The sequence below is a fragment of the Papilio machaon genome, chromosome 20 (genome assembly GCF_912999745.1).
Source record: "Papilio machaon chromosome 20, ilPapMach1.1, whole genome shotgun sequence".
Lineage (NCBI taxonomy): Eukaryota > Metazoa > Arthropoda > Insecta > Lepidoptera > Papilionidae > Papilio > Papilio machaon.
Window position 1 is genome coordinate 566,365 of NC_060005.1, and position 142,677 is coordinate 709,041.

General features: G+C 35.1%; 16 protein-coding genes across 19 annotated transcripts in view; 8 read left to right on the forward strand and 8 right to left on the reverse strand.

The window, feature by feature from the left end:
* The first annotated feature begins 430 nt into the window (after positions 1–430).
* LOC106707487 (DDB1- and CUL4-associated factor 12 homolog) lies at positions 431–6,737 on the forward strand. Its single transcript, XM_045682821.1, has 10 exons — positions 431–817; positions 2,707–2,863; positions 3,233–3,385; positions 3,720–3,841; positions 4,286–4,385; positions 4,716–4,866; positions 5,316–5,473; positions 5,579–5,735; positions 6,138–6,235; positions 6,350–6,737. The coding sequence occupies exons 1-10, from the start codon at positions 720–722 to the stop codon at positions 6,500–6,502; spliced, it is 1,347 nt and encodes a 448-aa protein (XP_045538777.1). The 5' UTR covers positions 431–719; the 3' UTR covers positions 6,503–6,737.
* Positions 6,738–8,652: 1,915 nt separating this feature from the next.
* Positions 8,653–11,419, reverse strand: LOC106707360 (programmed cell death protein 7). The gene is made up of 4 exons (XM_014505949.2): positions 10,766–11,419; positions 9,750–9,936; positions 9,457–9,673; positions 8,653–8,791 (listed from the first exon to the last, which is right to left on the reverse strand). Exons 1-4 carry the CDS (start codon positions 11,333–11,335, stop codon positions 8,713–8,715), a joined length of 1,053 nt encoding a protein of 350 aa, XP_014361435.2. The 5' UTR covers positions 11,336–11,419; the 3' UTR covers positions 8,653–8,712.
* Positions 11,322–12,516, reverse strand: LOC106707478 (tubulin-specific chaperone A). Its single transcript, XM_045682824.1, has 2 exons — positions 12,213–12,516; positions 11,322–11,509 (listed from the first exon to the last, which is right to left on the reverse strand). Exons 1-2 carry the CDS (start codon positions 12,419–12,421, stop codon positions 11,380–11,382), a joined length of 339 nt encoding a protein of 112 aa, XP_045538780.1. The 5' UTR covers positions 12,422–12,516; the 3' UTR covers positions 11,322–11,379.
* Positions 12,517–14,557: 2,041 nt separating this feature from the next.
* On the forward strand, positions 14,558–19,219 carry LOC106707386 (myogenesis-regulating glycosidase). The gene is made up of 9 exons (XM_045682787.1): positions 14,558–14,648; positions 15,100–15,198; positions 15,454–15,621; positions 16,624–17,284; positions 17,484–17,676; positions 17,833–17,942; positions 18,042–18,297; positions 18,533–18,689; positions 18,997–19,219. Exons 1-9 carry the CDS (start codon positions 14,624–14,626, stop codon positions 19,179–19,181), a joined length of 1,854 nt encoding a protein of 617 aa, XP_045538743.1. The 5' UTR covers positions 14,558–14,623; the 3' UTR covers positions 19,182–19,219.
* Positions 19,220–20,714: 1,495 nt separating this feature from the next.
* LOC106707489 (myogenesis-regulating glycosidase) lies at positions 20,715–24,902 on the forward strand. The gene is made up of 9 exons (XM_045682804.1): positions 20,715–20,811; positions 21,125–21,241; positions 21,578–21,784; positions 21,861–22,521; positions 22,748–22,931; positions 23,093–23,202; positions 23,625–23,898; positions 24,118–24,274; positions 24,602–24,902. Exons 1-9 carry the CDS (start codon positions 20,754–20,756, stop codon positions 24,871–24,873), a joined length of 2,040 nt encoding a protein of 679 aa, XP_045538760.1. The 5' UTR covers positions 20,715–20,753; the 3' UTR covers positions 24,874–24,902.
* A 251-nt stretch (positions 24,903–25,153) lies between these two features.
* Positions 25,154–33,580, reverse strand: LOC106714640 (nucleolar protein 6). Its single transcript, XM_045682748.1, has 14 exons — positions 33,474–33,580; positions 32,255–33,335; positions 31,581–31,854; positions 31,020–31,235; positions 30,845–30,949; positions 30,078–30,220; positions 29,581–29,757; positions 29,032–29,190; positions 28,397–28,697; positions 27,735–27,988; positions 27,233–27,444; positions 26,109–26,357; positions 25,635–25,736; positions 25,154–25,316 (listed from the first exon to the last, which is right to left on the reverse strand). Exons 1-14 carry the CDS (start codon positions 33,483–33,485, stop codon positions 25,185–25,187), a joined length of 3,417 nt encoding a protein of 1,138 aa, XP_045538704.1. The 5' UTR covers positions 33,486–33,580; the 3' UTR covers positions 25,154–25,184.
* Positions 33,581–34,613: 1,033 nt separating this feature from the next.
* LOC106714690 (probable isocitrate dehydrogenase [NAD] subunit alpha, mitochondrial) lies at positions 34,614–47,460 on the reverse strand. 3 transcript variants are annotated; one of them, XM_014507792.2, is made up of 7 exons: positions 47,096–47,335; positions 46,850–47,017; positions 46,089–46,267; positions 41,306–41,521; positions 39,533–39,668; positions 39,208–39,321; positions 34,614–35,033 (listed from the first exon to the last, which is right to left on the reverse strand). In XM_014507792.2, the coding sequence occupies exons 1-7, from the start codon at positions 47,222–47,224 to the stop codon at positions 34,806–34,808; spliced, it is 1,170 nt and encodes a 389-aa protein (XP_014363278.1). In that variant the 5' UTR covers positions 47,225–47,335; the 3' UTR covers positions 34,614–34,805. The 3 variants fall into 3 exon arrangements, with proteins under 3 accessions (XP_014363278.1, XP_014363280.1, XP_014363279.1); XM_014507794.2 differs by lacking the exon at positions 47,096–47,335 and adding an exon at positions 47,345–47,460 and having other exon boundaries at positions 34,617–35,033; XM_014507793.2 differs by lacking the exon at positions 34,614–35,033 and adding an exon at positions 37,188–37,450 and having other exon boundaries at positions 47,096–47,338.
* A 530-nt stretch (positions 47,461–47,990) lies between these two features.
* On the forward strand, positions 47,991–50,206 carry LOC106714676 (vacuolar protein sorting-associated protein 33B). Its single transcript, XM_014507776.2, has 2 exons — positions 47,991–48,182; positions 48,390–50,206. Exons 1-2 carry the CDS (start codon positions 48,025–48,027, stop codon positions 50,173–50,175), a joined length of 1,944 nt encoding a protein of 647 aa, XP_014363262.2. The 5' UTR covers positions 47,991–48,024; the 3' UTR covers positions 50,176–50,206.
* Positions 50,207–52,366: 2,160 nt separating this feature from the next.
* LOC106714642 (phosphatidylinositol 3-kinase catalytic subunit type 3) lies at positions 52,367–63,303 on the reverse strand. Its single transcript, XM_045682758.1, has 18 exons — positions 63,131–63,303; positions 62,813–63,001; positions 62,406–62,562; positions 60,505–60,642; positions 60,301–60,423; positions 59,874–59,969; positions 59,172–59,341; positions 58,781–58,848; positions 56,794–56,899; positions 56,266–56,372; positions 56,016–56,105; positions 55,515–55,611; positions 54,859–55,079; positions 54,157–54,550; positions 53,616–53,854; positions 53,336–53,549; positions 53,064–53,171; positions 52,367–52,669 (listed from the first exon to the last, which is right to left on the reverse strand). Exons 1-18 carry the CDS (start codon positions 63,199–63,201, stop codon positions 52,546–52,548), a joined length of 2,712 nt encoding a protein of 903 aa, XP_045538714.1. The 5' UTR covers positions 63,202–63,303; the 3' UTR covers positions 52,367–52,545.
* A 261-nt stretch (positions 63,304–63,564) lies between these two features.
* Positions 63,565–64,226, forward strand: LOC106714681 (dolichol-phosphate mannosyltransferase subunit 3). 2 transcript variants are annotated; one of them, XM_014507781.2, is made up of 2 exons: positions 63,565–63,653; positions 63,873–64,226. In XM_014507781.2, exon 2 carries the CDS (start codon positions 63,877–63,879, stop codon positions 64,153–64,155), a length of 279 nt encoding a protein of 92 aa, XP_014363267.1. In that variant the 5' UTR covers positions 63,565–63,653; positions 63,873–63,876; the 3' UTR covers positions 64,156–64,226. The 2 variants fall into 2 exon arrangements, with proteins under 2 accessions (XP_014363267.1, XP_045538874.1); XM_045682918.1 differs by having other exon boundaries at positions 63,877–64,226.
* A 9,181-nt stretch (positions 64,227–73,407) lies between these two features.
* LOC106714680 lies at positions 73,408–81,204 on the reverse strand. The gene is made up of 3 exons (XM_014507780.2): positions 80,995–81,204; positions 74,756–74,904; positions 73,408–73,753 (listed from the first exon to the last, which is right to left on the reverse strand). Exons 1-3 carry the CDS (start codon positions 81,053–81,055, stop codon positions 73,550–73,552), a joined length of 414 nt encoding a protein of 137 aa, XP_014363266.1. The 5' UTR covers positions 81,056–81,204; the 3' UTR covers positions 73,408–73,549.
* Positions 81,205–86,434: 5,230 nt separating this feature from the next.
* On the forward strand, positions 86,435–99,228 carry LOC106714643 (katanin p60 ATPase-containing subunit A-like 2). The gene is made up of 8 exons (XM_045682986.1): positions 86,435–86,536; positions 87,142–87,306; positions 95,070–95,255; positions 97,135–97,340; positions 97,682–97,865; positions 98,005–98,201; positions 98,480–98,727; positions 99,101–99,228. The coding sequence occupies exons 1-8, from the start codon at positions 86,489–86,491 to the stop codon at positions 99,226–99,228; spliced, it is 1,362 nt and encodes a 453-aa protein (XP_045538942.1). The 5' UTR covers positions 86,435–86,488.
* LOC106709152 (uncharacterized protein K02A2.6-like) lies at positions 89,643–94,159 on the forward strand. Its single transcript, XM_014500865.2, has one exon. It carries the CDS (start codon positions 89,807–89,809, stop codon positions 93,893–93,895), a length of 4,089 nt encoding a protein of 1,362 aa, XP_014356351.2. The 5' UTR covers positions 89,643–89,806; the 3' UTR covers positions 93,896–94,159.
* Positions 99,229–103,572: 4,344 nt separating the features above from the next.
* LOC106714675 (BTB/POZ domain-containing protein 2-like) lies at positions 103,573–106,993 on the reverse strand. Its single transcript, XM_045682847.1, has 4 exons — positions 106,079–106,993; positions 105,170–105,623; positions 104,804–104,950; positions 103,573–104,047 (listed from the first exon to the last, which is right to left on the reverse strand). The coding sequence occupies exons 1-4, from the start codon at positions 106,834–106,836 to the stop codon at positions 103,889–103,891; spliced, it is 1,518 nt and encodes a 505-aa protein (XP_045538803.1). The 5' UTR covers positions 106,837–106,993; the 3' UTR covers positions 103,573–103,888.
* Positions 106,994–111,054: 4,061 nt separating this feature from the next.
* On the forward strand, positions 111,055–132,696 carry LOC106714644 (ras-specific guanine nucleotide-releasing factor 1). The gene is made up of 32 exons (XM_045682987.1): positions 111,055–111,144; positions 111,598–111,780; positions 112,764–112,870; positions 119,207–119,354; positions 119,599–119,718; positions 119,839–119,936; positions 120,140–120,197; positions 120,307–120,478; positions 120,957–121,150; positions 121,276–121,401; positions 121,594–121,696; positions 121,786–121,974; positions 122,047–122,148; positions 122,401–122,649; positions 123,023–123,205; positions 123,662–123,724; positions 124,015–124,082; positions 124,516–124,588; positions 125,211–125,476; positions 126,185–126,366; positions 126,738–126,843; positions 127,410–127,480; positions 128,025–128,045; positions 129,365–129,514; positions 129,639–129,837; positions 130,015–130,112; positions 130,508–130,641; positions 131,168–131,316; positions 131,602–131,681; positions 131,757–131,874; positions 132,122–132,190; positions 132,496–132,696. The coding sequence occupies exons 1-32, from the start codon at positions 111,055–111,057 to the stop codon at positions 132,694–132,696; spliced, it is 4,170 nt and encodes a 1,389-aa protein (XP_045538943.1).
* Positions 132,697–140,180: 7,484 nt separating this feature from the next.
* The window catches only part of LOC106714667 (monocarboxylate transporter 14), a 6,913-nt gene continuing 4,416 nt past the window's right edge, over positions 140,181–142,677 (reverse strand). Inside the window, exons 4-6 of the mRNA XM_014507767.2 lie at positions 142,109–142,324; positions 141,241–141,526; positions 140,181–140,380 (exon numbers count right to left, since the gene is read on the reverse strand). Of these exons, the coding sequence (XP_014363253.2) occupies positions 140,202–140,380; positions 141,241–141,526; positions 142,109–142,324 (681 nt within the window). The 3' untranslated portion in view covers positions 140,181–140,201. The remainder of the gene's footprint in view (positions 140,381–141,240; positions 141,527–142,108; positions 142,325–142,677) is intronic.

The following is a 142,677-nucleotide window of genomic DNA, read 5'->3' on the forward strand; positions in this document are numbered from 1 at the left end:
GAAACCTAGAAACTCAAAACTTTGTTTCTTGTCGTTCGCTAAGCATCAAAAGTTAAGTAAATCAAGTTACTTTCGTTTGGAGATTGGTTTCTTTGTTATTTTTAAATGTGACAATTTTTTTAGATCCATTGTGTCGCTGCCAAAGGTACCATGCAACGCTAATCTACCACTTTACCCCAAATAGAATATAATCAAAGTATTATAATGCGTTCATCAATAAGTGATCAAATAAATAACTGGACTTTAAGAAAATTATAGTTTCATGAAATCGTGTTTTTAATAAAGATAATGGTTTTTGGTAAGATTAAAAAGTTTTAAATTGCCTTTTTTAAAATCTGTACTCAGTTAAAAAACGAAAGCAATATTAAAACAGGCAAGTTGCCACTTTTTATTTTGCCACTAGCAACATTGTTAATTGCTGACAGCCAGACAGCCAGCTTTCCGTCATTGTGATTGTTCAATAATTCGGGATCTAAAGAAGCAATTTACACTGTAAAAGTGTTTAGATGTTGTTTACTTTTGTATTAAATGTTTACAATTTGAAATAATTACTCTAGTGACCCATTAAGGGTTTGTTTGTGTAGTGATTTGATGGTGGAACTAGTACTATATGTCTTCCCGTTATGGATCAATTTACAGTCGAACAAAACGAAAGTGACTAGTTGTACGTGTTTTATTTGTGAATACTTGTGCTAGTTTTTTAGTGCTGCGTATGAAAAATGGCGCAGACGGTACGACGTGCCGTCGAAGGAAGATATCCTTCATGCTATCTACCAAATAGAATTAAAGAAAGAAGAAATAAAGCTAGGGCCTTGAGGTAAACATTTATAAATATTTACCTTCTATGTATGACATTTAACACATGTTGTAAATACTCTTACACATATTATTTTTAGTGCCATGTTTTTTTTAAAGTTTAATTAAGTAAAACCAGTTTAGCATAAGAAACATTTTAAAATACCATACACAACAATATAAAGATATATTATGTGAGAGAAACATGTGTAGCCAATTAAAAGTAATCAATATTATAAGAGCATAGGCGTTGATGGCACAGTTGTAAAGGGCTTGAATGGACCGGAACAAAATCTACTCATTCAGGTTCAATCCCTGAGATGTACCAATGTATTTTTAAATTTTAAAATTTCATATGTACATTTATCTGCTGTTCTTACGGTGAAGCAAAACCGTGAAGAATTTCAAAGATATGTGTGAAGTCAACCAACCGGTATGTGGCCAATGTTGACTATGGTCTAATCACCTCTTACTTGTGTAAGCTCCGAGCTCCTCAATGGGGATGTATTATGTAAGCTGATAATAATGAATATTATAAAACATGTTACATACAATGTTTATTATGACATCTTATCTAACAACAGTAGGGTTAGGACATTTTAATCTTATATTTCGAAATGTCTAAATCTTACAAAACAACAAAAAAATCCAAGCTGCAGAGACTAGCTAAGACTTTCTTGTTATTAGTTAATTTTGCAGCTAATTTGTGAAATTATTGGAAAAAAAAACTACTTTAATATAAATATATTGTAATGTTTATTGGACCATTAACAAAATATGCTGATAACAAATGATATAATTTACTAATCTCATCGTCCTTAGATGCCCTTAAAATTATCTCAAACTAGGTATTATATATACACTAGCTTTTACCCGCGACTCTGTCCGCGCGGAATAAAAATAGAAAACGGGGTAAAAATTATCCTATGTCCGTTTCCTGGTTCTAAGCTACTTGCCCACCAATTTTCAGTCAAATCGATTCAGCCGTTCTTGAGTTATAAATAGTGTAACTAACATGACTTTCTTTTATATATATATATAGATAACAGTAATTGTTTGTAACATAAAAGAGCGTCGGTAGCTCAGGGGTTAAGCACTTGACTTGCAATCTGCAGGTCCAGGGTTCGAATCCCGCCATGTACCAATGTGTTTTTCGATTTTCGATTTACATATGTATATTTATCCGACGTTCTTACGATGAAGGAAAACATCGTGATGCAACCTGCACATATCTGAGAAGAAATTCAATGATATGTGTGAAGTCAACCAACCCGCACTTGGCCAGCATGGTTGACTATGGCCTAGTCACCCCTAACTTGGGGTAGGCTCCGAGCCCCTCAGTGGGGACGTGTAGTGAGCTGATGATGTTGAATTGTTTGCGCCAATTCGCCGTTGTAATATGCGTCTACCACTATACGACGAGCAACAGCTTGATTTTAAGATTACCGTCTTAGAATTCAGATTTTGTTAATCCAAATTAATTTTTAACTGTGTCATTCTGTTCGCTGTTATCTATCAACTCGCATTATACGTCTCTTCCCTCTTTGGCAAAAATTTGTTTTATTCCGTAGTTTAAAATCACTAACTTCTATAGTAATTTTTCCTTCTATAGTAGTATTATGTTACAATAACCTTTTATGTAGGCCCTATAGTTTAGCCTACGGAAGCGATGAAAGCAAAAATGTCCCTAATTTTCACAACCCATTTTGAAGCTAAAGTAGTCTTCTAGTTCACTACCTTTCGATTACATTTTTTTTTTTTTCAAAATTGGAGCAAGAAGGATGGTATTCGCTGTAATACACATAAAAAATACAGTCAAATTGATAACCTCCTTCTTTTTGAAGTCGGCTAAAAAGTGAATAGGTTTGGTTCATCTCACTTTTTGTAGTACAAAGTTATGAAATATTTCAGGTTACAACAGCAGAGCAAGCCGGACAAGCCGGAGGACTTTGTTTGTTATTCGGACAGTGACAGTGAGGAGGAGACACCTGCGCAGCAGCATCGCATACTCTCCACATCATACAACTTTGTAGATTATGTGCGATCTAGAGAAATTCAGGCGCCTGAGGTAAGTTAACTAAAATAATCTTAGTTAAATAGGTGGCTCAGGGGTTAAGCAATTGTTTTGCAATCTGCAGGTCCTGGGTTCGAATCCCCCCATGTACCAATGTGTTTTTCGATTTACATATGTACATTTATCCGACGTTCTTACTGTGATGGAAAATATCGTGATACAACCAACATATATCTGAGGAGATATATAATATAAGTGTGAAATCAAGCGACCCGCACTGGGCCAGCGTGGCTATGTCCTAGTAACTCCTAACTTACTGTAGGCTCCGAGCCCCTTGGCGGGAACTGATGATGATCATGAATTTTAAAGACCAATAATAGATCAATTATCAGCATTTATTACTATTTATGTGATATTCCTCAGCCCCGGTCCGTGGACCCGTCGTATGCGACGCGACATATGCTGACACACGACATGTTCCGTGAGACGCCTGTCAGTCTGGGCAACATGAACAAAGTGTTCTGCTCACAGTGGCTCTCCGACAGGCAGGTTGTCTTCGGAACTAAATGTAATAAGGTACATTATACAATACTTATTTATTATAATATTTAAACTACGATATATGGATAATCTGCTTGAATATGGTACATCTCAGAAATTATTTAAACTAATCAGGTTGATAGTAATAATATTTACGTGATACATTATTATCTAGCTGTCGCCTAGGACTCTGTCCGAACGGAATTAAAAAACTTAATAAGTAGCCTATGTGTTCTTCCAGATTATGATTTACATCCCAACCAAGCCAAATTTCATCGAGATTCGTTGAGCCGTTCTTGAGATACCTTCAAACAAACATCCATCCATCGAAGCATTCGCATTTATAATATTAGTAAGATGTATTTGTCAGTTAATGGTTTACGATGTGCGGTCGCGGTCGTTGGATGCCATTCCCACGCTGCGGCCTCGCGCTCCCTGGCCCGGCGCTGAGCACCAGACAGGCATACATGCGCTGCAGATCAACCCCTCCAGGTACACATCACACCCACCACATACCACTTGTACTATTCATCAGATACCATATGTACTATTAGTTGAGTTCAGAAATAAACATTCTACCAAAGAGGTGGTATACTGGCCACCAAGACTTTTGCCTTTTTAGATTAAGAAAATTATAGACGAAAAAAATTTATAAGAAAAGGAAATCGCGCGGCAAGTCTTAACAACTTGATGTAGTCCTGAGTCCTGAGATTTACTTGGTTTTTTAATGTAAATTTGTAAATAGTTTAATATAGGTATTTAACAACGAAATAAAAGCATAAATTGAAAACAGCTATTTATCAAGTAAACGGTGTATTTTCTGAAAGATGAATAAATCGATTACTTGATAGTTAAATTTTTAAAGTTTACTTTTTCTAGTGATCGTAAACGTTTGTTGTGTGTACGTTTTGTATGATTAGCGTTGTTTAATTGCAGAACATTGCTGGCGACTGGTGCGCGGAACTCGTGTGAGCTCGCAATATACAGTCTGCCCACGTTAGACCCTGTCTGTGTGGGAGAGGCGCACAAAGACTGGGTACGTCGCATGTATACAGAGGACAGTAATTAATACATACTGACGTATAAATCTGACAAATTCGTGTAGTAACTAAAATGACTCTATTATTTAAGATTGTATATTTGTATGGTATTGTGAGAGTTTCGGAGGCGTAAGTTTTGTTTTCTTTAACCTACCCACCCTTTTCTTGTAAGAAAATTGGGGAAGGAGGGGATTCAAAAGCAGTAGAAATATATTCTTTTTGTGTGTTAGCTCGTCTGTCTGTATGTATATGGGCAGTGACTTCACTATTTAGGGGAATTTAGATGTGGTCGTTGATGTTTTGAGATGTATGTATGTGTGTGTAAGATCCTGGACGTGTGCTGGTTGGACGACGAGTTCGTGGTGAGCGGGTCTCGGGACTCGCGACTGGCTCTGTGGCGCGCACCCCCCGCCGCACCCCGCACCCCCCCGCACCACGACTACGTCGCACCCCTCGCCGTTAGGGAGTGCCGCGCGGGTGAGCACACACAGCTTCCTTACATCTCTATCACCAGATCTGATTATAGTCTTCTTTCCAGTCCCCATATTATAAGAATAGGATAGGAAGGGGAAGTGATTTCGACGGAGGAGATACATAGGAAGGGATAATATCTTTCTATGCGTCCGCTCCTCCGTCTACTAAATGTAGGCATTTGCATTTGCAGATGTCTATGGGCAGCGGTTACTGCTATTCTTTGAATCTTGATGGCCCCTTGCTTCGTTTGCCAACTTATGATATAAAAAAACATAAGGCGCTCAGTTCTAAACACTTGAGATTCTCCACTCGGATTGTTACTACATTATTACCGTTTTGATCTTATTTGAATGAGCATTACAGCCTAAACTTTGGATGGATCATCACTCAATACGAGTTTAAATTCGTATTCGAATATCCTTGTGAATGTGAAATAAATGTTATGGTACAAGGTCAAAAGATCCGCGCGCTGACATTCAACCAACGGTGGCGGGAGATCGCGGCGTTGACTCTCAACGGTTACATCCACGTGTTCAACGCGGAGACATTCCGGCAGACGCTCTCGCGCAAGCTGCCCTCCTGCCAGGACCTCGTCTGCCTCGCCACACAGGTATACCCTCAGGTCTACTGGTCACTTGGCACAATAAGAAATTTGCTGCAGAAGTTGGGTATGCTAAACATGATTACTAAGATGCTTTGGTTGTTTTATCTTCAGGAGAGCGGCATGTACGCAATCGGTTGCAAGTCTTACACGTTACTACTGGACTGTCGCACGCTGCAGTCCATCAAGAAGATCACCTCGCGGTACAACGGCTGCGGCATCCGCTCCGCCAGCTTCCGCGGAGACATGCTCACCATCGGCACCGGCCTCGGTAACACTTGCTAAACATATTTCTAATACTCTCGACAATTTGTAGAACATGTTTCTAATGCAAGATGCAAACACTTGTGGAACATGTTTATAATGCGTAATACGACACTTGTGGAACATGTTTCTAATGAGTGATACAACACTTATGAAACATGTTTCTAATGCTTGATACAACACTTGTGGAACATGTTTCTAATGCGTGATACAACACTTGTGGAACATGTTTTGTAATACATTATACAACACTTGTGGAACATGTTTCTAACTCTCTCTCTGAAATTTCCGGAACATGTTTTTAGTGCATAATACAACACTTGTGGAACATGTTTCTAAAGGTCGACCTTGTCAAAAATGTTTCCAACATTAACCTATTCAAAACATGTTTCAATATAATATTTTACAGGCCTGTTGATGTTCTACGACGTAAGAGCGGGAAAATATCTGGAGAGCAACATTCATTCTTCAAAAACGGTGACGCTCAAAGCTTCTAGAGGATATGTGGTAAGTTCTGTTAGTATATCTGCGACACCCAGATTCGTTAAGTGATTATTTAAGTAATCATTATCTCCTACGTTAAGTAGCTTTTTTACTACATTTCGCTGTATTTCGCCTTAGTTTCCTGATGAAGAGGCGGATGGGTACAATCAAGTGAAGTATGTTCCCGCTATATATACACACTGTTATGATGACAGCGGCACGAGGATCTTCACAGCTGGTGGTCCTCTACCAGCACCACTTATTGGCAACTACGCCGGTATCTGGCAGTGACCCTCGTTTGATACGGTGATGGGGCCTATCACGTCACTGTACTATGTCTTATGTCAGCGGTCAAAGGGTTAACTTTGATTTTGTGAGAAAAATTAACAAACTTCTTCCGAAATTGTTTTTAAAGGCTTGATTTATTATTCTAGTAGTTTTTTAGTGTTGTAGTAATATTGAAAATTCTTTATAATTTTGACTTTGGTGAAATCTAACACTTTGAATTCATACTTATTTAATTTGATTCATTATGAATTAAATGGACTTTATACTACAGCTTATATGCTTGTATTTAGTTTTTCTAAGTTTGTTAGCCACCAGATCTAAACAGACTATAATTTCAATCCAGACCCAATAAAATAATATCATTTTATATTAAAATTTCGCAAATTAACTGAAAAAAAGTATGGATTTTTCGGTTTATTAAAAACGTTGAATTGAAATTAAATACACAACCCACAGTTTGGTCTGAAAAGTAATAATTATCACTAGAATAATTCTCAATTTTTTATACCTTTTTATGGTAGACAAACAATATAAATTTCTTTCTAACTATTTATTATATAGGGACTTACGATACCTTATGTTTCATTTATATAGCTTTTAGACCCACGTACGCAACGTTTAACATGGACTTAGGTACAAGGCTTTTGAGCCTAAAGTTATCTATAATTTTTTATGAAAAAAGTGATAACATAAAAGCACAATTTATATCGGATTAATTTATAACAAATCTTTAATCTAACTGGGATTTGGATAATTTTTTAACTGTCAAAAAAAATTGTGATAGGTACTACTTGAAATTCAAAATGGCGGACGTTTGCCGCCATGTTCGTTAAGAAGCAACTTTGTACGACTTTTAATTCAACAAGTATAGCTTATTGACTTGTGCCTCTAAATACGATACCATATTACCTCATACGGCCGAAATATACACTTGCGGCCAGAATTATTGGAACACAAGAGCATTATGTGTAAGCAATATAATAAAATTTAAGGTTCGAGTAACCATTTTTATAATAAAACGGACATGCGACGTTAATATTGTTGGAATATAGACTTTGAGATTATTACATTAACAGGGGGTTCTATTTTATTGGCGGTTAATTTAGTTTAACTTATGTCCACCGGGTCAGATAACTTTGTCGGTCTGTATGTGCTTTGCGGCTAAAGCAACTGACAACTCGTTTCAATACCTTAATCAAATTTCCAAAACAAAGTCGATTCCATGCGTTAAATAGTTCGACAGGGAGCTAGTGACAGTCGGAAAATATGTGAACTAACAATGACATCTTGACAGCGTCATATTTTGACCAATGAGACGGCAACTGCAAGGTTAAATGTTGCCATTTTCATAATTTCTGAATTCCATAAAAATATATTATGATGTAGGTTAATTTGCTAAAATGTTTGAATTTAATTAGTAAGGAATTACTACGAGAACTTAGGTCACAAGTTGCAAATTTATCACATGGACGACTTTTGAAAGACGTTAGGAAATTTTTTTAACACTGGTAGCCCTTAGAACTTGAAACCCCCTGTCAATGTCAAAAAAACAGAAATACGATCCTTGTGGGACTAAGATTTTTAGGACAAACGCCCTTTGCGTTTAAAAAATACACAAATGTGACTTTAGTGTACATTATAGCATAGTATTGGTGACATTCATAAGAAATGAACTTTTTTTCAAAATGATGAAATTTTTTATTTATATATTTTTAATATATAGAAGTAAGATCAGACTAAAAATTTCAGTGTAGTGCATAGTTCGCTAGTTTGGCATATATTTGTTTTGTATAACATTTGCCGCAATAATATGCCTTCATATTAAATACAAAGTTTAAAGTTTTTATGATATAAATGGAGATAGAAGTGTGGTAAAAAATAGTAAATAAATTATATTAGTTTAAGAACATTAATAAATAAGTTTTTAGATAGAACAAAATACAATGTCAACAGTCTCAGAGTTTCGTGTAATTTATTATAAATAAAAAAATGAAGATAAATAATAAAAAAAAAATAACTCTGGTATTTGCTATTTTATTATAACCTATAAACCAAAATAAAACCTTTTAAGATTTAAAGTTTAAATTAAACCTTAAGTTGTTAATAAAACAAAATGTACATACAAAATACTTTATTTAAAAACAATTATAAATGCAAGCATTAAAGCCATTACATAGATGGCAGCAAATAAAATTAGCTTTGTAGCTTTCCATTCAAGGCTGCAGATTGGGTACCACCCAGCCCAATGGTAATGCAGACCCAGTAATACATACATACTTGTCCCACTCGCACCTAAAATACAATAAAATACCCTCAAATTAGTTTAACACTTCGGTCTACCAACAAATAAACCCAGATCAGATGTTTCCCATAAGGCGATTGGATCCATGGACCACAGAGAATAATTTATATTATTCTATGGATTCAATCAACCCAATGAGACATGTATCATGTTAGTTCTACTTTTGATATATGCCTGATTGAGTCAATGGAATAAAAAAAATCTCATTGAGCAGTAGATCGTTCTACATCCTACCAAAGTATATCAAAATGAAAACTTTATTACCCACTAACATAAGAGTCATGTTTTTATCATGGATTTTGTTTCATGAAAACAATATATCAATTTTATCCTGTAAATAAATAACCAATTTCAAAGAGTGAGGTGTGATTTATTATTTCTTGAGTGTGAGTCAAAGGTTAATTGGGCTTTTTTTAAATTCAATATGAATGTTATTTGAAATTAGCTTTTACCAGCGACTTCGTCCGCGCGGAATAAAATGCACACAAGATAAAAAAGTTCCTATATCCGTCTCCTAGTTCTAAGCTACCTCCCCATCAATTTTCAGCTAAATCAGTTCATCTTGAGTTATAAATAGTGTAACTAACACGACTTTCTTTTATATATATATAGATAGATGTAAAAAAAAACCATAAAAGTCTAAAAACTAACATACCTTTTAGAAACAAATTTATTAACATCTCCTTTAAAGTTGACTTGCGGCAGACAGTCACCAAAAAGGAGTTCTCTCCATTTTTTCAAATTCCCCAACACCTCATCTGCTTCAATAACATTTGCCTTGACATCGGAGCTGTCTTTCAATGTAGCGCGCAAATCAATCTCTTCCTTCTCATAAATTTCCAACTTTTTTGACCAGAGTTGCTTAAGTTTCTCTAAAAATGAATAAAATGTAGAGTATGTAAAAAATTAACTAGCAAGACTTACTCTACCACACAATTGTCCACTTACCAATGTTATTTTCGAATGCCACTGTCTCATGTTCTGGCGCAGTCTCTCCCCTGCCCCTAGCCGTGTTGACTCGGGCGCGGCGCAGTCTCAGCAATGCGTCCAGTTTCACAAGACATTTCTTCGCATCAGTTTTCTTACGGATCACCTCTTTCAACACACTATCTGCATGTAGTTTTGCTTCAGCTTCCTATGTAAAAAAAAATTTGGTATTTTTAAATTTAATATATCTAGACGTATAATTTAATTATCCGAGGTTCTTACGGTGAAGGAAAACATTGTGATGCAAACTGCATATATATCTAAGAAGAAATTCCATATGTGTGAAGTCGACCCGCACTTGGCCAGCGTGGTTGACTATGGCCTAGTCACTACTAACTTGGTGTTGACTACGAGTGCCTCAGTGAGGATGTATAGTGAGCTGATGATGAAGACACAGGAATTGGTTAATAATTACTGCTACAGAAAATTGACAAAAAAGGTCAGCATTGTCAGGGTTTTAACAGACTGAGAGTTTCATATAATTTAAAAGGATGCAATGAATTTGCTTCACTTCTTAAGGTAAATTTTCTCTTTTGATTATAAGGAGTTGTTGCAAATCAGGGATTCCCCCCTGTGAAGTGATTGATACTGGCCCCAAGGAGTCTTAAAGCATTGCTAATTCTCACTCTGTCATCTATTAAACTTCCTAAGTCAGAATCTATATATATAAAAGAAAGTCGTGTTAGTTACACTATTCATAACTCAAGATCGGTTGAACTGATTTAACTGAAAATTGGTGGGCAGGTAGCTTAGAACTAGGAGACGGACATAGGAACTTTTTTTATCTTGTGTGAATTTTTTTTTTCCTTGCGGACGGAGTCGCGGGTAAAAGCTAGTGAAAAATAATAATTAATTGATCTTAAAAGTAGGTAATTTGGCCATGGGGGAATCTGTGGTAAAAGTTCATTTTGGAAAAGGGGGCCACTTGTCCAAAATAGTTTGGGCATCCTTGTTGCAATTAATTCAAACTAAAATACCTGTTTAGATTTTTCAATATCATCTTGAATTTTCCTCAAATTCTCATCAATTTTTCTAGATGTTTCTTCCATTTGCTTCACTCTCTCTTTCTTTTCTCGACTCCTTTCCAATTTCACTCTCTTCATTCGTAATCTCTTTGATGCTCGTTTTGCTAGAAGCTTTCTAGCATTATCAAGATATTGATCATTGATTAAATCTAATATATCTTTTATATTTGCTTTCTTATCTTCTATTTCTTTCATATGAATATCCCAGTCACCATCAGACAAAGTATCAACATTTTCTTGTAAAAGTTTCTCTTTTTGTTTTATTTCATCTAGAGTACAAACTAGATTGGTTACTTTTTCATGTACAACAGATATGGAGTCAGTTTTGGAATTTTCAATATTAGGCTTTCTAATATACCGTTCAAAGGTCTTGACAAAGTCCTGGTCAGATGGTGGGGCAAATAGAGGTATGTATACAGGATTGGGTGGTGGTGGGACAGAGAAGAAAGGTGGAAGGGCAGGATAATTGCCGTGGAATGTAAAACTACTTTGAAAATCATTATAAAAATTAGGATTAGACATGATTTATAAATGATTAATATATAATAGAAATAAGAAATGTGTTATTATGCTGAGTCAGGCAGTTGGCTCTCAGCCTCTTTGAGCACTTGCTCTGCAGTTATATAATCTTCGTTGTCTTTCAAGTCTTGTTCAGTCTCTAATATTGACTTCAAATCTGCATGGGCTTTTAATAACCTGGAGAAATTTTAAAAAGTTAGGATAAACATAAAAATAATTGACAACATTGGTAGACGATTAACAGTGGTAGACACCAGCAACAACAACATCTGTTGCACAAATTGGCTGGCTCAACCGGTGAAATACCACGAAAACACAGAAGACAGACGTGAAGTGGAAGTAATTCCGCGTTTCGTCTGATGAGTGCGGCGCCACCATGTAATATAAAAAAAATTGACATTCGAATTTTTAGATTCCGCGCCAAAAACGCTTCACTGTCTGCAATTTCGTTAAAACTTAACAATAGCGAATCACAACGAATTTTCGTAAAAATGAATTTTTAATGATAGGAAATAAACTATTTTACACTGTTTAGACGTTTTTTCACAGGAACAACACATTTTATTTCGATAATACTTAGAAAAACAATACAATATTAAACAAAGAATGCCTAAAACTGTGAGTCATCAGTACATCAAATAACTGTTATAGTTGTTTAAAAAGAATCAAATTATTTATTTTATTAATTAGTAAGATTTCTAAGTACAACAAATCAGTTACCATACAAAAATTGTGATAATGTCGAAAAATTTTCCTACATAACCTATAAAACAGGTGCTAACAAAACTTTAATTTTTACAGTAAATACAATTGGAATCAACATTGTGGTAATTTTTATTGCAGTGTAATATTGAAAATATTACTTTTATATGTTAAATACCTTCTTTGGCAGTCAGGAACCATCATCAGCGATTCCTGAAGTACCTCTTCTTGCTTCCTAATATCGTGTTCGTCTTGGCCTTCGTCTTTTAATTTTTGTACCTTATTCTTTTGCTGTTCGGCCTCCTTTTCGTACAAACTTTTTTCTTTAGCTATACGCTTGACGACGCCAGTTTTAATTTTGATTTGTCTAATTCTTGGATCTGCCATTATTATAAAAACCGACCACCGATTCTGCAGTTCGCGCAGCGTTCACAATTTACTTTTGTTTTTCTTTTAATGACGTCTCTTTGACAGATGGTAAACAATAGTCAAAGTTGTCAGAGTGATTTGTTGTATTCAAGGTGTAAAATTGTAATTTTTATATTTGTGATAATTTGATATGTTTAAATGCAGAAAAATTAAAAATTATTTTCCGCGTAGAAAAAATGTATACTCAATTAACGTTGGATAGTTCGTTAGTCTTTGCTTGTTGACCTGAAGACAGAGCATTCGGAACACAAAAGTTAAGTGCGTTAAAAGGTGGTTAGATATCTTCCGGACGCATTTTTTTGGGATAAATTTAACACAATATTATTTTTGATTAATATGTTTTGGGTTTTTATTTGTTTTAAATAAATAAAATTACAATAATAAATATTTTACCAGTCGTTTTATTTAATTTTATTTTTATAGACATTAACAGGCGTGCTAGCGCTAGCTAGCGGAGCTATCATAATTTAGTTCTACTTATGAGCACCGAATATCTTTTTCATTTTATAACAATCGTTAAACTCAATCTCAGAGCCAAATATACGTTTATATTTTTTTTATTTTGTTATATATCGTAGTCTTGGGCGACAACAAATTTTGCATAAAAGCATTGTGTCTCAAAATAAATAATTAATAAAGCCGTTTGGAACATGAATTCAATCATCAAATAAGCTATTTAGCAAACCAAAGGATAATCCATCTTTTACCACAATAAAGAAATAATTTTAGTTCGAAAGTGAATTTGTAAGTTCTTTCGAATTCTTAAGTTTTTTCAAAACATTTTTTTTATTGAGACAGTAGATATCGCAGCAACAGATTTTATTTAATTAATGAATAGGTAGCTAAAAATAGTTTCGTAGTACATTGTTTTCAGAATTTTGCTAGTGTCCGATAAACTACTTCACGCATTATGAATGTGAATGGTTGGATAACGAGCACGGTACGTACTTAGAGTTGTTTTTTCAAAGATAACAACGTACATATTTTCGGGAATTGTGAAAATTCATACATACATCATGTTTTTTTTATTCCTTTTTAGCTTAATGTTCAAAAGGTTATATCGAAACAAAAAATAAAAGAACAAAGTAAAATGTTTTGGCACATAGTAGCCAAGTATCTACAATTTAAGGAACACAAGATTATAAATAGTTTAAAAAAAACAACACGGCAATGTCACTTATAAGAAATATAAATAACTAGCTCTCTCCCGCAACTCAGTCTGCACGGGGTCGAAAAAAAAATAAGCAACCTATGTGTTTTTCCAGACTATGTTCTACATTTATGCCAAATTTAATCAAGATCCGTTGAGCCATTCTGGAGATACTTTCTAACAAGCATCCATCCATCCTTGTATCCATCTAAACATTCGCATTTATAATATTAGTATGATATATTATATAATATCCCTCATGCATCAGCTAACTTCCCGTCAAACTGGCGTCAAAATCGGTGCAGCCATTTTGGAGATTATCTGGGACAAACGCGGACTTGCGTACAGACAGACGGACAGAATACGTCATGTATACTGTGGTGTATCACCTCTTTCATAATTAAGTTACTGGCCGGTAAGCCAGTGAGATTATAATCAATATTGTGTCAACATTATGTCATTAATAAATATAATGTAAATATAGACAACAATGCTTTTAACTTCTTTATGTATATTTAATATATACAAAATAAGATTTGTTTCCGATATTAATTATAGACACTCAAATTTTATTATATGTATAGATTATATATTATTAACTAGCTTTTACCCGCGACTCCGTCCGCGCGGAATGAAAAAAAATGCACACAAAAAAGTTCCTATGTCCGTATCCTAGTTCTAAGCTATCTCCCCATCAATTTTCAGCTAAATCAGTTCGACCAATCTTGAGTTATAAATAGTGTAACTAACACGACTTTCTTTTATATATATAGATTAGCAATTATTATCACAGAAAAATAATAAGTGAAAATTCCAACTTGATTTAGTAGTTTAATTTTTCTTATATAAATCAATGAGGTAATTTAAAACATCCTGTAGCTGATGTGCTAGATGTATCTGACATAATCCATACACTCGCACAGGATCGATGATAAGTGTTTGGTGATACGAGAATTAATAAATAGTCGCGTCTTATTCGATTGTCTGTGAGTGTACATCGCGCGACCGAGATGCAGTGGCTGTTATTCTTAGCAGGTAATAATATAACAGTTTAATACATTACAAAAACATTGTCTACAAAAAGACCGAATTATTTATTACGATGTTAAATTCACGGGATAATTTAGTGTAGACTTAAAGCATATATTTTAATAAACTTTTATTAACTTGACCTTACGTATTTATTAATATGCAATGACGTCTTAAATGTGCACATTACGAAGTTTACATTGAAAATAAAAACAAGCAAAACAAGATTGGTTTAAGTGACACATCTTGGCGATCTTCACCAGATGATTGAAGAAATAATTTCATCTCCAAATTGAAATTAATGTCTTCTAGTTTAGATAAAAATAAACATTTATTAAAGAGGTTACAATGTTTTTTTATAACTATAATGTAAATAATAAATTCGCTAATGTAAATTCGTCCTTAAGTAAAGAAAGAAGTAACTGTTTCATACAACTTTGTTGTTTTATTTGTCCAGGGGCAACCCTGGCACTGGCCGCCCCCCAGAAGGACCACACCCGGGGTATATCAATAACTCAGGATGAGAAGGGTGGCTACTCATTTACTGTCACTCGTGGTAAGTTCCACTAAATAGCCAGAATACACGTTATTTTTGGCTCACATTTTACAACATTTTTATTAATTAAAAGTTTAAAATTACATTCCTGAGATTTGTGTTTCGTTTTTTCGTCAGTTTACAAATTGGCGACGTGATACGTCAAATCGTAAATGGTCCTACCAGTTAATTTTATTAAAAATTTACACCAGTTCGTAAGTTAAAAATTGTAAATTTTAACAAATTGACAGCGAGATGTGTTTCGTTCATAAACAGCCAATGGTGAGCAAAAGTTAGGTCAGCTGGGTCGCAGGAGCTCAGCGGAGGACAACGACGTGACCTTCGAAATGACCACCTCATACGATGAGGAGAACGGCGGCACGCGCGTTTCCGTGCGCTGGGACGGCCCCCCCGACAGGGTCTTTGAAGATTGCTTTGACTTCGGTTAGTACTTACATTATAAGACCATCTGGAACTTTATTGGATTCTTATAAAATAACAGAAAATAGTAGTTATGACAGAGGAGGGAACGCGTAAGAAAGGGAACAATCCTCATTTTATGCGTCCATTCTTTTCGTTTAAACGGATCTGCAAATGCGCTTAGGGCGCTCTGGTGTCCAAAGATAGGGTATCTTAGGGGGCGCCCCCCTTTATATCCGAATCTGGCGCCTGTGGCGGCCTCATAAACCCAACGCCTTATGCAGTTGTCCAATCTTGTCTTATCCTAACGCCACTACCGACTTCAATATTTTGGCAAATTTAGGAGATTGCTTGTCACCGTTTAGTTACAAAAAATATGCACGATCACAAGAGACATATTATTTAACTAAAATTATGTTTTAAAAATATATAACGTTATATAATATCAACAAATTGAACAAGTATGCAATTGCATTTCATTGTTATTTTTAAGTAAGAGGGAAAAATAATATTAGTTAACAAGATTTACATTTAACCACTTCAACCCTTATACTTATATCTTGTAAAAGGAAGCGGACAAAATAGTTCTTGCTACTCGTACATATGCTCGGACGTAAACACGTGCAAGCAAATTATTTAAATCCATTATATAATACTTCCTCAATCGAACCTGTCGGTCATGCATTTTATCTTATCACGATTGGGGGTGTTGGGTGTTGTTTGTGTCAGTTTATAATCTTAAAGTTACCTAACTTCCTTAGCTCTTGTGGTGTTAATGTTGCTAACTCTTAACTTCTCAAATATGACAGACATAATCTTATCTTAAACTTCTCAGCTTCCATTTAGGTAAAAAAAATACCGAAAACCGATGTTATCACTTTATTGAAATGGTAAAAACTGTACTAAATGGAAAATGAAGAATGACATAAATTTTTATTATATCAGTACAAAAACTGGAAAATTACGTAAGCTTTTAATATACCTAGTTAGTCTAAGTTAAGTCTAAAATTTTGATTTAAACAACAGGAGACCTACAATGGTACGGTGGTCCGGAACAAAAAGACCAGCAATGGCCGATTCAGAAATCAAAAATCGAGAAATACTCGATCATATCAAAGGAGGCCGATAACGCGGCTATTTCGGAGAGATACTGGTTGAACTCTGAAGGGCTGTATATCTACGTACATCCAGAGGTGCCTCTTTTCGTCGACCACCACAAAATCCTAGAAAACCATATTTGCTTCGTCGCCGAGGTCGCCGACCCCTACTCCACTAAGAGAACCCACAATGTCCTCAAATACGATATCTGGCAGTTCGATGACCCCAAAACCGCACATATGCACGCCGTCAAGACTTACCTAGGCAAACCATCTGGGATACCAGATTACAGAATGATCCAGTACCCAGTGTGGTCGACTTGGGCACGTTACTCCCGTGAAATCGACCAGAACAGTCTCTGGGAGTTCGCCAATGAGATTGCCAACACTGGATTCCCCAACGCCCAGTTCGAGATCGATGATCTATGGGAGATCTGCTACGGTTCGCTCACCGTCGACGAAAGAAAGCTGCCGGAATTCAAGAAGTTGATACAGGACATTAAAGGTCTCGGGTTCAGAGTCACTATTTGGGTGCATCCATTTATTAACAAAGACTGCGAACCCTGGTATAGTGAAGCTTTAGGCAAAGGGTTAGTAAAATTCTATTATTCTTCATATTTTCGCAGTTACTATCAACAGTGGTAGAGCTCACTTTGTTGTAGCTGTTTAACGACATCATAGAATACGGTTCTTTCAATAAACTAAAGTACAAGATTCTTGGATTTGCGGAAACTATAACTATCTTATTACTATCTACTAAAACGATGAACTATTTCTTTATGTTACTAGATTTCTAGTCCTCAATGAAAACGGCAGCCCCGACTCGACGTGGTGGAACAACAACGGCTCAGTGCCCGGCTACATCGACTTCACCAACCCCGACGCCGCCGAATGGTATTCCTCCAGGATCAAGAACCTTATCGAGACATATGACATTGACAGTCTCAAGTTTGACGCCGGAGAGTCCAGCTGGTCTCCTCAGGTAACTATTTAGATCAGTAAAGTTTACAAGGGTTTTTCATGAAACAGAACAAAGAAGTATAAGACCGGACAGAAGATTTATTTAAATCAAAAAGATAAATCAAATAAGTAGTTTGTAGATTTTTGTGGTTTGAAATAAGTTTCTTTTTTTTTCAAGATTCCAGTGCAGAACGGCGACATCGACCTGCATCCGGGACACATTGTGCGTGACTACGTCAGGACCGTTGCTGAGTTCGGGCCTATGATTGAGATCCGCGCTGGAATGCGGTAAATCACAGAATTTCACAGTCAAATTTTGAAAATAATGACAACTATCTCTTAGTAGAAGAAGCAGAAAATGCTTATGTCCTTTGACCTTTAATGCAGGACTCAAGATCTGCCAGTATTCGTGCGCATGGTGGACAAGGACACTCTATGGGGCTTCGACAACGGGCTGGCGACGCTGGTAACGACGCTGCTCACCATGAACCTGAACGGCTACCCGCTGGTGCTGCCTGACATGATCGGCGGCAACGGGTACAACGAGAAACCCAGCAAAGAGCTCTTCATACGTTGGCTTCAGGCTAATGTCTTCATGCCCACGCTGCAGTACTCCTTTGTGCCATGGGACCATGATAATGAGGTATGTGAGTAATATATCTTGAAAAACAGAACACTGTTCTTACTTAGATAAGGAATTAATTAAAATATCCTCCAATTTAGCCTCCTGGCTCTGCGGGCTATATAGAACAATAAAGACTATAAATTGCTACCATTGCAAAAAGTGATCTTAAGATTGGCAGAAGCTGAAGAGAACTAACTAGCAACTTTCTCCTACAAAGTACGTGATTTAATTCGTGAATGTGTGTTGTATCCAGACGGTGGAGATCTGCCGCCGCTACACGCAGCTGCACGCGGACTTCGCGGATGAGATCGCGGCTGTCATGGAAGAGGCGGTGGCGAGCGGCGCGCCTGTCAACCCGCCAATCTGGTGGCTCGACCCCACTGACCAGGATGCACTTGCTGTATGGGATGGTACGCCCGCGAACTATCATAGTATACGGCAATAGGAAGTTACAGAAGATAAACCTCACTTGATGTTAACGATACCTACGATAATGAAAATTACAGTTTTATCAGTCTTTTTCTAATAAAATATTATAAAAACATGAAAGAAATTTATAAGTATATAAGGCAAAAATTTACGAGAATTTTGTAGAAAAATTTGCCTCTCCTTTACTTAATTACTCCTGTTTGTTATGTGTGAACAAGTGACTTGTAGACAGATTATCTTGAGACTTCTTGAGTCTACTGCTGGTATGATGTGACGTGTTTTACACAGAGTTCCTACTGGGCGAGCGCGTGCTGGCCGCGCCAGTGCTGACGGAGGGCGCGGTCTCTCGGGACATCTACCTACCGCGGGGCAACTGGCGCGCGCCTGACGGCACTCTGCACACCGGCCCCGTCTGGCTGCGCGACTACCCCGCACCCCTCGATACCCTTCCCTACTTCCTACTCGAGAAGTGATATCCATACTCAACCCTAACATAATTTCTACTCCAAATGTGATAATACCCTTTCACCATACTGAAATACTTCCTGCTCAAAAAGAATTATCCATTATCCACATTGTAGGATTCCTTGCTCAAGAAGTAAATCTGTTTCATACATTGCTCAATTCTAGAGAAAATATCAATTCCCATACCTTTAAGAATTTCTTGCTCTGAAAATGATATCCATTTCCCGAATCCTTCCCATATTCTGTGTTACTTTTTAATCGAGAAGTAATATTTACACGTATCAATGATGTAAAATCAATAAATAAATTAATTTTTAATATTATTTTTACGGTGTTTTATTACAATCCTAAGATTGGTGTCTGTTAGACATTTAAGTTGAATGGTTTTTATTGTATAAGAGAACACACAGTGAAAAGTTTATGATTTTTTTATTATTTAGGGTTAAATTAATGAAACAAAAATAGTTTCAAAAGTCCTCAAGTACATATTAAAATAAAATGAAAATCCACGATAAAGAATTTAGTATAGAATCGAACTCCAACCATCAGATTGTACAGTGGGCGGTTACACGCAGATCTATCAAGACTTGAATTTTACATTTTAAAAAGTGTTAAGTTTAAAAAGTATAATTACTTATCGTTGGTTACCAAAACCAAAACAACTGTTTAAAACATATCGTTATCCCCCTCATTACCTATAACTATAACAAATCAGAGATAACATTATTTTTATTGAAGGATATTGGTCTTGGAAACCAACGATTAGTAGTATAACTTAACTAACTGCCTATTTACAAACTAAAATTCATTTCACTTATTGTCATAGTAACCTTTAGTGTCTGTTACCGAGGGTTTCCGAGACCTTAATCTCCGTTTAAAACATAATATTGTTATCTCTATTTTGTAAAAGGTAATGACAGGGATGACAATATGTTTTATACAGAGATTATGGTCTCAAAAACCCACTGGTAGTGTAAATTTTTCATACTAACCTACACTATAGGGGATTTCGCGACTGCAACAATAAAGCTTAAATGTTTTTATGCCAGCACGTAACTATGCTTAAGAAGAATAAAACCTTATAAAAACCACACAGACTAAGGCTCTGATAAATGAGATAGCTCCATCTGTTGACTGCTTTATATAACAAAAAAATTGACAAAATAAACTCTGATGATGATGTAATCCCGGCCGATATCGGCCACGGCGACTGTCTTCAAATCCGGTTTTTCTAAATAAACTCTAATGTTACATATGTAACACCTTATTATTTTAGAATACTCGTTGAGAAAAGTAAAAAATGTATGCAATGACGAATGAGGTTTCTTAATCATCTCTTTTTTAATTTTTGTTATATGCGCTAGGATTGCAGATTTTTTTCCCAAATTTTATCGTTATTAATCTTAAAACATACTGTAATATTCAATTCAATATAGATAACTACAACGATATAGAAACAACTATCGGTGTTTCACAAAATAGACAAAAGAAAAATCGAGATGAATCGTAACAAATACAAGTGGCAGAGTTTTGAGAGCGATCGATAAGATGCGGATAAGATTGTGGCATTGCGGAGACATATGACACTATCTCACAGTCACCAGCCAACGACCATGGCGGCTTTAGGAATATTACTTGGTAAGTTTACATTAATAATACTAAAGTATGTAAGGGCCCTTGCTTTCAAAAGAATTCCTCTATGTCTAAGTCCTCTATATCTTGGCGGCTCTACTCGCGAGTCGCTGCGCAGAACACTATTTTAGGTGTAGCGGTGCGCATGCGAGGGGACGGCACTGTCCAACGAGTCGATGACTTTGGGTAGCCAAGGTATTTGAAAAGACTAATACGAGTAAATCTTAAGCATTTGAAATAAAGCTTTCATCACTATTTTCAAGAGTATTTTACTAAAAATGTTTCTCTCTGTCTACAATACTATTTCTCTTGTATGGAGGTCTGGCGACGTTGAGCGCCCGCGCATTTGCGGTGGCGCTGCCATCGCGGGTTGATGACGTCACGCTGTCCCTAGAGCCCCAGATCACAGGCGGCTTCCAGCTCAGTCTCGACAAAGGTACATAGACTTTCCAATAATACAAGCGCGTTTGACAGTAGAACACTTGTTGATCGCATCAATTTGATCTACTATAAGAATTACTTCATGAGAGACTCTTCTGGGGTTCAATTAATTTCGTCAAATAGAGCCATTACTGAAACATAAATTATGTGGAATTAAAAAAGATTTCAAATCATTCCATCGCTTCTATTTCGTCATTAACGAGAGTTCTTTTACAATAGTTCGTAACTCGTTCAAACACTTAGCATTGATCCATGATGGATTTGTTCATTTGTCGCCCTCTACTTTACCAAGGAACCTTAAAGCAACTACTAATAAAATTAATTTCGTCAGATAATGAGCGCACAGTGTACGGCCACATCGGGCGAACGCTGGTCTCCACATACACCGCCGAGGAGGTGGAAGGCGGCATGGAGATACACATCGGAAGTGTTAATCTGACTGTTCACACACTCTATGATGATGCTTCTGACGCTAGAGGCATCAAGATCAAGTGGAACTCACTCACACCGCTCCGACTGGAGGACTGCTTTGATTTTGGTAATATACTAATTGAAATGGAACTAACAGTTAACTTTGCTAACAAACGTTCTTTCTATTCATGCAATATTTTTAGGCACAAAGCACTGGTACGGCGGACCAACGCAAGTCGAACAACTGTACCCGATAGAGAACGCTAAGCAAGTGTACACACCTTACTTCTCAAAAGAGTACGACAATGGCGCCATCGCCGAGAGATACTGGCTCAACTCCGCCGGCGAGTACATTTATGTGCACCCACAAGTACCACTGTTCATCGACTACAACAACATCGTCCCCAACCATATTTGCTTCGGAGCACAAATCTCTGAACCCTACTCTTCAAGAAGAAACCACGTTGAACTAAGTTATGACCTCTGGTTTCTTCCCAACGTCAAAGAAGCCCACAAACATGCGATAGTTAATTATTTAGGCAAACCATCAGGACTACCTGATTACAGAATGGTTCAGCATCCGGTTTGGTCTACGTGGGCGCAGTATTCCAGAGACGTAGACCAAGAGAAGGTTCTAGAGTTTGCTAAACAGATTAGAGGGTATGGATTCAGTGATTCCCAATTGGAGATCGATGATCTATGGGAGACGTGCTACGGAACCATGGAAGTGGATCAGTGGAAGTTCCCCAACATGACGGGTCTGGTGCGGGAACTGAAAGCGATGGGCTTCCGTGTCACCATCTGGTTGCATCCCTTCATCAATAATAACTGCGAGCCCATTTACACTGAGGCTTTGAACAACGGGTAAGTCCATAAGGAATAAATGACCTATGTAGATATACGACTGAACTTATTTATTCATTCAAACAAGATCAGATTTACTCACTGAGTGATGATTAGAACAGAACTAAAATTTTAATTAACATTCGATTTAGTTATAATTTTACAAAATATTATCGTTCTCGTCCCAACTCTTCAACTGTTTCTAATATCTCATGCTTCTTCAACTGTTGCTCATTTGCCTTTCCAGTTACCTGGTGTTGGACGAGGCAGGCAAACCGGCAACGTCATGGTGGAACAACAACGGCTCGGTTCCCGGCTACATCGACTTCACCAAACCCGAGGCCGCCGAGTGGTGGTACCAACGTGTCAGGAATCTGCTTGATACTTATGACATCGAGAGCGTCAAATTTGACGGAGGCGCGCCGCCACAGGTTAGTAAATTAACTAGACGTCTGCTGAGCTAACTGTACCAAGTGAAAAAAAGTGTTTGATGAAAATTGCAATAAGTGTTAAAAATGCGTATGTTCTCTTTTCTTTCATGTACCTAAAACTATACAGGACATTTTTGTTCATTGATATTTTTATCATTCAGATAGCGGTGGAGAACGGTGACATAAATCTACAGCCTCATAACATGGTAGAAGCTTACGTCCGCTTCGCCGCGCGCTTCGGAGGCATGGTCGAGGTCAGAGCTGGCTTCAGGTATCTATGCACATTCTGACTAGGTGATGTAGACCAATACTACTACTAGACCAGCTGAGTAATAATGTTGTTCCTCACATTTTGATTAGAGTAATGACCAAGCAGAAGACAGTGATAGGATTGGATCTATGTATGTATTACTGTAGAATACTATACAAATACTTCAATTCCAGTTTCTGACAATTAGCAAGAACTTTACCCACGATTTCTTTAAATGATTTCAAATAGCAATCTTTTGTTTATCAATAAAACGACGAGCACGCGAAGATGTATGTATGCGAAAAGGATAAGAGAAGAGTACATATGGAATCGGGACTGTATTTAATGGAAATTTGTAATCTCTATCTACTTACGAGGTTAAGGACATGAGTTATGTGGTATTTATTATAAGTTTCATACCTTAATATTGTTAATTCATTCAGAACGCAAGACCTGCCGATCTTCGTGCGTATGTGCGACCGTGACTCTATCTGGGGTTTGAACAACGGTTTATCTACAATCGTGACGACAACACTCCAAATGAACTTAGCCGGATACGTGCTGGTGTTACCGGACATGATCGGCGGCAACGGGTTCAATCTAGAACACGAGCAGGCGGACATTCCCACCAAGGAGCTGTTCATCCGCTGGGTGCAGGCCACCACCTTCCTGCCAGCTATGCAGTACTCTTACGCGCCGTGGAACTTTGATAATGAAGTAATTACACAATTTTTACATTACAAATATTTGTACGAATTTGTTTATACCGCGTAAATTAAAAACGAATAAACAGGTCCGAATGAGTGACAGAGATAAATTACAATCTGAAATGATACATAGACTGGGATTTTTTACGCCAAAAAAGTCGCGAAAATAAGCATGGGCTGTCTTATATAATGTGGATTATAAGTAGAAATACTGTTTTATCTCTGTCAGACGGTGGAGATAAGCAAGAAGTACACAGAACTGCACGCGGAGTACGCTGATGAGATCTACGCGGCGATGCAGCGGGCGGTGGAATCCGGATGGCCGGTCAACGCACCGCTCTGGTGGATAGACCCCACTGATGAAGAGACGTTTAGCATCTGGGACGGTATTATAATCATCATCATCAGCTAAGAGGCTTAGAGTGTATCCTAAGTTAGGGGTGACTAGGCAGTAATCAACCACGCTGGCACAGTGCGGTTTGACTTCACACATATCTTTGAAGAACGTCGGACGTACATTCTCCTAAATAATCGAATCATTAAATAAAAATTATTGACAACTAAAAAAATTATGTAAAAAGAGTTAATTCATTAACTAAGAATATCTTGGCATATTTTTAACAACATATTTTTAAATATTTCAATTTAAAATATTTTTCATATAGATTTTTAGTTGAAATCAACGGATATTTAAAATGATCGTGTTATTCCAGAATACCTGCTAGGTGAGAATATTTTAGTTGCCCCCGTGCTGGAGGAGGGTGCGATCTCCCGCGACGTGTACCTCCCGGCGGGCGTGTGGTGGGAGGAGGGAGACAGGGAACGGGAGGTTGTCGGCCCCACCTGGATCAAGGACTTCCCCGCTCCATTGGACGTGTTGCCATACTTCGTCCGAGCTAAAGAGCTCGAGCCGTCATCCGCGGTGTCACCCGGGGTTGCCATGTTTTTGGTTGTTTTTGGTGTTGTAGCTAACTTTTTATTATAAATAGTTTAAAATATTGTTCAAAAGTTTTATGTAAAATATAAAAAAATAATTATTTAATTACTTGAACAATATGTAATTCTTTTCCTATTGTAACTGTTACTTTTACGAATATTTAATAAAAGTTGTTCTGGAAAAATTATTTTTGTTATATTTAAAAAAAAAATATATTTCCCTTGGATTGTGAGATATATAATATATTATATAAAAATCATTCAATAAATTATCTGAATGTTTACGCAAAATTAAACGAAAATGAAAATAAAACCAAATATTCTTGTTTTAAAATTTATTTTATTTTTTAACAACATCTCCTAAGTAACTGTAATATCTTCAACAAGTCCCCGGCCAAGTATCCTGAAGTCTTGCAACAAAGCTTGCTTGTTCACTTTGTATTTTGTCTCGCCGTCCGTTTCCACTGGCATTAGACCATTTGCATTCACAATCTAAAAACATTTATAATATAAATTGAATATTCTATCAAAATTAACAAAACTTACTCAGCAATTTAGTTTGAAAATAAATAAAAATAATTATAAACTTTTTTAATTAAAGGTCTTACTAGTTTTAATCGATTTCTTTTAAAATTCGTATAATCGCATTCCAAATTTAAAAATAACTTTTTAGAGGTTAGAATGACAGCTGTCAAAATTGACAATACATATTATAAATGGCGCCAAAATTAACCATAACCTTAAATTAGGTACATCATTTGAAGTAAAATTATAAAAAATCGAAATAAACGATTGTAATAAATATGTTACCTGGAAATCTCTTAATTGGTCAATATCTGGGCGCCATAACACAGCGATGACGTCACCGCCATAGCAGTCATTGAAGAACAACGCGAATTCGTTGTACGCGCTCTGAAATACAACGCATTTAACATACGAAAAACCAAGATAAAAAAAAAACTAAACTGTTCGTACACATTACATTTGTATTTCCCCTTTCTTTTCCCATTGTGTGGACTAGATTATGTCTTCCGCCACACAAACTCATCAAATAACGAAGGATTAGGGCAATTAACTAGCAATTGCACGCGACTTCATCCACGCGGAATAAATAAAATCGAGTAATAAATATAGCTTTATCACCCGAGGATAATGTAGATTTCCAACGGTGAAAGAATTTTTCAAATCGATTCTATAATTTTGGGACCTATTCAATACAAATAAACAAATCTTTCCTTTTTAAAATATAAGTATAGATAATTATAATGGTTCATACAAACTCACCCTTAACTCATCAAGGTATCTAGCGACCGGGTTGAAGTCTACAACGGGCACCATATCGTCTAATACATCGTCAGACTTGTGTCGGATGTCGGGGGCGTGGCCAACACGCTCGGGGGCGTGGCCAACACGCTCGGGGGCGTGGCCAACACGCTCGGGGGCGTGGCCAATCCGCTCACACGTGTGCGGCACGAGGGGCGTGGCCAATCGGATCAGTGCATCGTACCCGGATAGAGACGGCACGAACACACCCTACAGTACCCATATATTAATTGACCCTTATAGATATAAACGGGTAGTTGGAAATTACATCTTTTGCTATTAAATTATTCAAACTTTCGTGAGACATAATCATTAACTTATATAGGAACGGCTAAAACACTCATGTATATATATCCGCTGTCGGCACCGACTAGTTTCGAGCCCTTCGGGGGCCCTTCATCAGGGTGAGTGAGACTGGTATTATTTCGTTGACGCGGCACGTCGCTCACTGTGAGCGGGCCCCCGATGGGCTCGAAACTAGTCGGTGCCGACACCGGATATGTATACATGAGTGTTTTAGCCGTTCCTAATTCCTATATAAGTTAATGACATCTTTTGCGTTTTTCCGATTTAAATGCATTTTTCAATGTTACTTTCGCAATTTTTTTTAGTTCGAATCCTCATAGAATTGGTACAAAATACCACAGTTTATAGCCTGTCCATGTATAGAGGTTAGTGAATGATGCTCTCAGTTGTTTAATACTTGAGTGTCTCGCTTAATGTAGGTTTTTCATTCTAAATGTAAGTCGCTAGTTGGTCAAGACGATGTTAATGAACATTCTGATTCTGAGTGAAAATTTATTACATTAAGCTCTCTATCTCTCTCTAAACTCTAAGTTTAACTCTCAAGGGAGATTTTTAGAGTGGATTTAATAAGAGAAATCTATATTTAGCAACTGTATAAATGTAATTAGTTAAAGACAGTAAAAAACGACACATTATAAAGTCAAAATTATTCTTGTATTAGTTTTACCTTTTTTAACGAAATTGTACGAAAAAATGAACAAATAAAGCTTATTTTTAGTAAAAAAAAAAATTAAAAAGAAATGATTTAACTACATTTACGTACAAATTATAAAACTTACCAATATATTATCTTTATATTCATCAATTAGAGCTTTTTCTAAATATTTGATCGTAGCTGTTGCTATAGTCTGTGCTCTGAGCAACACCTGCTTGCTGGGAGCCTGTCTACTCCATATCGAGGGAAAGTCGCCATCATATGACGTCACAATATACATATTTGGTCTGTTCTCCTTCTCATTGAACTGACTCTCAACTTCTGTTATCTCTTCGCCTGGGAACAAAATTAACTAGCTGTGACCCGCGAATTTGTTCACGCGGAATTTAAAAAAAAACGTAATATCTTCGGCAAATATCATCAAGATCCATTCATTAATTTGTAAAAATGTAAAATTACAAACTAAGTGACATCACAACGAAAGGGGGGGGGGGGGTAAATTGAAAGGGGGAGTCTCACAAATGTGACCAGCTGTGACAATAATGGAAGAGGAGTCAAAAAAGCATGAAATTTGACGTAATTTATGAATGCCCCCCCCCCCAAATGTAAAATCCCATACAACTTACGTGACATGTCATCATTGAAGTCCAATAAAATCATTTCCCTGGACCAATCCGTATCGGCCAGTATACGGAGAGCTCTGAGGAAGGCGGCTTGCGGTTGCGCGGGCGGGTCTAGCGGCGCTGGACGCAGGAACACCGCTGACGTCAGCAGATCTGCGAGGGTGGGGGGGAAGTGTGGGGGCGAGAGGAGATGAGCGCACAGCCACCGCTTCAACAGGCACGCTGCAGGACCGAATGCTGGGTACTTCTGATGTAATCTACAGTAGATATACATCAAATTATTCTATTTTTTAGTTAAAAAAACAAAAAAAAACAGATTAACTGTATGACACACCCTATGACACTCCTGGTATGAATACGAATCGAATGACACCTCACTCGTCAAAATCGGTTCAGTCGTTCAGGCTACAGATGGTAACATTTAAATTTACCCAAAGAGAAACGAGCATGCATATAAAATTACATGCTGATGGAAAAAATTCCCTCCAGAATTAAGGGTAGTTACGAAACGTTTAAAAATCATACTAATTTTTCTTTACCACAATAAAAATAAAAAAACAATAAAACATAGTTAGTAATGGCGGCCACAAATTTCATTCGCCTATTTAAAAAAGTAAGGTAATCATTTGAAACATGGTACATTATATCTGTAAGTAATTCCTTACCCATGTAGAGCTCCTCTCACCCTGGGCAGCAGCACAGTCTCACACTGCAGCACAACCGCCTCCTCACTCTCTCTGTGCTTCACCACTCCATTCTCCATCTCCCTCTGGAGAAGAGTGATCTCCTTCGGATGAGCTATCTTCAATCGGAAGACCAGGCCGTTCTTCAGCACGTCCACATGCGTAGGGTACGCTTGCACCGGGAGAGAGAACTGCTGGGAGAGACGCTCCGATATCTGCAGGTGGAACGCAGCTTTAAGACAGCGGAATGCTTGCAGATCTCCCGGCCATTTGCCGCTGTGACCTGGACAAGAAACAAATACAATTGAGTGATAGAAAGAGGTTTATATAAGCCATTTAAAAAGCACGGAAGAGGGATAAAAGATAGAGGATGAGGAATTAAGCGAGAACAAGAGAAAATCATAGAAAGTAAGCTAAATGAATGGGAACGGAAGAAAGAAGACGGATCAAAAGAAAAAGTAAAAAACTAGAGAAAGGAGTAGGATTAGACTGGAAGCTGAGACAGTTACAGAAGAAAAGAGAGCTCAATATACGAGACAAAGGAAGGAAGGAAGGAGATTTAGAAGAAGGGATAAGTTTTTTGTCAAAGTGATGTTAAGTCAGTTAAGTCAGTTAACCTAGTTCGAGTACAACAGTGTTGGGTTGTGTGTATGGGGGGAGGCGGGCTTGGGGCGTGTCCTTGAGGAGGGCGGAGGCGCCGCGGCGACGCGCGTGCGGCTGGCGGAGCCCCCGGCCCGGCGCCACCGCGCTGCAGTAACTAAACACTGACGATACACCTGCAGTACAAACATTAATACCAAATTAAATCTACCATTACTGGTTTATATGCCAGTGCGACAGTTGCGCTGGCTTGGCATGGACTGTATTGGCTTACTGGTGTCAGTAATGTCGTAATGTAAACCGAGCAATATTGAATTTCAATATACCTTTTTTTTTTGGATGTAAATTTACTTTGATATCATAGTACTGTGTAAAAGATAAAAAATAAATAACTTTATGTTATAAATAATTGAAAAACAACACAAAAAATTAGTTTTTTATGTATTACATAATTATATATTAACAAATACATATACTAATAATTAAACTTCGGTTTTTTACTGAAAAAAAAAAACATTTTTCAAAGAGAAAATGTTATTTTTATATATACAAAGTTTCCCACTGACCGTACATAGCTGTAACATCTAGCGGCAGGTTGTTGAGAGCGCGCACATCTCTGCGAAGATCATCAAATGTACGCAACACTTCAGCACTGATCTCCTCTAAATACTGAGCTGAACACTTGCTCACCAACAAGCTGTCCAGCTGGTCACACACATGGTATACTTCTGATGGTACCACACCTAGAATAAATCTTATCAACTCACTATACATTCCAACTGAAGAGCTCGAAGCCTATAAGTTAAGGGTGACTAGGTCATAGTCAAATACTCTGGCCAAGTGCGGGTTGACTTCACATACGTCTAGGATGTTTTCATTCACAGTAAGAACATAAGATAAATGTACATATGTAAATCGAAAAACTCATAACTTTATATTAAAACATATGGTTAAAGTAAAAAAAAACTCAAAATCTAATATGGATAAAATATAGTATATAGTAATTGTATGGATCAAAAGGACGAAAAGATTATTTTATTTTAGTTATGTCACTAACGCTTACCATATTTGAACATCATTAGATAGTCAACAATTTGCTTCGGCAAGGCTCGTCTCTGAGCTCGGCTGTCAGCTGTCCACACAACCGCCTCTGTTATTGAACCATCCTGAAAACGACGCAACTCTGACTTCTCGCCCCAAAACGACCTAAAAATCCACACATGTACTTGTTATATTTTAATAAATGTTATACTAAGACTAAGAAAGACCATAGAAGACAAGAAATATTTATAATATTACAAAGAAATTAATTAATGTAAATTTGTAGTCAGATTATGCTATTAAAATTAACCTTTTTTTGTGTTGGGCGGGGGGGGGGGGGGGGGGAATCTTCTAAAAATACCTTGCCTTAAGGGGGAAAGACAAGATTATGTGGGATTTTTTCACCCACTAAAACCCTCGGTGGTCAAACTTAAATTCAAAAGAAGAAGGTTCCGAGATCTCCAAGGCATGGTATTAAAATTAATCTAATAGCCAAAATTGCTTAATTTTAGTCAATTTCCTTTCCCATTTTTTTCTGATTTGCGAAGTTGGGAAGTGGCTTTGACTGAGAAAGTATACAGAAAGGGAAATACTCTATTCCTGTGCATGCATCTCTGAGTAAAATTAGACAACACGTACAATTACGGATGGATAGCAGTCGCTTCAATATTATTCTCGTTTCTCACCTTATAATATAAAAAGTTAAAACATCTAGATATTTCTTTTTTGGCAAATAAATAGCTTTTTTGTGAGTAACAACAAAGGTCTCTTATAAATAAGCCATCTTACCTAAATTCCTCGGATTCAGGTAGATTTGCTGGAGGTCCTCTGTCAACTATTTTGATGACATTCTCCGAGTTCAACACAAGACCAAATGACAACTTCTCTTCATGTCTGAAACGCAATAATGGCGGATTTAACAAATGTTTTACTCCCAACTGACTTTTTTTTTCTCCATACATACTTCTGTTTGACTTTATCCACACTTTTCTTGACACTCCATGAGAGATCAGCTTGCACCAACTGTAGTACCAGATCAGCTCGGTCTCCCAGTCCTCGACTGAGCATCGAGTGTACCGTCTCAGTCACTAAAGCCAGCTGTTGAACACCGTAATTAACTTGAGATGTTCTCGGTACTTTGTTATAGACCTTCTCTTTTAGAGATCTGAGGTTTTTGAATCTGGAATATAAGATCTTTTATTTTTACTTCTATTTATTAATATCATTAATACTTAAAAAGTACATAGATAATGTAACATTTTCCGACGGTTGATTCTGTCAGAAAATTTATAAAATGTACTTAGGCATAGATAATTACATAAAGGAAAGCCCGGCAAGAATGAGGTGCCACAAATCTACGAATTACACAGTCTTACATAAATACCTCCCCCCCAAGGCATGTCAAATAAACAAGAGAACCATAGAAATTTCACCTGTAAGACTAGTGCGTACCATATTTTGACCATATTATCAGTTAACATGAGATAGGATCATAATCAAACGTGTAATAAAAAAATAAAAATACCTTATAACATGATCAAACTTCAACAATTCATGCATCGGTGTCATGAACAATGGTATAAAACTGTTAATGTTCGGATTATCCAACATTTCAATAGCTAATGCACTTTCCCTCTTCAATGCATTATATGTTCCTTTGTGCATGTCCCAACATATATTGTAAAATCCTGATTTATCAATAAATACCACTGGAAAACTTTTATGGAATTCCTCCATTGAAGGTACAGTTGCTGAGCCTTTGAATAATGATATACCTTTGGTATCCAACTCTGACAATTCTAAAAAACCAAAATAATTGTTGAAGACTTTGATATAATAATTTGGGAAAAACAAGCCAAAATCTTGTACATTGTTATTTTAAACATTTAGTGAAGATTACAGTTGTCCCCATAACATCAAATAAATGTTGCTAGTTATTCTTCCAGCCTACATTATTAATAACTAATATAGACAACAGCTCACACACTCATGTACATTGGTCGGGTGTTGGCACCGACTAGTTTTGCATCCGCGAAATAATACCAGTCCCACTCACCCTAATGAAGGGTCAAAATTACCTCTAAACTAGATGATGCCGACACCAGACAAATATATGTGAGTGTTTTAGCCATTTTCTACATTACCTATATAATTATTTTCCTAACTGATAAGAAAAACATTAAACAATTGTATACTTACTAAGATATATCCAGACATTCCTAATAATTTGGTAGCTGCTCATGATATTATTAATTCTCTTTATTTGAACAAGATATGCAACAAACATACTAATAATGTATCCGGAAATTTCAAGTTTTCTTTGTCGCAGCCAGATCTTCAAAAGTACTACAGCTTGTTTCAAATTATCACGATTTAAGAATGTTTCATTCAAGAAATCTTGATTTAATGCATTAGATAAGTCACTTAAGATGCTACTATTATAATATGGAGTGGGCGGGCCAATAACCGAAGAGTTTTCTACTTTTTCATCAAACAACCATGATTCTCTTAAGTTATTACGTAATGGACTGAATCTGTGTAGTTTATATGATTCAGGATCACAAGATAAATTCACACGGACTACCAATATGTTACTTAATTTCCCAGAAGGCTTGATTTCTAGCATAGGTTTAGTGTGACAGTCATTTACGTACATGTACTTAAGTTCTTCAATAATTTCGAGATCTTTCAAATGAGATGCTATACATGCTAAGTAAGCAGCTCTTTTCTTATGATATCTGTAGTTTATTGAATCATTTTTAGTGTAAGTGTCCATCGGTACCGTAATTTGAGTGTCAATTACTAATTTGGAATTAATAGCGTTGCCTAAAGCATAAGAACCAACAATCTCTATATCATGAAATTTGTGAAATTTAAACATACATTTTGTTTTATTTAATTCTTTTCCAACAGGTGATTTTACACCTAAGTGCTTGTAAATTTTGTCTTCCGTCAAATCGTATTCCGTATCATCTTCGGGAATTGTTTTTAAATGTTCTTTTAGTTTATTGAACCATTCTTGAAATCTCTTTATTGCTTTTTCCTTTACCTTAACTTCATTGAGTATTTCGTCTATTTGGAGACGAAATAAATTGGAATTAAATAAATTCTCAGTTTCTTGAAGGCGATTTAATTCTTCTACAGTTGGTTGTCTGTACAAACCTCTGATTCGTAATTTCTTTTTACCATCTTTGTTTTCCGTATCTGTTTCCAACGGTCTTTTCCCATTTTCATTCATTGTTATTGAATCATCATTTTCTGAAATAGAACTGGTCTTATCCTGAAATAATATTACTGTTATTTGAAACCTTTTAATAAATATGGTGAATATAATTGATTGGCAAGTTTTTATTTCAATTTTTTTATCATGTATGAAATGTAAGATAATATAGTAACATTAGTTAATTAAAGAACATACCCGTTTAACCATCTTCAATTTCACAAAATAAGTAACTTAATGGAACAGAGGTATTTAAAAGTTGGTTATAAAATTAAAAACAACGTGCGATCATCACATTGTTTTGATCCCAAACGTCAATGTCAAATTTAAATCATGGCAAAAGTTATGACCGAAAACAAAATTGTGGAAATCCACACAAAAAAAATTAATAATTTTGATAGCATTTTCATAAATTGCTTCGGAAATTAAATTAACTGTTTCAATAAATAACTTGAAAATATAGGGTGGCACTTTGGTCATATCGGAGCAATCAAACTAGTCGCTGCCCGCGACTCCGTCCGCGCGCTTATGTTAAAACTTAATAGAGGTATGAAAAATACATAGTAACTGTTTCTCAGACCTGCTTAATATTCACAAAAAAAATCGTAAAAATCGGTCAAGCCGTTTCGTAGTTGTATGGTAAATAGCATTCTGACCCGAATTTTAAACATAAAATAAGGATTTCTGAACCGGTGAGAGGCGCTGCAATCGCAGTTTTTTCTGTTAGAATATTTATAAAATCTACTTAGCATAGAAAATAGCATTAAAAATACACGAAACCTACCAGTATAAGGAGGATCTTGACATTTTTTGACGTTGACAGAGGGGCGCAAATGAGCTATCATGTCCAGTCTTGCTTATCGGTCTATATGCTGTTTGACAGTGCGATTGTATGGTTTGACTAGATTATGATACTAATATTAAAAATGCGAATGTTTAGAGGGATGTTTGTTTGAAGGTATCTTCGAAACGGCTGAACAGATCTTGACGAAATTTGGCACAGATGTATAATATAGTCAGGAAGAACACATAGGTTACTACGTTTTTGTTAATTCCGCGCGGACGACAGCTAGTCTATTATAATTTATAAATATTTTTTAGGAAATTCACTTGAATGTTTATTTCTTTAATTTTGGCTTGAATTATATAATTACTTTAAATAAAAGACAACACATGTTTTTACAAATATATTTATTGTTAACATTATATAAATATAATATGGATTTGAATTTCACATTTTCAGATCAAATAATTTTTCAGTTGTAAAATAAAGAATATTTTTCACACTGTATACTTAATATATGCGTATTAAAAATGGTAAGATAACAATGAAAAAAATAAATAAAGGTCGTAAAACTTTATGAACTACACATAATACTTTGGTATTCTGTACATTAATTTTATCTACAATATAATTCTCTAAATTCGAGTTTGAATTACAACATATAGTCATCAAATCTCACGATCACAATTACTTCTTATGAAGTCAAAACTTTTGTAAGGTCAAAACGCAGCATACAGATAAAAAATTTAGTTTAGTTTCGAGATGATGGCGTTAGTGTACTCGCTGCATTTCCCTGTACCGCCCAGGTCTCCGGTGAGGGACTTACCCTCGCGTAGTACCTCGTAGCAGGCATTCTGGACGCGGTCCGCGTGCTCATTGAGCTGCAGGTGTCGCAGCATCATAATTGCTGAAAGCAGCAGTGCTGTAGGGTTCGCCATGTCCTTACCCGCGATGTCGGGAGCTGTGCCGTGCACCTAATACAAATATTATATAATATAAAAAGTATTCCAGATCGGTTGACCGACAATAAAAATACATATACTTATATTTAGAGAAACACGACTCACGGCTTTTGTCGTGTTAGTTCTACATAAATATTAACCCTGGTTTTTTTTGTGACGGAGTAGTCACTGTTTGCCTTAAAGAGGTATTTACAGTTTCACCGGGCTTGTGACCGGGCGCAGATGGCGCTTAGCCTAAACCTCGTTTAGAAGTAACTAGGCTCGGGGTCTCCCTCAGGAGCCTCGGCTCGGGCTGTTACTTCGTTATTACCGGATTGGGAGGTCACCGAGCTCTTAGGTCTTCGGTGGACGCTCCATGGAGTGACTGGGCTCAAGGGCCCCCGAGAGGGGTCCTCGGCTTGGGCTGTCACATATTAACCCTGGATCTGTGTCTAGACCAACCGCTTTGTTTTTTAAACCGCTAAAAAAGTTTAAAAATAATAGTCTATTAATAATATTTTCAATCTCTTTATTTGTCAATTTCATAATGTTACTAAACTAAAGGTTGCATTGAATTGTAACTATTCATTAGCTAGTCAATAAATAAGATGTTATTAACTATAGCTCAGCTCATTTTACAGATTTCATCTGATTTATTTAATCTTAAAAAGAAACATTACAAATGTTCACTCGCATGGCCAAAGGGCTTCCATTCAAACCATTGAAAAATAAATAAAATCATGATTAAAATCATAGATAATTAATGTAAATACAATCATAAAACAAGGAACTCTACTAAATTATAATACAAACGTTATAACAGGTATCACTTAATCACAAACACACTTAAAATATGGTTAAAATTCTATAGAAGTACAATTTATCTTTTAGCGCCATTTTTTCATGAAAAAGGCCTTTTTCATTCTGCCAAATTATTAAAAGTACAATTGCCACTTTCAATTTTAAATTAATAAAATACCTTAGTGCCTTAATTAAATTAGACGTTCATTTAAAGTCTTATTGCAATAAAATGGTAACACTAGAAAAAATACTTGCAATAACTTAAAACAATAATGGTAACACTTAAGGCATAAAGTACACACAATTAGTGGATATTTGATCAAATTCATTTGTACAAAATGGAAAGTACATGAAAAAAAATATACAGTTTTTTTTTGCACCTGGCAACTCAATTGCAAACGTCATCATTGTACAATTTCATCACAATATCTATGTTCAAAATTAACCACACAACAATCAGACCTTTTATTTATTTAAACACATCATTGAAATGCACAAAAGAAATCAAAGACTTAAAGGATTTGGCAAACAACCAAACAAATATGTCAAACTAGCTTTTACCCGCGACTTCGTCCGCGGGGTATAAAAAAAAAACGGGGTAAAAATGATCCTATGTCCGTTTCCTGGTTCTAAGCTACCTAGCCCACCAATTTTCAGTCAAATCGATTCAGCCGTTCTTGAGTTATAAATAGTGTAACTAACACGACTTTCTTTTATATATATAGATATTTGATGTTATTCAAAACATATATATGGTATTTTTATTGCTATCTCTGTTTTCAAAGTAAATGAAAGGGATAGCAATAATATATTAGAGACTCAACTTATGTATTTTTGTTTTGCTTTTGTCCTTATTAGAAATGTTTGATGAAATTTGATGGAATTTGACAAACATGTTTGATTGTTTAACAAATCCAACATGTCTTCGTAAGTTTAAGGAATGTAATATCAAACGTATATCGTAATAATACTTTTTATGGCGGGTATTTATACCAAACTAAAGTTAGGGAATGCAAAAAAAAAATACTGTCAGTTTACAAAATATCAAAACGTTAACTAGAAATTAAATCACTGTGGAATTTAAAAATCAATATAAATCAATTGAGACGAAATTTCGCGACTATAATAATAAAAAAAAAACTTAAATAAAGTTTTTTTCTGATCTAGATCACAAAAATAATAATTAAATTACAATAGTTAAAAAAAAAAACAAATCTTTATATATCAACTAAACAGATCAATATATAAAAGTGGGTATATATTACAATTTAATTGAATAAATTCCATATAACATATAACCCTTTTTTAATTAACCACAGATAAAAAAATACAAAAATGTACAATAATAGCATTAAATATATATTATCTCTGATCAAATAAAGATTTTATAAACTCCACAGTGACAACAAACCAGACAGTTTTCAATGAAGATTCTTGATAATCTCCGCGGTGTAATCAGAACAGGTGCTCTTCCCTCCCAGATCCTCAGTGAGAACACGTCCCTCCTTCAGCACGGTGAAACAGGCTTTTTCTATATTATCAGCATGTTGGTACATTTGCAGATGTCGCAGCATCATCACAGCTGAGAGCAGCAGCGCTGTCGGATTGGCTTTGTCTTGTCCGGCTATAGCTGGTGCTGTTCCGTGCACCTTTGGACAATATTTGTTAGTTAGCCACAACAAAAATGAGGAATTATTGAGGGATTAAATCATTTTGTTAATTATGGAATGATTGGATTTGTTAACACGATGCATATTGATAAATAAACAAGACATAAAACAATCCGGAAACGGACAATATTGGATGTGATGATAAAGTGACCAGAAAGGCTTCAAGAATTTACACACAAATTACAAATCTAGGTAGACCTAGAGTTAATTTAAAATAAAAACTTGAGAGGTGTCAAGGGACACCCGGATGGAAACAAAGTTCCTTTCAATTAATTAGTGAAGGAACCAATGTTTATTCTATGAATAAAAAACTTAAGTCTTCACAAGAAGTACATTTTATTTCTATAAATTTTCGTTATATATTGTCACGTTGTTGCCATGGTGAAGTAGCGCTCATTCATCGTTAACATACTTACTATAGCAAAAAGTGTCGTGACAACTTTTCGTAAGATAAGGAACTTCGTTCCAAAAAGTTTAGATATATGGATGTATGTTTGTTAGAAAGTATCTCTGGAACAAATCAACAGATCTTGATGAAATTTGACACAGATATAGAACATAGTGTGAAAGAACACATAAGATCGGACAGAGTCACGGGTGATAGCTAGTATTATCATGAAGCGAGACAAAGACATTTTTTATTTATTTAACATGTAAGACATTACCAAAACGTATTTTTTGGACAGCACATTGATTTTTTACATCACACTTAGTTGGTGACATCAACTGTTTTAAGTTACAATTAAAGTATTTTAAGTTAGTGATTTGTATGTGAAAACCATGCAGTTAATTTAAGTTACCATCACCTGTTAGTGGCACACTTAGTAACTTAGATCCAACTTACTTTATCCAAAGAATTTAACCATTGCTATAGTATCACATATTCACTGCAACCAATTTTGTTGTTTTACCTAATAATTTTTTACTAAAATATATAAAACCTATACAAATATCTAAATTAAGTTTCCATTTAAAGGAAAATTTTACAAATTAGTATTTTAAAATACACACAACCTACAATAATTGTGAATAAAAAATCGTACATTTCGTATTATTTTATATAAATGTGTAGCTGAAAACTAACGCAGAGGCAGTTTAGTCCCTGTTTCGCTGAGCTCCCTTTTGCCACACTATTGTATCAAGTTTGTACCTTGTATGTATGTGTTTTTATGTTCTTTAAATGTTTTTTTCTTTTCTTTTTTTGAACTACAAAACATTAAGCTTTTGTAACAAATATTAAAAAATATGTAATTGTGTAATAAACATTTAAATTGTGTATTTTATCATTTTGAAATTCAATTTCAATGTTCCCGGAAAATACAATAACAAAATTAGATTCATATCTCTGTATATTGTGATAATAAATTCTGAATTATGAAAATTTCAACAACAATGGCGTCGTTCACACCGTGACGTCACACTTTCTGATTGGTGTTTCGTGTACACATAACTAAATGACAATTTTGAACGCTTTCAATTTGTAAAAATATATATTTTTTTTTCACCATTTGACATTTCATCCAAGTTATTTATCTAGTATCCAAGGCAATTTATTAATCAAGAATTTTTATATATTTTATCTGAGAATGTAAGAAGTATTTCATAGACAAGAAGGTTATGATTTTATAGAGTTATTACTCAATTTGTCAGAGAATTTAGAATCTTGTTGTGAAAATCAGCTGTTGCTATTAATGTTATTATTTGATAGAGGTGTTGTAAATCTGCTGCATACTTACAGACTCAAAGAGGGCACCGTTCTTGCCAATGTTGCCCGAGGGTGTCAGACCCAGCCCGCCAACGAGACCAGAGCACATATCTGACATAATGTCACCATACAAGTTGGGCATCACCTGTAATACAACACAGAAACATTACACACACCTTAGTGTAGATTTAATATACATCTGTGGGACTGTCTGCAAACATTGTGACTTGGACAATGTTATCTTTCAGAAAGTTCCTAAAGAAACAAGTATTTTTGCGTCGAACATTTTTTCTCCTATCCCTTCTTTCTTCATCTTCTTTCCTGCAGCTACGGCTACATAATTCCATCTCACTCACCAGCACATCAAACTTGGAGGGGTCCTGCACCATGTTGAGGCAGACGGTATCGAGGTAGCGTTCTTCAAACTTGATATCAGGGTACTTTGTGGCCAAGTCGCGGCAGCATCGGAGGAACAGACCGTCTGACATACGCCTGCAAATTTATTGTATTACTAGCGGTCGTAATTTAAAAAAACGAAATAAGTAGCCTATGTGATATTCCAGACTATGTTCTACATCTGTGCCAAATTTCATCAAGATCCGTTGAGCCGTTCTGGAGATACCTTCAAACAAACATCCATCCATCTAAACATTCGCATTTATAATATTAGTAAGAAGTAAGATTTACTACTTGTTAATTAAAAAACCCAACTAACTAGACATGTGTTATGCAACTCTAAACTGATTCAAACCAAGTCACATTGACTTGAACTGTTGAGCTGCAGCTCAAAAACTAAATTGGCAGCTCACGGCTCATCGCGATAACTACGTGAGCCGACAAGCCGTGAGCTGCCTGGTGACTCGCAGTTAACAGCTCGAAACACAAACATAACTCTATGAAGGTATAAATTGAGCTGAACTGCGAACCGGTTCACTGATCTTCACATGTCACACACCAGAGATATGAAGGATGTTTTAGTAAATATATAAAGAGTTTCCGTACAAATATTATAAATGCGAAAGTTTATATGTATGTTTGTTAAAAGGTATTTTCAGAACGAAAAGGATGAAATTTGGCACAGACGTAGAATATAGTCTGGAAGAACACATAAGCTACTTATTAAGTTTTTTCTATCTGCGTGGACGGAGTCACGGTGACAGTATATAGAATTGTCTGTAAGAGGTTATCAAGCATATCGGGACCTGACACCTATTTATTAACACCAATGAACTAACGCTGTCGAGTTGACACTGAACGTATTTAATTCACGCTCCGCCGCTAAATGGCAGACATATCAAGGTGAATATCTTGTTACATTATGTACACATTTTCAATTGTATTTTTCTATTCATATCTTACTAATATTATAAATGCGAAAGTTTAGATCAGTGATTGTCAAACTTATTTCTTTCACCGCCCCCTTTGAAAATCAATTATATTTCAGAGCCCCCTAATTTTTATTCAGCCCTAAAACTTAAAAACCACAATTTCATTGCTTTAATTAATTTCAATGCCCCCCATTTTTTGGGCCCCTTATCGCCCCCTCCTAGGTTTCAAACGCCCTCAAGGGGGCGTTATCGCCTACTTTGGGAAACACTGGTTTAGATGTATGGACTGTTCGTTTGAAGGTATGTCCAGAAGGGCTCAAGGGATTTTGATGAAATTTGGCACAAATGTAGAACATAGTCTTGAAGAACACATGGGCTACTTATAATTTTTTTAATTCCGCGCAGACAGAGTCGCTGGCAACAGTTAGTTCTCTATAAGTTTAATAGGTAATTATAAAAAGTTTAATAGTAGTTAGAGTGAAATAGTTAGTAAAGGTCACACTTAGAAACCAAAATTAGTTTTTGTCTTTACGAAAGATGTCTGAAATTATTTATGTTGACTTCTGACACCATTTTATATCTCACATTAGTAAATAACATACAACCTAACAATTTTTGCTTACTGTTACTTCAATTAATTTAAATATATTTAGTGCAAAATTTAACCGTCATTTAACCTTTTTTTTTTCAAGTTAACCTTTAAATGTAAATATCGTTTATTTAATTAATCTTTAGGAACATCGATTAAATTCAGCAGATATTAAGTTCCTTTTGAAACTTGGTGAGCTTTACTATACTCACATAATATTGGCCTTGTGCACGGCAGTGACCTTCTTCCTCTTGTTATCTCTGGCGAACTGGAATGCGAACTCGGCGACACGCTTACTGGCTTCCTCTGTGATCAGCTTGATGGACTGAACCACGCCGTCTACGATCTCGTGCTCGATACCAGAATACTCACCCTCTGTGTTCTCTCTGATCGTCACCACATCCACGTTGTCGTATAATGTTTTTATGCTGAGAAAGGAAGCATTGTTTTAAGTTAAACTGGCAATATCTCTCTGTCCTTAAATCTTAATGATGTCGAAATCAAACAAGCGCTTCCTAGAAGCAAATAGCTGATTTAGGGCTTTATTCTTCTAAACTTCATATTTGGATTGTTTTTACTTATGTTTGTTTGTTGATTTTTTTTAAATTAAGTAACTTTAAGAAAAATCAAATAATATACTACAGTCAAAATAAGAGAGAGTCCAAGGGACCGCGATAAATTTCTCGCTTACAGAGGTTTCCCTCTATCCAGAGTTTCTCGCTTTATGGAGGTCGTCGGTTAGGACCGGACAAAGACTCTCACTTATACAGATTCGAATGTATTAAAACATACTAAAATTATGTTATATAGCAAATAATACATAACAGATAATTTGGTAATAACTTAGCCAGATTCAAACCATACCACGAATCTACCTCGTGTATAAAGGATAAATATAATCCGTGACTATATCCCCATCAATCTGGATAAACTTAGCCAATCGAATAAAAGATAAATTCATCACAACATTGATAAACAATATAGATAACAAAAATTACATAAATAAATTCCTTCAAGCGAAAATATGGTCACATGACACGTTCACGTACAGATTTTTGACAGATTTAAGCAAATTAACAAGTTGTCAGCTTCTATTGAAAGATGAACAAATATTTAATGAAAAAAAAAAAGTGAAAATATACTTTCTTATCCATTTAAAATTAACCTTCTATACAAAAGATTTCTTTTTAACAAGCAGTTTGTCCACGAATTCATCTGAGCGGAATTAAAACAAAAAACTAGTAATAAATATAGCCCTATGTCACCCAGAGATAGTGTAACTTCCTAACAAAGTATTTTACAAATCGATTTAGTAGTTTTCGAGTCTATTTAATGCAAACAAACAAACATATCCACTTTAAAACATTATATATTTAACTCAAAAACTATTGAAATGATTTCAAAGTTAATGGTTAAAATTTTTGTTGGTTTATTTGTACACTTTCATCAATGAATTTGGACTTATTTAATTACAAGGATGATTGTTAATCTTCTATCTATATATATAAAAGAAAGTCGTGTTAGTTACACTATTTATAACACAAGAACGGCTGAATTGATTTGACTGAAAATTGGTGGGCAGATAGCTTAGAACCAGGAAACGGACATAGGATAATTTTTACCCCGTTTTTTATTTATTATTCCGCGCGGACGGAGTCGCGGGTAAAAGCAGGTAATTGATACAAGGACTTTATCGTTGTCAGTAACAGAGTCGTGCATTAATTAAGATAAACTGCATTTAAACATATAAATAATTACTTAATACGCGTGCTAAATATATGTTTACATTTGTATGTGATCCGCGGATATAAAAATATATATATAAAAAAAGATATCGCAAACAAAGTGTATAATTAGTTGTTTTTGATAAGAATTTTTAAGAGAATAATGGAACCTAGTTAAATATTGACATAAAGATGTGTAAAAACTACATTTAATAAATTTAACCACTGTTTAATCTGAAAGTCGTTAATAAATACTGCCGTTAAGTTAGCAACTGTTACAACACCCTTTTTAAATTTATTGTAATTAAACAGGAAGGAAAGATTTTTAGCGAATAATAGGCTTTGAAAATACTGATACGATTTGAAAGTTCTTTCACTGTTTAGTTCACACTATCCCCGGATGACATAGTCTATATTTCGATGGATCCTATCCTATGTATATGGGCCAAAGTAACAAATTAATGATGTTTACTTTTTTGTGTTAAAAGCTACCTCTTTGTTTATTTAACAACTTACACTAAACAGAATACACATCTACAAGTGTAAATCTTAATTTTTACTGAAGTAAAAGGGCCTATGCGGCCTATTTTCATAAACTTTAAGAGCCTCTACTGAAAAGTTGTAAATTTTCACATTGGCCCTTTTTTTAATTGCGCCCGGGCGAAGTCACAGTCAACTGCTTTTTTTTATATTACAAGGTGGCAAACGAGCAAGCAGCCACATAAATTCGCCGAAATGGCGAAGCGCTCGCTGTCCATAGACATCTGCAATTGCAAAAGCGTTGCCTACCCTCAATCGACGAAGGAGACGCGCAAAAAGAGAATATTTAACCTTCCTATGCATCTCCTCCTCCATCAAATCCACCTCCCCTTCACATCCTTTCCTTATTACAAAAGGGTGGGAAGGGAAAGAGGACTAAAATTAGGGCTCCGGCACCACACTCATCAGACTGTACGCAGAATTACTTTCACTTGACGCCTGTCTTCTGTGAGGTCGTGGTATTCGTCGGACGAGCCGTCTAATTCGTGCAACAGATGTTGTTGCTGGCGTCTACCACTGCTTTATTGATTAAACTAAAGCACGTGTATTTTATGTTATCTTATGTAATATTTATAAAATAAAAATTAGGCCTTGATTTTTTCAAATAATCATAGGGATATTGACATTGATTTACTGATATTTTGATAACGAACTTATCAACCAGATAACATTCAACGCCGGCCATCAGGCACGTATGTGATAACAGTTCTACGTATATTGATAACTAAAGAATATTCAATGAATTTATCATACATTGAAGCAGACTTATAAGTCCCATATCATCATCTCTCTGGCCTTAGCCCACTCACATGGGGTAGGTGCGCAAAGTTTTATAAACCTTAAAGATTTGGCTTCATTTTATAATTTAAAAAAAATGTATATTACAATTATGATGTTAAGAACTAGCTTTTACCCACGATTTCGTCCGCGCGGAATAAAAAAAAATGCACAAGATAGAAAAGTTCCTATGTCCGATTCCTAGTTCTAAGCTACCTCCCCATCAATTTTCAACTAAATCAGTTCGACCGATCTAACTAACAAGACTTTCTTTTATATATACGGGACGTAATAGCTCTTGGTAATTAGTCTGAAAACCTAATTGTCGACTTTCGTCATGATATCTTAAGATTAGTAAATTCCCAGTTCACATGAGATAGCATATTACATGATAAGAGATTAATAAAAAATTATCTAGTTGAGTCATATTTTGTTAAATTACGTCACCATTTTGTTTTTCCCCAACAATGAATAAAATATTTCAACTGATTAAATACATGTGGATTTTTTTATCTAATATATAAAATTCTCGTGTCACAATGTTCGTTCCCGTACTCCTCCGAAACGGCTTGACCGATTCTCATGAAATTTTGTGAGCATATTCAGTAGGTCTGAGAATCGGACAACATCTATTTTTCATCCCCCCCCCCCCCCATTTTTTAACTGCGCGCGGACGGAGTCGCGGGCGACAGCTAGTCTATATATATAAAAGAAAGTCGTGTTAGTTACACTATTTATAACTCAAGATCGGTCGAACTGATTTAGCTAAAAATTGATGGTGAGGTAGCTTAGAACTAGGAGACGGACATAGGAACTTTTTTATCTTGTGTGCATTTTTTTACTCCGCGCGGACGGAGTCGCAGGGAAAAGCTAGTTTAATATAACAAAGAGGAAAGATTTGTTTATTTACATTGAATAGGCAAAAAAAATTACTGAACTTTATTAAAAAAAATTCTTTCACTGCTTGGAAACTACAATATCTCTGGTTAACACAGACAATACTAGCTGTCGCCCGCGACTCCGTCCGCGCGCAGTTAAAAAAATGGGGGGGGGGGGGGTATGAAAAATAGATGTTGGCCGATTCTCAGACCTACAGAATATGCTCGCAAAATTTCATGAGAATCGGTCAAGCCGTTTCGGAGGAGTACGGGAACGAAAACTGTGACACGAGAATTATATATATTAGATTTATTTTAATTCCGCACAAGCAAGCAGTTGCCTGTTTTATTATACCTATTATAAGTAAACCTCAAAACCTTTGTAATAACAACTCCGGAAAGTTCCAAAAATAGCACTAAACACATACACTATGTTTTATATCTACTTGTATATGAAAATATATATAATTGATATGGAATTATATCTGATATTATAATAGATTATATAATATCTTAACAATATAATAGTATATAGGAAATACTTAGTATGATTAAATCAAAACTAGGTAATAAAAACCGTCCACTCTATTTTCCAATATGAAAGAAATTAACATAGTTTTTTTTTTCACTATTTTAATAAATTAATTTCCAAAATTATAATATTCCGAATCAGTTATTTTTTAATTGAATTATATCATTCAATATACGAAGTATAAAGTGTAAGCTTTCAAGAGAAGAGTGAATAAGCTTCTAAAAAGATAGGATAGACCATCTTTCTGTCACACCAGCACATAATAACAAGTAGAATCTCTTAACCACGGTAACAATTGAATTATTTATTCATTATATAAAAAGTTATTACACCTTTTAACCTAATATAAGCAACCAAATACATAAACGACTTATATATATAAAAGAAAGTCGTGTTAGTTACACTATTTATAACTCAAGAACGGCTGAATCGATTTGACTGAAAATTGGTGGGCAGGTAACCAGGAAAAGGACATAGAATTTTTACCCCGTTTTCTATTTTTTTTCTAGTAAAGGCTAGTATTACATAAAAATTTTATACATACCCATCTAAACTTTTGCAGGGCCTAACATTAGCGTAAAGGTCAAACTCCTTCCTGAGAGCCAAATTTAAGGAACGGTAGCCCTTGCCCACTGGGGTCATCAGGGGACCCTTTAAACCAATCTTGTTGGCATTTACTGAGTCTATAGCCTTCTGGGGTATACCAAACTTTCCGTCCGGACCCTGAAACAAAGGATATTAAATTTATTAAAATATAATTCAAATCTGACATTTAAGATTTAATAGATAGAATAATTTTTTAAAATATACTTCCTGTTCTAACATTTTGAACATATAAATGTGACAAATACAAGGAAAAAGTATCTCCTGTGCAGTGACAGTTATTTAATAATCTTTAAAGTTATATTTTCACATAAAGATAATCTTATTATGTTAATGCAATAATTAACATTAAAACCACTTGAGTATGAAAATAACTATTCAACAATAAATCACTCACAAAGCATATGCTAAGTGAGTGATTTAACTTAATGTAGAAACAATTTCAATGTCTAATAGATTTCAATTGAGTTATTTTTAACTATTTCTTTTGTATTAAATTTTTAAATCCTACCTCTATTAATACTCATTGTTTCGATTGTCATATCGAAACATCGACATAAGAAAATATTTTAATATAAACGTTTTTCCTTAAATTTATTCTTAACATTTCTTTAAGCCAACAAAAATTACAATACTGCTAAAATTGTTAACACGTTTTCTGTGTAATATTAAGTACTTATACAAGGAAATTACGGTACTTACCCTAACAGCTGTGACATCGACTTCGTCCCACTCAATAGGTACTTTAGCAGCTTCGAAGATTTTCTGCACTGCGACAGTAATCTCAGGGCCAATGCCATGTCCAGGGATTAATGTCACCTTCCGTACGCCGCTGCTGTACTGCGCCGCACCAGACTTGGCCGTCGGAACCTGGATAAAACCAGAAAAAGCTAACCTATAACCTCATACCACATAAATAAAAGAAAATTAACAAAAATGTATGTAAACCTCATTTTTCGCGATCCCAACACGTTTTAGTCCTTGATTCGGCCCCGTGTCGAACAGTTTCAGTAAAGCTCCCACTACGTTACTCTCACGAAAAGGCTTCAAAAGCGCATTTATGTAATTCTTCGACATAACTATGTACAATAGTCTATTTTTGGATTGCAAAAGAAATTAAGCGGACTTACAAAGAGTTAGAGGCTACATGCAATTTTAAGGAAAAACAAATTTTCTAGCACTGAACTACTGACTTACAATTTTCCGGATTAATCTTGCAGCCATTTCTTTAAATTTTTGATTAAACGATGTTGAACGGCGCACTCACTCCGCGGACGTTGAAGCGGAGCGGGGCGGGAAGGATATTGCGATCTAGACAGCGACGCATGACCGGAAACTGTCATCAAGGATAGAAAATCCCGCGAAAATTATTTGCTCACAATGAAAAAAGTTAAAAGCACAATAACTGCATAATAAAAATCACGATCATACATCATTTAAACACCTAAATAGTTGCAGTCTAAATTAATCTTTACAAGTGACATTCAAAATTGCATTAAAATAATCCAATTGGAATCAATGTGTTTTTTGTAATCAGTGTTTTTAGTCCATAATTTTGGTGTTAACATAATATTTTTTTAAAAGGTTTAGATATGTTTTTCAGGACATCTCCGAAGAACTTAAAATAAATTGAACAGAAGAGTTTTAAATAGAAACCAAAATTGCGTAAATCTAAGTCTCTAATAACCTTTTGTTAGATCTGTTAAATCTTTTTGACATTTAATATGTATAATTTGTCAATGTCATTGCCAACAGTGATAGCTGTCACACAATGTTTTGAAGATAAATGGTTTGTCCTAATGTTTTCATAAAATTTTACTAAAACCAATGAACTTTAAAACTACATAGTGAAAAAGAAATATAACTCATTAAAAACCATGGATCAACCGCTGCAGTCTAAACTCTCATCTTTGTGTTTAATATCACAGCATAAATTAGAAAAAATCCTTTCATTATGCGGTGATAAAGCAGATTTAATTATAGACTCTTCTCTTATAAAACCTCTGGAAAGGATATGTGGTGTAACTTGGCTAAGGTATTTTTTTTAAAATAATAAAACGCATTGATAGGGTTGCTTCGATAATGAGCTAACAAAACTCAATAAACTTAAAGAATGTGAACCAATTTTCCTAATGTGCGTCAAAGTCATGTACAGTTGTAATCACAGCCCTTATGTTCTTATGCTCCAAAAAAAAAGAGAATATTAATGAACATTATTAATATTGTTTTTATTCCATTTCAGACAGCATGGTATTGAAAAGATCTACAAAATGGATCCCCAACTTGGACAGACAGCAAATACGACTAAAATATATTTCATATCAGCTTGTAAACATAAATATAAGTGTGTGCTAGATCAGATTTCATCACAACTCAGTCAAAATCCATCCTTAGCTGACTCTAAATGTTTTAACATAATTATTGTACCAAAAGTCTTGCATACATATGATTCAATATTAGAAAGCAAGGGTTTATATGGTGTTGTAAAGCTCCACTCATTTTCTTGGGAGTTAATGTTATTGGATGATAGACTTCTTAGCTTGGAATTGCCATTTTTATTCAAGCAATTATATGTTGAGCAAAACCATTCTCTATTATCAAGTATATCTATGTCTTTGTGGAGTTTATTCCAAGTTACTGGTCGGCCTAAATGCATAATATCACTAGGAAAATTGTCTTCTAGTGTTCTTAATGTACTAGAAATTTATAATGAGACATATTCAAGAGATTTTGTAAGCAAACACACAGATAAGATTGATACATTATTGTTAATTGATAGAAATCAAGATTATGCATCATGTTTACTAACTCCCGCAACATATTCCGGTCTTTTAAATGAAATATTCAACATAACATGCGGACATTTAGATTTAAATGTCAAAGAAACTAAATATAAAAAGGGTAGAATTAATTTTACAACAGTATCAGAAGAGAATAATAAAAAAGTAACTATGACATTAGATAGTTCGATAGATAATTTGTACGGAGAAATCAAAGATAGACATTTCTCTGAAGTTCTAAGTGTATTGAGTTCGAAAGCTAAACTATTAAAAAATGAGGACATAAAAGCATTAGGTATACAAGAAATAAAACATTTTGTTTCGACTAAATTACAACAAGTGGCGTTATTTAAACAAAATCTAGTCAATCATGTTCTAGCTAGTGAAACTATAATATCTGAAATGAACAATAAATTTGAAAACGTAACATATACAGAGAGTGAAATGTTGAATAATAGAAATAAGAAATCTAACTTTAATTTCGTTGATGAAAACTTTGGTACGGACATACAAATATATAATAGTCTTAGATTAATGTGTTTACTCAGTTTAACACAAGGATTAACGTATGATGAATATAATAATCTAATTAATAAATATTTATTAGCATTTGGATATAAATTCTTGTATGTATTTCAAAATTTAATCAATGCAGGATTACTTTTTCAACCGGTAAGTCTGAAATTAACTTTAAATATATCTAACTTAAGTGGTCTAAGTGATAGATTGCCGAAATGGCAGAACAGTTTTCAAAATCAAGCTGCAAAATTAAAACAACTACCTTCGCAGGTTGATAAATCAAAAACATCACCAAGTTATGTATTCAATGGTAGTTATGTACCTTTGATAGCTAGTATTTCTAATATTTTATTAACATCTGAATCATTAACTGAAGCATTAACAAAACTGTCTAATTCATTAGAATTAAAACTATCTGGATCTTTATTAGAGAATATGAAATTAGGTATAGAAACTTTAAATGAGAAATTATCAAATTTAAAACTGAACAGTGAATTGGATTACAGATGTCTAGATGTAAAATCTTTGTTGAAAAAATTTAAGACTGACAGTAAGTTGTCAAGTGCATTTAATTTTAAGACAAAGTCTGTACTAGTTTATGTTATAGGAGGTGTTACGTATGCTGAAATCGCAGCTTGTGATGTTGTACAAAATGCTACGGGAAGTAAGATATATGTGGCCAGTGATTGTGTTGCCAGCGGTAGTGATTATATGTCTGCTTGTTTTTAAACATATTTATTGCTTTTCATACTAACTTAGGGTATATCTATCTATATCTATATGTATAAAAGAAAGTCGTGTTAGTTACACCATTTATAACTCAAGAACGGCTGAATCGATTTGACTGAAAATTGGTGGGCAGGTAACTTAGAACCAGGAAACGGACATAGGATAATTTTTACCCCGTTTTCTATTTTTTATTCCGCGCGGACGGAGTCGCGGGTAAAAGCTATTATTGTTTAAACACTAGTTTAAATTATGTTGTCATTGCATTTGTTATCATTGAGAAAGAAAGACAACAATATGTACCGATACAAGTCCTTCTGTTGTGCAATTTCATGGTTAATTATGTACCGATATATGATATCAAGTTATATAAAATACTAGCTTTTACCCGCGACTTCGTCCGCGCGGAATAAAAAAATACACACAAGATAAAAATGTCCGTCTCCTAGTGCTAAGCTACCTCCCCATCAATTTTCAGCTAAATAAGTTCGACCGATCCTGAGTTATAAATAGTGTAACTAACACGACTTTCTTTTATATATATAGATATAAATTTTATAATGTTGCACTTTTTTTTATATTTTACTAATATTATAAATGTGAATGTTTGGATGGATGGATGTTTGTATGAAAGGCTCAATGGATCTTGATTTATTTGACACAGATGTAGAACATAATCTGGAAGAAATCAATTTGAATAACACATAGGCTACTTGTTAAGTTTATTTTTTAATACCACGCGGACAAAGTCGCGGGCAACAGTTAATAAGATCACATGTTTAAAAGACATTTTAGTGATAAGTGTTCTCTTGTTTTTTTTTATTTATAATTATATTTTCTTATTGTGTAGTAAAAAATATTTTTAAAATCATTAAAGACACTATTTGTATAGATAACCTCCTTCTTTTTGAAGTCGGCTAAAAAATTAATATCTTTTAAAGATTTCTCATTAAACTATTGTATTCAGATTTTAACATAAGTTGAACTATTTTTTAGTAATAAAAATTTAGCAACTATTTGAAAACATATTTATGCGTTTTTTTTTACCCATACATGTCAAATATAAATACTTAATAAATTATATTACTTAAACATAAAATAATTTTAAGAATATAAGCATATCTTCAGCTTCCAGTTTCTTTGTCAGGTTGTCCTTTGACATAGGCCTCCCTTAGATTCCTCCGCACTTCCCTGTCCCCGGGCTAATCTTCATCCCTTCGGTAGATCATCTTCCTATCTCTTTACTTGACGTCTTCTTTGTCTTTTCCCATTTCTGGGGTACCATTCCATAACTTCTCTGGTCCATTTATCTTTATTTTCCCTCATTATGTGTCCTGTCCAATTCCATTTCAGTTTTTTTATTTTTTTTAGAGACGTCGCTTACTTTTATGATAGGGTTTTCTAAATAAAACTATTTTTTTTAGTAAAATATTATATTTCTGTTATCATAAAATATCACAGTACAAAGTTTTATAAAATTACTTTACTAATTTTGAATAATTAACATATATGTTTAAATATTTAAACTGCAAATTCATTCAACTATTGGGTTAAAGTTTGAGGCAGTTGCCGTAACTAAGGTCTTTTAGAAGATGTACTTTAAGAAAGGTTACAAGCGACTATAAGGGTACAATATATAGTAGAGAGCGTCGGTGCCTCAAGGGTTAAGCTTGGACTTGCAATCTGCAGGTCCTGGGTTCGAATCCTGCTATATACCAATGTGTTTTTCGATTTACATATGTACATTTATCTGACGTTCTTACTGTGAAGGAAAACATTGATGCTGCACATATCTGAGAAGAAATTCAAAGATATGTGTGAAGTCAACCCCCACTGGGCCGCCTATGACCAAATCACCCCTAACTTGGGGTAGACTTCGAGTCCCTTGATGATAAGGGTACAAAATATTAAGATTTTGCTATGAGGAAAAAACTGCCTTTAGTTCAGTATAGATGTGAGCATAATCAATAATGGAAATATCACTAAATATACCACAGATATACAAAAAACACTTTATTTTATATACAAAGTTATCTGTGAATTGTTGTCATAGTAACGAATTCAGTCAAATTTCACTCGAAAAATTCCAAATTTTTTTATATGTCACTATATAAATTATTTATAACAAAAAATTAAAAAAAAGGATAAATTTTTTCTTTTTTTTTTTAATAAAATATCATTAGAATGACGTATAAAAACTTTGACAGATGACAGAATGACAGCTCACTTTACTCTCTATTTCTAAGTAGGGGGCGATAGCGTCAAAAAACTTAGAACTCTAGTTCTCTCTCTAGAACTCTAGTTCTAAGTTTTTTATAGGTACACCTAGTGATCTTAAATGATATCTAGGAAGGTGTTTAGATATGTTGATATTTATTTGCGCCAGTATTGCGCGAATTTGTGGAATTGTTCGACCAGCACCGCCATGACTGCGGTCACCGACATATCCAGAAGGTTCTGGAAGTAATGAACCGCCTCCTCGTCCCCCAGGTCCAGTCTGGATACATTATATAAGTGTATATATAAAGGGCAAAAGACAGGTGGTATTTTCTACTATTTTTCATATAATTGGATTAGATTGGTAGATATAATGGCACTGTATGTATTATAAAAAGTAATAGTGTATTTTCTTGTGTTGATAAGATTTTTGTCATATTTTTATATATATAATAACCACAGAAAATGGCGACAATAATCTCGGTTAGATCTGGAAGGGGGGGGGGGGGAGACAGGTAGGAATAAATCTGACAAGTAGTTTTTGAGTTATCTATCTAGAGTAGTTTAAATAGTAGATTAAGATTTAAGGGGGGGGGGACATTCTTTACCCCCTTTTGACGATGTCCATGACCACAAATATTAGTATCAAGATGTATGTAGAGGGCGTTGCCTACCTGAGCTTGTCCTGCACCTTCTTCACCGCCTTGTCGGGCTCCAGCGCGATGTCCGGCACTGAGGCGTCCACCATCAGCGAGAACAGGTTCAGCATCAGGTTCGCATGTCTGACACAACATAAAAAAAAAACATATAAAAACTACCACAAAAACAAAAAATATCAATATAACCTTCTTTTATATTACATTTGAACTAATTCCATAGATAAAAATTTACGCAATCTATGGTTCTTTAATGAAATCTGTTATGATCCTTCGAGTCGGACAACTACCGTCTCAGATGCAGGAATGCGGTGTAGCAGAGTTTGCGGAACTCGTGGTAGTGGTCAGCGTGAACACCACCCATAGCCTCCACCATCTCTCTGCTGAGCTTCATGGGCGGCGGCAGAGGCTTCGGGTCTCGTCCCAGGATGTACCCGAAGTCGATGTGGAACAGAGCGCCGCAACGACGCAGCAGCAAGTTGTCGAGGTGACGGTCACCTACACCTACAAAAATAAATTAACATTTAGAGAGAGGTGAGAATAATAATAAGGAGGTGAGAGACGACGTACCGAGGAGGTAGGTGATGACGCAGTACCCGGCGCAGCTGCGCACGTAGGTGTCCATGGCGTCGGGTCGGATGCCGTAGGGGGCGTGGGGCGCGGGGTTGTGACGACGCAGGAAGCTCTGGATGCTGCCCTCCGCCGCCAGCGCCTCCGCCACCGACACAGACTCCACGTACTGCAGGAAGCCGTGCCGCGAGCTCGTCGCCAGCACCTTGTACGGCGTCAGCTTCAGGTCCAGGTTCTCTCTGCATTACGGATGCACAAAACTAATTCATCTAACAATTATTAAGTTAAACCCGAAGGTCGATAAACCAGGATCGTAGAGTTATGATTATGGGGGGCGAACAAATTCCATTTTGGGGGTCGCTATTAGCTACGTAAAAATTAAAAATCACCCAAAATTTTACATTTTTTGGAAAACAATCTGCACGACATGATTAAAATAAAAAAAATAGAAATTATTTACAAACATTCTTAAAATTGGGGGTGGGACTTCGAGTCCCTTAAGTATTCCTTTTAATCCTCCCTATAAGGGTAGCTTACATACCTTCTGAGCAATTTATCCATGAGCGTGATCATCTGAAGTATCAGCTGGTCTTGTCTCAGATCATCACCATGCTTGAATATAGCCTCGTACTCCACACCCTCAGTGGTGAGGAAGGTCAGCTTGGAGGGCATGAGGGCGGACTTGAAGAGGGAAGCCTTCTTCGCCACAATGCCTTTGATGGTGACACTGGGGTCCAATGGAAAAGGCATAGGTTCGAAGTTTGTGAAATTAAACTTGAATGCGTCAGGATCAGCTAACAGCTGCTGCAAACGCTCCGCTTTTTTGTTCCTGTTGCCGCTCTCTCTTGCGACAGTCTTCACCAGTTTTACCAATTTGTCTATGAACACCTGCTGACGAGCCAGGAAAGATCGCGTACGTTGATGGTCAGCGTTGCCTGGTAGTAAATAAATATTTGATAATACTATAGCAGCAGTTTCAATTTCTTGTCTATCTTAAAAACTTTCGTCTAGAATTTTCCCAAACATTGTTTTTTTCGTAGACACCCTTTAAAAACTACTGGTTTCGGTGAATCCCCTCTACACTCTTACTAGTATATATGTTCCTCAACTTGTGACCCCTTAATTTTATCCCAGGGGGTCCACCTCCATCACTTTAGGAACCCAAGCTATATATACTTTGAACATCACAAAACAAACATAGGACCACAATAAGAATGTAAAACGATAGAAGGTCTAAATGAACCTTTAGCGAGCCGTTGAGAGAACGTCTTCATAACACTGAGGTACATATGCCTGGGGGGTCGCGGGGCGGCGCCGCACTCCGCGTCCTCGCACTCGATGAGCAAGTACCAGTACAGGTAGTTGGCCACCACCGCGTCCCCACACGCACGACCTATCAGGAACCCCGCCAGGCTGCACGACTCCCCCTCCACATCACACGGACCCCCTCCCTCCTCCTCACACCTAACATATATTCATCAAATAAGAACCGACGTTAGAACAGGGCGCTGGATAGAAGAGGGGACTCAGGTCTGTGGGTTATAGTCCCATCTATTACCCTTCCAAAGACATGGTAAAGAAGATTGCAGCATAGATATCTCTCCCAGGTTAGTACATCTAAAACTGTTACTAACAAAAATGCTGCTTTCAGAGTTATTAAATACCCCATTTCCATTAGTAAGTGGTGCAATTTATATTAACTCCGCTTTAGTGGTCATTAAAAGATTCTGAGTACAAAATTAATAAAATTAACACTAGTACCAGTGGTCCTTCGAGCCGGATTGAATGGAATAATAACTAGATTAATGCCCAGTTTAATTCCAGTCCAGCGATCGAAATCAGAATAGGATTACAATCGCTGGACTGCAATAAATTAGGCATAATAAGAAGCTGACTCACTTGAAGGGGTCTTCTTGTGCGGTGGAGGGTTCTTCTGCGATGGCTTCATTAGACTGTCTGCTCGTTATGGAGGCTGTCATATCACTGGACGTTAATACTGTAGAATATAACAAATACTATTATTTTCTTATTTAATATTAAAAATGCGAAAGTTTGGATGTATGGATAAAATGACGAATATTTGTCACTCAGTATCTCGAGAACGTCTACAAGGATCTCGTTGAAATTTGGCACAGATGTAGAACTTATCTGAAAGAGCACATAGACTATTTTTTTTTAAATTCCGCTCGGACGGAGTCACGAGCAAGAGCTATAGTATATTATAAATTCGAAAGTTTGGATGGTTTGTGAAAATGTATCTTCGGAAATTTGGCACAGATATTGAACACAGTCTGGAAAAAGTCAGTCTAGAAAGAAATCTGGAACAGAGTCGTGGGCGAAATCTAGTACATCATAAATTTCCATCCCCCAATGTTCAGATCAGTTGAAGAAGCAGCAGACCTGATGGGTGCTGATTGTTGCGCGAGGTCTGCATCAGCCGACCCTCGAACTCCGCCACCACCGCCTCTTTGCCGCACACGCGAGCGTATTCTAAAACATACCTAAGCTGATATCTTCCCTTATTAGAAAGGGGTGAGAAAGGGGAGAGGATTAAATTTGAGGCTGTCTTCTTTACCACTATAAAAAGACTTCAATGTCACTACGTTATTTTGTCTTTTGAAAGTGAGAACAGTGTATGGGTGTTCCATACCGCTGTGTATCTCCGCGAAGTCCTCGTACTTGAGCGCCTGCACCAGCTGCAGCAGGTACAGCAGCAGGTCCTCGTCCGGAGCCTGACGCAGCCGGGATATCGCGTACCTGATATGTGTAACATTATCACATGTGTACGCAATTGTACACGTCTAACATTATCACTTGTGGAGGCGAGTGCACATTTGTAGCATTATCACATGTGTACGCAATTGTACACGTCTAACATTGTCAATTGTGTAGGTGAGTGTACATGTGTCAAAATATGACTTGTGTATGAAATTGTACACGTGTCAGTATAACTTGTGTAAGTGAGTGTACATTTATAACATTATCACTTGTGTAGTCAATTAGACCTCATCTATAACATTATCATTTATGCACGCAATTAATTGTACATTAGTAAGTAGGTGAGTGTACACGTTTAACATTGTAACTTGTGTATTCGAGTGTACAAGTGTAACACTATCACTTGTGTAGGCGAGTGTACAAGTGTAACACTATAACTTGTGTAGACGAGTGCACTGACCTCCTGACAGCGGGGTGCGTGAACTTTGGCGTGAGGAGCTCCAGTGCGTCCTCCACATCCATGGGCGCCCATTGCTTCATCATGGCCAGCGCCTGACGCACCTCCGCTGAAAACGTACACACAACAAAGTAAACTCATTTATTGCTCCACTTACAGTCAGGAGATACTAAGCATCGATCTTGAGTGTAAAATCTACATTTAAGTATTTCTTAAAACGCGAAAAATTTTAGGAAATGTAGGAATATAAAGGGAAATTGGTTTCAGGTGTAAATTTCTGAGTGTTATAAAGTGTCACTGGTTCGCGTTAAAATATTTTTCAGATAGCCATTCAAAAGAACTTTCGTCACTTTTTATTATGGCATAAGACAATTAACCAGGAAAAGACTCATACTATCATACTAATATTATAAATGCGCAGAGCTGGGCATTAACTCGTTAATCCGTTAATCGTTAATTAACGAAGTTAACATATTGCTTAACGGATTAACTTTTAAGTTAACTTCAAAAAGTGTTAACGCTCTCGTTAACTTCCGTTAAACTCAACTTCCGTTAATAAAAGTCCGTTAATCGTTAAATTAGAAACTTGTAGACGTGCTATCATTTTGTTTAAATTACGCGCCACGCCACGCTCGTAAGTTCAACTTTGTTGGGCGACTGTCGGCGACTCGAATGGTGAACGAACGAGTTGATAATTGATATATGTGAAGTTCGCGTGCAAGTGTGATGCATCAGAGCGTCCGGGAAAGACGTGACCAACAGGACAAAATCAAAAGAAGGTTCTAAATAGTGTATTTCATTACATGTATATAAAAGCAAGAGTATGTAATAGCCCACATTCTGAACGCTCTTCGTCCCTGCAATACGCCACTTATTGAGCAACTGTATTAAAACACTTTTTTACTCGTGCTTTTTCTTTAGCTGTTCCAAACTCGTGCGTTCTCTTTCCCAACTGTCAAAATAATGTCTAAGAAAAAACCAACCACGAAAATTTTACAAAAAAAAATCATTGAAGTTTTTATGCTTCATGCAAATATTTCTAAAAAGAAGCTCCTAATTTGTTACAATATCAGATTTAATGATTTTATGCAATGAATTAGGTTAGGTTTCATTTTATTTCATCTCAATAAATTTCATTTTCATTTCATATCAATAAAAATAATCTACTGAAGACTTGGCCGTTAAGGCATAGTTCCCTTTGCCTACCCAGAATGGATGAAGAAAACAAAAAAAATCTCTGTTTGTATTCTTTTACGGTTGGCGCCATTTTCCAAACATTTTAGTTAGTTGAGTTTATTGTGTTTTTATTATTCTATTAAATTGCTTCATTTTTTCGCAACTGTAATAAAAATAGTTGTTTAGTACACATGCGGAACTGTCATTACAACTTGTTTCAACTGTAAACCCTCACCTTCGGCTGCGCATCGGCTCGGGTAGACATTTGTCGGAACTCTGCAACGACAGGCTTTCTGCACTCGTAATGAAATATACTATAATGCATTCATACTTGTCTCTAATACTAATTTGTTATAGAATGTATAGTCAAATTACTATTTTAAACAAGTGTCGCCACAATAAGTATGAAATTAGTATGTATAATATTGGTATGGTTAACTGTTAACGATTAACTTTAACTTGCGTTACATTTTCGAGAATTTAACGCTTTAACGATTAACGAAGTTAATTTTTTTATTAACGAATTAACGATTAACGAAGTTAACTTATCGATTAACTGTGCCCACCTGTGTAAATGCGAATATTTAGATGGATGGATGGATGTTTGTTTGAAGGTATCTTCAGAACGACTTAACGGATCTTGATGTAATTTGGCACAGATGTAAGACATAGTCTGAAAAAACACATAGGCTACTTATTACGTTTTTTTTTATTCCGCGCGGATGGAGTCGCAGGCGACAGTTAGTTTTGATATAAAATGTTAATGAAAAGTGAAAGTGTAACAATGCAACGATGATTGTAAGCTGTAACTCACCGGGTCTGTTCCAGTTGACGCACTCCAAGAATTTGGTGAGCGCACGTCGATGAGACGACAGATAGAAGCTACAAAACAACAACTAACGTATTAAAGTCTATTATGTAAGTTCTGTTACCATTGCCTGCAGCCTAAACAACTAACCGGGGGTTTCTGAGACCGAAATCAGATAGGTGTGATGATATGTTTTATACATATTTCGATCTCAGAAACCCACGGTACATCGTTTTTGATTAATTTTCATAGATACCGTAAGTAGGGTTCTTTCTTAAAAGGTGACAAGGTGACAGCGAAAGTGGGTTCGGCCTTGGGCGGTCCTGTGATGATTTTCGGCGAGCTGAAAGAGATTCATTGCTTTCCGGTGGTAAGGTGAGTTAACCTGAATACGTACCGGTACTTCCAGACGAGGTCCTGGTCGTCGGCGGAGAGTGTGCGGCGTGGGGGCGCGGCCACCAGCGCGGCCAGCTGGTCCCTCTCCCGCGCCGTGGGCTTGGCCTCGCGCCCCCACGCGCCGCGCACGCACCGCGCCAGTCTGTGCTGCTTGCTCTCAACCAGGTTCTCCTGATTGCATACCATGCTTTCTAACTGTCTGTTTGCACTGACTAATAGCCATGTGCAAATCAGCTCCGATTCAATAGTTCACGTACGGTTCAATAGTACTTGAACCGTTGAGCAGCTCACGGCTCATCGCGATGTACTATTACTATGTGAGCCGACAAACCGCGAGCTGTCTGGTGACACGCAGTACGCATCTCGAAACACAACTCAAAACTCTATGGCGGTACAAACTGAAGTGGGTGCCGACTCACTGAGCTGATTCACATGTGAGCCGTGAGCTGCAGGTCATCAATTTTAGTTGAGTGGTAACTCTACTGACGCAAACATGTGTCTCTAAGTTGACAGGACAATATGTTTTTATAAAGAGCTGTAAAATAATGCAAAGGAACATCTGATCGGACGGTCTCCTATGGATTTTTAACTCTTACAGCCATGAAATTTTACAATGCAAACTTTTTATATACCTGTCTATTTAGTTTGTACGTAAAATGAGTACCATTAGTGTGACAGAAATTGGTTTTCAATTTAAACTAACTTGTAATATTTCGTAATCCGGTACAGTGACGATCTCCGCTTGCGCCCTGAACTGGTACATCTCATCGCCGTCCTGCTCGTAGTATACCACTGCGTGCTGACATACACAGAATAGAAAATACCACAGTTAAATATATCTTCCAACGAAATCAAGTAGTAAATCAAATTTTTCGCCAATAAACTGCTCTTGCAGTTTGGCGAAATTATTGTAGTGTAATTAATTTTGATGTACTGTATACATAAATAAAATAATTAAAAAAAAAATATCATGGAGTCATAGAAGAAAACCATCAGATCACCACATTGTAACTTTTGCCCTTTATTCACCAAAAAATCATAGCTCTTCCATCTTACTGCAGACTTACCCATAGACATATAGCGATAACTTCGCTGTTTTAGTGAAATTAGGTGACCGTTGTGTTACTTACGTTGATGCCATCAATCTGCACGGTGGGGAACTCTATCATGAGATACATGTAGTCGGAACTGCGCTTTTCTTTCTCGTTTATCATCTCTATTTCCCTGAATGTCAGCCGGTCGAGCCAGTCCACCTAGGAACAACGAATAAATACTAAGATATTCCTTATAAATCGCTTTTAATCACATTAATAAAAATTACGATTTTTACTTACTTTAGGCATATGTCCATTCCTATGTTTCTTAGCAAGTTTGGCTAATTTTTGCATCTGTTCTTTACCCCGGTCTGGTGCTTTCCCTGGTGTCCTTTCGCTGCCCTCTACACCAGGCCACACTCGGAGGTCGAACATGCCCTTTTTAATAAAACGAATCCTTTTCAAACGACTAACTAAATTCATGTAGCACTTCTTACATAGAGAAAATGCGCTTAAAGAGTTTCCCATTTTTGATTGGCCGAATAATATAAACCTTTGCCCTATTTTTATTTTTTATTTTAACTGAACTATTTGTATTACTTGCTTTATTTTTTTATTTTGTTTGTCTGTATAAAATAATCTTTTGCCTTATTTTTTACTGGCTGAATGACTTAGGTTGAAGTATTGAAAAATCTCTGCTTCAATTTACGAATAAAAAAAAAAACTGTGATAGTAAATAATAACACTGTAATCACTACGACTCTACGATTAAAACACTATGTATCATGAAAAACTAAAGTTCTGTTATTTTTAAAAATATTTATATTTTTCAACTCGTAAACTCTTATAAATGATTTTCGAAACAAAATCAGAAGACATTTTGATGCACATTTTGAAATTAAAAGCAGAACACTAGTTGGAAAGAAAAAAATATTTTAAAACACAAAATTATGTTATATCTTTGAATGAGTATAGTGTACTGAGTATTACTGTATTCTAGAATTTATAAGATAATATGTCTGTGGGGTCGTTGAGAAAATTAATGTCATAAGTATTGATAATATCGAAGCAAACGCATTTCACACTTTTGACCCCACATTAACTAAACAATAACAATGCAATCATTTCTATTTATGCACTATATCTACCAGAGAGCGTCGGTGGCTCAGTGGTTAAGTACTTGACCTGCAATCTACAGATCCTGGGTTCGAATCCTGCCATGTACCAATGTGTTATTCGATTTACATATATACATCAGATGTTCTTACGGTGAAGGAAAACATTGTGATGCAACCTGCACATATCTGAGAAGAAATTCAAAGATAGGTATTCCAACCCGCACTGGGTTCAGTGTGGTTGACTATGGCCTAATTACCCCTAACTTAGGATAGGTTACGATGATGATCTTCTACTAATATAAAACAAATAAAGTCTTATATATACATATATAAATCATTAAATATGTATAACATATCTATGATTTATGTTTTAGTATAAACACATGACCAATATGTACTAAAAACTAGAGTAACTGTGTCAATGAAAGTATTAATAGTGGCCATTTTTATCAGACAAAAAACCATTTTTAAAATGTAATTTTTAAAATTTAATTATGATTTATATTTATATGGGTATTTATTTATTAGAGTTTTCAGATTACCATTATTATAAAAACCAATTAACTTCAAAACACAGCAATAACTTAGAATTAATCATGTAATAAAATGCACAAATCTTTATATTTACAAGTGAAATAGTACAAGAATTAAATTTTAATTAATTAATTTACTCATCACAGTTTATTTTTACTCTAGACTAGCTGTCGCCCGAGACTCCGTCCGCGCGGAATTAAAAAACAAACTTTATTAGTTGCCTATGTGTTCATCCAGACAATACTCTACATCTATGCCAAATTTCATCAAGATCCGTTGAGCTGTTATGGAGATACATTCTAACAAACATCCATCCAAACATTTGTATTTATAATATTAGTAAGATATACAAAGTTTATCATATTTTATGGCCAATATAATTGTTAATCCATGCTTTGGTTAATTATTAATAATGAAATGCAACAATGTGTAATCATACTTAATAAAAGGACAAGTGAAATGTTGTAACAGGTTTTTGTCCTTCAAAAACCTGTTGTGCCCCAGATAGAGTGGGATAATTACAAGAGCTTACGTCGAAATGTCTCATACCTGTCTTAACATTCCATGCTTGCCAAATAATGATATAGTAGTTCCACCAACAATCATCACCTTGCCTGGTCCGGCACAATCATATATTGTCAAGGCAAGAATTGCATTTCTAGGGAGATCACTAAAAAACACTGGCAGTGTTATCCATTCATTCCAACTGTAAAAAAACAACAACAATTATAATGATGAACCATCAAAAATAAATTATCTAAGTAATCTTTGAAAAAATTGATTAAAGGTAGGCAATACATCTGCAGATGTACATAGGTAATTTCGCAATTTTAGCGAATCCAGGTGGCCACTTACTCGTTTAACATCTTATCTATAAAAAAAATCAAAACCGAGATATTACATGTACTATTACTGCAGAATTAATACTAAGTAAATTCTTAACAAAGCTTTCTTACTTCCATCGGTTAGTAAAAGCTTTGTATGAGGTGGTAACTGGCAGCGCAAGAGGTAGTCCATCGCACAACACCTGGCAAGTGACATACAAGTCTGAACATCCCTCTTGGTAAAGACCAGAAAACTTGAGCATAGGATCTGAGAGTAGTTTGTCATATTCAGGCTTTGCTCTTTTTCCTTCTAAAGTGCCACTGAAAAAGAAAATTATAAGCCGACATCAAATATATTGATTACAAGAAATATCAACGAATCTGCGAAATATGTATAGCAACAAAGAAAGGACAAAAAATGCGATTTCATGAAGTTACAGAAGGCCTTACATTTTGATTTCCACTTTATGATCCAAAGATGAACTGTACACATAGTAAAACTTATCATCTATTTCATTCATGTCTAGAAGCACTGATTAAATGGACAAATTTACTACAATGGTTCCGATTTATTTGATTTTTTGCATTCAAAACAAATTGTTTAGTTTACAAGATCTACGTCAAAATTATTTGACAGCTTACATTGACATGTCACGTCAAGAATCAAATCCACATTTTTGACATTTTTATACCAAATACTTTTTACCAAGAACATTTTTCTACGATGAAATAATTTAAAAACATTTATCAACATTTGTAGTAGCTTAACATAGTTTATTTTTTATTTTTCGTAAAATGATTTTTTTTAATTATTTATCTGACCGTGTTGTGGCAATAGATTTATTTTGACATAGTCCCAAAATATGTCACTGTCAAAAAAATCAGCCAAATAGTAAAATAATCAAATTAAAATTATAAAAACACTAGAAATATAATTATAATTTATTTTCGCATTTTATAAAGATCAGGCAAGGTAAGAACATCAAATTTTAGAATGCAAAGCCGTTTTTAGGTGTTCAAATTCAGAATGTATTTATAAACAAATGGTACAGTTAGCCGTATTTGTGTAATTTTATTATCATGTACAAAATCTACACTTTATTACATTTACTTACACAAGCTTCAAGCGAATGCGAACTTTAAAATGCTTAATTTTGACTTACTTTCCTACAATAGCAATGATTTGTTTCAGAAAGATGACAAAATTATTAGAATGGATATCAGTGACTTCAGCAGCATTTGCAGTGTGGTACTCTTTAATTGGAGGCTACGTTAAACATCCATTTATCGAACAGAACATGAACCTTATTATAATATCACCTATAATATTTGTCATATTGTTTGGTTTGTATGCAGTTACAGTTGTACTGTTCAGAGTATTTACATTCAATAATTGTGAAGATGCAGCTAAAGAGCTTCAAGCTGAAATACTTGAAGCAAAGAAGGATTTGCATGATCGTGGTTTAAGATGGTAGAATATCATTCCTATATATATATGTAAACTTATTTTATGACTATTTAAGAAGTAAATAAATTTTTAATTTTATTAATAATTTGTTTTTATTGATAACAGACATAATTGTATTAATAGTAGACTCCAACTAGGGGTTTGCTGAATTTATTAGACTAGAGATCTAATGTTTACTGATGAAATCATGTTATGTATATCAATTACAAACTTCTTTAAACCTCACTAATATAAATATGAATGCTTAGATGGATGGATGTTTGTTAGAATGTATCTCCAGAACAGCTCAACGGATCTTGATGAAATTTGGCACAGATAATGATAAGAAAAACACATAGGCTACTTTTTTATTTTGTTTTTTTCAATTCCGCACGAAAAAAGTCGCGGGACTTAAAGCTGACAGCTAGTCTTAAATAAAACAACAGAGGTCAATATACAATTATTCATAGCAAATATCTATTTAAACCTGTGTAAGCATTATGTCTGAGCATCTTCTGCAATGTTTACATATTTCTATTTTTTGTCTTGCTACAATCAACTGGATTAATAGTCACAATCAACCACCTATTTACTCTAAACCTAATAATTTGAAAGTAACCAAAACAGTTGTAATTTTAACCCTTTACATTCTAGTATCAAAAGTTTTGAAAAGTTGTTGCTGTTTTAATCAAGTCTAGTTTGTTACCCCATTTTTCATGGCCTTGCTTTACCTCCTTTTTGGAAATTGACGTGATAATAATTTTTTGTGATTTATTAATAAATTCATTCATAAAAGAAGTTAATAGGTTGTTTAAGATATGGTCGCAATCATTAAAGCACCATAAATCTTATTTTCCCAAAATTAAGAAAAAAGTTATAATCATAGGTGGGCACAGTTAATCAAAAAGTTAACTTCGTTAATCGTTAATTCGTTAAATAAAAATTTAACTTCGTTAATCGTTAAAGCGTTTAATTTAAGAAAATTTAACGCAAGTTAAAGTTAACAGTTAAAGTTAATTTTGGTTTATATTACGAGTATAAGGCGCAAGCGGGAAATGGCCATACGAATAATCTCCGAATCATATGGACTGATTTTGTCGAGACTTTCAATAGAACTTAGGCTATGTTTTTACTGCGCTTACGAAATCTCGGGCGAGCGCTAATCCTATCTATAGTTTAGTTATATAATATACTCAAATAAAATTTTGACGATTGGGGTGATGTACTACTGCCTGTACGATATTAATGACATAGCATGCACTAGTTACACACACTTATATACTTCACTGACAATGATGGACAATTGACCTTTTCAGTCATTTTTTTATCGACCATCCAACTTCACGAAATTAGAGAGCTAACTAAATTTAGACAACACAAGTTTTCTATTAAACAGTGAGACATACTCGTATTATGGTAATATTCAAAAGAATATCAATCTCAAATCTCAAACAAAATGCAGTAAGAAGGGACATAAACGTAAGTATGTTTAATACATCTCAAATATAAAATGTCACCTATTTACTTCGGCCGACACCGACTGCGAAATAACAATAATTATACAATATAGATATGTTACAAGAAAGAAGAGAACTTTCTTTAGAGTTTAGAGGGTTTTCATGACATTATTTTGTGTTCAGTGCATTTTGTTTGAGATTGTTTTTTATGTTTGTAAAGGTCACTCGTGCCGACGACATTTCATATATTAATTTTAGTATAACACAATTTAACATTATTTCACTAACATAATTATTTTATCTTTTTCCTCATTCTTTCTCGTTTTATCGTATACTTTTTTTTGTAAACAAACAAATTATCTTCGCTATTGTCTTTACGCAGCGCACGTGCATCCCCGACCATTAGAAGGGTTGGGGCCATAAATCCATCGAGTTCGTTATCGCATTCTCTGTGCGGGCTGTCCATTTGATCCTTTGTTCATATTTTTAAAGTGCAAAATTATTTTTCGTTGACTATGAAGAAGCCCCAAAAAAACAAACGACGGTAATAAACACCTAAATCCCTTTTGTTTTTGAGGAATGTTTATTGCGTGCACATTTCGTCTTTCGTATTTTTAAATTTATTTTTCATTGTTTGTTTCTTATCTACGCAATGACAAAAAAATCCTATTTGTACGCTTTTTCAAATGAACCATAAACGATTTTTTTTATATTTTTTGCTGTCTTTAAACTTCAATATTAAAATAAACATTTTCGTCGCCAACAAAGTTTAGTTGTAATTTAGTTACGACGTTGAAGAGTTATGCACACTTGATTATTTTGATTGCAATTCAACGCAGTGTTTATCTTTTTTACTAGATTTTTGCGTTTCACGTATAAGACAAAGTGTATGTATTTAGAATAAAGTACTTTCGTACCTTATGTTGATTTTATAACAAAATCATGTTCTAAAAAAAAAGTGATGTTAAATAAATGAAAACCAGTTTTAATGTGAATAAAATGTAATATAGACTTTTCGAGATATTTGTGTAAATGTGAAATAATTAATAAACTTTGAAGGTGTCTAGCGCCTAAACTTCGCAATATTTGATAGAGGTAAGTTTGGTTAAATCGTCACTATTTTCTAACAAGGATTCTGCGGTACTCTTTTGATCACGTCTTTCCCGGCCGCTCGGTGTATTGTATAACCTACATACACTCGGACTCGCTCGTTCTCTCTAGTTCTCGGTCACCATTCGACTCGCCGACGGTCCCCGAACATAGCCGAACTTACGAATGTAGCCTGATGCTTAATTTAAATAAAATGACAACACGTCAATAAGTGTCTATTGTTACAATTAACGGACTAAATTAACGGAAGTGAAATTTAACGGAAGTTAACAAGAGCGTTAACACTTTTTGAATTTAACTTAAAAGTTAATCCGTTAAGGAAAATGTTAACTTCGTTAATTAACGATTAACGGATTAACGAGTTAATGCCCAGCTCTGGTTATAATGATATACATAAGATATGCAAAATGAATTTCAAAACTGCCAACATAATGATAAAAGTATTAAATACTATTTCGTAAGCAGAAAAGTGAAACGAAAAGAGGATTTTACTTGATAAAAGGCCTCTTTCAAACTATTCAGCAAATGTCTGGCGATAAAAAAACAACCTCGGTGCACTGAAAAGGCACAGAAAGGCGGAAAATGTCACACAAACGCTGTTTTTAAGCCCAACTTATCTCTTTTGCTGCACAATGTTCTGTTAAACGCGCAGGTAATGCATTCGTAAAAACGTCTTTTTTTATTTTTTATCACAGATTTTTAGCCGACTTTAAAAAGAAGGTTATCAATTCGTCTGTATTTTTTACGTGGTTACCACGTAACTCAGCACTTGGTGCTCCAATTTTATTACTTTTTTTAATCAAAATAAAAAAATAGGACTCGCTTGCAAACACTATTGTAAGTGAGTCCTATTTTTTTTATTTTGTAAAATTTGTATTAGAAATTTGTACTAAGAAACTTTCTCATTTATCCGATGTTCTTACGGTGAAGGAAAACATCGGTATACGCCAGCGTTGTTAACAAAGGTCTAGTTTCATATAGCTTTGGATAGGCGCGACTCCTAAGAGTTATAACGTATATGAGCTTACGTCGTCTAACCTTGTTTGCGATTAAATTAAAGTTAATTCTTAAACAAATAAATCTTACCTTTGAATTAATTAATAGAATACATAAACATGAACGTTAGTTTTGCTTGTTAACGCTAACAATTTGCGCGAACATTTAGATTTATAAATATGCAAATTCCCTTCCAGCGTGAATCTCGTTCTGCAAACATTTCCATTGTAATGAGTCACTGATATTTCCAGCTTTTAACTTCTCGAGCGCTCGTCGAGGCTACTTTTTTAATGATGCACTTGAAAACATTGAACGGGAAAAATTAAATGATACTTGGGGATAAAAATGAAATATTTACGGGATTAATTAAATAAATAATTTTATCTAAATACTTTATAATAAACTAGCTTTTACCCGCGACTCCGTCCGCGCGGAATAAAAAATAGGAAACGGGGTAAAAATTATCCTATGTCCGTTTCCTGGTTCTAAGCTACCTGCCCACCAATTTTCAGTCAAATCGATTCAGCCGTTCTTGAGTTATAAATAGTGTAACTAACACGACTTTCTTTTATATATATAGACGAGCCTTTGACCCGCGACTCCGTCCGCGCGGAATAAGAAATAAAAAACGGGGTAAAAATTATCCTATGTCCGTTTCCTCGTTCTAAGCTACCTGCCCACCAACTTTCAGTCAAATCGATTCAGCCGTTCTTGAGTTATAAATAGTGTAACTAACACGACTTTCTTTTATATATATAGAAATATAGATAATCTTGCTATAGCAGTTAAAATACGTAATAAAAACATATTAATAAATTGTTTAATTAGATTAGTAGCCTCCGCTAGTCGAAGTAATATAATGAAGCTCCTAGGAGATTGTTTAGAAAGAAAAAGCATTGCTGAGATTATTTTATCCTATCTAAGTAAACTACTATAAATCAAATTTTAATTTATAATCTATTATTATATCGTTAATTTAGATATTTTGATGAGGATTTTTATAAAATTCACGGTTCTTTCAGTTATCCATAAAGAATCGCTGAGTAAAGTAAAACAATAGATTGAAAGGAAGGATTCGGCCACAGGTTTTGGCACTGATAAATTAATGGAACAAAATTTATGATCCTTCAAAATGATTTTTTTTTAAATTTCAGTCAAAGATTTTTTAAACCCATGTATTTTGTGCGGCATTGTAATGCCAAAATTTATAATGATTTATTCAAAGCGCTGGATTCGAAAAAAACATTTATCGTATTTTAAAAATGCCAATTTCTTGTAGAAATTTAAATGGGCCATAAGTGAGCTATTAAATTATAATCTTTTAGGTTACTTTTTTTAAACAAAATAATTATTTTGTGAAGAGAAACCTTGATCAATTAACCTTGAGTTTCTGACTCTAAAATCACTGTATAAAACATATGGTCATCCCTGTCATTATCTTTAACAAGACAGAGATAACAATATGTTTTAAACGGAGATTTCGGTCTCAGAAACCAACCGTAAGAGTAATAAGTCACTTAGATTGTATTCTATATGACCGAAAATTATTCATACATTAATTGTTTAAATTAAAGTTAACAAGTTAATTAAAAGAAACAGTCACGACCCCTGTTGGGTATAGGCCTCATCCATTTTTCTCCATTTTTCCCTATCTGTTGTCCTTTTCCACCAGGATTTTCCTGCTACTTTTTCGTCTGACCATCGGGCTTTGGGTCGTCCTCTCATTCTTACCCCTTTACCGGGCCAGACCATAGAGTTACTTGCTTTGTCAATCTGTTGTCCTTTGCGCGCATCACGTGTCCCGCCTATTTCCACTTAAGGCGCTGCGCTTTGGTGTATGCGTCTATTGTTTTTGTTTTTTGTCTGATAGATGACCGAAAATACAATGTAATAAAGAGTTGTTTGTTAAAAAAACAGGTACCGTAAGTGTAAAAGTATAAAAAGTTGAATATTAACAACGTCTTTGATTGTAGCGTTGCGTGCACGACACAGCGAGTCACGAATGTTTGCGTGTATAATTATACCTAATTATATTTAATTTAAATTTCTAATGTACTGAATACATATTTCTTTATAAGCTCAAGTTAGCTTTACTAATTGTCTTACTAATAGTTATTTAAGCGCCATAAAATCGATAAGTGTGCCTACGTATTACACAATAAGAACCAATTCTGTAATTTTAATTTGATTTTTTCCGCCGTTTAAGTTTTAACAAATAATACACTTTTTTTCTTATTTTTCTGAATTTATATTACAAAAAAATGTACTAAACAATTTTCATCACTGCTCCACACAAAGTTGTCGAGATGTTTGTTTATTTAATGCGCTCTCCTGTAAAATTTTACTTTTTGTAGTTACTCAAGTTTACGAAGGGACCGTCGATATACACTTATCTGAAGAAATGCTTAAACACCATACAAGATTTTATATTTAGATATCCTGAAAAGAATATCATTAAAATCATTAAGTTGATTTTATTTAGTAATTATAAATTATTACTGAAGGTGAAAAATAAAACAACATATTGTATTGTATTAGATTAGTATTTAATTGAGCTAGTTATAAATAATTTCTTGCGTAAAAGTTTACACTTATAATATTAAAAAATATATTGATTTGATAAATAAGTATTAAACATATTAAATAACATAATATCGTCTATTTTTTTAGTTTTTTGCATTCATATGATATGATAAAATGTTTGTAGTTATATTAAATTGTTAGGGAAAAAATAAGGTTCGTATTGTACGTTCCCGATAAGAATATGCGCGTGAAAAACTTAAAATAGTCAAAATTCTTTAAAATAGGATAGATTTTAACAAAATATGTGTAAATGCTTTATAACATCAAATTAAAAATAAATCATTATTTAAAAAAATCCCCTTTTTTTAGAGACATATTTTTATTTATGCACATTCCCATTTGAAACGCATTATATTTCATGAATTATAACGTCAAAATTATATTATTTTGTGGTACTTAAACGCCATCTTTAATTTTACAATAACTTAGAAGCAAGACAAATACTGGTTGAAATTACGGTGAGACTCCACTGTCGTAAAACCTATATCACAACAATATAACCATAGATTACACTCTCTAAAAAAACAACAACAGATAAACATTGAATTAGCAATAAAACACATATTGGTGTCTCGTGTTATTCAAAAGGAATAGGAGTGATGACGAATATATACAGAAGTTACGACAGTTAAATTTTAACCTCCCAATCCGGTAATACCTCCCAATCCGGTAATACCTCCCAATCCGGTAATACCTCCCAATCCGGTAACACCTCCTAATCCAGTAATAATAATGAAGTAACAGCCCGAGCCGAGGCTCCTGAGGGAGCCCTCGAGCCTAGTTACTCTTAAACGAGGTTTAGGCTAAGCGCCATCTGCGCCCGGCCACCTCAAGCCCCGTGAAACTGTAAATGCCTCATCAAGGCAAACAGTGACTACACAGTCACGAAAAAAAAAAGTTAAATTTCTCTTTTGGCAAGGCCGGCTAGGACGCGATTCCGACGACCGCCCTGGGTGCTGGGTGCTGGACAGAAAGAGGCGCCACTTCTGCGATTTACACAGTCTCACATAACCCTGTTAACTGTCCATGCCCCCCCGCAAGCATGGTAAAAAAAAATATTGCGCCGAAATAATCTCACCCAGGTCTTATGATTTAGTAGACCTAAATCCGTTACTGTTTATTGGTTATATCTTAAAATCTAAACGTTAAAGCTGTGACTTATTTTTATACTAATTATATGCAAAAAATAACAACCAATATTATATCACAATTAATTCAAAAAATTTTGACACTATTGTGATGCATAATTAAAATAAATAAAACAAGGAGTGTTCTTAAAATCATTAAAATAATTTTAAATATGAAATTTGTTTCTATATTCTGTTAAAAAAATAATAATAAAATTTATTTAAATAAGAATAACTTTATTTATAAATTAATTTATACTTGCAATTAATAGGCCATAAGTGTTCTAGATTATGTATTATTTATAACGTGAAGAGACGTTATTTAATGAGTAATTTTACTTCATAAATTATCAATTGCTAATAGTCATATTGAAAGTAAATAAGTTTTTTGTGACTTTTATAAGATTAATTAAAGGTCACGTGTATATATAGAGGTGTAAATATTTTATATATTGATTTCTATAAATATACCACTGGATACGTAGCTGTTTGGAAATGACAGCTTTTGTTTTGCTTCGTTCCGACTTGAATGCGCCAATTGAAGTTACAGTTGGTTATTTCGATGTCTATTATTAGTTCGAGTTTCTAAAACCGCTACAATCAGCGCTAAAATGGCGTTAATCAAATAAGCACTAAATACCACCTCTTACAGCCTATCCAGTGGTAATAGATGTCACTGCTAATATATCATAGTGTTTACACTACATTAAATTTTATATGGCTGATGATATGATCTAGTTATTTAAAGCTATAACTTGAAATGTTTCTAATTACAATATTAGTTGGATATCCTATGAAAGAGAATTGAAATTCGAGTACACATAAACTTTAGGTCAAGTACACCAAAAATAATTTTTGGCATAGACAATTTTTAGATCCAAAATGTCAAAGTAATCGTCTAATGGATGTTGTGTTTTGTGGACAGCACAATGCTACACTTTTGTCTATCTTTCAGTATTAAGTTCTAGTAAATGTCTCACCCATTTTTCAGTTAAATGTTGCTATATCTAACTACTCGTATTTATTTCCTTATTATTTTTGTATCCTAATTTTAATTATTTAAAGACAAATTCTATGTGCGAATTATTAATTGTCTAATGATGACAATTATTTCGTAATCCATATTTTTAATTAAATGTTTTCTTGTCACATTGTATTTTTTCAGAAATAAACATCATAGTCGCTACTCAGTTACATAAAATTGGTCCGAAAATTTCATTCATAATATCTTATTTATTATCTTCAAAGAATTCATTACGCGGGACCTAGCGCGGGAAACGAAAGTTGTATTCTATGAACGTCAAAAAATGGCGGCAAAAACATCATTATTATCAGTTGTTAAACATATTAAGCTAGTTTTGAATATAAACGGTTGTTCTGCAAATATTTTAAATATTAATTAATTTTACATTTGTAAAACCTCAGTTTTTTGACAATATTTAATTTAAAATATTTGGACAGCGATTATATTGTCTTTCAGCATAGATAGCATTTATTTATTGTAGATTTTTTCAGAACCAAGAATATCTTTATCTACGAGTATAATTAAGAATGCATGCAAAGGGTAATTAGAAGCTATTATATCTTCAGAAATATTAGGAAATACAAAAATTCTACATAAATGTCTTATTACTATAGATTTGACTTAGCAGCAAGAGGTAAAGTGGTATTAGAAGAAATTTGGCATTTGGAATATAAATTTGAATGTACGAGAGAAAATATTTAACTAATTTTCATTTAAGACGACCATTTAATGAACCACATTGAGTAATCTAACTGTAATGTAGATAAATTCGTCTATGGTCACAACATTCATACGATTTATTGGTCGTCCATAGTTTTTTTTTACATAACAGATCATATAAATTTCATCGAATTAAACGATGTGTCACTTGAAACAGATTTGTATAACATAATATTCAGTTTTATTAATATTAAATTATACCAACTTTTTATTTCTGATTTGAAACAAAATGGAGAAATAAATGTCATTATTTTTTAGGTTACTATTTGAACAAAATTTAACCTCAAAACACAAAATGGTTAAATGAGCTTAAATTGTAGTAACATCGCTGATCTGCTCATTAATCACATTATTATGTGTGTTTATTGTCGCAATACTTTTTCATACTTTCAATGTCTCCCTGTCTCAGACGAGTCTAGCAACTGCCACAGCCAGCAAGGAGATACCAGCTCGGAGTCTAAGTGAAGGTCTGAGCTGAACGGCGGAGGAGTTACCAGCCAGGATCAGAGCGCGCAGACGCTGCCGCTCCCGATAACGTGTGTCTTCGCCCGGGGGGTCCAGGCACTCAAACTCACAACAGCGCTCACCAACGCGGAAGTTTTTACAGAACTGTTGAAAAAATGGAATTATATTACATTTTTATACTATTAGATGCGTAAAGAAGTGAATTCAATTTTGACGGCTGATAGAGATTTATAGAAGAGTAGCCATTGTGCTGACATTCCGTAACTAAAATGACAGAAAGATGATAATTACTACCTAGTTTTAATTTTTTTTTGTAGTACGAAGTCACGAACGAGTAAACCACTTGATGTCACTGAAACAGCGTGGTGACCGTTGTCCAAAGACGTCTGTATTAAAAGTTAGACAACGATCCTTTCCCTTTCGTATATATTCTCTTCCCCGCTCAATTCTCTTTCCATATTTAATGGTCTATCTGTTAAATTCGTTTCATGACTTAAATACCATAAAATCAAATCTGTTTTAACGCTTAAGTTATGATGACATACGTAACTGTCTAAAATAGCAAGTGTATACAACGGTTTCCTAAGTAGGACAATTGGTCCTTTCAAGCGCTCGATATTAAAGGCTGAATGTAACCTTGAAATACTTTAGCGGCATGCCTCTGGTTTATAGGACGGTAATAATTGATTACGTTCATAGTGAGCGCTACTAAAAATAACGTTATTGCAAATTCAATAACTTTGCTTCACTGGTAAGAAGCCTGGGGTTATTTTATATTTTTCTTTTAAAAAAAAAGAAGGGAAGTATCTTCGGAGGAGGGAGTGAAAAGATATCATTTTTTTTTCTTTAAAGATCGTCCTTTGTTTTGTGGAATTAATCGAAGCCCGTTAGAACTCAATAAGATAAGACTGTAACCATTCAATGACTGAGTGTGGCAATTACTCTAGTTCAGTAATTCGCAAACCCCCGTTTAAGATAGGGGAAATTGAAGTTGAAGCTTCTCACAAGAATGTAGCAAGTGGGTTTACCAAAACCGGTCTTTAAAGAGATAATCTACATGAACATAAGTATGTAGTTACAGCATATTGTGAATATTTATCTAGGTAATCTATTCTTGTTACTTGTTAGATCAAGTGATAGACTCACGTAGGGCGGGTCGCAGTAAATGGCCTTACACCACATCGGCTCGGCGTGATAGCAGACGCAGAGTGAGCAGGCACCCGGGCCGGGCACATACAACAGCCCGTGCGCCACTGGTTTGCCCTCCCAGTCCGTGCAGCCTTCCTCCATGCACTCTGCACACACACGTAATATAATACTTTCAATATTTGACATTACTTATTACTTTACCATTTACTGTAGCAGCATTTAACGTGTTAATACATCAGATAACAAATTAGTAAGGGCCTACATACCGAATTTTGGCAAAACTTTATTTCAGATACAAAATGCTAACAATTTGTGTTGATACTTTATTTAACTCTAGTTTTAGTTGCTCAACACTTTCTGTGCCACCGAATCGCGCTGAAATTTCACTACGATTCATAAAATCCTTGTGGCATTTAAAGTGTTAAGCTACTGCTAAAACTTAATTATAGACAATTCTGAAAGCAAGCATTAGATCATTAATATTTTGTAAATAAAACAAAACAAAAAAAAAGATATGAAAAAAAGAAAATAACAGAAAAATCTTTTGTAAGTTCTGTAAAAAAGACAAATGAATAATTTATTGTAAATCAAATGTAATTAAGTTTAGCTACTAATATTTCGTCTACTAAAGCTTTTAATACGTCTTTTGTCTATTATTAGAGAAGTTTGACGTCTGTGGTAATATTTATAGCTTTTATATCGGGCGATACAAATTCAAGATTAGGTTGTGACTACATAAAACAAGGTGTGTTTATTTTAAACAATATATTAGTGATTTAAAATCTAATGTTACTTACTAAATAACAGGAAATTATAGTATCAACTATCTATCGCCCGCGACTTCGTCCGCGCGTTTAAAAAATAGATAGTAGCCGATTCTCAGACCTACTGAATATGCATATAAAATTTCATAAACATTGGCCATCTATCGTATATCTGTTCAACTGATGCCAAACCGCCGTCTATTAGGAATTTATAGAACTAACCGAAAATAAACACTAAAGTCGTAAGCATTTAATTTACAATAAAAAAAATTGAGATAAAAACTACTCTATCTCCCAAGTTGAACCAAATTACAGATGCTTACAAAATTTGATAAGAATTGGTTCAGAAGTTTCGTAGTTTATCGCGAACATACATCGTGAAACGAAATTTTTATAATATACTAGCTTTTACCCGCGACTCCGTTCGTGCGGAATAAAAAATAGAAAACGGGGTAAAAATTATCATATGTCCGTTTCCTGGTTCTAAGCTACCTGCCCACCAATTTTCAGTCAAATCGATTCAGCCGTTCTTGAGTTATAAATAGTGTAACTAACACGACTTTCTTTTATATATATAGATAAGATATACGATAGGACAAAGCTACATTTTTTAACAGCCACATTTTTTAACAGCCACAAGATTTGCTAATCATTAAAATTACTCTACTTGGTTTTATTTTTATTCTTTGTGTATTTCAGAAAGAAATTCAGGATTTAGGGGAACACAACTTGACAGCTTTTGACGTTGAGATGGATCACTGGAGCCTACCTAACTAAATACAAATATAGAGCACTAGTTGTCGCCCGCGATTTCATCCTTGCGGAATTAAAAAAACTTAATAAGTAGCTTATATGTTCTTTCAGACTATGCTCTACTTCTATGCCAAATATCATCAAATTCCGTAGACCCGTTCCGGAGATACCTTCAAATAAACATCCAACCATCCATCTAAATATTCTCATTTATAATATTAGTAAGATATACACACATATACTATGTATTATGTATATAAATTAACAAGAAACTATGTGTATAACCTCAAAAAATAATATTAGACCCTATTCAGTTAAACACGTTTTTTAACCCTTTGACCGCCGCGAATTGATATTATTGACATCAATATGGTGATATGTTTCACCATATATATGTATCACCACAATGCTTTCGGTATATATACTTCATTATTTATTGGTTAAGATTACATTTCGCAAGCCTACGCATAACAATGTTTCAATAACCATGATTTGTTAAACATTCCCGCCGTGCGCTAGAGTCGCGTTATAAAAGGGTTGACGTATGTTTAAGCTAAAATGTATTTGAAACACTGTCTAAATATTTATAGTGTGGCCCATTTAAACTATCAAATATTTTGTGCTAAGATCTCGGAGTACGTAAAGAGATCATTTTTAATTGATTATTTTGCATGATTGAACTGAAATTGTATAGCTTATATAAAATGTATTACATCATGAAGAAACCTTATCAGTGCGTTTGTTTACAATCCATGTTGTCAATCAGTTGTCACTGTAGAAACTGACAGATTATTATAACCTTATTAAGCAATCATAGATAACATTAATACAGCAAATCTAAATAAATAAAATAGCCTTTGTTGCTTTACAACTTCTTTAAAATGAATACATGCCTATTTACTAAAAACTAAATCGATTTAATTGATTCTAACTTTCATTTGAACGATCGACAACTGGCTGTTTCTGTTGACAAAGAATTCCAGGTATTACTGTCTCTCGCTACGCGGATCCGTAACGGTCCAGCTATTTTCTTGAAGTCATCTTCCCATCTTTTAGTTTGCCTGCCTCTATTTCTTTTTCTATCACTTGGATACTATTCCGTTAATAAATTGGTACATTTCTCTTTGCTTTTTCTTAGCATATGTCCCGTCCAACGCCATTTAACAACGGTAAATCTGTTCTCTTTTTTTTGTAAATTTAGTGGCGATAGAAATGGATTTTCGTTATAAAAAATATTGACTCAAATTCGGACACTATTATAAAATGTACTTTCCGCACATCAGTAATTATTTACTTAATAACTTACTAACTAACCTAATAAACTTAACTACTTGAACATGTCGTTATAATTATTTATATAGTGATTGAAATATTTTTAATCTATGTATAATTCGAGATCAAATTAATAAATAGTTCGTCATATAAACCACATTTCACGCACAAGTATCAGATCTGCCACAAACTGACTCTCCCATAAGCCACCGAAATACGTTCAATTTTGATTGCAAATTTATTGTTTGGGGCACAATGCGTCTTGTTTCGGTCGGTTTAGGGATATTTTTGACATTAAAGTCGCTTTACTACGTCTAATTAATACATATATGTTTATTAATACATATATGTTTATTAAAGTTTACGAACTATTAAAAATCTTGAACACGCCAATTTTAAAATTCAGTTTTTTATATTATACGGTAGCAAACGAGCAAGCGGATGAATTCGCCGAAATAGCGATGAGACCGCTGCCCATAGACATCCGCAACTGCAGATGCGTTGTTTAACCCCTTCCTATGCGTTCCCTCCTACGTCAAATCCACTTCCTAAGAGACTAAAGTTAGGCATAAATATTTTTTAAAAGATGATTTTTACAATATTTGAATAAATAAAATAAAATAACTTTTATTTCGGACCAGTTACATCCATATAGTGTTAATAGAAAATAAAAATAAAACAACAGATCCTACGACTATGTTAGTAAAATATTTAATTAATATTTGCAAAACAAAAAAACGAATTACACGATTTAAGGCATGTTATAGTATTTTGGAATAATTCACTAATTTGTTCTCAAGTGCAGTACTCAGAATTGTTAAGGACCAATTTCTCATAATAAGTCACTTAGGAGATCACTTAAGGACCCAATGTCGCAGTTAAAGATAAAGTTATAAACCGAATGAGTTTTGTAAAAAAAACTTTGAACATTTAACAAATCTATGAAACATTTTCATGTAAGCAAAGATGACAACCCTAGGTACAGTATAAGGCGTGGTATACTTTTCATCTTGCTTTGTTTAGCTCGCATCCGGGTCAGGCACTTAACCCAAAAAATTCGACTTAGACGATGCATTTGACAAACGAAATTGTAAGAAAAGTTAAGACTTTATATAAAAGATTTCAGTGATATAATTTAGACCATAATTTTACCAAAAACAGCTTTGTATAGAAAACATGCTTATTTTACTAGATTCTTAAGAAATCTCTTTCATGAAAGTATTCATGGTCTTAGAGAGGTAATGGAAACAAGCCGTGGACAGAGCGGTGTGGAAGCAACTCGTCGACACATCAGTGAAGGCACTTCAAGATGAGCAAAACCTTCAGTAATGAAGAGCACAAAGGAGAAGAAAGATAAATGGTCTTAATATATGCAGCGATTGATACGATTTCTTAAAAGGTATACACAATCGTTTAACATATTCGTAGCACACTTTAATATCATAAGGCATAAAAAACCCTTATGTTTATTTATCTATTGTAACTTGAATCGCTAAAAAATGTCTGATGAGTATCTTATGAAGTAGAGCGCTGCGGGGGAGGGACGTGCGAGGAGTTTCAGCCAGCAGTCCAGCAATGTTCCGTTCCGGATGTTTTTCCATCTACTAATCTATAAAATAAGTGTTTACCTTTTAAATTTAATAAATAACATGTTTTTTTTATTTTTATTGTATTACCTCAAGAGTAACCAATGCATTTAAAGTATAAATGTCGCATTGCTACAAAAGTTTCAATCACCGCGCACAAATACAATCTGCATGACTAATGCAGGACTCGTCCTGTCACGTGCGGTAGGGTTGTCACTCAATGAATTTATAAATATTATTTAAAAAATGTGTATAGTATATAGAATTTTATATTAACATATGTGAATTTTTATTCAAAAAGATTAGAAGTAAATCTTACTAATATTATAAATTCGAATGTTTGGATGGATGGATGTTTGAAGGTATCTCCGTAACGGCTCAACGGCTCAATAAAATTTGGCACAGACGTAGAACGTAGTCTGTAAGAACACATAGGTCACTTATTACGTTTTTTTAACTCCGTGCGGACGGAGTCCCGGGCGAAAGCTAGTATTGAATAAAAGCGATATTGTGTAAGAAAAAAAATATTTGTGTTTAGAAGAGAGTGGTAGCCCTATTGATCGCGGAACCGCAGTCACGTCACGACACTTTTCACAAAGGAAACAGCTCATTCCCTTGCACCCCTTCCCGGCCGGTCATCCCCCGTTTCCCCCTTCTAAGGGTTAAAAGGCGTTCTTTATCAAGCAAGTTAAAAGTTCAAGTCAGTAAGCTAAGAGGTTGTTTTTGATTTAATGTGAAAAATACTGAAACTGCTATTTGACGTGTATTTGTTATTTTCCTAACATCTCTATCTCTGAAGGCGTTAATTACCGAATGTAAAATAAGAAATAAAATAATTTAAAAAAAAAACAAGAAAATGGGTGTTTTTGACTTAAACAAAATAAAACAAGAATAAGTATTTTTACTATTTATTACTGTTATAGACTTAAATAATTTTCTAGAATTTGCCTTTTTTAAATAAAATTTTGAATCTATAACGCAAGATTCTTTCACAAGTAAAAAAATGTTCTTTGTTTTACCTATTTACCTTCCGAAACAGAATTCTATTCCGTTTTATACTACGCAACGAATGGTCTGGTTTAATACTTATTATATTTATAACGTATTCACAATTTCTAGTATTATAACTGTGTATCAAGTGATAAGTTTAAACCTTATCACACGTGGTAACATACACTACCGAACGTAACCAGTTGGGCGACTGCGTTCATAATATGGAATTGTTGTAAATAATAATTTTTAGGCCGTATTGATTAAATTTTTTGTGTTTTAAACAATAAAGGGAAGTTATTTTAATCATATATTTTTTATCACGTTTTCGAGTATTAATTTTAACTTATTATACGTTGAAACGTAAAACATTATAAGAAATTTGCTACAAATACGATAATTACATACTGCAATGTTTTTAGTCATAAAAGAAACTGAAAATCTTCCTAATATTATAAATGCGACAGTTTAGCTAGATGGATGTTGTTAGAAGGTACAACGTAGCCTTAAGTACACATAGGCTACTAATTAAGTTTTCTTTTAATTCCGCTCGGAGTCGCGGGCATCAGCTATTAATTGTAATTCTTAAAAAATAAAACAAATCAACGACAACAAATTTTTTTGCTTAATTGCATTTTAAATAAAATGAAATAAAAGCATTTTAGAAAACAAATTGATTTGTATATTGCTACCACTCTTGAAAATCATATACTGCTCCAGTAAAAAAAAACTTAACACAATCGAAGACCCACTTAAAAACAACTGTAGAACAACGACAAGTAAAACGTAAAAAAAACTGACAAGAAACAAAAAAAATTAAAAACACTGCATTAAGAAATATCGCGGTAAATATTTGAAATTTATAACTCACCAACGAGTGAGGCGAGTAGAGTTACTACGAACACGACAGCAGCGTGCGACGCGCGCGACATGACTGCTGTGCTGTGCTGGACTGCTGGATGAAACTCCTCGTACGTCCCTCGCCCGCAGCGCTCTCCCCGCGACCCTCCATTGCGGCACTGCGCTCGCTACGTCGTAGCTGTCCGTTGACGACACGTAGTCGCTACGATATCAACGCCTACGATTTCTCGTAGCATAACATATTTTTAAAATTAAAAAAAAATATTAGGTATTTTTATGGTAGTAGTACGAGTATGCAAGTTAATTAATATGAAAAAATAAAAATGATTAAATAAATTAACTCTTTGCAATGACTATGAGAGCAGTTTAAAAACATAATATGACACTCCAAATTTCATAAACAACAAGACATGCAATTGATTTTTAGGGACAACTTAAACTTCTAGTAATGGCTATAAGTGGATTGCGGAGGTTAATTTGGCCACACTAAATGGGAACCGTGATCTCTGCCTAGCCTTCTGGGTTACAGGCGTGATTGTTTGTGTGTGATGTTTGTTTATTTATCATTGTACTATGAAATGTCGCACGCCGCACTGACCCATATTAACTGCAAGAGAGGAATCTAAGCATTGTTGAACGTATCCTGCCAACGTTGAACCCAATCAGCGCAAACATTTCACATTCCAGCTTATGATTTATTACAACTTGTATAAAAAAATAATATACATTTAACTGACTTTCAACTGCGAGTCGTATTCATGTTACGTTTTTAATTTTTAAATTATTCATAATAATAATTACGCAGTGTTACGTAAATGTACGTAACAATTGTATAACTAGTACTACATTTATACAGCCTGACTTAACGATGTAATCTTTGTCTTGTCACTTCAAGTGTAATCTCCAATATTCACGACTGAACCTAGGATTGAGATGTCATTCAATTACTTATTCTAATACCTGAATGAGATCACGGCCCAGTCAGATGTTTTTTTCTTTAGTTTATTAATTAACAATTGGAGTAAATAAAACACGGGACACTGGCCACTTTCAAAACATTTATTTTTTACCCATTAAATAAGTGCAAAGAGGATTTGAGTCTATTCTTGTGTAAACGTTATGCACTGTTATGGTTTTCATTTAGTGTCAAGTGTTTTGCAAGTGGATTACAAGCTAAGCTGATTATACTAGCTACAGCTGACTGATGCCCTTGCCCTTCAGACTTAGAATTAGCATATATCAAGTCACAAAGATTCTTTTATTATCTTTTACTAATATCTGACTTACTTTGTATTTAAGGTTAATTTAGCCTTCTTACTCTATCCAATTTTTCCTAATTAAAAAGGGGAATTGAATTTTACGGGATACTGAATTATAGGTTAGAAAATTTTTTTTTTGTTTACTTTCTCCTATGTTTATTGAGGTTAAGTAACGCATCTGCCTTTTAACTTATAGTGAATCTTTGTACTTACTTCGCTATGTTAGCGATTTGTTTTGTTAAAAAAAAGCGATACGGAGACCTAACTTTGTCTTTGTTTGTTATATACAATATGATTCATGTCTTCCTTGAATCAGTACTGTTGAGAAATAAACGCATGACTTTACTACCGTCTTGATTGATGATATTTATACTAACAGTTTTTTAAACGATAAAATTATGAATATTTTAATATTTTTTATTGTTTAACCATTCATAAATCATATGTGTTTTATTAACATTTTGTTTTACTGCGATTGTGTTTTGTTGAAATATGAAAATGCTTCGTTTTAGCCGCAATCTGAAGAAAGTAGTTAAAAATAGTAGTAGTCAATAGTTTTATAATGTTTAGTAGTTAAAAATAGTAATTGTTTATTTGTTAACCGTTGGATAAAAATCAATGCACGTTCTCGATGATATATTTCTCGAAAAAAAGAAAGAAAAGAACCTGATGAAGTCATAATATGATAGCTAAAATCATTTTTGTAATTAATCATAAATAGAAAATTATATTTTCATTACATTATTATATAAACTAATCGAGATTTTAAGAATAAATAACATTTATTTATCATTTCTTACATTTTTTTAAATAACAAATTTAAAAAGTAACCTATATATATACAAAAATAATTTTTACGTAAAATCACTTGCGTCCGAATGCGCTATTAAATAATCGGTTTATTTCTGTAATAATCTGTTCCCGCGAGACAGACTCGCGCCAAAACTCGTAAATACTCGTAGCTCTTTATTCCCGCCAAAATTTACGTCATCCGTTCGACACATAAAACTATAGCGTACTGTTTTCCATTATAGCTTGTGGTTTTAAAAATAACTAAATTATTAACAATAAATTATTTATATTCAAAATTTTATACTCTTTTGTACATTTGTTTCTTTGCTAAGATTAACCAGAAAGTTTTTATTAGTCTTTAAATAATAATAAAAGTAGTAGATGAGATTATTAAAAAAACAGAAGAAGGAACCAATTGCAAAAACTAATGAAATAGGATTGTAAAACATCAATTTAATTAGGTTAAGTTTGTCTTAAACTAACTGGCCACCTAAAAGCCGCAAAACACTTAAAGGTTTACGCACAAATCCAATAATCATTCGAGTGGAAGTTGACGTGACGTCTTCGACTTAAACTGTTTGGAGGTTTGATTTCCTTTAACGGAAATTGGTTTCCATACAGCAAATAAGTCTTGTAAAATAAGTTGTATACATTTCATTTAATATTATTGTGTATTATTTATGTATCTTTTGAAAAATAAACGTAGTGATAAATATTTAATAATAATTTATGTATTCACATTCCGTAACATCAGCGCTTAAAATTTCGAAAAATTATAATTTCTAGAAATACTTTCAATTTAAAGGAAATGAATTTAAAGTCTTTCGGCTGACATTTTAATTAAAGCGCATCGTTGTTAGTGACTTCGCGTTCGTCTCGGCTGTCATTTGGCAGACGGGCAAACGAGTATCGGGTAGTTAATGGCCCCGTGAGGTATGGCTTCAATTACAACTGGAGACATCGCCTGTGACGCACGAATAAGGCTGTGTACACACGGAAACTAAGTAAAGATTTCTGTAGTTCCCTTCTTTGTATACGTTCATAGGTGACATTATTGTTTGTAAGTTGCCTACTGTTGTACTATGTACTGACAACTGAGTAATTTTATGATTTAAAGCAGTTCCTTACTGTGAGTTTCTGCTGCTAAACGTAAAAGGCACCCTTAGCGACCATATAACAAATTAGAGTGTGCTAGTTATTCATAGTGTGCCTCTCCACATTTTTTTTATTTTAAATAAACATGACGGGAGCGTATAAAACTTGTAATTGGTTTTGTAAAAATAGTTTGTAAACCTCTTACAAGTTTTCTAATATTATTATTTTATTTTAATTTAATTTAAATTAATTGTTAAGAGATACTAAACTCGGATTCGGGAATTTGGATGAATAGTCATTACTCCAAAACATAACCTAAAATAATGAGTTACTATAAAAACACAACATAGAACAAGTCCTAAATTAGACGATCACATATATAAATTAACTTTGGCCAAGTTAACAAATTTTACCTTTGTTAAAATATAAATATTTATCATCCTAGTAGATACATTGTTTTAAAATAAACTGAGAGTTTGTATAACATTTTAAAAGAATAGTTACAATGCGAATATACTCATTTAGTAACCTTATTGTAAGATATCTGTTATATTCATCTATATATATAAAAGAAAGTCGTGTTAGTTACACCACTTATAACTCAAGAACGGCTGAATCGATTTGACTGAAAATTGGTGGGCAGATAGCTTAGAACCAGGAATAGGACATAGGATAATTTTTACCCCGTTTTCTATTATTTTTTTTTATATCGCGCGGACGGAGTCGCGGGTAAACGCTAGTTTGTAATATTTTGTGAATCTTTTCCACTGTTTAAAATCACCCATATTTCATTTAAACTTGATAAATTTAATACAATGAGAATATCTCATATTGCTTTAATATTTACATTACAACCGAGAGTCGGTTTCGTATTCTGAATCAATAATGAGAAAGTCACGTCTTCATCCAGGTAGAGTAATAACGGATTGCAAAAGTTTGGTCAGAACTAACTTTATGTTGCGGTTAACGAGCTTTTTGCATTGAAACTTTTCACATTATGTTTTAATAGTTAAATACGTCGGGTTTACTAGAGCTTTCAGGTCTTTTAGAGCTCAAACGAGATCTCTCAATCTCCCTTGGAAAATCTTAACTATCTCTAAATAACTAATTCTCTCTTGAAAAATCTTACCTATCTCTAAATAATTCTACATCTCTCTCGGAAAATCTTAATTATCTCTGTTCATGCCCTGAGGACTTTCATAGGTCCATTAGGTCTATTTGGTTCATACCAGGGTTATCAGTTGCAGTAATAGACTTGACATTAGTGTCACCGACTTGCACTAGAGTGTGACCTGCAACGTATTCAGTGTATATTGACATATATATATAAAAAAGTAATCATGTATGTAGTTATTAATTTAAACGAAAATATACAAAGAAAGAAAATAAACACGCGACTTACCAATAACAATCGTAAGTAGGATATAGTGGGTGTGATTTAGTACACTCGTCGTATTTGTCGCGTCGTAATGCGTACTATCTACGTTCCTGTCCCGGTTCTTGTTAACGAAACTCATCATATATTTATAGTCATTAAAACACGGAGCTATAAAACAATAACGAGAGGGACAATCAAACATTTTTGTAGCAACATACTCGTAATGACATTTGAAGAAGAAATTTTTTAAAGACAAAGAAAAATGGGAAAGTATAAAGTATTTTGTCGGGTTTATTTTACGTTCACAACAAGCAATATAGACCGAATCTGAATGTGAAAGAATACGGAAGCGAAAAGATATATATCAGTTGGTTTGGAGCCGAAAAACATGAACAAATATTACATCGCTTTGAAAAAAAAAAAGATTGGTTTATCGCGAAAAGGTTTCGTTTGCGAAATTGATGAGACCTAGCAGGTCCTTTAGTTCTTAAGTCTTGTAAAAACAAAGTCCAAATTAAATCACCTCTATAATATTTGTAACTTCATGTATACGGAAAACGATTGACCTTATTGTATAACTACTTTATTCCCGGCAATACTACAAATTATAAGATGGATTTTACAAGGAATTATTATACTGAAATATTTTTATAAGACTCTTGAAGAAGAATGAAATCTTGAGTATTTTTTTTTAGATTTTTTTATTTGTATGCTCTAAAAAAATATTATACCCACGTCCTTTCGTAATTATTGTTACATCATCTACAGGATGTCTACGAGTATATAAATAACGGTAAATTTTTAACCTTTGACGACCCCTTTTGAATTACAACCGTGAGTCATAGCTGTTACCCCCAAAAAGATCGAGCAATAGTTCTGCATTCGTTTCCATGACAACGTTATAAACAACCCTTGACATCTACAAGTCAGTTTTGTATTGTATTTGTGATTAAATAATATCAAATTATATTTTGTAAAACATGAGATCTATAAAACGACCAATGAGCCAGATGAGGAAATTTGAAGCGGTATTATAAAGTTTTACATTCGTTAATTAAAAGTGAAACATTTTTTTTAAATCCAACAATGATTGTAGTATTCGATGCTATACGTGACTCTGAATACTAGGTCGTTGTAAAAGAAAAGTGCTGTTAATAAATAGAAAAAAGTTTGCATTCGAATTTCAGAATTGAATAAAATTAAGAGTTTTAAGGGAAAAATTACATAGAAACAATGAAAACATATCTCTGTTATGTCCAAGAGATGTCTTTGTTTGATTTTTGGTAGTTTTGCATACTGTAACCATATACATTTTAAATTGGCCGCATAACAATAGGCCGCAGTGTCATCTTTTAGCGTCCGCATGCATGGTGCGGATAATTTCCTGTTCATGCATGCCATAGCGCTCGCATGCGTTTTAACTAGTCGTTTGGGCCCGCATACGTTGGCCAAAAGTCGTTACTTTTCCCTACTGCGTTTTATACTCGTCTTTATATCGACGGTTCATTTGCATTAGCCCGTATACGGGGACCCACATATTGTACAACGACCGAGTTATCTACTAATGAAATAACGCCCTTATTTTGGTACTGGTCAAATAAGTATGTACCATTTGAGTGTTTGTCGATTTCAGAAGGAGGCTCTATTTAGACAAAGGAAGCGAATTCTGAAATACTTAGTGCACGGCTTCCTGAAGCAGGAAGGCTACCTAGCCAGCGCAGAGGCTTTCTGGTCGGAGGCTGCGCTCACCAGCGAGTACGAGCTATGTGACAATATGGATCTCGAGATTATACTTCAGGTATATTATATTATTATTATTATTTTTTTTTTATATCATAAGGTGGCAAACGAGCAAACGGCCACCCGGATTCGCCACAATAGCGAGGCGACCGTTGCCCATAGACATCTGCATATGCAGATGCGTTGCCTACCTTCAATTAACGGAGAAGGGGACGCACAGAAAGAGGATATTTCTCCTTCCTATGCGTCCCCTCCTCCGCCAAATCCACTTCCCCTTCCCATCCTTTCCTATTAAGAAAAGGATGGGAAGGGAAAGAAGACTAAAATTAGGCCTCCGGTACCACACTCATCAGACGAAACGCGGAATTGCTTCCACTTCACGCCTGTCTTCTGTGTGGTCGTGGTATTGCACAGGTCGACCCGGCCAATTCGTGCACCCAACAAATATTGTTGTTGCGGGATCTACCACTGTTAAATTAATTATTAATTATGTAAAGTAAATAATATAAAAGTAGAACCATGGTGTCTATTTTTGACGAGAGTAAGTAGTGTTGGTACCTATCTTCTCTTTCTCCCAAGCAATGGTCTGGCGAAGTTGGCGCTATATGTCCGAGGCCAGAACCAACTTTTGGTTACTGCGCCGGTGGACAGCGGCGTAAATAATAACTTTAATTTATCTGAACATAATTATTCCAATAATTTTATATATTCCATCTTTAAACATTGTATGAAATATAAAATGTGTCCTCATAACTCATATTTCTCTGGATGTGTATTGGACTCCATATTGCATCTCAACTCATGCGGCACACACGTTTCCCGCGCGAACGGACGTATGCTTCGGCCATGACATCGCTCGCATGACTTGTCTATTTCTTTATGCGTCTTTTTTAGAATAAATAATGAGAATTGAAATATGAACATTTTAAATATTGTATAATTTAAAATTTTACAATTAAATGTTAAAGTAAACAATAAAATGACATATAGTAAGTAAGTAGTTTTTTTTTGCTTTATGTAGATGTAATAATGTTAGGTTAGTTATATAGTGTTGATATACCTACAATATCAAAGTTTTGTTTTTATTAATTACTAGCTGTGGCCCACGACTCCGTCCGCGTGGATTAAAAAAAAACATAATGTATGTGGTCTTCCAGACTATTTTCTACATGTATGGCAAATTTCATCAAGATCCGTTGAGTCGTTCTGGCGATATCTTCAAACAAATATCCATCCATCCATCTAAACATTCGCATTTATAATATTAGTAAGATGTTTAAACCTAGACTCAAAATTAATATTTTTGTTTTGACTGAAACTTGGCAGTATGAAATGAGAGTTGAAACTCTAACAGACCCGAACGATTGCATTGAACGACATGACATACAACTTAATTAAGATTCGTTCACATTATCTTTTTTCTGTATTTAAATTTTCACTTTCTATAAAATTCTCATTTTAAATATAACAATGTACTTATATAAGAATCTATATATAAAAGAAAGTCGTGTTAGTTACACTATTTATAACTCAAGATCGGTCGAACTGATTTATAGCTGAAAATTGATGGGGTGGTAGCTTAGAACTAGGAGACGGACATAGGAACTTTTTTATCTTGTGTGCATTTTTTTTTATTCCGCGCCGACGGAGTCGCGGGTAAAAGCTGCTAGAATATAAGTAAAGTGTTAGACGATATACAAATTGTCTTTTCAGAACGTTAATTTTACTTTTAGAGGTTATTCTAAATTAACACTATTCAGTTCCTTACATTATTGTGATTATACAATAAATCAACCTGTATGTTATAAAAATAAAAGCGATAAAATCATTAATTTTAATTTAATTTACGTTCTTCAACACGTTACGTAACTATTATTTTCTATTGTCAACAATTGTACATAAACAAGCAAGTCTAGTCTTTTCCTGAAAAAGAAACAGAAAAAATCACACTTGAACATATGTTTGGACAGTGGATACGATGTTATCCATAATAGTATCCATCAGAATATTCCAGTAATAAAGCGAATACGTTACTTGGTGTGAAAGTATCTTTATGATGAGTATATCCGTGACATATTTGGCACAGTCTCCACCTCAGACGAGTAGACGCCGCTTTCCTCCGCTGGTACTGCATTCGGTGAACCAATACCGCTTTCGTTGACATTCATTTTTATGCTTTTGTAGTGTCGAGATGACGTCATTACCTTTTCATAGTTTCGTCAATATTGGTTTGAAATAAATGTCGTTTAAAATAATGTAATGCATATCTTTTTCTGGTTACAAGTTAATTTCGTTTTCTTGTAGTAAAATTGTTATGTAATTTTCAGTTTAATTAAAATTTGATATCTTATTATTTATTTTAATTATTTTTCATAGATTGTTGTGTATGCGTTTGCACAGCGCATGTTTCTGAACTGGCGGCTACGCCCGCCGTCAATGTGACAACATTTTGAATAAACAGTCTGCGCTAAGCAAGCAATCGTTTCATTACTCCAAATACGTAACAGTGGCGACGAGTGAGCGAAATACCCACTTTTGGAAAAAAAAAAAAACCCAAAATGTTAGTAACACATTTTGGTGTTTTATCGTGCTTTGATCATAGTGAGCAAATGTGGAAGACGTATAAAAATCGCATAACGCAGTGGTTTATCGCGAACGACGTGAACCATTTAACCGATGCGACGGGAGTTAAACGACGAGCTATACTGCTTAGTGCACTCTCCGAGGGGACATACAAGTTAGCAGCAGACCTAGCACTACCCAAAGAACTCAACGAGGTGCCCTACGAAGATATTCTAGGACTCCTAGATGCATATTTCACTCCGAAACGCGTCGGCTTCGGCGAGCGGTACAATTTTTACGCTGCAGTTCAGCAACCCGCGGAGTCGTTTATACAATGGGCGGCTCGTCTAAGGGGTCTCACGGCTAATTGTGGCTTCAGCAACCTAGAAGAAGTTCTCCGAGACCGCTTCATCATGGGGATGCTGCCGGGGCTCGAGAAAGAAGAAATCTTTGGCAAGGATCTGAGTGGCCTGACCCTGGCTAGAGTGGTGGAGCTGGCCGAGAACATACGATGCGCGCGAGCGGGAGCCGCCTGCGCAGCCGCTGCGACCAGCGTCGTCGTCGCCGCGCCTACAGAAGTATTGTGTAAAACAGGACAGCCGAACAAAAGTGAACTAAGCGTGAGTGAGAATAGGTCGGAAAAAGTACAATGTTCCGTGTGTGGATATTTTAACCACAGGACGTCAGAGTGTCGTTTTGTTAATTATACGTGCAAAAAGTGTAAACAAACAGGGCACCTTCGACGTATGTGCAAGAAGGTGAACCTGGTGACGTCAGCCGTGACGAGGGGAACGGACGAGAACGATGACGATGGTGAGTTGTATCATATCCGTTCTTTTAGGGGTGAACCTATGGTGGAGTGCGTTAGGTTAAACGGGGTAACTTTAAAATTTGAAATTGACAGCGGGTCCGCTGTAACGGTCATCTCCGATATTACATGGAGACGGCATTTTCATAACGTGTCTTTATCTCCGTCAAATAAAAAGTTAATGGGGTACACGGGCGAAAGAATACATTGTTTAGGTGTTATGCGCGATTCAAAAATGTTATTCGGTGGGGTTAACCGCGCTATAGACGTATATGTAGTACGTGGTGGTGGCCCGGCACTACTCGGCAGGGATTTTATCTCAAAATTTAATTTAGAACTAGCGCCGGTGAAATATTGTGATTCATCGCTTTCAATAGAACAGCTTCAGGCTCGTTTTTCCAAAACGTTCGCGGACACTTTAGGTTCTTTCAAGAAATATAAAATAACATTATTTTTGAAAGAAAATTCGAAGCCAATTTTCTTTAAGGCGCGACCTATTGCATTCGCTCTAAGGGAAAAAGTTACCGAAGAGCTAAATAGGTTAGTCGATCTAGGTGTCCTAAAACCGGTCGACTATTCCGAGTATGCGTCCCCTATAGTGCCAGTTTTAAAAAGAAACGGCTCCGTGAGAATATGCGCCGACTACTCGGTTAGTATCAACAAACAGTTAGTAGTCGAGCAATTTCCCCTACCGACGGTGCATGAGCTGTTTTCGAAGCTACACGGCGGCGAACAGTTTACAAAACTGGACTTGTCGAGCGCATATAATCAGCTGTGTCTCGATGAGGAGTCACAGAAGTTGACGTGCATAAACACGCACCGGGGGCTGTATCAGTATACGCGACTCGTATTCGGTTTGTCCTCGGCCCCGGCGATATTCCAGCGCGCCATGGAAACCGTGTTGGCGGGTTTAGACGGGGTGTTGTGTCTCCTCGATGATATCTTAATTACAGGTAGTAATAGGGAGGAACACTTGACGCGTCTTAGTAGCGTATTGCAGAGGCTCGAGGAAGCGGGGCTAACATTACAAAAAGAAAAGTGCGAATTTTTTAAAGACGAAATTAATTATTTAGGCTACGTGATAAATAAGAACGGTCTTAAAAAATCACCGGAAAAAATTAAAGCAATAATAGATGCACCTAGACCAAGTAATGTTAGTCAGTTACAATCATTTTTAGGGCTGGCTAATTACTATAGGAATTTTGTACCCGGTGCATCAATGATGTTAAGTCCATTGTACGAGTTACTGAAAAAGAATACTAAATGGAAGTGGACGAAAATTCACTCGGATGCCTTCTTAGCTATAAAGAAATGTCTAGCGTCGGATTCGGTTTTGGCTCATTTTAACCAAAAGGCCAAACTTATCTTAACGGTCGACGCGTCCCCCACCGGCCTCGGGGCAATATTGTCGCAAGTGGGGGACGACGGCGTCGAGAGACCTGTCTCTTATGCGTCGCGCACGCTAACGCCCGCTGAACATAGGTATTCACAAATACAGAAAGAGGCGACGGCGATCATATTCGGAGTGCGTCGGTTTCACCAATACTTGTATGGTCGAGCGGATCCTTTTGTCTTACGAACCGACCACAAACCGCTAATTACTATCTTTGGTCCGCATAAGGGTATCCCGGAAGTGTCGGCAAATAGGCTGCAACGTTATGCAATGTTTTTAAGCGCATATAACTATGTAATAGAATATGTTCGCAGCGCCGATAATACCGCAGATTATCTGTCGCGCGCGAGTCTGCCGGGGGCGGGGGAGCGCGGCGCGAGAACCACAGAGGCGGGGCGCGCGTCGTGCGCAGACGCCGCCGCGGCGCTGTGCGATAGGGCCGCATACGTCTGTTTCGTCGTGGACGGAACGTTGCCTATGACCGTCAGCGAATTACGTCACGAAACAGCTAAAGATGTTATTTTGTCCCGTGTCATGAATCATGTTTTAAACGGCTGGCCGAACAAAGTAGTCGATTTAAAGTTAAAGCCGTATTTTTTGTGTCGAAATCAATTATCGGTAGAAAACGGCTGCTTAATGAGAGGGCATAAGGTTATTATTCCAAGCTCACTACGTAAAAGAGTAATGGACGAATTACATACGTCCCATTTAGGTGTAGTAAAAACCAAGGCCGATGCGAGGTCGAGATTTTGGTTCCCGGGCGTCGATGAAGCGATTGAAAACTTTATCGGGTCGTGCGAGGTGTGCACCCGGCTGAGACCGTCACCGCCGCGGGCGAAGCTGGTGCCGTGGAGGTTCCCTCCTCAGCCATTTTACAGAGTGCACATCGACTTTTTAGGACCCTTGAACGGTCGTACGTATTTGGTCGTCGTAGACTCGTACACCAAATGGGTCGAGGTATACGACATGAATGCGAACACAACGTCGTGTGCAGTAGTTGAGCGGTTGTACGAGTACATTGCGCGTTATGGTTTACCGAAAACGATAGTGAGCGACAACGGGCCCTCCTTTGCCTCGCAAGAATTTTCAAGGTTTTGCGCAGGCAATGGGATCAGTCATCTTACTACACCGGCGTACCATCCGGCTAGCAACGGCCAGGCAGAAAGTTCGGTAAAGGTTGTAAAAAAGGGTATTAGAAGCAGCATCATGTCTAGTCGTACAGCGAAGGAATGTAAGTTACGTCTCCTAAAGTTCTTGTTCGATTATCGGAACTCGATTCATTCCACCACAGGTTTCTCCCCGGCTGAACTTGTATACGGATGTAAACTCAGGTCGCGGTTGGATCTAATTAATCCCAAAGAGCCGTCGTCCTCGTTCAGCGCCCTTGCCGATGTTGTGCATGATAGGCAGCAGGCACAGATCGTAGCCCATGGTGGGAAAAATAAAATTTCCTTTTCCCCAGGTGAACAGGTATTTTATAAAAAGTTTAGTGGTAATAATAAATTCACCTGGCATAAAGGTACGGTGTTACGGCGACTGGGAAAAGTGTTATATGTTATACAGGATAATGCTACTTTAGTTACCACTAAAAAACACAAAAATCAATTGTGGTTATGCAAAGCCGACGTTACTGCTACTAATGTAAACTCGCGGGATGTTGACGATGATGATGATGATGAAATTGTAGTGAGTATCCCAACATCGCCAACATCCTCCGGACAGCCAGGAGTCGCACAGGGCATTAGTGATGGAGAACAGCCTGAGGGGGAAGGTGAGGAGGCGTGCTCGCCGCCGCACACACCGCTTATCAACCATCCTAATGTCACAGTAGCTAGGGGTGTTAGGCGCCCTGCGCAGTCCGAAGAGGATGATTGTTTAGGCTAGCTTAGAAATTAAATTTGTTATATGTGTCATAAGCTCTGCATGTCAGTATTGTGTAATTGTATTGTTATTTTCTTGTTAATTTGTTGTTGTTTATTTGTTTATTGTTTATTCTTTATTTTGATTTTTAATTATTTATAAGGTCACATCTAAAGGGGGAGGGATGTTGTGTATGCGTTTGCACAGCGCATGTTTCTGAACTGGCGGCTACGCCCGCCGTCAATGTGACAACATTTTGAATAAACAGTCTGCGCTAAGCAAGCAATCGTTTCATTACTCCAAATACGTAACAATTGAAATCATAATTGTAGTCGAGACGAATTGTTATAAATGCTGTTTCATTTCTGTTACTTTTTTTTTTTTTTTTTACAATTATCCGGACAAGTTACATAAGTACAGAAGATGCATTGTCTTAGCGTCATGTAACCGACTCTTGAGACTTGAGATTGACTCCTCCAACTTAAGTTTAGCGCACACTTAAAGCACATTCTAGTCATTAAGTGTATGACACATTAATGGTCACTTAGTCTTTGAGATTCATCAATTTCTATCTAAACCTTCAATTAGTATAAACTCGATGAATCAAAGTCGCCAATGAAAATATTAATTTAAGATTACGTCGTACTTTTATGAATTCACTAACTGTCTATGTCTATTAATGAAAAAGTAGTTTAAGGAATATTATATAATCGAATAACCCCCTAACTTGGGGTAGGCTCTGAGCCCCTCAGTGGGGACGTATAGTGAGCTGATGATGATGATGATGATGATGATATAATCGAATTGAAAAAAATAAAGAATGAAAATGTCTTTGGCCAAACACGCCAGGGGAATACGAGATCGTATTCCCCTGGCGTGTTTGGTATGCCCATTAAAAAAAAACTAACTGTCGCCCGTGACTGCGTCCGCGCGGAATAAAAAGAAACGTATTTAGTAGCCTATGTGTTCTTCCAGACTATGTTCTACATCTGCGCCAAATTTCATCGAGATCTGTTAAGCCGTTCTGGAGATACTTTCAAACAAACATCCATCCATCTAAACATACGGATTTATAATATTAGTATGATTTTCTTACGACAAACAAACCTTGCTTGGTTTTAGTAATCTACGTAAGACCTGTCTAAGCCATATACCATCTTGGATAGTTTTTAAATAATCAACTTATTTACATTTTCAGGACTTCTGCAGTTACTACATGATGCGATTTAACAAGCAGCCGCAGTTCTGCCGGCAGGTGGCGGAACCCCAACCTTTGCCATCAATACGGCCTCCAACACGAGCCGCGCGGCCTCCACCACCAGAGCCGGAGGTCAACGAAGACCCTGACCTCCCAGCTACGTTCACCATCACCAAGTTATTCAAGGTAATATAATAAAAATAATTTGGAGTCAGCTTTACTGTGGGTTTACACTGGGAATATACTGGTATAAAACGCATTTCCCTTCCTCTCCAAACACAAATCTCTCCGTTCTCAGTAAAGCTTACGCTTAAGAACTTAATATCACTTGATTTACAGAAGTACTTTTTATGAGACGTGAGTGTAGTTACAGCTTACCCTTTGTCGTGTCCATTTATTTTAAACTAGCTTTTACCCGCGACTCCGTCCGCGCGGAATAAAAAAAAAAAATAGAAAACGGGGTAAAAATTATCCTATGTCCGTTTCCTGGTTCTAAGCTACCTGCCCACCAATTTTGAGTCAAATCGATTCAGCCGTTCTTGAGTTATAAATAGTGTAACTAACACGACTTTCTTTTATATATATACGAGGGGAGGTCCAAAAGTTCGCGGAATGAAAGGGTTGTCAATGAAATATAACAATAAATTTATTTTTCCTTTTCAATATAATCACCCTTAAGTCTAATACATTTATTCGATCTATGAATTAATTTTTCTAAACCATCGAAAAAATATTTTTTGTCTTTGGCCTCAAAATGGGCCGAAATTGCCTCCTTCACTTCATTATCGTCGGAAAATTTCCTTCCCCTTAGCTCTTTTTTTAAATTTGGAAATAAATAAAAATCGCTAGGAGCCAGGTCTGGACTGTAGGGTGGGTGAACAAGTGGTTCGAACCCATGTGTGTGCAGAGCAGCCATGGCAACTCGGCTCTTGTGAACCGGCGCGTTGTCTTGCAAAAGCAACACACCCTTGGCCAATTTTCCTCGACGTTTTTCTTTAATTGACTCCTTTAACTTTTCTAATATGAGTGCGTAGTATTCTCCGGTTATAGTGGTACCTTTTTCTTTATAATCAATGAGTAATATTCCCTTACAATCCCAAAAAACAGTGGCCATCAACTTTCCCGCCGATTCTGACACCTTGAATTTTTTGGGAGGTGGTGTACCCTTTTTGTGCCATTGCATGGACTCCTGTTTGGACTCAGGTTCAAAGTGATGAACCCATGTTTCATCTCCAGTAACAATCCGCTCCAAAATCTGCACGGGCTCGTCTCCACACAACTCCAAAAAGTGCTTAGACGCGTCGACGCGCTGCTGTTTTTGAAGCGGCGTGAGCATTCTCGGCACCCATCTTGCACTGACTTTTGTCATGCCCAGGTGGTCGTGCAGGATACGCAAAATAGTTGTATCTGATACTCCAACAAATGCAGATAATTGTTTCTTCTTCAAACGTGTGTCTTCGAGTACAAGTTTTTCGACTTTTTCGACGATGTCTGATGTGGTGGCGTCAGCTGGCCGCCCAGAGCGAGAGTCGTCTTCAATTGAATCTCGACCATGTTTAAAAAGACCATGCCACTTATAAACCATTGTTTTACCAGGGCACTGATCTCCATAAACGGCTTCCATTTCATTTAAAATGGTTTGAACGTTTTTTCCTTGCTTGGTAAGGAATTTTATCACAGCGCGATGTTCAATTTTCTCCATAGTTGCAGTTTGCTTCCGGATTGACTTGTTCAGCAGGCGAGTACTCGTAAACGAATGGCACTATAGGGTTGAAATGTTATATATAATATATACTAATTATGAGTGCCCAATTAGTATGACACTAAGCGAGCTACCCTATCCCCACTCCATCCCCTCCATTCCGCGAACTTTTGGACCTCCCCTCGTAGATATAGATGTCTCATGTAAATTGTATACTCCACCCGTTTTCAATTTATCTCTGCAAATCCTAAAGTATGCAATTCGTCAAAATATGTCAATTTGTAAATTCATTCAATTTGCAATTTGTCACGTCTTTATGATTTACCTGAAAAAATAACAAACAACTTACAACTTTCTGTACAGGATATACCAGAAGATATAAATTCAATCCCGGCATTAGAAAGAAAGCCTTTATCAGGCTTCGTAGCCAACATGTCGCTGGATAAGAAACAACTAGTGGATCTATTGTACCAGGATATCATAAGACCGTCGGGAGTGAGCTGGAATGACGTTAAAGGATTGGAAGACGCTAAAAGAATTCTGATAGAATCGGTCGTTTATCCTGTCAGGTGAAAACTAATTTATTTTTGAATTATGTACATTTTATTTATTCAACTTATGTTTGTTGGTCTGATTTGGATGATATTTAATTGAACTTCGTCTATCTTTAAAACTTATTGATGCCCCATCGATGTACTAATGGGTCAGATCGACACAAAACGTACTATGAGTTCGGGAAACGCATCGCACTTGACCTCATATTTCGTGCGATCGCATCTTTCCAATACTCAGATACGATGATCATATTCGTGACATGACATAAAAAATATAATAATGTAGTTCATTTTTACAAATTCTTTGATATTACATATATGTAGTATATTACCAATGAAGTCTGATTTTACGACAGACATCCGGCGGTATTTACTGGGTTGTTGGAGCCGTGGCGCGGCGCGCTGTTACACGGCCCACCCGGCTCCGGCAAGACGCTGCTTGCACGCGCACTTGCCGCAGAGAGTCGCTGTACCTTTTTCAACGTCGCCTGTAGCACGCTCGTTAACAAATGGAGGGGCGAGTCTGAGAAGATAGTTCAGGTACTTCGTCTAAAGTGCGCTTTTATTTCGGCAATCGATCGAGCTAAATTTTAAATAAAGTCTTAAGTTTTACAACAAAATGGATCGAATACAAAGTAAAAATGTTCTATCCTCGCAATTTTATGATTCTTTTTTGCAGGTATTGTTCGAGATGGCGTTCTATTACTCACCGTCAATAATTTTCATGGACGAAGTGGAGACGTTAGTGTCGGAGCGGTCGGGCCTTGGTGAACACGAGGCCAGTCGCCGACTCAAGTCGCAGCTGCTCACCGAACTGGACGGTGTTAGAGACCGAGACGGACTCGTCTTCCTCCTCGCCAATTCTAACATGCCTTGGTATATGACACCTGGAACTTTGTTAACGGATTCTGATGAAGGAAGAAGTTTAAAAATCTGAAGTCTCCCTTTATAATTACTAGAATTATTCCGTGACAAGTTTAAAATATCTGATCTAATCTTTTTTTATCCAGAATTACGCTACCGTGTCCTAATTTTAACTATGCTAACTGTTGCATTTAAAATGTATTTTTAGAGTTATTCAGTTAATAATATAGTAAAATAATGATTCTACTTTTTAAAGAGCGCCAGATGAAATCCAACATTTTTACTATCAGGGAAATCGACACAGCAATGTTACGACGTTTAGAGAAAAGAATCTACGTTCCTCTACCGGACGCGAAGGCTCGAGCTGCACTCTTCGAGATGTATCTGAACGTTAGGACTGTGGAGGTCTACCCGAAGGTCAACTTCCAGGAGTTGGCCGCCAAGACAGATGGGTACTCGGGGAGTGAGATAAAATTGGTCTGCAAGGAGGCCCTCATGGCTAACGTTAGGAAAATGCTACCCAATATGGTGTCGAGAAGTAAGTGTACCACTGGAGCAAAACTTTAAAGACATTGTCAAAATCTTCAAACCTTTGACAAAACAAGTGATATCTTACTAATAATATAAATAAAATAAAATTTATAATAATAAGAAAAAATAAATGGGAATGTTTAGATGGATGGATGGATGTTCGTTTGATTTTATTACTTTTTTTTTTTAATTTGATTACCTCCAGAATGGATCTTGATGAAATTTGGCATAGATGTAGAACATAGTGTCGAAGGACACGTAGGATACTTATTAAGTTTTTTTTTTAATTCCACGCTGACAATATAATATAGCTGTCTCTGTTGTTATGTCATTGCAGTGGAGTTCAAGGATTAAGGTAACTTGTATTGTGTAATTTCCAGGTCAGTCTGGTCGCAAAGAACGCCTACATGTGTCAGATATTTTAGCAGCCATAGACAAGACTAAGCCGGTGTCAAAAGATCTCGCCAAGAAACACATTGAATGGCAAGAAAAGATGGGATGCTCCTGATTGATGAAATGTTTAATTTTCACGTGTTTTTTTATAGTAATTTTTAGATGTTAAAGATAATTAAAAAAATTGGGTAAAAATCTGAAGTTTTTATTTTTAATTCTGGATGTTTTTCTGAAAATCTTACTAATATTATAAATGCGAATGTTTAGATGTATGGATGGATGTTAAAATTCAGATGTGATGACTGATAGAGATGTATGAAGGAGTAGTACATACTGTGCCGACCCTCCATAGGGATAAGGGCAGGTTGATGATGATGTTAGAAGGTATTACCAGAAAGACTAAGGATCTTGATGAAATTTAGCACAGATGTAGAATAAGTCTAGAATAACACATAGACTACTTATAACTTTTTTAATGCCATGCGAACGGAGTCGCAAGCGACAGCCAGTATTATTTAGAAACACTATAATAAAAGAAAAAATAAATCATATTTTATTAAAAATATACATTTTTACGATATACAAATGATTCAATTCCAATTACATTATGCAGATACATTCAAACGGAACGATAATTTTTTTCCATAGATAATTAAAGAAAAAAAATAATGTCTGGATGAAAAACAACAAACAAAAAAATTCAGTTTTCAGGGGTTACTATTTATATTTTTATATTATTTTAGTACACTTCTTTAGAAAGATATTTTACATAAGGTAGTAAATTCGATAACTAACCGTTTTCCGATTACAAAATCTCCGTTTAAATTAAACATATTGCTATCACTGTTTCGTCATATGTATTATACAGAGATTTTAGACTCAGAAACCTAAGGTTAATAGACCAATTTACTAAACTGTGACTAGAGAAAAAAAAAACTACTTTTGACAAAATTAATGAAAAATCATTGCGTTTTGAATTTTAGGAACTATATTTTTTAATAATGATATTTGTAATAAATAAAATCCTTAACCTATGAAAAGAAAACAAATAAAACTTTTTAAAGAAATTTAAATAAACTATTTCACATATTCTTACATTAAACATAGCAACACCTTGTTTATGGTTTATGTTGCCATATGTAAAAATTAAAAAATTACATAAATAATATTTATTGAAATTAAAAATACAAAAATTTACAACATAAAAATTTAAATTCTATTTGCGTATATAAAAATATAACAATAAATCCAGTCTTATTTTGAAACTTATCATGAATTTTAGAAAAATATCCTTTTGAAATGTATTTTTTTGTGATTTAAATTAATTATATTTGGTTATAAAAGTTTACAAATTCATTTTTTCTTTATCATAAAATGTTTAGTACAATCGAACTTCGATAAGCGAGAAACCTTTATGAGCGAGATTTATTTTCCAGTGTACCTCCAAGAGCGAGAAACTTTGGTTGTAGACAAACATAAGCGAGAAAAATATCGCTATTCGATTGTATATTAAACAAAAAGTAAACTAAAATTACATTTACAACATTCAACATTAAAAAACCTTTAAACTATAGACACGTTAAGAAGTCAAAAGTATTTTAAAGCGCCATCTTTACATTTTTACTTTCCTATCAATGTTAGTTCACTAGTACCTTTCAATTTCGTAAGATGGCGTTATAATACATTGCGGATGATTTTTTTTTAATAAAATATTTCTTCTACTATCTCAACGCTTGCAAGAGAAATTAAATTATGAAAAATATAAGTAAAATACTAGTTATGTCATTTTTGAATAAATTCTTTATATGGCTATATTTAAATCTTACATTTTGTCTATCACAGACTATAAATAGTCATTCAAAGTATTTAAATCCAGATGATTGCATTCATTTCTCATATAAAACACACAGATAATAAATAAAACAGATAAACCGAATGATTACGTAAAAATGTAGAAGTAAAAACTTATTAGAGAGAATAGAGGTTAATGGACAGACAAAAAATAAGAGATAGAAATGATTATTTTAGAAAAATTAATTTGATATTAAAAAATCTGATTTTTTTAATACACAAAATTAAAAAATTAAAGTCTTATCGGCTATAAGGTAAGGCTATAAAATACATACAGTGTAAACTCTTTATAAAGTTATCCTTTATAACAATAAACTCCCTGTAACGTTGAAGTGAGCCCAACTTGGTTGGTTTGCGTTAAAACTCACATATTGAAACACTCTTTATAGCGATACGCCATTCTCTATTACGAAGAAATGTGTTCATATTTGTAGACAGTAAATATTTATTATAGGTATTATTGTTTATGTTATGTTATCTTGTTAATTTGGTTGTTTTTTTGTTCACTCCATATAACGATAACTCTCTATAACGACAAAAAATGCTCAGTCCCTTGAGTTTCGTTATAAAGAGTTTACACTGTATTTACATATGAAATCTTAAGTCCTATTGGTTTCAAAGATTTAACTTGAAAAAAAAAATATATTTTATCGTGAAACTTTTCGCTTTGACACCCTTAAATATTAAAAAAAACAGATTAAAAAAAGCATTCCCAAGCAAAGTACACAAAAAGCACGAAAAAAAATGTCATGAAGACAACTCAAAAGTAAGAAAGTTCTCTTCTTTCTTTTAACAAGTCTATATTGTTTAATTATTATTATTACGGAGTCGGTGGCAGATGAGATAGGAACTTAAATGTAACTAAGGTTTAAGACATCTCAGATATAAAAAAAAATACAGACGAATTGAGAACTTCCCCTTATTAAAAAGGAAAAGCAAAGCTTTCTGATCCCTTTCTGTTATAGCTGTAATGACTACCTTTTGCCACATTGATTTCGTAACATAAATTTTTGATGTTATTTCTTGTAACAATAGTTTTTTTAAATAAGAATAATAAATAAGAATGCACACATATGGATTTATAATATCTTTCCACCTTAAAAAGCTGTAGGACATTAATTTTTAATTATTATTGATAATGCTTTGCGGACTTTTGACTATATTATTTTTTTAATTTAAAATGTATATATTATAATAAAAAAATTTAGAAAAAATACATATCTTTTACTGGTGTTAATAAAATTCATGAATTAATTGAAACTACAATTTAAAAAGTTGTAATATTTCTGATAATTACTAAAATTACTACACTAGGACTAGGAAGAAAAGCTACATTATCTACATTATAAAATTGCATATTAATTTATTATTTATTTAATTAATTAATTTTATTTAAATAATACTAATACTCGAAAAACGTTCCCGCTTTTTTATTTAAAGATCTCTATGTTGTCCATTTTAACTATTTCTTAGCTAAAGTCTAAATCTATTATAAAATTATATATAATTTCAAATTCATTATATACACATAGTTTAAATACGCGATTTTAAATAACCAAATTGATGTTAGTATCTATTTCCACTAAGCGCCAGGCCGCACGACTGATTGCGTGCGTCTATCATTTAACAAATTTTTATACAAAATGCTACCGCTTGCGATCAGACATGCGGCTAATTGTTTAGTGGAATTTACATCTTTTACTTTAAATTTTTATCTTTAAAACGCTATAATAATTTATTTAAGAATGTAAATACTGTAATTAATTCAGCAAATATTCACACCTACATCCTAAAGTGGTAAGTAGAGATAAAGAAATTAATAAGATTCTGTTGTTTCATTTCTCTAGATTTTTTAATTTCATATTATAATTTTTAATAAAAAATTTATTAATTTCAATTAGTTTTGGATCTTTTGGTATATAAAAATTAGACAGATTATAAATTAAAGGAAACAGAAAAAAGCAAATTTATTATTACAAAGTGTCCTGCACAGATTAAAATATTGAATAGCACCGTTAATAAATTAAAATACATTGATATTTTCTTAAATTAAAAAAATAAAAAAAACTTACCAATTCTGCTTAGTTTGAGCTCAATTTGTTTTACGTCGGAACGTCATTTTGAAATTCATTCATTCACCACATATAAAGTTGATATTAAATAAGGTATCAAACACAACTTGTGGAACATTTTGCACTATTTTTCATTCATTCATTCAACATACACTATATCTTAATAAAAGGTCAATTTAGCCTATATTTGTAGGTATTCATTTAATATTTTTCACTATTAAAAAATAAATTACCATACACACAAAAGTCACATACAATTAATGAAATTATGACACTAATCTATTATTTTTTTTTTTGTTGGACTCATTCATTTCATTACATTTACGGAGACATTTTTTCAAGTAATCATACAAATTCAACTCGGAAATAGATGATAAAGAAGAAAGAATAAACAGGAAAATTTTAAACTTATTTTCCTTCACCCTCTACATACACTTAATCATTAATTCATTCAATTACAAAGCAAAAGGTACATTCGATGACGGTGCACAGAGATCTGATCCCTATGGCCTACGCAATTATGAAATAAAAAAAAAACAACTAACACTTTCAACACCATTCATTCATTCGTTCATCATACACAAAAGAATTTCACAAGTACATCGTTTCCTATTGTATTTCTGAAGACCGCTGACGAATGATCTATATTTCAAATCATTCAATTCGTTCACCATACATACAAGACATTAAATGACTACTGTTTCTGCTTCTCTTGACGAAATCTAGGGTCACCTAGTGTCTACACAAGATCTATATTACACATTACTAAAAACCATTCATTCATTCGTTCACCATACACACAGCAGGTATTTGATAATATTATCTTGAGAGTTGGGGAGTAATAAGTGTATCTTAAATGTGGAAGATGATGGCCGGTATCTGTCCGTCCTCGACCGAAGTGCCATTGTTGTTGCCAGCGGCATATGAAAATTGGAAAACGACCTTCTCGCCATTATTGCCGTCAACAGTGACGCGCCGGAGACCCTTCGTGCCGTAGTACGAGTCTGTTCCCTGGGAACGGTCCGTACAATTATATTCGGATTTACAAATTGTTTCTTAACGTTAGTATTTTAAAGATATTGATGGCACCTACGAATAAGTGTCAATGTGCAAATTGACGTTAAAAGAGAGGTTCTCAAAGTTTCAACCGTATAGGAAAATAGACCGCTATAGGTCCTTTTACTACACCAAAAAAATAACATTAACTAAGAGGTTACTAAAATAAATTAAACTAAGAGGTAGCTTTAAACTTAAAAAAGTAAAAATCATGAATTTATTACTTTGACCCTTACGTAGGACCCATCGATATGTTATCAGGGATAAATATGAAAAGAGTTCAAGATGTGTTCAACAAGTATTTGGTTAAACAGTAGATTGTGGTTATCTCGAATGTCAAGGGAAATTAAAAAAAAAACAATGATTTACTGAGCCTTCGACTTAACAAAAATTTCAAGATACAGTTGAAACTGGTTAAGTGAAAAAACTCTACAAGCGAGAGTCATTATCCAGGTCCTGACGAACGACGTCTATAAGCACGAAACTCGTTCAAGAGACAAACCTTTTTAAGCAAGGAAAATATCCCAGTCCTTTGGACTTTCGCTTATCTAGGTTCGATTGTAATGTATCCAGATAACATGTTAACTAAGACTTCTTCTAGACTTTTCTTTACTAAGACTTTTCAAGTGGGTCTATTAATTATTGGATATATTTATAGGGTTCTGGAGAGGTGGTGTGTAAGATGTGAGGTGTAATCTAAACAAATATTACCTTAAGTTTGGCACTTGCAATGTACGAGGTGTTGGGTAAGATCTCGACGGGCTCCTTGAACATGGCACGGAATGTGTCATCGGTGCCATCGCAGCAAAACGTCGTCGTATTTGACCCGCACACCTTCTTCGTCGCTAAATGAATTATCTGAAGAAGTGATTAATTTTAACATCTTACTAATATTATAAATGATTCTTTCAGAAATGATGGATGTTTGTTAGAAGGTATCTCCAGAATGGCTGCATAGATCTTGCTGAAATTTGGCATAGATGTAGAATATGGTCTGGAAGAACACAACGGCAACTATTTAATGTAAAAAGCACAAATATTTGCAGGACAAATGTAAGACAAGAATGCAATACTTACTTGCAAATGCACTTCATATTCCGTAGGTCCGAAATAAGATCCGTAAAGTCCAAAGCCGACTACAAAAATCCGTTGATTCACAGTAAATCTGATCCTATCAGAAGTTCCACTGTAACCCCATCTTGATTCCGTTTGTGGGAACCTGTTCACAGTTAACTCCTTGCCTGTCATACAACATCTAGGTGTATCTAGGAACCCTACATTAGGTTTAGGGTTCACAGTAAAGTATAGGAAGAGTTGAACTATCTCTCTGTCATCGAGTAGGCCACTTTGTGCAGGGCCCATAGCGAACTCTTCCACAGACATCAACGGAAACCGGATAGCATTGAACGCCCGGCCCAGGACTGCACGCTGGTGTCCAGGAGTCACCGGCAGCTGCCGACGTATGCACTCAGCTTCAGACCAACGGAGGACTGCTGAGAATATTTTAGCCTCTCTTATACGAAGGGTGTCTCTGTAAATAATAAGAATCAGTTATACTTTTATGGAGTTGGTGCAGTAATCAATGGTGTTAACATCATATTATAATTTTTTTATATTTAAAAGTTGGCAAACGTTCTAGCGACCAATTAGATTCACAGAAATAGAGAAGCGAACGCGGCAAATGGTCATCTGCAATTGCAAATGCATTGTCTACCTTTAATTAACAAAGGAGGGGATGCACAGAAAAGGGATATTTACTTTTCATATGCGTCCTACGTCTCTGAAAAATATATTTATATAAACTGTAATCATTCATTTATTACATAATAGCATATATTTTTATAAATAACAATTATTCATTACACAAAAGGTATCATCATCTCCCTGGCCTTATCCCATGTAGGGTCAGCACACAAGGTTTTATAAACCTTAAAGTTTTGGCTTATTTTTTTTTATATATAAAAGCTATATGAATTTAAAATATACCTTTCTAACACAGCATTCAAAGTATCTTGATCAATGTCCGTGAATCCTTCAGCATTTAAAGCATCCACTGTGTTTTTGTCTATCATCTCCAAACACAATGCAGCAAGCTGAGGCTCATCAAACAACCTTGCCTGTGTTAGCAACAAGAAAGCGTTATCTGTACCTAAGTTGCTCTTTAAAAAGTCAACACAATGCTCCTCTAACGCAGCCACAGCATATTTCTTAGCTGTATACAATGTTGTCATCACACTCTCAGGACCAATTCGTACCTCATCTGAATATAAAAACTTCAGTAAATGCAAGAAAGCTGCAGGTTCTACATCAGGCAATTCAACTTCTTCTGACTTCGTAGCCAACACACCGTTAAACATAGCATCAAAAACCGCGCTACCGACTGAGAGAACAAACTTGTGCGCGGGAATCACTTGCTGGTTCGCGTCTCTGCCAACAATGAAGTGAACGTCCGAAAGAATTTCATTATTAAAAAGGAACGACAACCTTTCTTTTACAGTAGTTTTTGTCGCCTGCCAGTTATGCAATCGGCCAGTGTTATTGCTCGGTTGCAAATTTTCTATCGCCGAGGATGATGACGGTACAGCCTCGGGAATTCGGCCATTGTCTTCATCCGCAACATTTTCTAAACGCCGCGCCAGTTGATTCGACGGCAGCATATTCTGCGGAGGCTGTTCATCACCGCCTCCTTCGAGTCTTACATTTAATAAACGGTTTACAATATCATTTTTTGATCCTGACGCCATTCTCCAACTTTTAAATTGTACGCATTACACAAAAATGTCGGTTATTTATTATTCTCACTACACTTTCTCTAAATATTAATCAGAATTATTGAGAGTAATTATTTAATAAAAACAAAGTTATTATAACGAAGTCCTTCGGTCTTTTGAGGTCTTTTGTAATTCGATTTGAATGAATTTCTTCATGAAATGAAAACATAACTTTTGACGTTTAAATGTCACTTGATTTGACAGAATCGTTTAGAAATCGATGTTTAAATTCTCGAGAGCAGATTACGAGACACCTCATTTATTTCTTATCATTAAAATATTGATATTCATGTTTTGTGGTAAAATTTAGTTAATAATCTAGGCACCTACAACTGCTTAATATACTAGGTATTTCTTCCGAAATTTATACATGCTTTGCTTTTTATAGATATTTAATTAAACTACTTAGGGGTCAGAGTTCCTCAGAGTTATTTCTGTGTATAGTGGCTCAAATTTAAAATTAAAATTTGTAATTTACTAAAATGTCGCCCTTATTCAATTCTAATTCAAAACAATAACAAAGAAAGGCGTGTACAACGAAGTAATTCAAATTTTTCCATCGCCCTTGTAATGCCCGGGAGCTTTGTTTAAGCGCCTAGCTCATAATGCGTCAGACTGGGCCTGGGAGTTGTTTGATCTTTTACCCATTGGTGCGGCCGTAGCAACAGGCGGCCGTGGCAGGCACAAAAGCACTTGTGCGACGGAGATAGGCCGCAAGTGTTTTAATACCTCGCCTGCGTTGTTTGTTGATTATTTGTAGAGTTACGATGTTTTAAGACATTCCATTAAATTTAATTAACGATATTGCCTTGATAAGCCTTAATTTCTCCAGTTGGATTAAAAAGTCTAGAACTAACATGAGTTTTAAATTAATGAGAATAGTAAATTAGTAAAAAATTAGTAATAACAAATTTTAAAATGAGCTAATATTTCAAAATGAATAGTAACATTTTATTGGATAGATTGAGATTGATGAGTTATTTTCTTTTCCGATTCTAAATATGTATAATCCTATGGATTGTGTTGTACGTCACGAGGGCACGCACGCGCGCGGTCGATCCAGCTAACAGGTGCTCCGTGCTCGCCCGGCACTCGCCAGTCGAACTGGCGTCTTCGTGTAGGACGTGGTTCACTATCTTTAGCAAACCTTAAATAAATAACACCGATCAAAATCATGACTGATTAATAAGTTTCTATTAAAATTTTTCTTACAATTATCTACTTTAATCTATCGCCTGCTAAAAAAATTGTTAAAAAATATTTCTATAACCAGTTGCATTTATAAAATCAACAGGCGCGCAAATTGTTCTTAGTACATGACGAGTGTAAATATTCTTTTAGATTGAATTTTTAAGCTGTTATCCTTTTTCTACTGTTGTTGAAAATTCTAAAGTGTTGTCTGTTTCCTAATATTACTTCAAATACATTTCAAATAATAAGCTTTCATAGGATCGTATAAAGTTTTATAGATTCTAATCTCAAAATAAGACGAAGATCTCGGAAAATGTATTGCTGGTGAATATATCAACAATAAACGGTATGTAAAATATTTCTTTTTACTGATGACTGCTTTTAAATATTATTATTATAAATGAAACAAACGTAATTTCTTCTAAAATTAATATTTATAATTTTATATAACACTTTTTTTTATATGAAAAGGCGATCGATTAGGCGTATAAATAATTAACTGGCCGCATCCCTTTAGAAAACAAAACAACAACGTTGACGATAAAATAATAAAAAAATCTTAAACGTTGTTCTGACGTTTGAGTTTTAATTTTATTTAACCAATTTTTAAACGAGTATCTTTGACCCCATTTTATTGCTGTGAAACGACTCTATTTGTAACCGTGTATTTCTGAGACCAAAATCTCCGTTTAAAACATATTATTATCTCTGTTTTGCCATAGATAATAACGATATGTTTTATACAGGTTTTGGACACAGAAATCCATGCTAAGCCAGATAAATAATTAAACATTTTTAAGTTAAAAAAAATTTAGATTTCAAATGGACATAATTTCTAACTGGCTACAAATACAAACTGTACTGTACATCGAAACATATACACATAAAAAAAGTTTACGATCACATGTTGATGAACAAGTTACATTTTTTTTTAAGTTCTTGAAGTTAATTATTTTCTGTTACATATTTTAGAAAATGTAAACAGACAAACACCATTATTGATAAATATATTTTTAATCATAAAGAGCTTATGATTAAATTTTGATGGAATAAAAGAGTTTTAATCAAACCTGCATGATACTTTTTAAGACAAGTATTTTATTTTATACAAAGTTACTTCTCCCCTAGCTGGAAAACATACAGTGAACATTCTAGACATGCTGAGAACCAAGCTATCCAATATAACTTACGGAAACCTATCCCATTCTTAAAAAGCGATTTACCTGAACTCCTGCATTTGTGGGAACGCTTAATAGTTCTAAAAAGTTCGCTTGAATGCATCATATCTGTACGCTAACAGATTTAAGTCAAACCAGTCAACAGGCTACTCTTATCTTGTTATTTTGTATGCTAAGAAAGAACAGTTAACCTATAGCACTTGATTTGCAGGCGAATTATTAACAACGAGTATGAATTTTTGCCCGTTTATTCTAAAGTGTCTGATGATTCTGTCAACAGCGACTGTTTTATACAAAACAGCAGATTATTCCACTTCAAAAAGATATCGATTTTCCGGTCTAGACTATCCAAGTCTTATTCAGACAAGAAAGACAAAGAACAGCGATTGGAATTTCGCAGCGTGCCGAGGCCTTTTTTGTCTCACTTTCATGCTTCGGATTAAATATCTATGGTGAAAAGTAATTAGGGAATGTTTTTTTCCTTATATCACCATATGGTGGCAAACGAGCAGACGGCCACATGAATACGCCTAAAAAGCGATCGCTGCCCATAGGCGTCCGCAGTTGCAGATGCGTTGCCTACCTTTAATCGACAGAGGTGGAGACGCACAGAAAGAGTATATATCGACGCTGTAAAGCGTAAACGCTGTAACCCCGAAAGTATGAAGTTTACAGGAGAGCCAAAAAATGATAACTCGTGATCTGATACGCCTACAAGCATGCGGTATTTAGCAATGTTGTGTAGTTTGTGCTAACCTATAATAAAATCATTATCGTTTGATAATGGTTGAAATTATTAACGTGTGAAAAACATATTCGCGATTTCAAGGGTTACAGCGTTTATGCTTTCCAGCGTCGATATCCTCTTGCTATGCGTCCCCTCCTCCATCAAATCCACTTTCCCTTAGATTTCCATAAGAAAGGGTGGGAAGGGAACGTGGACTAAAATTACCACTGGCACGCAGGCTCACGCGGGTTTGACTTAATTAAAAAGTTGTAATTTACCAATTCATTTCTAATATGTACAATGTTAAAAAATAGGATTAAGTAAATATCTTCATCTCGAAATATACAATTCTTTATAACAAATAGAAATATCTTACAATAATAAAATCAAGGCAATCAATACATATTTAATGTGGCGGCGGGCACGGAAAGGGCAAAGACCTCACTTATTTCATATTTCAGTAGTGCTTTGTATTGGATTCCTTTGTAGCGATTTTACATATTTTATTGAAGCGTAGTTATTTAAGAGCGGTTCTCAGAATGGCTATATTAAATTTTCTTTTCTGACTTTGCAATATTTTTGTTATAAATAACTGCCAATGAAGTTAATATAATATTATAATGATAGTCAGTCTGCCACAGTTTCACAGTGACACTTAAAAATATTGAAGAGAAAAATTAATTTTTGAAGTTTTTATTTTTGCTATTCTACTTGTAATAGCTTAGTATAATTTTATTGCAGGGTTATTTTCTCATTTTTTCTTCCGTTAAAACAATAATACATACCTTACTGGAGTTTCTAGTTATTGTAACAATATTCAGATTTCAATGTTGTCAAAAAGTGTACACTGCAATAAAGAATCCATTTCTATTATAGCTTTAAATATTTGCTTTTAATATACAAAATACCCCGTAAACATTACGTACAAGTACATTAATTAAATATAATACTTGGTAGAAAAATCAGAACCTTGAAGTTAACTGATAGCAACTCGTACCAATCTTTTTCTTTAAAAAAAAATCTTACAACTTGTTTACTTTGTCCGTGATAAAAGACTCGAATAGTTTTTTTAGGTGTTGAGAAGTGTGACTCAAGATGCTCAGCCCCAAGATCCAGCGCTCAGTTCGCGTTAACGACGGTCAGTTGTTGGCGCTATCCGACAGGGCGCAGTATGACCACTCTCAGGTATAGTGCCGTACAAACTATATGACGACTCGAAACATCGCGCAAGACATACAGTTTGAATCATATGAGATTGAGTGTTAAGTAATCTCATTTATACTTATGGAATATTTTTTGATGTATGGAATAATGACAAGCCGATAAAGATGATGTGTGGTAGTGGTTGCAGCAGACGTGTGCTTTTTTTTAAATAATATAACAAACGACAAAGGCACAGAAAGAGCCACTCCTCGTCCATCAAATACAATTCCCCTTCACATACTTTTAAGAAAAGGGTGGGAAGAGGAAGGGGACTAAAAATAGATCTCCGGAACGCACACTTATCAGACGAAATGCGGAATTACTTCAACTTAAGGTTCCTGTTCTGTGGGCGTAGTATTGCACCGGGTGAGCCGGATAATTCCAACGATAGACGTTGTTTGTCGAATGAAGATTGATAAATTTAATTCTCCGTAGGCTGGTTACCTCCACAAGCGCAGCTCGGACAATACCAAGTGGCAGCTGCGATGGTTCATCCTCTATCAGAACCTGCTGTTCTACTACGAGTCGGAGAACAACACGCGCCCCACCGGCGTACTCCTTCTTGAAGGTTCTTATTGCGAGCGTCTCAGCAAGTCCCCAATGGAGAGGAATGCTTCGGTATGGATTTGTTCACTTTATTTTTCTGGCTCTCTGTCTATTTGACTATCTTATATAGTACATAGTACCTATATATAGTATATAGTACTACCAGTTGATGTAGTGAAGACAATACACAAAATATTTTTCCTCTGTAAGGCATAGTGGTAGGCCTATGTCAAGCCACTGCAGGATGATGACGACTAGATAGATGTATAGAATGTATAGAATAGAGGATGACGACCAGTAAAAAAAATAGTCTAATTTAGAAATACATATTTCTACAATGTTTGCAATCATTTATTGCTAACTTTTGCACTAAAAATCTGTACATTCAATTAATCGGAGTATAAAAAATTACGTAAAATTACTTAAATTAACATGAGTGCTATCGACAATTATAGGTACAATATCTACGAACCGCAAATTCATATCGTAACCAATCATGTGGTTTTGTGGTTTTAATGCAGTCAGGTGTTATGTTACAACCACAGACAGAGTAAATTAACTGGATACTGTCCAATTAATTCTAATATAATCAGTTTATTCCAATTAAAAATATACAGTTTGTAAAAAAAAATTACATAATAATCAGCGAGAACATTAAACTAGTTAGTTGTAAGAGCTCGATTTCCACAACTCCACGGCTGACGCGTATTTTCCGCGTGAGCAGGATCTGGATTCAGTCCAGCCAACCCAACTCTCCAAAGAATCCCAGCAACCCCCTTGATGTCGGTGATCTCTGGGAGTGTTCTCGGTGATCCGAGATGTTTTACTCTATTTTTATACACTGCCGATCAGTGCAGTATCACGTGGGATACTGTTTCTTCGTCACCCATGCACGCTCTGCACCGGGCTGTTTGTAACATTAAACTATTCAGCCATGAGTTTTCAGTTAGTTCTATGTACAGGTTTTGTGTGATTGTAATAGATAGCTTGTACCCTTTAATCAGATCTGGATACCTTTAACTTTTGTATGATTAATATGTATCTATTTATATCAGTTTTGCTTTACGATATCGTACCGGCGCGAAAACCAGCGCCAGTACGAACTGAGAGCCGCCTCCGAGGTTGACTGCGTGCACTGGGTCGACGCCATACGGGAGGCGAGGTTAGTTTTACGAGTATCACCTTTTATAACTTTTCAGTACTAAGAAGATAGAAGAATAGCAGTTGATTATTTGTTACAATGCAGAGTTTCTAATGCTTTTGTATTGTGAGTATACATACGGATAATGGATCTGAAGATAAAAAAGTTTGGGAAACACTTGAATTATTGCCTTAACAATTACCGTGTCGATTGAAGGAAAAGACGGTGGAAAAATACGAAATGGAAATACGCGTACCTTACATGTTCTCATGAAAATTTCATGCACCATCGTAAAAATGTACAATATTTTATGACATCAGACATGTTTTTACAGTCCTTACGTATGTAGGTATTTTGACTTATTTTTAGTCGTAAATTTTTATGTTACATATTCCAGCGTCTTAACCCTTATAGAAAATAAACATGTGAAGTGATATTTTTTTTTCTTGGTAACAATTGAATCATTGTTATAGTTAGAATTTAGACATTTAGACTGTTTTTATAACTAACATCTAATTTAACTAAAGTTCCGCAAAAATTGCTATCGCTCTATCACCTCTTTGTTCTTATCCCACACTATGTGGGGTCTGCGCACTAGTTTTCGTCGTCCAAAACGATATACCATTCCCCCTTTGAGTCGTTACGCCTATGACAATGTTGTCTAAAAATCACTAGACCTTATTAAACATATGTGGTTGGGTTTTTTATTCGAAACTAGCTTTTACCCACGACTCCGTACGCGCGGAATAAAAAAAAAGAAAAAAGAAAACTGGGTAAAAAATTATCCTATGTCCTATTCCTGGTTCTAAGCTAACCTAACCTACCTACCAATTTTCAGTCAAATCGATTCAGCCGTTCTTGAGTTATAAATGGTGTAACTAACACGACTTTCTTTTATATATATAGATTAAAGATTTTTTTATTAAAAGCCGCTCTATGTACATCTCCGTATTAACCCATTCCCGGTCCTTAAAAAAAGAGTACATCTGTTCACATATCAGGATAATAATCTTTAAACTAAGTGCCTTGTGTTAGAGCCACCATATTTAATTCAATCGAAGCGATCGTCAGCTGACTGCGTCCACTGATCAAAGTAAAATCAGATTAAGCTCTTGCCGTGACGTCATTTATGTTAAACTAGTAACTAGCCCTGGACACGCGTGTATGAATTTTATTGAAAAATTTAATGTATAACTTCATAGTCCACATGTACACGTGTGTACATAAACAGTTGCCGTCACCTATGGAATTATTTCATGGAATTAAGTTAGGGAGATTCACATTTTGATTACATCGAATACCACGACCACACAGTGACAGTCTTAAAGTAGAAGTAATTCCGCGTTTCGTCTGATAAGCGTTCGATTTTGGTTCCATTTCCCTTCCAACCCTTTTTTTACTAGCAAGGGATGGGAAGGGTATGTGGATTTAATGAAGGAGAAACGAAGGAAGGGGTGACAATATACTCTTTCGGTGCGTCCCCTCCTTCATTGATTAAAGGTAGGCAAACGCATCTGCATTTCCGGATGTCTATGGGCAGAGATCGCTTTGCCATTTCGGTGAATTCAGGTGCCTGCTAGCCACCTTATGATATAAAAAAGGATAAGTCCAGTTGCAATGAGCATAAAGCAGATATACTAATTGATAACTTAACTTACTTAACTATAATAACTTACACTCCCCTACTCAAAATCAAAATTCGCTTTCAAGGCACATCAAGATAAGACTATAATGATAACAGCTGTAGTTTCTCTGGTATTCTCTATGGACATCATGAACAATAATCTATGACTAGGTTAACCGCTACTTCATTTGCTTTAGCTAGTTCAAAAAAAAGGAAAACGATAAAATTACGCCAAAATCGTTGCTTTTTTCTTTAGCAAATTTGAGTATTTGCGTAACCGAAGTGCTCGACATGTTTAAACTTAAACGCTTTAACAAAATAAATGGTGCTTTCCTTTGACATGCAAAATTATTAGTGTATATTGCGTCAGTTATTTGCGCGTTGAGTTTCTAACAAATTCTCTACAAATTGCTGAGTAGCGCAAACGATTAATGCAAATTGCCTTGTAGAAATGTGTGGCATTTTATATTAATTTTGTGGTAAAAAATGCGTTATCTCTGTATACATTTTAAGTGGCGGAACAAACTTTAAAAGTTATAGTCGAGGACATTTATTTCGTACCCATTTTCGTGAAATTTCATTTGAAGCTTACAATATAATGAGTTAATTGTACCATTGTGGCGCGTCGCGAGTATCGAGTTGCGCTCGCTTCGTACACAAAACGTTGAATTGTCAACGAGATTTGACTATTCTGTCAGTAGTACATGTCAAATGTATAGAATTGCTCCGCCATCTTGAAAATTGCAGCGACTATTAATTAAGGATGGGAAGGGAAAGTGAATTTGACGGGAGGAGATGAATGCACAGAAAAAGCACATATACTCTTCCTATGTGTCATCTGTCGATTAATGGTCGGCAACACGTAAGTCGCTTTGCGACTAAATTCACCGGGTTTCGAAGATTTACGTTGACTTATTTAAAGGCTGACAGTTCTGTATTATATTTATTAATTTAATTCACTCAACAATATTTGAAGGGTGCTCGCATGTACAAAGGTTAACGCCTTAAAGACTTAATGCCTTAAAAGAATATTTGTAAGGGGAGGAATCGGGAAAAAAAGGAAGAAGGAGTGTATCTGGACTGCGCCGAATGTAAATTCGTAATCCGTAACCTATTCCTCTGGGCGAACGTGAGTAATGTTGTTGATCTCTAAGACCAAAGACAAAGTCTTTGGAACTTTAACATCCGAGAATTTGTAAAGCGTCGGCAAAATCTTTGAAGTGGCACAACGATAATAAATTTAGCGCCGAAGCCTTTGTACATATTTAAACTGATGTAATTTTTTTGTACTGTAAAGCGTTTAAGTTTTATAAGAAGCTTACAAACCAAAAAAACACGGAAATGATGTGTCCAACACTAATTGACCTTCTTTTATTCTGTGACAATTTATTAGTATAGATTATATTTGTTTTAACCTTTGCCGTTTAGTTATTCTGTGATTATTAATATTTATTTAACTTATAGAAACTTCTTGACAATTTATTACATTTATTTAAAAAAACAAATAAAATTTTTGCTTTTACTAATAATTCCATTAGAATTTTTATTTTTTACTAGCTGTCGCCCTCGACTCCGTCCGCGCGGAATAAAAAGAAAACTTTATTAGTAGCTATGTGTTCTTCCAGACTACTTTACAACTATGCCAAATTTCATCAAGATCCGTTAGAGATACCTTAAAACAAACATACATATATCCATCCATCCAAACATTCGCATTTATAATATTAGTAAGAAAGAAGTGAGATTTATTTTATCTTTGTACACAATATAAGTTTTGGTATATTACAATAGAAATGCGGTTAAGTACTTGATGAGTTTAACTTTAAAGGAGTTTTCTTACTTTCTCTGTTGTATAAAATTGTTATTGTTAATTGCATATTATGACAAATATGTTCGAGAAGAGATCATTACTGTGATAAATTAGTTACTTAGTATTCATCAAAAACAAAACAAAAAGGCAGATAGAATCACGCGATATAAGCATTAGTCTGTCATAACTTTTAAGCCTTGATATCGTGAGTTATCACTCCATTTATTAATCCTTAATATTTATTCATATTACAAGAAATTATATAAAAACCATTAACATTCATGAACCTATAAAATTTGAATATACCTTTCGTAGATAATTCCGAGCAAAAATACGCATCTCTGTTTGCCGTTGAACACCAACGCTCTAGCTTTGTATTATTACACTAGATGTAGACCGCGACTCTGACCGCGTGAATAAAAAAACTTAATAAGTAGTTTATATGTTCTTCCAGAATATGTTCTACATCTGTGTCAAATTTCATCAAGATCCCTTGAGCCGTTCCGGAGATACCTTCAAACAAACATCCATCCATCTAAACTTTCGCATGTATCTATATATATAAAAGAAAGTCGTGTAAGTTACACTATTTATAACTCAAGAACGGCTGAATCGATTTGACTGAAAATTGGTGGGTAGGTAGCTTAGAACCAGGAAACGGACATAGGATTTTTACCACGTTTTCTATTTTTTTATTCCGCGCGGACGGAGTCGCGGGTAAAAGCTAGTTTTTAATATTGTCAATATGTCATTGCAACAGAATTCTAAGGTTACTTTATCATTTAACACTACATTAACTTACCTTTTCTTAGATGTAAAGAGGTTGTAAAGTCAATTGCTACCTTTATCTAGTGAGTGCTCCGGCTGGGATAGCGTAGCCCTGACCTCAATACCGTCTTCTCCCGGTCCAACCGCAAGCCGCAAGACATAACCTCCTAACTTATTGTTATTGCTACACTGCGCTAAACTTAACTCACTTATTGTCTTATAAAGCGTAGTATTATAAAGTATCTTATTTTCTTTACATGTTATTATTATTAGAAATGTTTTGACTAATTTGTGTGTATGAAAATTAATAGTGACACATTGCCATCATGGCTAATGGAAAGTCATTTCTGTCTACACCAATTTGTTACAGATGCTGTTATAATTTATTATTAAGCATTACTAGTTAAAATTATTCTAGTACAACACAAATAAAGTAATAACGAAAAACAAATTTAATTAAATTCACAAAGTTAATAATAAATGTCGCATATTTCATTACACGTCTAGTCTTACAGAGTTAGAAAATAATAAATTGATAATATGTAAAATTTTCACTGTGTTTCCTTTTGTTGCTAGCGTTATTTTCAAACGGCAACAAATTGCCATGGAAACTGCTGCCGTAGCAATTGCTGTGACATCTGCCGTGCTGTCAAATTTTGTTAACTGACACCGCAGCGTAATCCAATAATTCGTTCAATTAAGCAATTAATTCAGCTCTGATGCTCTCGCTTATGTTCCTCGCACGACAAGCTTTTGTATCAAAGCATCGATAATTTTTTTAATACTTCATTTTTATACGTGATATCTTACTTATATTGATTTTTTTTCTATAAAATGCTGCAAATATTTTTTTTACTTTTATTATAAACCATACTAAAATATATAATCTGGCGGTCCACTTAAAAAGCCACAGTTGTTTGAAAAGACTATAACTGATAAGACGCAGCTTTCAAAAGTGTCTGTACGGAAAAAAAACTCGTTCAGTGATAAACGACTAATTGCATTGTACTATTATGCCGTTTTTTGATCAGCTCGCTGTTACCAAATTGGTAATTTTATAAGAAGAGGCGCAGTTTGTCTCGTTGCAAATAACAAGGCAATTTTTGCCATAAATGGAACATCGAGAAGAGTCCTGACTATATCTGGTAAGAAACCACCAAATCTTACTGATAATATACGTAAAACAAAGGTTTGAACGGCACAGGTACTAACAAAAGTCTATCCATGTTAACTGAATATCTGCGTGCATTCAATACGCGAACAAAGAAATCTCATTACCCGCCTGCGCCGGGGAACCATTCAGCCTGACAATGGCCGTGACGGCTCAGATCAGCATGTTCATACATAATATTAAAACGGAAATTGGAGGCTATTACATTTTAACGTATAAGCATTAATCAATATGTTATTCTATAGTAAAATTCACAAATTATTATATTATTCAGCATAGTTAATTAAAAAAATTAATTTTATATTTTTATATCGAAGATGCCATCTCCATCAAAAGTCATGTGTGTATTTTTGAAAAAAATGAGAATATCGATATATTTTACATATTTTAGCAGTGGAAAACTAAGCTTAGATGACACAAAGTAAGTTATTTGAGTTGCAATGCTGAAACATTCATGTGACCTTTGGCTTTAGGAATTCCCTTCATAATTTCCAACATACTCTCATCTCTTTCGCTTCCTCACTCCGCGGATGCGACGCGGAAACTCTTTGTCATTTCAAACGACATTCTCCAAAGCGGAAAGCGAATAACATCCGGATAACTGAACAGTATTAAAATTAAACACAAAAATACTAAACAATGGCTTTAAAGTTTTAATATTTATTTGAAGAAAAGCTTTTGGTTTATCACAAACTCAATCGAAATACTTAAAGTACTAAAAACTAGTTTGAAAGATGGATTCATTAAGAAGAATATGAGGTCAGAAATGACGAATGTTAGATTCTGGAGAACAACAACATTGTGCGATGATCCAACATAAAGTGGGATAAGGACAGTAATATAATATCATCATGGTGCCAAAAACATTACTCTAAACTAAATTATAAATATTTTAATTACACTATTAGCGAACTGTGGTAGTATAGCATAAACTTTATAGAATCTATAGACTCTATCCTATCTGAACGGGGAATATCATTGCAGCTTCAACAAGCTGCTGCTGCAGAAGGAGGAGTTGGAGCAAAAGCAACTGCACCTGCTGCAGGTGGTGGAGAGCGAGCGCACATCGCGCTGGCAGTACGCGCAGCAGTGCGACGAGCTCACCAACGAGGTTAAGAAGCTGCGCACTGAGGTACATTCAAACCTTCTTTCTCTTACATTGTTGTAGAAAAATGTGTCCTCAGTGGTACTTTCAAATAGTTAAGTCTAATGGTTCTTCGAGATGACAGCGTACTCTTTCTTAAAAGGCAGGTAAGGGCCCTTGCAGATCCTTTGGTGTTGCAGGACCCGCAGCTCGTTTTTCACCTTATCATATGAAAATCGGTGTATTCATTATAGCATTTGATTATATAAGCAATAACAGCCTTGGTATCTAGTTATGCGCGTACAAGAAGGAACATGAGCCAGCGACGCGCACCACCTCCACCACCAGCCTGTCGCCCAGTGACTCTGACGAGATCGATCCTGTCGAGCTGCGCAAGATTAAGAAAGTTCAGGTAAGTTCACTTGTAATGTTATTCAATGAATGATGTTTATCAATAAAAAACTCGTCACGTGTAAAGGTTTAACTTTAAGAGATTGACACACAGGGTGTATTAAATTGATTTAATTCATAGAGTTTCTTTCGGGGCTGGTTGTGTCGGCGTCGTTGGAAACAAATTGTAGACCAGTACATCAAGAGCCCGCACGCTGAGAGCATGAGGAAGAGGAACAGGTATTTTATTTTTTGCTAACAAATCAGTAAATTAACACACAACGTACACTCTTTTTATAGAAAAAAATCCAACTAATTTATGAAGATTCTAACCTAAAATCTGGCAGTCTATAAATTGACGATTTAAGATAAATTTCCTACAAGGTATTGTACATTTGAATACTCACTGCAAGAATTATCTCATATAATATGTAATATTTCAGCTTAGTATTCAAAATGGTCGAAGCTGAGGAGGAATATCTCGAGCAGATGGAGATTTTGGTAAGTCCTATTTCCAATAAGTCGCTTTTGAAACGGTCCTCTTCCGGGCACCTACTTTAGCGAAGCTTTACGAATGAAAGTATTAAAGTTTACCTTTTTCTTTTCAAAGGTGACCTGTTTCCTTCGGCCATTTAAGATGGCGGCCAGCTCTAAGAAACCGCCTTGCACGCACGAGGATGTCAACTCGATATTCCTGAACAGCGAAACTGTGCTGTTCCTGCACCAGATCTTCTTTAAAGGATTGACATCTAGAATGGAATCATGGCCCACATTAGTGCTAGGTGAGGCTCTTATCTATAAGAAACTAGCTTTTACCCGCGACTCCGTCTGCGCGGAATAAAAAAATAGAAAACGTGGTAAAAATTATCCTATGTCCGTTTCCTGGTTCTAAGCTACCTGCCCACCAATTTTCAGTCAAATCGATTCAGCCGTTCTTGAGTTACAAATAGTGTAACTAACACGACTTTCTTTTATATATATATAGATAATACATTGTTACGTGGTGGTGGTGGTAGTACTGCATAATAATTACGAAATCGAAAAGTTTAATCTGCACACGATTTTATATCCTAAAATATAAGCCGATTCTTTAATATTCACAACTTTTTTTTTTCACCAATTAAGCTCTAGACTTCTATTAAGGACATGGTTTACAATAATGGTCGAATGACGTAGTTAAAACTTTTAATTATTAGGTTTCGTAGCTTGGCGTTCATGTTTATTGATAGCGACATATGCTTAGTAGTGAGTTGGTTACAGGAGATCTATTCGACATGCTGCTGCCGATGCTGACCATCTATCAGGAGTACGTACGCAATCACCATTACTCGCTGCAAGTGCTCACCGAGTGCAAGCAAAGTCAGCCCTTCGCTCAGCTGCTGGCGCGCCTCGAGAGCAAACCCGCGTGCCAGAGCCGGTCGCTCGAGACCTTCCTTACTTACCCTATGCATCAGGTGAGCTTATGTTTTCAGGGTCATCTTTACCATGAAATCTTGTTAATTTAATCTTTCAGTGTTGGGACTCTATGGTATGAGTCTTCTGTTTGATTCTGCTGGGTCATTGTTTATGTTATGTTCAGATTCCGCGTTACATTATCACATTGCACGAGCTACTTGCGCACACTCCTCATGACCACGTGGAGCGCCGCAGCCTCCAACATGCGCGCGCTCAACTGGAGGAACTGTCGCGTCAGATGCATGATGAGGTGAATACTAACTCTTAACCTTATCTAGTCAACAGCTTTAACTCTCAATGTTTCGTGTTCTTTTAATGGCGTCCACACTTGAAAATTTCGTTTTTCGTTGTACAATCATGTATCAAATACATGGACATAATGGATTTCTTGTTTTATTAGAAGATAGCAAATATTGTATTTTTTTATGTGAATGATTCTTAGGTGAGCGAAACAGAGAATTTGCGGAAGAACCTCGCGGTGGAGCGCATGATCATCGAGGGCTGTGACATCTTGCTCGACGTCAATCAGGTCTTCATACGGCAAGGTATAAATACATTAACTATATTTTCTCTCTCACAGAATACAGAAATAAACTTATATAATACTATTTTCTTAAATTTGTTGAAATCTTAGGTACATTATCCCAAGTGGTGGGCAAGGGCCGTCGGGCGTCCCTGCAAGCTCGACAAGCATTCTTATTCAGTAATCATCTCCTACTGACCACAAGAGCTACGGGAGGTCGACTGCACCTGCCTCCTAATGGACGTCTGCCACTCCATGATGCTCTTCTAGTCGAGGATCCCTCTAGTCATGATGATGATGGTATGATATCTTTAACATTCTTTAAGGTTTTTAAATTTAAGAGGGTTTTTAAGAAGGTCTTGTTGGTTATAGATTCAACGTCAGTGTGTTCGTCTCCAGGCGGCGATCCTTACCAGGGCAAAGACTTTAAGATACTAGTCGAGGTTAAAGGTGAACAGATTTGCGCTCATTTAGGTAAGTCATTGTAGTTCTGGATTATTCACGTGAAATTTCTTGATCACAGATTGTATTGAAGAAAATATTTTATTTTATCTGTTTTGATTAAATTGTTGTCTTCGATTGGATTTTAGTTAGAACCAGCTTATATGAAAGGAAAAACAAATTGACATGACAACCAACTATATGTAACTCTAATATTTTAGTGCTTGGAGACCTTGTTATTCTAATAGAGGGGAAAGTTTTAGTAGTTATTGTGTCTAAATGCAGTGGCGGCAACCTTGGAGGAGAAGGCGGCATGGACTAGCGAGGTGGCGCAGTGCATGGAGAGTGCGGCGTTGACCGAGCTGCTGCGCGCCTGCGGCTCCTGCGCAGCCTCCGCCAGCCTGCCCGCGTGTCGCTCAGACCGCGCACTCTTCACTGATGATGTCGACATCCGCTTCAGTAGGACCCTCAACTCGTGCAAGGTGCCGCAGATCAGGTCCGCCACGCCGCAACGACTGCTACAACGGCTTACTGGTGGGTCTACCATTCAAATTTGCTTCCTTTTTTTGTCTCCGAACTCACAGTCGTTTACAGGTCATTTAAGAAGTATGGTGTTCCTTTGTGTGGATTTCTCAAACTAATTTTATATTAAGGATCTTTGTAACCATTGAACTGTGAGAGACAGTTATAAGCATTTCCTGCGGTTAAATACTTAATTTTGTCTCCATTATATGGAGGTCTTTGTAATTTTAAAATTGTAGGGATAATAGTTACTGCGATCAATTACACAATTTGCAAAAAGTAATTAGCTAACTAATCAAAGAAACCACAAATTTCACACTCTTGTTCATCATCACTATAACAAAATGAAACTTATTCCGTATGTTGTCACGTCTATTTTTCGTAGACCTACGTTTCCTATCCGTGGACTTCCTCAATACATTCCTGCTGACGTACCGTGTGTTCACTGATGGAGTGACGGTGCTGGAGGCTCTCAAGCAGGTGTTCTACGAGCAGTCGCAGCAGGAGATGGAGCTAGCACCCCCTCCTGATACTGTCAGGAAGACCAGCGGCGCTAGTTCTGTCTCAGGTATTGTTATTACGACGTATGTTTGGTTTTTTATAGTATAAGATGGCAAACAATCTAGTATACCACGGGGAGTGCTCAGAAGAATTGTTTGGGACAATTCCTACCGCCGAGTTCCGTCTTCGGACGACAGACCGCTAAGTTCCATCCACACCATCTCGATGGCTGGCAATCGACAACCGAGCGGTTTTTGTAAACTTTCTACTGCGTACTGCTGCGTTGTGAAATGGTCTGTCCTCGGCAGTATTTTCAAACCGCTACCACTTAGGGTATTTCAAGAAGCGAGCGTATCACCATCTAAAAGGCCGGCAACGCATCTGCAGTTCCTCTGGTATTGCAGATGTCCGTGGCCGTCGATGAACACCTTGGTGTTCCCGCTGCTCGTTTACCCACTTCTCTTATAAAAAAAACAAAAGTAAGTAAGTAAATTAAGTTACCGATGCCAAATTTGATTGACAGGTTACGGCTCAGAATATAGTGACCGCGATTGGCAATCGAGGTTCTGGAAGGCTTCGAGGAAGAGTAAGATATTTTTACAATTATCTAAAGAAAACCTTTTAACCGTAGAATTCTATTGTTATTACACTTTATTATATGCAGAATTATAAAAGATTTATAGAGAGGCACCAGACAACACTTCTTTTCAGGAACATAGATAACACATACAGAGAGAGAGGAAAAAGTTGGCATAGATTAAATATAAAAACGCAATATGCATAGACTATATAATACTTTAACAATATGTATACAAATATTACTGCAATGAAGTACACCTGTTATTACAGGAGATATGTTGATAACATTTGTTGCAGGTGAAGATGAAGATAAACTGTCACCTTATTTAATGGCACCTTCCAGACGTACGTCAAACGTTAGTAAGGTATGAGAATGTTCAAATATTTAACGTTAACTAGCTATCCCCCGCGACTCAAAAAATATAAGTAGCCTATGTGTTCTTCGAGATTATGTTCTGCATCTGTGCCAAATTTCATCAAGATCTGTTGTACCCTTCCAGAGATATCTTCAAGCAAACATCCATACATCCATACAACCAAACATTTATGTTTTGAACTGTAGTGTATGAGACACTGGAAATGAAGAACACTTTTGAAGAATATCATAAAGCCTTAAAACCTGGCATTAGGTTTAACAGTAGTAAAATGTTACATAAAGCTTGCGTTTTTTTTATCTTCCTGTAACGTGGTAAAACGAAAAATTTGTTTATTGGTTACTACGTTACTTTTACGTTCAGTTACGTATTTATTATGCCTCAGATGGTTTTATGGTATTTTGTCTCATGCTAACTTATGAAGGCGGAAGAGGACAATAGTCATTTGACTATACCCAAAATTATGGCCACTTCATCAAGCAATGAAACACTCAAAGGTAATATTCGTGAGGTTATTTTATCTCCTTTATTATACTGTTTAGACAAAATCAAAGAAAAAGTCGGCTTGTGCCTGGAAATATTCGAATAATTATATACTCTTATGTGTGTATTCAGTGATTAAGCACTAGACTTGTAATATTCAGGTCCGGTTTCGATCCCAGTCATGTACAATCAAGGGAACTCGCGGTATTCCATCTAAAATAAACTATATTCGTTTAAACGTTTCATTGAGACAACGACACGAAAACAATAATCAATAGGACGCAGTTTTTAAATGTGTCTTTACGAAAAAAAAATCGGTCAATGGTACACAACTGATTGCTGTTTTCTTATGGTTATTTTGTAAGAAGGGGCGGAATTTGTCTCGTTGCAAGGAACAAGACATTTCTTCTGTAAATGGAACACCGCGATATTCCCTGACTGTACTAACGTGTTTTTTTTTTTCAAATTACTAGTAATCTAACATTCTTATACATATAAATGAACACATATCTGAGTAATTTAAAGATATATGTGATTTCGACCAACTGGCACTGGTCCAGCGTGGTTTTCTAAGACCTAGTCACCTCTATCCTCTATCCTATCTTATAAATTGTCTTTCGATCATTTATTGCAAAGGAACTTCACCATCATCACCTGGTGCGCTCAGTTCAGTAACCCTAGTGGGCAGTCCTAAGAAGGCGAGTCCTGAAGAGGGTTCCACTAAAACAGAGAAGACATCACCAACCAAAGACAATGATAAAGCAGCCGCCATGATGAAAGATGAAAGCATAGAGTTGGTTGATCAGAGTGACGAAGATATTAAATACAAAGAAGAGGAACAAGAGAAAGACAAACCAAAGCCGAAAGATGAGAAGTTCCAGATATCGCAAAGGTTTTCAGAGGTATATATTAAAATTAAAATCATTTTTAATCATTGACATATTTTTATTTGGAAGACTTACAGCTAAAATACAAATATATAAGTAGCAAATAAAATATTTATGTTATAACAAGAAATAGACGGAATCGTGAGCTGCCGTTCGCAGAACTAAAAGTTAATACGATTGATGTTTATTTATTTATAAGACTCTTATTGCTATTATAACTTATACAAAAAAAAAGTTACTAAACACTAAATTACATAGCAAGGGCGGCCTTGCCGCTATAAGCGATCTCTTCCAGGCAACCCAGTGGGACAGGAGAGACTAACATGAATAGCGGGGTGTATCATAAATAAATGTCAATAGATGTCAAAAATAAATAAATAAGAGCAAGATTTAATGATAATTAATATACTAGTTAAATACAAATATATAAAACAGATTATACAACTTACTTATATAAATATGCGTGCCAATGAATAAAAATATATAAATTCAAGAGAGAGTAATAATATACTTAGCGAGTAGCTGTTGGTGTAATTTTTACAATCTCGTCAGATTAGACTTCAATCGCGGTGATACGGTTATGTCAACTTGTATATATTCAGACATAAAAAAGGGAAGAAAAAAATATAAAAAAAAGAAATGTTATATCATTAAAAATGGCATAATTTGAAAAGCATGTGTTTAGGGGCTTTATGTTGATGCAGTGTGTATGTGTGTATGTAGCGCGTCCGCAACATGACGGAGAGTCCGCGGCGGCTGCAAGTACGCGGCGCTGCGGAGGCTCGGCGACGTTCAGACGGCGCGCGAGACTTGCCCGCACCCGCACACGCACACGCACACGCCACGCAGGAGCCTCGCCGCGCCTCCGACTCTAATGCTGCACGTCTCCCACGTCGCTCAGTCAGGTCAGCCACCTGCACCAACACATCATCTTCATCTTTATACTCGAATTCTATAGAGATATAAAAATTATAACCCGACGAAGATATCTGTGTGTCAGACCAAACAATACTAAAAAAAAACATTATCAATTTTAAGCGCCATCTAATATTTAACTTTTTTAACGAAATTTTATTTTAGTAGTAAAAAAACAAACACTTTTATATTTTATGTAATAAAAAGTAATCAAATCAATTCTAAATTAAGTTCTACGTTTATTCTTTCGTCTTGTAATAAGTTGCCGCGTTTCGAAACTTTTACGTAGCTACTCATAAAGGCATTTATTGGTGTTATAAGTACACTAATTATCTTAAATTGTCTATATTATCTCGTTTAGCGAGAGACGGTGCACCAGTTCATCAATAAACAGCGATCGCAGACGATACTTCGGAAGTTCTGAGCCGAGATCATCAGTCACATCGCAAGTATCACAAATGGCACAAGTAAGTCGAAAGAAATTAAAAAAAGACAATTAAGATAAATTTGAAACTGCACTCATAAATACTGACGTTCTAGTTGTCATTTTCAAGTATGTGGTGATACTAATTATACAGTTGAAGGTTAACAATGTGAATAAATGTAGGAACATCGTTGAAATGAAGAAGAAATGTAATTCGACGAAATCACTAAAAATTTTAAAGCGGTCTACCAGGAAATTTGGGAATCTCTGATTTACCTTAACATTCTTTTAAATCATGATAGGATAAGGGCGTCACCAAGGGGGAGGCAGAAGCTGCCATTTTCCCCCCATCCCTAGAGACTCGAAGAAATATAAAATAGATATAACTCAAAAACTACTTGTCAGGTTAATTCCATTATATTTGGATTAAAAAATTCCTACCTGCCCGTCTCTTCTAGATCTAGCCTAGATCTTCATCTGGCGACGTCCTTGATAAGATCACAAAGTTAAAGGAAAACTTGTTATACCCAGTCCATTTTATGCAATACAGTCTAAGATACAAAGATGACGATGTTTAATAGTTTTTAAGCAAATTTGTTTTTGTTGAAGAGCTATCGTCGTGATACTAACCAGCCCAAAGCCGGTGTTGTCATCACGTCTTTCCGGCAATCACACAGAAGGTAAACTTTCTGTCCAATCATTTCCTAACCTGATCTTTTTCAATAATATTAAAATTTTCGTGAAATATTTTAATAAACCAAGTTAAATTAAGGCTAAACTCATTTGCATTGGTACAGGTACCGACTAGTTTCATACCCGTTGAGGGTTTTTCATTAGGGGGAGTGATTCATTAACAAGATTCGTGATCGAGTCACTTCGAGACTGCTAATTGTGCTCAGTAATCACTAAGTCTGATGAATGAAGGAACCTCAACGGGTATAAAACTAGGCGGAACGTTATTTTACTTAGTGTTTCTAATGTTAATTATTTGGGCACAAAGCGGGAGATCTCAGTTCACTCTCGATGTTGTGGCATGATCATTTTAAAATGTCAAATTATAATAATTGAATATAATAAAAATTATCAATTATGCTTCTGCACGAAATTTCATCTGGTATATAAATATTGGTAGGGTCCTAAAGCGATTATATTTGTTTCTTCTTGTTTAAATTTAAAAAAGTATCCGTGGAATGTATTGTAATATAGATAACATTGATTCAACAGCTTTGGAAAAGACCTGTTATGGTGAGTGAGCGGTCGAGGTAAAGATAGTAGAGAGCTGACCTTGTAGAGCCATCGTAGACGAGTATTTGAGGAATATTTTGCTTAACCTAGAAAAATAACCCTAATTTACAAATGATGTCAACCCTTGATCAAATTATAACACAACCCCCAAAAATTCACAATAATTTAAAAGCACTACTGCAAAAGATTATCAGACTTAAGTTTTACGGTTCTTTTGCGTACAGCAAAGGTAATAAGCTTCCAGCGTCAGTTTTATCATCCAAGTATGATGTCATTCCTAAGTACAGTACATTCTAGTAATAGTAGAGTGAATAGACTATTAAGTCTAATAGATGCCTGGCGCTACCATCTTTCAGCCAAGAGCATCACCAGCCGATGCTGGGTTAGCCGATGATCATGGTTTCGGCCGCAACACTTAACATCAAGTGGTATCGTGGTCAAGCTTAAGGATTTTTATCGTATAAAAAAGAAACTACGTAAGAACAAGGTCTTAGTTAAGTTTCTTATTGTACAATTAAAAGCAGTTCATCTGTTTTAATAATTATTTTAGGATGTCTTAATTTCTAATCTCATCTTATGTGTGAAGTTGATCTTCATCTAGAATTTTTATCATAGCGAAAATGTTCAGAGTTGGAGGACAATAAAATTATAAAATGCAAAATTTTAGCTCGCAATTATTGCTTAAGTAATTAGATATTTTGGACGCAATTTTTAAATAAGTAGATTGCACTGACGTAAGTTAGTTTTTAAGATATTTTTTTAATAATAATAGGATACGCATTTTTAGTGATTTAATTAACTTCTGTACGACGCGTTTTCGAGATATTTAAAATGTGATTTTTATTCCATTTTGCATGACTTCATTTTCTATTCATTTCATTCTCTACTCTCTTCCTGCATCATTTACTTCTTTAATTAGTGATCATTTAACGTCTCTGTGTTCGACTAACTTTTTACATCTCTCAATGTTTCCTTTCTGCATGTTTTATATCTTTGTCTTCTTCATGTACTTTTACTAAACATACTCTTACTTCTTTATCTATTCGTACATTAATCTTTGCATTATAATTTATACTTCTTTTCAAATATCTTGGCGGCTCAAGGTCAGCTGTGCGCTGCGCAGTGCCTTCATGAATCTCTCTATGCCCCGCTACAGCTATGATTGTGTTCTGCGCAGCGACACGAATGTTCTAAGTCGCAAAGATACATGAAAATTTCTATAACAATAATTTAATAAGAACTTCAGAAGAATTTACTCCGTGATTTTCTGCCTTAACTTTGTCTTTGTCCCAATCTTGATGGGTTTTTGGTTTGTGTAGGAGCAGTACATCAACAGCGGCTGTAGCCTTCGCTGTGGCAACTTCAGCGTCATCTAACCCGCGCTCGCCACCTCCCACCTCGCCGCCTCACAACAGACGCGATTCTGTTATATCTACTGCTGCTACTATGAGAGTTCTTAATGTATTGAGGTTAGTTGTACCACACACAGAAAGAGGATATTTCCCCTTCCTATGCATCCCCACCTCTGCCAAAACCATTTCCCCTTCCCATCCTTTTATCCAGCTTGAATTTCTAAAGAACATTATTTTCCAGACATTGGATATCGAAACACTCCTCGGACTTCTGGTCGGACGAGCGTCTGCGCGGGCTCACGATGGACTTCCTGAAGGAGATAGAGGCTAGCCCGGGGCTGCTGCCAGCGGAGCACAAGGCGGCCGCACAACTGCTGCGGCTGCTGGAACGAGCACCAGACAGGGCTATTGATTTGAAAGCTATATTTGCACCTCCACCGGTATGAAACTTTTTTGACTTTTTAAAGTGTCATTTTCTTTCAGCGGTGATAAAGGTAATCTGATTTAACGACACCAGTTTTCTAAATAGATGGGGTCTTTTCAAAGATTAGTCGATTTTGGATTAAATAAGTAGGACATTTCTGTGATTCATTTATGTATGTTATATTATGATTTAGATTCCAACGAAAGAAAGCATCGAAACTCTATCAGCGTTAGAGATCGCAGAGCAGATGACTTACTTGGATTATCAGATCTTCAGTTCCATACATAGCGAGTAAGTTGATAATACTTCTATACTACTGAGAAACTTAGATCACAGCTAGTAATTTCAAATGGATGAAATTTTGGATTTTGTCCAAGACACTTTTTTTTAAATGTTAAAGTCTTTGTTACTTTATGTATTAGGAAGTTTGACTTCACTTTTACGGTGCAGCAAATGTAATTTAAATTTGTTACTGATCTGATGATTTCTGAGACCAGTCTCATGTTGTCACTATTTTGTCAAAGATGATGAGAGGGATGACTATATTTAAACAGAGATTTTGGTCTCAAAAACCAACAATGAGTGTTTTGACTGTCAAAGCACGTTATATAGTCATTCTTTTTGATCCTATTTGAAAAACAGAGACAGAAATATGTGTTAATACAAATGAAATGATTTTCTTTCAGAGAGTTTCTAGGTCAAGCTTGGACGAAGGCGGACAAGGCGGAGCGCGCTCCTCACATCCTGATGATGACAGGACATTTCAATCACCTCTCTAACCTGGTCATCTCTGAGATATTGAAGAAATATACTTTGACAGGTAAATAAAACATTGTCTCTTAAGATTTCATTAAATAAGATTTGATAAAGTAGTTATTTAGTGATTTAGATAACAGTGGTAGATCCTGCAACAATAATATTTGTTGGGTGCATGAATTGTCCGGCTCGACCTGTGAAATACCACAACTACACAGAAGACAGGCGTCTAGTGGAAGCAATTCCAAGTACAGTCTGATGAGTGTGGTTCCGGAGGCCTAATTTTAGTCCTCTTTCCCTTCCCACCCTTTTCTTATTAGGAAAGGATGGGAAGGGGAAGTGAATTTGGCGGGAGAGGAGACGCATAGGAAGGGGAAATATCCTCTTTCTGTCAGTCCCCTTCTCCATTGATCAAAATTAGGCAACGCATCTGCATTTGCGGATGTCTATGGGCAACGGTCGCCTCGCTATTGCGGCGAATCCAGGTAGCCGTTTGCTCTTAGATAAGAATGACAAGGAAAGTGAACATGTGGCTTTTCCACCAAAAGCCTCTTCATCAGTAGTTCACACTCAGTCTACTTCTGCTGTAGGGCGCGTGGCAGCGATAGAGAAGTGGGCAGCAGTGGCGGACATCGCTCGTTGTCTTCACAACTTTAATGGAGTGCTGCAGATATGTGCAGCACTCTCCAACACATCCATATTCCGTCTCAAGAAGACTTGGGAGAAAGTCTCCAAGACGGTAAAGACTTATAAAATAGCAAGTGACCATCTGAAACCTAGCAAAATAAATAAAGTGGTCCTTTGTTGATCTGAATAAAATTTACTGGATTGCTTTAAAAATACATGATTGGTCATTCAGTGAGTATTCAGGACTTCATGTGGTCCTCAGTGATCCAGGATGTAAGATAGTAGAAGATAAAGAGTTAAAAGGTTAAAAAATAAATGTGGGATCTAAGATAAAATAGTTTTAGAGTCTCTGTTCTAGGTGAATGTTAATAACGATGGTGTGATGTTAATTTTTCAGAGCAAACAAACTATTGAAAAAATGCAAACTATAATATCATCAGAATGCAGATTCAGGATACTAAGAGATGCTCTGCACAGGTGAGTTTTATTATTTTATAAAAAATGATCTATTTCCAGCTGTTTCTAGTATTTATATGGACATTATATTTTTAGATGTGACCCGCCTTGTATTCCTTATTTGGGCATGTACCTGTCTGATCTATCTTTCATAGAAGAGGGTACTTCTAACTACACACCTGATGGTCTTCTTAACTTCTCCAAAATGAGAATGGTGAGAATAATACGTTATATATTTAAAACTAGATTTAACCCGCGACTCCGTCCGCCCGGAATAAAAAAAATGCACACAAGATAAAAAGTTCCTATGTTCGTCTCCTAGTTCTAAGCTGCCTCCCCATCAATTTTCAGCTAAATCAGTTCGACCGATCTTCAGTTATAAATAGTGTAACTAACACGACTTTCTTTTATATATATAGATACTTGTATCGCAATTTAAGTGATGTATGTTTTTTTTACAGATAGCTCATGTGATACGAGAAATAAGAAACTTCCAACAGACTCCGTACAAAATCGATCACATTCCTAAGGTGGTTAATATCTTACTAATATTATAAATGTGAATGTTTGGATGGATGGATGTTTGTTTGAAGGTATCTTCAGAACGGCTCAACGTATCTTGATGAAATTTGGCATTAATGTAGATCATAGTCTGGAATAACACATAAACTACTTATTATGTTTTTTATCTGTATGTAGTTTTTCTATTTATATGGATGGGACTTTGTAAAAGTAAATAGAAAATTAATTTAATAAAATATAGTCAGTCCCACTTTAATCTTCATACAGATTACTACATATTTTCAAATACCTTTTTTTTAATGTGCTATGACAGGTGTGCGACTTCTTACTGGACCGTTCTCTGATCATTCCGGAGGAGCGTCAATACACACTCTCTCTGGAGTTAGAGCCGAGAGCAGCGCGCGGCTCCGCGGGCGGTCTGGCCGGCGCACCGACCGAGACTGTCTCGCCCGCCGCGCAGCGCCGCCGCCGCGCCTCCCTCGCTGCACTAGCGCCACTGCGGCCGGAGCGGTAAACTACAACTGTCACTATCAATTGAAGTTGTCAAATATGTTGGCAGCTCTGAACAGATACGCGGCTGCCAACATATTTGGAAACATGTATACCGCCAACTGAACTCTATTAGACATCCGATGGACACTTCACTATTTGGAAATGATTTGCTTCGTTCCTACCTAAGAGTCAGTTGAAATTTCGGTTAATTCAGAGTTATTATTAATTCGAGTTTCCAACAAAAAACAACTTGAGAGGTGTGTTGGGACACCCGGATGGAACGAAGTTCCTTTCTATTAATTAGTGAAGGAACCAATGTTTATTCTATGAATAAAAAACTTAAGTCTTCACAAGAACTACATTTTATTTCTATGAATTTTTGTTATATATTGTCACGTCGTTGCCATGGTGAAGTAGCGCTCATTCGTCGTTAACATACTTACTATAGCAAAAAGTGTCGTGACAACTTTTCGTAAGAATTTTTTCCGTCTAGCCCCCTTTCACAACGCGCGATAAGGAACTTCGTTCCAAAAATCAAAAAAGCACAGAATACTGCAACTAATAGCCTGTCCAGTGGAATATAGAGATCAGTGTCACAATTACTAAGAATTGAATGAATGAAGGTTATCTAGCTCGATGTTCACCGACAAGCTATAATACCGCGGTATAGCTTCATACGTTAGCATCTCACGCTCAGTGCCACTAACTCGAATTCACTTTAATATGTGAAAATCGCAGTGTTATAGACCTCTAATTATTATTTATACTATGCATTGGATATGAATGTTATTGTTGAATAGTATAAAGTATATTTCACTCGTTTAAAATCTTAGAAAGATGTTTTCTTCTTCTTTATGTGTATCGGAATAACGTTGAAATTTAGTTATCAAATATTATCCTATTATGTTCAAGTGTGATTTATTAATTACGTAATGTAAAATTATAACCTGATTGTCTGGATATATAGTAAACTGCAAATATCTAAATATATTTTAAATATCCAAATTGTTAGATAAAAGAAACATCTTTTTTCAATAATAATTCTGTTAATAATAATTAGAAATAAAATAAAATATAAAATAATCTACATATTTACAATTCATTAAAATTTAAAAGTTTAAAAAAATAATAGAAAATATTACTTTAATTAATCTATTTACATGTTTTGTTAAATACCTAATATTTTCTGAGTAAATAAATAAATCAATGTCTTATGTCACGCATGTTATATAAAAGCATCGCCAAAAATAAAAATTAATAAAGAAAAAATCATCTTAACCTTTTGAGTTTAAATATCTGCGTAAAAATAGTTTCTATCAATGCCAAATTAATGTAATAAGTATGAGCTATGTCTAGGGTTGCCAGGTCGCCATATCTACTAGCCGGACAGACCATCCAGTTTTGCCGGACATTTGGGTATAAGGGTATATACCCAAATACCTACCTATATTATTTAGAATTTTGTCTCAGTATTAACACGTTCACTGCGGATCAGGCCCAGATCGACCTGCCGCGGAATTTCAGTTGGTGCGGACGAAGAAAACTATGTCCCTCTCACTAGGTGCGGTAATTCGCGAGGCAGATAAAAGTGATAGTGACAGCAGTGAGGAAATATTTTCCTTCAAGAAAAAAATTGATATTTTTCTTCAAGAAAAAAAAATAGGATGTGCACACAAAATCTTTGTGCGAAATGTTTTAAAGACAAGCATAAATAAATAATTAAATAAACTATTTTTCATTTCTTTTCTACAATTCTATTTTATATTCGATATCTCCTTATTTTTGTCTTTCCCATCACTACTAAAAATACTTTCTAGTGCGGTGCTGGTCGATATCGACCCGCCACTTTCCCTGGTTCATTTCTCATTTCCTGTTTGGCAGATCCCGGGGCGAATCAACTCTAAAGAAGGTGGGTTCAAGGTTATTCTAACAGTCCAAAAAGTACACACCTATATTATGTTTTCGCAAAGTTATAGCGATTTAATCTAACCTTATGCTGGTGGGTCGAGAAAGGCCTGCCACGCACTGGCGGAAAAATCATTGGGGGCACACTTTGGCCCGCCGCCGCACCAGACGAAGGTTTAAGATTTTACTTGCCGCAGCTAAGGTGTTAATAGGTACACTCTCGTTTGGGAAATCTGAAAAGCCTAACAAAAGTCGGATAATCGTTTATTTTGGCCGAACACGCAATCAAAAAACCTACCTATGTCCGGCTTTATCCGGACCCCTGGCAACCCTAGCTATTTCTGTAATGTTATTTCCCAATTATCATTAATATTGGTCAATTATTGACATATACTTGTTAAATTATCAAACTGTTACAGAAAAATATAAAGTCTTTTGACCAACTAATTAATTAATTAATAGGTCACAATTTGCTTAGTTAAATTACAAAAGGGGTAAACCTTTTCCATTTAAACCTCCTTTATAGTTATAAAAGCAGAAATAATTTTTAAAAAAATAACTTGTTATCAACGTAGTAAATAGTTGTATAGCCTAACCTCAAAAACCCTCGCCATATTGCGTAAAATTATAAAAGTAATTTATTTGCACATATTAGAAATTGATGTAATAAAGAAGTCGATTGTGACGCACCCAAGCCAGGTTGTTTATATTCTTGGTTAGGCTATATTTGTTATATGCTGGTAAGTAATTACCTTTTATTATATGGTAATATTAACATTATATATAGCATAATACATTAGTATATCTTCTTATGATGAGTATTCGATATTTCTTGTTTAAATTATATATGCTAAGAAAGATATATATGTGTTGATATATTTAATTTTGATATTCTTTTGTGATTTTTATGTTTATAACAAAAGAATTCATATTATTATTATTTTTTTGCAATTATTTTTATTACTTTTAATATGTTATCTTATTTTAAAGTGTGTTTTAGAAATATCTGTTTAAATTAATTTTATTGATAGATTCGTATCAATGAATGTCTGATGTAACCTAACGTGATTTCAAGTGAGAAAAAATGTTATCTGTAAGTCTTTTCTACACCCTTTTCTATGTCATTTACTGTTAGTGTTAAAATGTAACCGTTTTATAAAACCTGACACATGTTATGTCTAAAATGTAAGCTATTGTCTCTGGTCTAAATGAAGTCTGAGCTTATAGCCTGTTGATAGGATTTGGCGCGTATAAATTTTCGACCAGAGACAATTAAAAAGTATAAGAAACTCTTTTCAAACGATATGGGTGATGTTGAAACAATTTAAACGTCATTACAAAACGTTTTAATTAAAAAAAACATTTATAGAAAAGTTTCCGAATAATGGTTTTGTTAAAAAAGTGAACAAAAAAGTCACATATATCGTAGAAAAGAATATCTACGTATATGTTGTTCCTAATGAAAACCTTTGCCACTAAAATTGTTGGATTCCTAAAAATTTGTGAGAAAAAAATCGCACTTTATTTAAGTTTCCTTGTATATGTTATGGATCCTAATTAGGTGCCAAAATTATAATATTTTTGTTCAATATTATAAAATAGTAGAGAGTATCGTTAGCTACAAAATTTGAATTAAAATTGGTGCAGCGCATATCTGGCGTAAAGTACACCAAAAATCTCGTACTAATTTTAACAATTGAAGATGACTATACGAAGGCAATTGTTACAATTCGTAGATTCACTGAAGTTTTCAAATATCACTGCGCAAAACATACAAAACATGAGAGGTGTGTTGGGACACCCGGATGGAACGAAGTTCCTTTCAATTAATTAGTGAAGGAACCAATGTTTATTCTATGAATAAAAAACTTAAGTCTTCACAAGAAGTACATTTTATTTCTATGAATTTTCGTTATATATTGTCACGTCGTTGCCATGGTGAAGTAGCGCTCATTCGTCGTTAACATACTTACTATAGCAAAAAGCAAACTTTTCGTAAGAATTTTTTCCGTCTAGCCCCCTTTCACAACGCGCGATAAGGAACTTCGTTCCAATAATTTTTTTGATGTTGCGGAGTACCTATAGCGAGATGCGGGAGTCGACACTGCGCGTCACGATGTCCTCGAACCTTCAAAATATTTGAAAAGAACTATAGTAGTTTTATATTAACAAACTAGGTTTTCATTAGGAACAGCTTATGTCACAATACGCGTGTTGACTTCATACGGTTGTGTCGGCTGTTAAGGTAACAATAAATACGTTCTTATGGGAAATTATTCTATTACATGTTACATTTGGTAAGTAACGATGGTTGTTTCGAATAAAGATTATTAGAAAATCTAAAAAAAATATATATATTTCCATAATATTTCCTAACCTATGCGATTGTGCACAATTTTTTAATATCAACACTATAAAAGGCTGTCTCTATTGTTAAAAAATCTTTTTAGCGTTAGTATTAAATGTATATAAGTCCTTATATTTGTTGGAAAATCGTCTTCCCTTTACCTTCTTGTTTAAAATTAAATGTTTGTGTAAAACATGTGTTATTTACGTACCATAGACTATGCCCATCTGAATTTCTATCATATGTCGTTTTTTATCCACTTTTAATAATTCTATATCATAATTATTAATACTTAATTAATAAATTTATTTATAATTAATTTACAGAATATAAGCTTTAAATGATTTTTTACTTTATAGTTTAAAAATTAATTTACAACATATAATTTAATCGCGCAAATGTATGTGTGTACGTGTGTGTGTGTGTGTGTGTGTGTGTGTGTGTGTTTCAAGTTTTATACCAAATTACTCAAAACCTCAATGATATTCTTTTTTATTTTTTTTAATCTAAAAAACGAACAATGACATTGTAAAAATCGTGCAAGTCTAATTTAAAATTTTCTAATTTCTAGTTGATGTTTTTATTTTAATTATTATTTGTAACATTCAACGTTAGATTATGTCATTATAAATGAATGAAACGGTTATAATAAATGTGCAGAATTATTTCCATTTACTAAATAGATTCTCTGCAGTTGTATAATTTTTGTTTCAGAGCGGGCATAGTTGATAATTTTTATAATATACGCCACGAATTGTACATCTGAGACCTAATATTACGTCATAATTTGTCGTAAAATACGTTAAACAATAAGGACAGAAGAACTTTATAGTTTCACTTTTGCCGTAAGTTTGTCGCGCTTTAATCGTTGCCAACTTCAGACTGTCAACGATTCGTGGCATTTATTATACCTATTTGTTAAATATTATAGAATTAAAGAATTACGCTTCTTCGTAAAACTCTTATGAATATTGAATAAGGTTTGTAGCACATAAATGTACGTAAAATATCGCATACGCTTGTCTTTTCAACTACCTCTATGCTCATTTTTAGATATTGTACAAAGCTCAAGAAATATATTTCACGTTGAACATTATATACCTTTACGAAGCTCAATACTGTTATGTATTTAAAATTTTAGAAACAAATATAGTACAATTATTGACTTTAATCCTTAATTTTAAATTCATAATTAATAGCTCGCTATTTGAAATTGGATACGATCTTTTCGACCTCATTTGCCTCGAGAGAGTTAAATTCAAATTGCGATGTAAACAAAAGATTTTTAAAGTTTATTTGATATCATTTTGGTTTAACTTTTGCAAGGTTCCATCCCATATTACGCGCGGGTTATAAATCTTAGGTGCTTCTCAGAATTATATTGAAGTGTAAAATTTATTTTTTCTATCATATCAATATATGTTAGGTTATAAACTTTGATGTAATTTCAATGTTACCATCCTTATGCAATACAATTGAGTCCAGTATTTTCTTTACAAATTATTTATTTTAATTCAGGTAAAAACATATCAATAATTATTTTATTTGCTAAATTATCATTATTTTAGACTATACGTGTAATTAAAAAGTTATGTATTGATTTAATTAATCATTAACTTTAACTGGACTCAATTAGTTAACCTTTCAACACCCAACCCGTTGTTGTTCTCTATTTAATAAAGATGTCATTGAATAACAATATTAATTTTATTATTTAACATTCCTTTTTATATTTACCTTATCTTACTAACATTATAAATGTGAATGTTCAGATCAGTGTTTCCCAACCTTTTTGGATCCATGTCCCATTTTTCAGGATGAACATGACTATTGCCCTCTTATAAATTTTTTTAGAAATAAATTTTTCTCAAGGCCTAAATTTATAAAGTTAGAGAAATAATTAAATACTACTTTTGGCTGACTAGATCAATTTCATATAAAATTTTTAAACACGAAAACATGTGAATAATTTAAATGCATCGGATTTTTGTCTCTAAAACGTTTTTATGTACTTTTTAACACTGGCTATCATTGTAAGGATGTATCCTTAAGTTTTTAAATCTCCGAATCGCCCCCCTCTAAATCCAAATGTCAGGTGGGGCGTACGTACCTTGGGAAACACTGGTTTAGATGGATGTGACTACTGTGACGATGTTTAATTCAGATATGACGTCTGATAGAGATGTATGAAGGAGTAGTACATACTGTGCCGATCCTCAATAGGAATAAGGGTAGGTTGATGATGAATTTTTAGATAAATGGATGGATGTTTGTTTTTTTTTTTTTTTTATAAGAGAATGGGGCAAATGAGCAGCGTGAACACCAAGGTGTTCATCGACGCCCATGGACATCTGCAATACCAGAGGGATCCCAGATGCTTTGCCGGCCCTTGAGATGGTGATAGTTTTGATTTGTTTGAAGGTATCTCCAGAATAGTTCTTAATGAAATTTGGCACAGCTATAGAATATAGCCTGGAACAAGAGAGCCGCAGACGACAGCTAGTTTTATATATTTGTAAAAAAAACCATGAAGTTACCTTTTGAATGATTTGAGACATAACCTTTTTAACGTTCTTTGATAAAGTTTGTGAATATTTTTAATTTGTGATAAATGTAATTTTAACATCAATAAATCTTAGTAATAACGTAATCTAAATTCTTGTCCATATTTTTACTACTTGGAAATTATAAATTTTCCACATTGTAAAAGAAATCTTAAATTTGTACAAAATACCAGTGGAAAAATCTTCCCAAAAATTATCAAGTAGATATTTATGTGATAAAACGTAACATGTAACATCAATTTGAGTGTAGGTACGTCTTGTTTGCATTTGTTATTAGTTTTATGACGACTAAGAGTCAATATTTACTTTTTACGGTAAACTGTCTGTCCTAAATTTATCTTTTAGTTTTATAAACTACTAGCTTTTACCCGCGACTCCGTCTGCGCGGTATAAAAAATAGAAAACGGGGTAAAAATTATCCTATATCCTTTTCCTGGTCCTAAGCTACCTGCCTACCAATTTTCAGTCAAATCGATTCAGCCGTTCTTGAGTTATAAATAGTGTAACTAACACGACTTTCTTTTATATATATAGATTTGAAGCAAACAGAAAACTTTTTAACTTTCTTCTTTCGGGAAAAATTTAAATCGTTAGCCTCTCACGTGAATGACGTCACAAGTCTACATATTGCGTACTCAATATACTTATGACGACAGAAAAAAACAAATATTTGTATGATATTCACTGTATATTATAAATTTCATAGTAAATTCAGACATCAACGTTTTCCTTTCTCGCTTCCTCGGCTTCCTTAAAGAGCGGAGCTGTGCCACACATCCGCATGTCCCTCGTGTACGGTATGACACCCACAAACAGACCCGATATGATGAGCCAGAGACCGGCCGCGTAAAATGTCAAGTCCCAACTGCCTGTGAGATCGTACAGCATACCTGGAAAATGTCACCTTTACAATAAAAAATTAATATACTAGCTTTAACCCGCGACTCCGTCCGCGCGGAATAAAAAATAGAAAACGGGGTAAAAACTATCCTATGTCCTATTCCTGGTTCTAAGCTACCTGCCCACCAATTTTCAGTCAAATCGATTCAGCCGTTCTTGAGTTATAAATAGTGTAACTAACACGACTTTCTTTTATATATATAGATTTATTGCGTTTTTATAACAAAAGAACCGATGTGTTACATTTTTGTCTGTCTGTCTACAAGTCAACATTTGTTCCGTGTAAACTCCGGAACGGCTGGACCGAATTTAATGGGACTTTGACGGGAAGGTAGCTGATGCATCTAGGCGTAATATAGACTACTTTTTTCACGAAAACAAAGTCGCCGGCGACCGCTAGTCTTATCTGAAAATCTAGATATTTCTGGATATTGGAACATAATTGTTTTGAAACTTAACAAAAGGTTAGAAGGATTATTCATTAGTTGGAGTTGGATATGTGAAATGTTGTACAAAAATATATAATTATCCTCTGAAAAAAAAAGAAACTTTTCGTCGAATGTTTAGGCAGAGTTTCGGATGACGTATTCGTTAAACATCACACCTAATATAATATTTGATAACGTTTCATATAAACAATTATTAAAATGATAATGCTCGTTACTTCAGATAAGTTTGTATTGACATAAACGTGAAGATAAGAATTTGTATGACATAATGTGATGTACAGATATAGAAAAAGTGATAATATCTGACTTTAGGTAGTCCCTACACTACGTTCAGTTCAGTCGAACTCAGTTAAAACTAATGGTAGACGGCTTAATACTACTATTATAAAATACAAACATACCACCAATCGGAGGTCCAACTAAATGCCCAATACCCTGACTGAGAAGTATCAGGCCATATGCAACAGTGAAATGGTCTATCGGCATCAATTCCATTAGAATAGCCGGAGTATACGAGTAGGAACTAGCGAAGGATAACCCGAAGATCGCGGAGATGATCGCCAGGGCCCAATAGTTGGTTATAAAGAGAGGATAGAGACCGACTGAAAGACCACATATGATCAAGCACACGGCGTACGTCTTGGTGACATTTATCCAGGGCTGGTCTCCTGCCCAACCTAGAGCAACCTGAAAACAGTCACGATTTTCAAATAACCTATTAAATATATTAATGTTTTTAACTTCTTATATTAGATGAAGACGAAGAAATTGTAGCTTAATCAAAATGGTTGCACGAGATTTTGGAATATTCCTTAAAATTGTATTTCAACATCTATTAACTGCTGCAAAGATAACAAATACTAACAAGTAAATGTATTACTTCGTCAATTTTCTAAATGTGTTAAAGAAATAAAAAATAATATTCACAATTCTAAATCATCGTGTAAGATAAATTTACGAAAAATCGTAGTGAAAATTACATAAAATATTGTCAATAGATAACAACACTGATCTCTATAAATAGACAGGCTATAAGACGTGGTCATTTGTGCCTATTTGATTTATACCATTTTGACGTTAACTGCAGCGGTTTATAATGGAGGTGAGAATTCAAACCAATAATTAAGATAGAATTATCTGTCAGTAACATTAATAGACGTGTTTAAGTCGTAACGAAGCAAAAGCTGTTATTTCTAAGAAATGACTTATTCATTTAAAAAGATTACAAACAGCAAAGATATTAAGCTATACAAAATTAAGAACACTTACAATTCCAATGCTGCTCGCAATACCAATGATACTGATCATTTCTGCTCCTCCTGTCATACTTCTAGAAGTCATGTAGGACTTGAGAAAGAAGTAGGGGACTATGAACCACACGGAGAGGATAAGAGAAGATAGGTTGAACATTAAGAAGTGGAATTCTGTGAACATTCTAAAGTCGAAAGTCGATTTCGTAGTCTGCCATAGTCTTTGATACCATTTCTGTAATGAATTAAAACATGTTACTAAAGAATTCCTTCTCTTCGAAATATCAGAGACAAAAGTTACAGAAGAATTTCACGGATCAAAAAATTTTTGATCTGTACGAACAAATTGTTTGAATTTTTTTTTTATTTAAGTAACTTCAATCGAGACAAAAAGCGGTGATAACAAAACTTATCTGATCAAACAACATTTTAATTACACTTCTGTCTAAATATAGATATTAAAGTCGCTGTATCTCAAAGAAAAGGATTGTTTCGATAGCAATTTTTTTTATATCATAAGGTGGCAAACGAGCAAACGGCCACCTGAATTCGCCGCAATAGCGAGGCGACCGTTGTCCATAGACATCC

Coding starts and splice junctions, on each gene's coding strand:
- LOC106714644 (XM_045682987.1), top strand. CDS start 111,055: ATGCTCAGCCCCAAGATCCAGCGCTCAGTTCGCGTTAACGACGGTCAG. Junction 112,871..119,206: donor GACGCCATACGGGAGGCGAG/GTTAGTTTTACG, acceptor ATATCATTGCAG/CTTCAACAAGCTGCTGCTGC. Junction 131,317..131,601: donor GGGAGAAAGTCTCCAAGACG/GTAAAGACTTAT, acceptor TTAATTTTTCAG/AGCAAACAAACTATTGAAAA.
- LOC106709152 (XM_014500865.2), top strand. CDS start 89,807: ATGTTAGTAACACATTTTGGTGTTTTATCGTGCTTTGATCATAGTGAG.
- LOC106707360 (XM_014505949.2), bottom strand. CDS start 11,335: ATGTCTAATCCTAATTTTTATAATGATTTTCAAAGTAGTTTTACATTC. Junction 9,937..10,765: donor ATATTGAAAAATCTAAACAG/GTATTTTAGTTT, acceptor TTTTTTACATAG/GAAGCTGAAGCAAAACTACA. Junction 8,792..9,456: donor AATAAATTTGTTTCTAAAAG/GTATGTTAGTTT, acceptor ATTGTATTTTAG/GTGCGAGTGGGACAAGTATG.
- LOC106714640 (XM_045682748.1), bottom strand. Junction 30,221..30,844: donor CCTGAATCCGAGGAATTTAG/GTAAGATGGCTT, acceptor GTGGATTTTTAG/GTCGTTTTGGGGCGAGAAGT. Junction 27,989..28,396: donor GTGAGAGGAGCTCTACATGG/GTAAGGAATTAC, acceptor TATCTACTGTAG/ATTACATCAGAAGTACCCAG.
- LOC106714681 (XM_014507781.2), top strand. CDS start 63,877: ATGACAAAATTATTAGAATGGATATCAGTGACTTCAGCAGCATTTGCA.
- LOC106714690 (XM_014507792.2), bottom strand. CDS start 47,224: ATGTCGAAGAATTACATAAATGCGCTTTTGAAGCCTTTTCGTGAGAGT. Junction 41,522..46,088: donor CCCTGCAAAAGTTTAGATGG/GTATGTATAAAA, acceptor TTCCTTTCTCAG/CATAAAAACATTATACGACA. Junction 39,669..41,305: donor GTGCACAAGGCCAATATTAT/GTGAGTATAGTA, acceptor ATAAATTTGCAG/GCGTATGTCAGACGGTCTGT.
- LOC106707386 (XM_045682787.1), top strand. CDS start 14,624: ATGCAGTGGCTGTTATTCTTAGCAG. Junction 14,649..15,099: donor GTGGCTGTTATTCTTAGCAG/GTAATAATATAA, acceptor TTATTTGTCCAG/GGGCAACCCTGGCACTGGCC. Junction 15,199..15,453: donor CTCATTTACTGTCACTCGTG/GTAAGTTCCACT, acceptor GTTCATAAACAG/CCAATGGTGAGCAAAAGTTA.
- LOC106707487 (XM_045682821.1), top strand. CDS start 720: ATGGCGCAGACGGTACGACGTGCCGTCGAAGGAAGATATCCTTCATGC. Junction 3,386..3,719: donor TCGGAACTAAATGTAATAAG/GTACATTATACA, acceptor TGTATTTGTCAG/TTAATGGTTTACGATGTGCG. Junction 6,236..6,349: donor AAGCTTCTAGAGGATATGTG/GTAAGTTCTGTT, acceptor ATTTCGCCTTAG/TTTCCTGATGAAGAGGCGGA.
- LOC106714680 (XM_014507780.2), bottom strand. CDS start 81,055: ATGTCGCGCGCGTCGCACGCTGCTGTCGTGTTCGTAGTAACTCTACTC. Junction 74,905..80,994: donor TCTACTCGCCTCACTCGTTG/GTGAGTTATAAA, acceptor GTGTGTGTGCAG/AGTGCATGGAGGAAGGCTGC. Junction 73,754..74,755: donor TTTACTGCGACCCGCCCTAC/GTGAGTCTATCA, acceptor TTTTTTCAACAG/TTCTGTAAAAACTTCCGCGT.
- LOC106714642 (XM_045682758.1), bottom strand. CDS start 63,201: ATGAATGAAATAGATGATAAGTTTTACTATGTGTACAGTTCATCTTTG. Junction 60,643..62,405: donor AGCATGGAATGTTAAGACAG/GTATGAGACATT, acceptor TTTATTAAAAAG/GGCATGTTCGACCTCCGAGT. Junction 56,106..56,265: donor CTTCGCGGAGATACACAGCG/GTATGGAACACC, acceptor GGTATGTTTTAG/AATACGCTCGCGTGTGCGGC.
- LOC106714675 (XM_045682847.1), bottom strand. CDS start 106,836: ATGGCGTCAGGATCAAAAAATGATATTGTAAACCGTTTATTAAATGTA. Junction 105,624..106,078: donor TTGAATGCTGTGTTAGAAAG/GTATATTTTAAA, acceptor TATTATTTACAG/AGACACCCTTCGTATAAGAG. Junction 104,048..104,803: donor TTGCAAGTGCCAAACTTAAG/GTAATATTTGTT, acceptor GACCGTTCCCAG/GGAACAGACTCGTACTACGG.
- LOC106714676 (XM_014507776.2), top strand. CDS start 48,025: ATGGATCAACCGCTGCAGTCTAAACTCTCATCTTTGTGTTTAATATCA. Junction 48,183..48,389: donor TGTGGTGTAACTTGGCTAAG/GTATTTTTTTTA, acceptor ATTCCATTTCAG/ACAGCATGGTATTGAAAAGA.
- LOC106707478 (XM_045682824.1), bottom strand. CDS start 12,421: ATGGCAGATCCAAGAATTAGACAAATCAAAATTAAAACTGGCGTCGTC. Junction 11,510..12,212: donor GTTCCTGACTGCCAAAGAAG/GTATTTAACATA, acceptor AAATTTCTCCAG/GTTATTAAAAGCCCATGCAG.
- LOC106707489 (XM_045682804.1), top strand. CDS start 20,754: ATGACACTATCTCACAGTCACCAGCCAACGACCATGGCGGCTTTAGGA. Junction 21,242..21,577: donor CCAGCTCAGTCTCGACAAAG/GTACATAGACTT, acceptor TAATTTCGTCAG/ATAATGAGCGCACAGTGTAC. Junction 22,522..22,747: donor ACTGAGGCTTTGAACAACGG/GTAAGTCCATAA, acceptor TTGCCTTTCCAG/TTACCTGGTGTTGGACGAGG.
- LOC106714643 (XM_045682986.1), top strand. CDS start 86,489: ATGAGATCTATAAAACGACCAATGAGCCAGATGAGGAAATTTGAAGCG. Junction 86,537..87,141: donor AGATGAGGAAATTTGAAGCG/GTATTATAAAGT, acceptor TGTCGATTTCAG/AAGGAGGCTCTATTTAGACA. Junction 95,256..97,134: donor CCATCACCAAGTTATTCAAG/GTAATATAATAA, acceptor CTTTCTGTACAG/GATATACCAGAAGATATAAA.